Source organism: Pongo pygmaeus, chromosome 6, assembly GCF_028885625.2.
Source record: "Pongo pygmaeus isolate AG05252 chromosome 6, NHGRI_mPonPyg2-v2.0_pri, whole genome shotgun sequence".
In the NCBI taxonomy this organism is placed as follows: domain Eukaryota; kingdom Metazoa; phylum Chordata; class Mammalia; order Primates; family Hominidae; genus Pongo; species Pongo pygmaeus.
In genome coordinates, this window is record NC_072379.2 from 70,032,386 (window position 1) to 70,156,366 (window position 123,981).

Here is a 123,981-nt window from a genome sequence, read left to right on the forward strand (position 1 = left end):
CATTGGATTGCTGATTACCCAGGTGTGCTATTTCCATTCAAGCCAAAGACTTAGATGCACTTTTCTGTATGTCGTATGTCAATAAAATAGTTAAAACGCACATAAAACCAAGATGTAAAGGTTTCAATCATGCAAAGATTAGTTCTAAAAAGGTGTTTTATGTGGAAGAAAGATTTTACACCCATTTATTCCACAAGAAAAGGTGTACCAAGGTATATACCAGGTGTAGGGCATACCAGGAGGGACTTTGAAGTCATCATTTCTCAAAAGTACAGACAGCAGAAAGGAAGTAATTTCCATTAGTTCAGAGAAGATGATGTCAGAAACACTGAATCAGCATGAGCTGGGAGGTGTTGTAGAAATTAGTAATGAGACGCACATTGCCTCAAGCCAAACAATTCTATCACTATGCAAGACGTGATACGTTTCACGATTGTTGGTTTCTTGGTTTGCAAATGAAAGATTTTTTATTTCCGTCTACCCCAACAAAATTTTGCAAATTGGAAACTGCTGAATTTCAGAAGTTTTGAAGTGTAGCGTTCTATTTTTAGACACTAACACATAATTTTAAATTTCTTATTGAAATGATACTGCCTTGAACTATGCCCAAAATGGGAGTAAAATGTATTTAAAAGTATAAATGCAAATCCAGAAAGTGAGATCACATTGTGTTAAAATGTTCAAACCCTTTAACCCAAATTCCATGTTTTTTCTAAATAACCATAGATGAAGAAAAATTTATATAAAGGTATATTTTAAATGGTAATTTTTAAAAGCAAAAATTTAAAGATACCTTATACAGAATTCTGGAATAATTAAATAAATTGTGACCCTTCTGGACCAAGAACAATGATATGTTTAAAAATCATGTTTTTGCAGAATAGTTATTGATATTGTAAAAATACAGAGTATGATTAAGGAGCAGGATATAAAAATAATATAGAATAAGCACATTAATTTTAAAATTATGAATGTATCAGATACTCTTTCTAAGGAAATCTAAATAGGTATGAAGAATAAAAAGAAAAATTATTTCCCTTTCTTCATCCCATCACTGTCCAAGATACATGCAGAAATAACATTTATAACAATTATTAGATAATATTTTCTCTTTTGTGTATTTATAAGGGTAAGGTATACATACACATAACTTTTTTGATGAAAACAAATTCTTTAAAACTTGCATTTTTCCTTGAATAATATATTATTAACATCTTTTTTAGTTTACCTTAACTTAAAAATCACTATCTCCAGTTTTGTTTGGGAAAAATACTTCATGCTAGAAAATGTCAAGTAGTATTCTAAAACTGTTCGAGTCATAGATTAGAAATGCATATCATGGGACCACTCTGCTTAGCTGCTTCCAGATTCCTGACCTACAGAAACTATGGCAAAAAAAATGTTTAAAAAAATGTTTATTGTTTAAAGCTGCTAAATGTTAGGGCAATTTGTTCCACAGCAAAAAAAAAAAAAAAAAAATTGGTTTCATGATATAGGATTTATGATAATTTTTAAGGTAGTTCCTTCCTTCCTTCCTTCCTTCCCTCCTTCCTTCCTTCCTTCTTCCCTCCTTCCCTCCTTCCTTCTTCCCTTCTTCCCTCCCTCCCTCCCTCCCTTCCTTTCTTCCCTCAGTTCTTTCTTGAGGCAGTTTCTCTCTTGTTGCCCAGGCTGGAGTGCAATGGCACAATCTTGGCTCGCCAGGCTGGTCTCAAACTCCTGACCTCAGGTGATCGACCTGCCTTGGCCTCCCAAAGTGCTGGGATTACATGTGTGAGCCACCGTGCCTGGCCAAGTGGCTTTTTTCTTATACACATTTTACATCTACCAGCCTGTCACTAATACAGTGATCAGTGCACATAGGTCTTTGGGTACAACTGTGGAATGATTTCTAGAAATGGAGTGCTGGATCAATGGACATGCATTTTTAAAATCTTGATATTTATTGCCAGATTGTAACTGTAAAGGCCACATGTGAATATAACTCACTTTTCATACAACCAATGTTATTGATTTTAGTAATTTTTTTCTGGCTTTATTATTTTAAGTTGTACATCTCCAATTAACAGTAAGGTTGAGCATCTTTTCATTTTAATTATCCATTTGAATTGACTCATCATACTCTGTATATTTTCAGTTAAATTCTTTATTTTTTCTTACTAATTTATAGAAGCTGTTTATATTTTATTAACTCTTTTGTTATTTTTATCCATCTGTTGAAGCTCTACTGATCCCGTATGCATTTGGTGTTTCTCATTCATATGCCTTTCAGTATAGACACATTTTAAACTTTCTGTATTCAGAGCTTTTTTTTTTTTTTGCTTTTGTGTCTTGTTTTCTCTATGTGAAGGCTATAAAGAGATTTCTCTGTTTTTTTAGTGCTTTCATTGTTTTACCATTAGGTGAAAATTTTAATTTTTAATTTTTTTTTTTTTTTTAAGACAGAGTCTCATTCTTTCACCCAGGCTGGAGTGCACAGCATGATCACACCTTATTGCAGCCTCAACCTCCAGGTCTCAAGCAAATCCTCCTGCCCCAGGCTCCAGAGTAGCTGGAACCACAGGTGGTGCCACCATGCCCAGTTTGTTTGTTTAACTTTTGTAGATATGGGGTCTCATTGTGTTGCCCAGGCTGGTGTTGGGCTCAAGGGATCAAGGGCTCCTCCAGCCTCCTTGGCCACCCAAAGTGTTGGGATTACAGGTGTGAGCCACGATGCCTGACAAGGTGAACATTTTTAATTTATCAGATATTATTTTTGTATATGTACTACTGTGGTAGCCAGTCTCCAAGTTGGCCTGAAATTATACTGATGTACTGGTATTCACACTCTCACTCAGTTCTCGTATACATTATACAGGGCTGGTCTACGTGACCAATAGAATATAGCAGGAGTGATGTTATGTCACTTCCAATATTAGGTTATTAAAGGTGACTTCCTTCTTGGGCTCCTTGTCTCTCAGATTACTCAATCTGGAGGAAGCCAGCTATTATGTCATGAGGTCACTCAGGCAGTTGAGTTGAGGTTCTGGCTAAAAGTCAGCAAGAACTGAGGTCCACCAACAACCTTGTGAGTCACCCTGAAAGCAGATTCTACAGCCCTGGGAAGACAGCGACTCCAGCCCATGGCCTGACGGCAGCCTCATGAGGCTGAGCTGAAGCCACCCAGCCAAGCCAGTCCCAGATTCCAGATTCCAGACCCACAGAAGCTGTGGCATCACATATGTTTATTGTTTAAAGCTGCCAAATGGCCAAATGTTAGGGTAAGTTGTTCTATGGCAATGGATAACTAATTTAACCACTTTTAAAATAGAAACTGGTTTTATTTAAAAACAAACAAACAAACAAAAAACAGGAAATTGTCTTTCAGAGAAAGACAGGGCTTTTGGTTTGAGGATTCGCTACTGAGTCCCTGCTGTTTGAGCATTCCTCTCCCCTCCCCATGGGTGCTGACCTTACAATCACTACTTCAAGTTTTGTTTGGGAAAAATACTCTGCGCTGGAAAATGTTAAGTAGTATTCCATAGACTTCTAGTTCCACGTTAGTTCCATTTTAAGCCCTTGGATAACTGTGCTTTTTGGTTACCTTGGAAATGCTGGAGCCAACAAAGTTGTTGGCTCACATTTTTTACTCATATTCTGCTAAAGTGGGGCAATAACTCTCTTACACATTGACATATAAAAACACATAAAAGTTGACATAACATTTGTAGCATGTTTTCAATATTTTATCTTTAAATTTTGTCAATATATTAGAGATGCATATTTAACTTATTCAGTTTATAGAATATGCTGGCCATGTATCCTAACTGGCAGTCAGGATGTGTCAAATTAGTTGGCCAAGTTTATTTTTCAGTTAAAATTTTGCATTTTTTCAATTCAAATAAGCACATTAATAGACACTCACAGTATAATTATTATTTATCTTCAAAATTACAATTTTTAGATATATGGAAGGGGGCAGGAGCAGTGACTTGCGCCTGTAATCTCAGCACTTTGGGAGGCTGAGGCAGGTGGATCACCTGAGGTCAGGAGTTCGAGACCAGCCTGGCCAACATGGTGAAACCTCCGTCTCTACTAAAAACACAAAAATTAGCTGGGTGTAGTGGCTCACGCCTGTATCCCAGCTACTCCAGAGGATGAGGCAGGAAAATCGCTTGAACCCAGGCAGAGGTTGCAGTGAGTCAAGATAGTGCCACTGCACTATAGCCTGGGTGGCAGAGCAAGACTCTGTCTCTAAAAAAAAAAAAAAGATAGATGGAAGAGTAGATAGATAATGGAGACTTGCCACGAATTGATGGCCTGTTAGAAATCAGCCACCTCTCCCATCAGTTTCCAGCTTTTCTCTCAAGGGACTAGCCTAAAAGAGCCACACATTCTAGAACTGTCCCTTTGTTTAATGCCATGTGCTTGTCATCCTTGGGGCAGTGTACCATATTGGAATGGATGCATTAGTACTTTCTTTTATAAAATAGGAGGAAGTCAACCATGAAGGGGAAGACCGGGAAGGAAAATCAGCACATGAAAGAGGGACATTATCCAGTAGGTCAATTTTAGGACAGAATATACATGTTACCTCCAGGACTATGCTAAGCACTCCAAGGTGACATAAGCTCTTTATTCTATGACTTTCTTCTTGGCCACAGTTGTCCTGTCATTATTTCTTGTGCAATGAAGATAGCATTCTCACATATAGATGGTTTTTCAAACGGAGGCTGAGGCAGGAGAATCACTTGAACCCGGGAGGCAGAGGTTGCAGTGAGCCAGTATCATGCCACTGCACTCCAGCCTGGGCAACAGAGTGAGATTCCGTCTCAAAAAAACAACAAAAAGATCTATTTAAACAGATATTACTCTGTGCATAGCTGGGGCAGAGAACTTGACAGTGCTCTAACTAGGCAGAAAGAAAGACATTTATCAAATATTTAAAAGATAGGAAGCCTGGTCCAGTACAGTGGCTCACACCTGTAATCCTAGCACTTTGGGAGGCTGAGGTGGGCAGGTTGCTTGAGCTCAGGAGTTCAAGACCAGCCTGGGCAACATGGTGAAACCCCATTACTACAAAAAATTTAAAAATTAGCTGGCTGTGGTGGCATGTGCCTGTAGTCCCAGCTACTTGGCAGGCTGAAGTAGAAGGATTGCTTGAGCCTGGCTGGGAGGTTGAGGCTGCCGTGAGCTGTGATCATGCCACTGCACTTCAGCCTGGACCACGGAGGGCGCGAGCCCCTCTCAAAAAAAGAGAAAATGATCTATCATTTTATGGATATAAATAGTGGTCGAGTCATAGGAAAATATTTTTTCTTTTCTGAAGACAAAGAGGAAATCAGAAAACCCTCTTTAGATACAGGATGATGATGATACAACAATGACAATTTTCCTTTTGCTTATGTTAATGAGTACATGGGTTACTAATGTATCATCCTTTTGTTTCAAGTCTTAGATAAAATGTTTCCTTCTTAGAGATTACCATCACCCTAGCACCAGGGCAGTACCTTCAGCTTTTCAAAAGTTAAAAAAAAAAAAAAAAAAAAAAGACTTTCTGTATAAAGTTTTCCTAAATGTTCAGATGTTTCGTACTGTTATTAATACTATTGAGAGATGAATAACTTAAAGGATAAAATAACTTAGCCATAAATAAATATGAACAAAGACCTAAACCTATATACATAAATCTTTAGCTCTCCTCTAACTAGGGAGAAAATAGTGCTGAGGAAAACGAGCAATGTGAATCATATATTTATATGCTTAATTATTAATAATATAACCATGGTATTATTAATAAGACCAACGTGCATGTATTTGGGGGTTAATTTCTCCTTTGCCATGAGGATAACTGAAATGTATTACTCATGAGATGAGAGAAACAGAACAGTTTTTTGTTTTTTTTTATTTGAGACGGAGTCTCGCTCTGTCGCCCAGGCTGGGGTGCAGTAGCGCAATCTTGGCTCACTGCAAGCTCCGCCTTCCGGGTTCATGCCATTCTCCTGCCTCAGTCTCCCGAGTAGCTGAGACTACAGGTGCCCACCACCACACCCGGCTAATTTTTTGTATTTTTAGTAGAGACGGAGTTTCACTGTGTTAGCCAGGATGGTCTTGATCTCCTGGCCTCGTGATCTGCCCACCTTGGCCTCCCAAAGTGCTGGGATTACAGGTGTGAGCAGAATAGTTTTTAGCAGATGACAAGAAATATAACCATTCAATATTGTGGATGGGAAGAGAAAAAACACCAAAATACCATCTGTGTAAGAAGTCATGTACAGGAAAGAAATAAAAGCTCTGACAATATAAGCCCAGATTTTTAAAAAGCCATTTATTTTAAAAAACTGGTTTGTCAAATCACATACATGAGCAGATACACAACTACCAAAGTGGCCTGTAATAGACACCAGTGGGGCGGTCACCACACAGTACCTGAAAAATACAGCTAAAAAAGGAGGAGTCTGTTGAGTATTTAATTTCAGATTCCTACTTGACTCCTTGTTGAATGGCTTTAAGTTAGCATATAGTGAGTGAGAGGTAGAGTCCCAAGTATAATAGCTGATGCCTCAGGGCTCCATTTAAAAACAAAACAAAAACAAAACCATTTCTCCCTCTGCACAAGGGAAGCCTATCCTATTTTTTTTTCCTTTGCGAAAACAGAAGCCAAGTTCCTCTTCTCAAATGGTTCAGCATTCCCAATCAAAAAGTGGTGTGTGGTAACCTAGGTATTGTGCTTGTTGAGCCATTTAATTTTCCTCACCTTCTGATTCGGATTCTAGGAGAGAAGAAAGAAGTTAGATATTTCCCCCCAGATTCCTCTAATTAAGGTCAAAAGTTACTACAGTCACCAACCCAGAACCCTGCCATTGCGCCAGCATACTTTTACCCTAGGCAACCATTATAAGGTAAAATAGTCACATGAGGGCAGATAGCAAACTCTTGGCTCTTTTCTGCTTTCAGGTAAATTTTGCCTGTCTAAAAATGCAACATGCATATATATACAAATACCTATAAATGAATACATTTTATATATATTAAATTTATACATATAAATTATATAAAAATTTGAATATATATAAAATTAAACAATATAACTTTTCTTCTTTGGATCACCTAAGATAAACTTTTTATTCTTTTTTTTTTTTTGAGACAGAGTCTCACTCTGTTGCCCAGGCTGGAGTGCAGTGGTGTGATCTCGGCTCACTGCAACCTCCGCCTCCCATGTTCATGCCATTCTCCTGCCTCAGCCTCCCGAGTAGCTGGGACTACAGGCGCCCACCACCATGCCCGCCTAATTTTTCATATTTTTAGTAGAAACAGGGTTTCCCTGTGTTAGCCAGGATGGTCTCGATCTCCTGACCTCGTGATCCACCGTGCCTGGCCTAAACTTTTTATTCTTAATTGAATTCACTTTATTTATTTATTTATTTATTTATTTATTGAGATGGAGTCTTGCTCTGTCATTCAGGCTGGCGTGCAGTGGCGCGATCTTGGCTCACTGCAACCTCTGCCTCCCGGTTCAAGTGATTCTCCTGCTTCAGCCTCCCGAGTACCTGGGACTACAGGCATGAGCCACCATACCTGGCTAATTTTTTTGTGTTTTTAATAGAGACAGGGTTTCACTATGTTGGCCAGGCTGCTCTCAAACTCCTGACCTCAGGTGATCCACCCACCTCTGCTTCCCAAAGTGCTGGGATTACAGGTGTGAGCCACCACGCCTGGCCTGAATTCACTCTTACTCATTATTATCCTTCCACTTTATATTTCCATTATTTAAAATTGCCAGTTAATTGGTAAAGGTGTCATAAAAATCTATAGAATTCCATAATGCGTGATTAAGCTAAATGTATTTTTCTCCTTTCACATCTACTGATCATTTCTTCCTTATTGTCCTCCATCAGAGTGGATAATTTAAGCATTTCATTTCTTTCTTTGTTTTTACATGTAGAGATTTTTATTGCCGTGATTTCAGAAAGGAAAGCTAAGATGCTGGCAAAATGTTTGATATGAAAGATAACTCTAGAATTTTAGTTTTAGAAAATCAAGTAAAATCTGTGGAAGAGGTAAATATTTTGACATATAATGAGACAGTGTTTAAAGGTCATCAAAGTTTGTAAACAGAATCATACCTTCTTCTGCATTTTGTAACCACTCAACAAATTTCTTCATCTGGTCAAGAAAAACACTTTTGCCTTTAGCAACATGTGCTTCCTTATACCATTTCAGTATTGCTTCTTCGCTCAGAACATCAGCTGCAATTTTAAATCAAAGATTTCAAAGTTACTATACAAATGTCATGTTTCAAAACAACTTCATGTCTTACAGTTTAATAGAAAGCAATCATTTAAATATAAAGCATTCTGTTACTTATCAGAAGAGAGGAACCAAGTTGATTTTCATGTAGCACAGTACCATATTTTGATAGCTTACTAAAGGCTTAAGTAGTGATGATGATGATATACATCTTCTTAGGCATGATATAATGCAAGCCTATAGCTCACTACTAGGACTTGGAAATCTCTCACAGTGCTAATTTGCTGGTAGGAAATAGAATTATTTTGTAATTTTGCAAATGAATCAGCAATTCCAGCATTTTAGAACATTTTGTGTCCTGCCAAGTTCAACCATATCTTGATTAAAGAGCAACCTCAAATGACCAGTGTCTTTTAAGGGGATTGGGATCTTCTTTTTTTAGGAGAAAAATGGCAAAGGAAAAACATGTAGATAGTATGCAATAATGATGTTAGCAATTAGATACAGAGGAACTTCTGGGGTACGTTGTGGGAGTAATACACACCTAAACTGAAGTTCTACACTTTCTCCATCACTAAATCACAACTTATTTTCTCACAGTATATCCCAAATTACAAAAGTAATATTTTTCCTCTACTACATTAAGAGAAAATAGACATATTAGCTAATTTCCTACAGGTTTCTAAAAACAACAAAAAAAATGTTAACTATCTTTTGTCTAAAACTCTAAATTCCACAAATGTGCCTTGATATTCTCAACATAACATTAATTGAGAGTATTTAATGTTAAGAATAGGAAGGAGAATATAAAAATAAGTGTACATATTCTCCCAATGTTCTAATGGGTTGTTCTAACATTCTTCTAATGTTCCAATGTTCTAATGGGTTGTTGTTGTTTGGGAATCTGTAGTGGGAAACGAGACAGAAAACAGGTACAAAGCATTTATTATTGTCCCTGAGACGTGCTCAATTCATTACAAATACTGCTAAAGCCATACAATGTTAATAAATTACTCTAATGATATATTTTCAGTTAAAATATAATTTCAACTTATGAAAATGACAGAAACAATTTAATATTGTTTTCATTTAAAACATCACTGATATTTTCATAACAAAAACATTGGCTTTTTTTATTTTTAAAGAATTATTGGCTCTTGGAAAATGTTCTTGAATTAAATTGAAGAGGCTGAACTGACTAAAATGAACATGATTTATGAAAATAAAAGGTTTTTTAAAAAAACATGTTTATTATCATCACTAAAAACATTACATTTTGCAAAGGAAGCAAGAAGTCTGGATTTACTTATAGAGCCTGGATGTAAGAGCTACAATCAGGGGTCCTATAGACTTACTCTTAGCTTCTAGTTATTTTAGCTCTTTGTTTCCAGCTCTCCACTGAGATAAAACAAGTTTCTACTAGCCATCAGAGCCTAATTGTCATAGAGCTGAGGAGCAGGCAGTTGTGTCCCGAGGAAGTGACCTGTTATTGTGTAAGACTGCCTTGCAGAGACTTTTAAAGAACATTAACAGGGATTTTAAAAGACCCTTTTATATAACTTGTAAATTATCTTTAAGATGCTTATGATTAGATCAGTAATTATCAAACTGTTTGGATCATGTCTTCCTGCCTGTAGGATAATTTTGGGCATATACACCCAACATATGTATATTTTTGAGTTTCTAAATTATATTCATGCACTATTAAACTATCATTATTAATGTTCTACACAAACAATATAAAACTGTGACAAACATGGAAAGGAGAATTGTTTTTTTTCTCCACACCTTAATGAATTGAGGATGATACAAAGTACAGGTTGGAAAGCTGATGTAGACTGCAGTTTAGTGATACTATTTGTCTGAGCTTTCCTTTTGAAGGTTGAGAGCTCATCCCTGTGTTTTATTGCCCCACAGAGGCTGAAAGAGACCATGCAACTACTAAAATGCTTGTCATTGTCAGTGCTTGTGAAAAGCACACTAAATGATAGGTAAAACCTATCAAATGCATCGTTTATTGCAAATCTTGTGCCTTGATATTCTTAAGTTACCATTAATTGAGAATATTTAATGTTAAGAATAGGAAGGAGAATTTAAAATAAGTCTACATATTAACGGTCAATGTGGAGTTCTTAGAAGAACCCAGTGTAGTAATAACTACTTGCTGAAAGATCAAACTTCCAGTACCAGAGAATTATTAATTAAAAGCTACTGAAGTATCTACACAGAGCACCATATGAGGCAAAGCATGAACATCAAAGAGCTTAAGAAGAAATTAAACTTCTATTTAGTGAAAGGAAAGGTCTGAAAAGGAAGGAACTCCTTGAGGGACAAAGAATTCAGACAATTTTTTCCCTCACTAAGGATAAAGTAGGGAAAAGAGTTAATTAAAACTGAGAAACCATTTTTGGTGGGATATTCCATAAATGCCTATTAGGAATATAGAATAACAGTAAAAGACCGTAAGAAAGGAAGACATTGTATGATGGCACATGGAGACTGGAATATATGTTTTCCCCTTCTATCTGGCCAACTTCTTCATAATGTCTGGTGAGATACATGTACCTTGAGAGCCTTCACTTCTCCCCCTCCAAATTAGCTTTAACAAGTTAGGTGCCCTTCCTCTGTGGTCCTATCCCTTCTGACAACCTCTGTGTGAGGCTTATTTCAGCAATTGACTTGGTGAGTGTAATTCTTTGTTTTCTTCTACATCCTGGAAGTCAGGGACTATATTTTTGTTCATCTCATTTCCAGCATTTAATGAAAGACCTGCCCTATAGTATCCATTCAACACATGTATAAGGAATAAATTTGTTAACTTGATGAGAAAAAATAAATATTTCTCAATTTTTAGAGTTCTAATGTATTCACGAGGATCGAAGAGACAATACTGTAAAAGTGGCTTGAGAACTGCTACATTTTAGATCATGTTAGTTATTTAGAAACTTAGTCTAAAACTATGTCATTTGAAACTCTTGAAATTCAGAATTTTTTTTATTGGGAATGTCACATAGGGACACAAGTCAAAAATAATTTACCCTAAGAATGCTGGGAATACGTGCTGAGAAGGGCACTCACCCTTTTTTAGAACTAGAATAAAAAACTCCTTTTAGGAAAATTTGCATGCAGGATAGAATTTAACCTAAAAAATTTCTGCAAACAAGAAAACCCATGACAGAGACAGCAGTACTTGACAAGGTAGTTTTACAGATTTTAGACCATGCTGAGTCTATGGGACGTATCTTCAGGGAAAAAAGAAGAGAAAATTATTTTTAAAAGTCAATAATGTGATGCTTGAAAGTTAGCAATGGATTTACTGTTTCTTGCTGCCTTAGAAATATGCAAATCTAGATTTTAATACAGAGAGTCTTTGCAAAAGGACCCATCACCACTTTTTTCTTTGCTGACTAGTATTATTTAGTTTATTTGCTTTTATTCCACTGTTATTTATAGAAAAGATTTATAAATCTTTCAATAATGATATTCAATTAAGTAATTAGATTTGCCAAGGGGGACATGGCTAATCATATGCCCAAATTTCTGTTGTCATCAAGTTCTGGACATGTTGGGAAAGGGGAGGTGTGTGTGTGTCCATGTATATGTTTGTGTGTGCTGTGTGTGTAAGAGAGAGATAAAAATGAAAATTAAAATGGAGCAACGGTTTCCATTACATTTTAAAAACTTGTTTTAGAGCACTACGTTCCTTATGACAAACTAAAGGAATCCACAGAAACTTGGTAAAAGAAGCAGAGAAGACACTATTCCATATTTGTAAGATGTAGATATGTACATGAAATCAAACGTAAGTATAATCTTGAACATGTCACTGGAGTTCATAGCATCTGTTGCTTCTTGAGTGCTATACACTTTACACCAGTGGTCCTGGTACAACAGTCAGAGCATCACCTTGGAAACTTGTTAAAATGAAAATTCTCAGGCCCAACCCTGGCCCTACTGAATCAGAATCTCTGGGGGAGCTGTGTTTTATAACAAGCTCTCTGGGTAATTCTTAGGCATATTAAGAAAGGAGTGCTTTAACACTCACTGTTTATTAAGTCTCTCTCTAGGCATATAAAACACAGAATGAGAGCATCCAAATCTTTACAGAAACAAATCAAATACGTGTCTCCTGGTGCACAAGTGTTTGGTGGACAAAATAAGGTGAAAGTAAAAATCTGGCAAAAAAGAGACAACATGGTAAACAGTTAACACAGTAATGCTCTTAACAGTGGTATGGAACAATCATTCCTCAGGGATTGCATGTTCTCAAGAGAAAACATGGAATTATTTCACTTCAGAAAACAGACTATATATATCATTCTGTGGAAAATTACAAAATTACCTAGAAAATGGTATTTAAAATGTTAGTTCAGTGATGTATTTTAGGTTTACATTTTAAAAAAAGTTTCCCAATTTCATTTCCAAAAATAACTAAGGCAGAAATAAAATTGATGTTGACACTCACCCTTCCTGTGTTCCCTGGGGCCAGGTCATACTTGCCACAGACCTCACTAACTTTAGGTTATTTAAATGCTGATTACCTAGTTAATCAATGAGCCTAAGAGCTCATGCCTCTTCTTTTTACTTCCTAGTGCTACTTCTTGAGTTATTTTATAATTTCAGGTCATACTGACCCTTAGCATCTGGGGCTGATGAAGAAGAAAAAACGCAAAGCAGCCAGTTTTACTACCTGTCAGTAGTTGTTATAAGAAGTCTAAAGGAAAAGGAGGTTGGCATTAGTGGTTAAAATGAGAAATCTGAAGGATTTTAATAGTTCATGTGCCACCTAGATGCCATTTCCCATAACAATGGGTTTGCTGATTCTTTGTGATTTTCATTACAATAATAAGATAGGGTGCTCCTGAAGATGAGACTCCAACAACGATGACTCAGTTAAAAAAAAATTTGGTGAGAAACACTGGTTGGGTTATCTTTTAAATGACAAGAAAGCAAACTACGTTCAGGTAACTAACTAGTTTACAGTTTGGTTTTCTGTAGTGGAAAAAATTTACCACCTTCAAAACAAATGTGAAACCTGTCCCATAGGTCTCTCTGCCAGTTTTACAAATGGAGCCAGCTGTGGCCACAGAAGGTTGGGCCCCACTTCTCATTCTTGGCTGCTGGGTACCATCTATGAATTGGTAACATGGCTTGCAGGTTTGGTTCTGATGGGTGGATCACTTTGGGTATCATTGGGTGGGGCCTAGTTTTAGGACACTGCTATCTTATGACTAAATCCAAGAAGACCCAACTCAGATCTAGTTGGAGAAAATACCAATTACTGAACTTCAAGTGGCAATGGGTGGCCATCATATTTTCCTACTGACTATTACAATTGTTGCTGAATACCTTTGTGCTCTGAAAAAGTAAAATATCACCCAAACACTTGTGGACAAGATTCATTCATTTGAAGAATCTACGTGGCCAACAAAAATTCATTGTGAAATGTTATTAAGCATTTTTAAAAGAGCTATTATTTATCTAAAACCTTTGTTTTCCAAATTCCCAAGATATAATTCAAAATAGACAAATTTAGGAACACATCAAAGGGAAAATAAACATTTGGCTGGTATTATTTTAACTTTTCTGATATGATATTTATGAATATAATAACATAAAATAAACATGTTATAATGTTCAAAATGTATCATTTCTTAAGTGTTCCTTTTTCTCCCTCACAAAACTACATAAATGTAGGCCCAAAAAATAGCCTAGGACATTTTTGTATGCTGTAGGTATACAGATTGAGATCGGTTAAAACCTTTAGCATTCATTTTTTAGTGCCAGTTGTCATGGCAACCTAATCCTTATAAATACAATGAAAAGACAGTAAATGTGAAAACCTAAAAATAGCCATTCCCTTGGAAAATGGGAGAATGGCTGGGCCAAGTAACTAAAATACAAAGTAAAAAGGCTAATTACTTCAGTAATTTTAAAGTCAGATTTATTGTACCTAAAAGGGTCTGAACATAATATATATAGCATTTTGATAATCGTTATTAGAGCTAATCCTTACAATTCAAAAACAGGCTCAATTTTATATAATTACATTTTTTTTCCACCAACCCCAAGAAACAATTACCAGTTCATCTACCAATGAGAAGTACCCAGGGGCCTAAGCAGGGTTTCCAAGGCAACGCATATATGGCGTGTATGCCTCCTCTCTCTACATGGTATGGTTGCCTCAATAAAACTTTCACGAATTAGCATCTTGCTGACCCTCTCTAAACACAGCCCCATGACCTCCTCTGCCTCATTCCTTGCTCTGCCCCTCAAAGAGCTTCAGCAAAACACAGAAGCACAGCAGTGGCACATGGATGGATACCTTTATAAAAGAGAACCACGATCTTCTGAAAGGCTTTCATGAAATGGATGTTGTCGTAGCAGTATTCCTGAACCTTCTGGAGGAGGATCAGCTCTGACTGGCCTTGGGAGCTGAACACGGCCAGCAGGGGAGCATATTGCTAGAACAGAAGTGGAGAGTAAAAGCCGTCACTTGCGTGGGAGGTACAGGGCCGACACTGCTGGAACCATAACAATAACCTGGAGGGTTGCTTAGAAAAGATTGACTTTCAGGACTGATACCTTTTATCACCATATTGTGCCCAATGGGGTGAGGGGAACAGAACAGTAGGAACAAAGCAGTATGGTCGACCCGTGAGGGAACTGGGAAGAAGATTCACACTTTTTCAATGGCAGAGCCACAGTCCAATAATACAATGGATATTGTATAAGGATATGACCTCATTTTCAAAATATCCCTTAGACATAGCAGGCCAGCAATTATCTTTAATATAGGCAGATTCTCATATTTGGTCTCTTAGTGGGTACAGGGAAAGAATCTTGATGAGCTGCTGGGATAAAAAGCGTTCATTTAGAAATATCCTTGACTTTCTGACACTGATGCATAGCCATTGTTTTTCTGAGACTTACTCGATTCAATACTTATCTCTTCCAAAGGGCCTTCCCTGATCAAAGTAACACGGACAGTTTACTCTCTGCTATGTTCTCACGAACGCTGGGTGCAAACTTGAAAAAAATTAGGAAATATATGTTTAGTCTGAGTCTAGGGTAATTGTAGTTGGAACCCATTTGTCATACTCTCAATTAAGACAAATTTGGGCCTGGTGTGGTGGCTCACGCCTGCAATCCAACACTTTGGGAGGCCGAGGCAGGAGGATAGCTTGAATGCAGGAGTTCAAGACCAACCTGGGCAACACAGCGAGACTACATCTGTACCAAAAAATGAAGAAATTAGCCAGACGTGGTGGCACGCGCCTGTAGTCCTAGCTACCTGGGAGGCTGAGGAGGGAGGATGGCTTGAGCCCAGGAGTTCAAAGTTGCAGTGAGCCCAGATCGTGCCACTGCGCTCTAGCTGAGACAAAAGAGTGCGACTCTGTCTCAAAAAAAAAAAAAAAAAAAAAAAAAAAGCTGCAGTTTGCCCTTGGCTGGGTCAGTTCCTTGCTAAGGGCTGTTACCTTCAGGTGCTTCAGAGCCTGCTCTGCAACAAGTTCTTCCTTCTTGTTCCACTCAACAGCGTTCATTATACAGGTCCACAGAAGACCAATCACTGCTGTTTCTGGAAGATCATTCCTCTTCATTTCTTCCTTGACATAAAGCACCACCTACATTTCATGGAAATGGGGTCAGAAAGTAACAGGCAGATGGAGGGCTCCCATCTCCCCCCTAGCTGCCCAGTCAATCAAGGTTTTGGGGCAGCTAAGAAACAATCTGCTTGGCTTCTCCTTTCCTTGTCTGCATTCTCAGACTGGAAGAGGGAGAAAAACTATAATGATTTGTTCTCAAAGCAGATTTATTTTTAGTCCCAAAATTCATAGGCTTAGCTCTGGCCAGGAGCTGCTGGATAATGTGGAGTAAGAGAGGATTTTTTTTTCCTCATAGAGAAACCCCTTTGAGTCTAGTAGAGTAGGGATACTTGAGCCAGTTTGACTTTTTGGAGATTTAAAGAAGGCAACAGAGTTGTGAACTTTTATCTCCATCCCTAAACTTTAAAACCTCTTGATGGATACCATCTTGGGTTTGTACAGGTCCATTCTCCACAATTTATTCTTCAATGATTACTTTTGATGATCCTTATGCCCCATCTCAGTGAAAAGTTAATTTGTAAATAAATTGTAAGTGCAAAGGCAATTTTTAAATTTCATATACATCAATTCAGCAGTATTCAGCAACTTATTTTCCCCTTTGAATTATGTATAAATATGCAAATTTATACTCAACCCTGAGAGTATGGAATATAGGCTTGCCTAACTTAATGTATTTTATATCAAATTTATTTGAAAGGCTTTTTCCTTTTAAAATAAAATAATAAATAGAGGTTTGGGCCTCAGAAGTGACTGAAAGTCATCATATATCTCCAGCATACTACTTTGTGAGTAGTAGTAACACCTTTGTTTCCTCCCTTTTCTTTTTTACTGGAAACACATTGCTTTCTTTACTTCTGGCCTGGAGTGTAGAAATGCTAGCAGTGACTGGAGTAGCCTTCGAAAGCAGAAGGAGCTGGGCAGTCCCAGTCCCTGTGCTGGCTGGAGGAAGCCACATAAAAGTGTGACATCCTGGCATCTACAAGCATCACAAGGCTTTTTATGTTTGCTTCTTTTCCCCATGGAAAATCATGTACAAATTCTTGCTTGGAAAAATATGATTAAATATACTGCTATCCTTAATACCATGAGACTTAAGAATATTTGTCATTCCAACACCTCCACCTGCTGGATAGTATCAGTCCTACATTCTCCAGGCTTCAACCATGCGAGCTGCCATGCAGGGCTTGGAGCATGGAAGGAGGTGTGGGTCAGGCATTTTAGAGCACGTGGAAAAAAAGAAAGGACTCTTTATATTAATTTTTAGATTGTTGCATGAAAGATTTTAAAACTTCAAATAGAAAGCTTTCTCCAGATACACTAAAAATAAAAAAAGATATAGTCATAGCTTTGTGAACTATAGCATGTATATATAAACTATGTATATGTATATTATAAAAAATATAGCTTTTACATTATAGGGAAACGCAGCTCTTCCAAGTGTGAGTGGGATTAAACAAGTCACTGATCCAACTAGTCTTTTCCCCTGACAGGAATTCAAACTTTTTTCAAATAAAAAGCCTACATATTCATACAGAGTGATGAACAAAAAATCCAGTGTTAATTCTAAACACTAGACAAATGCTTAATCAGGTTAGATAATCTGCAACAAAATTTAAAAACTACCATATAATGGGCTATACTGATAGTGGATGGTCAAATCTCTTTGACAGATGAAATATTTTGAAAATCATAGCAGCCTGGTAAAATAAGTCATTTGTGTGGAAATCACTATTACTTTCTGGACCATCCTAGAGTGTTAACAAAAATGGAGGATTCTAAATCAATACTTTGAAGCTGAGTTAATTTAAATGGTAGAAATAAGTGGATAAAGTTTACAGCAATAAGCATAGGGCAGACTTTTTAGAGAAAGCCTTTGCTACACAGCCCATGTAACTCCTCTCATTCATGTATATTGAGGTGATGTCTGCCCATGGTCTCCCACCTCCTTGATTGGGCATTCCTGAGAAAGACGCTCCTGGAGCTCCTTCTGCAGTTCCTTCCTGGTGCCCAGGGACTGCTGGACTCGGAGGAAGTCGGAAAGCTCCTTAAGACCTGCATCAGTGAAGTATTTAGCAAAATGATCCACACTCTGTCTGTTAACTGGAAAGAGTTCCTGAAAAAAGGGAAAAAAGACTGCTATACAACAAGCCATTCAAATTTCAGCAAGCATAAAGGACAAAAGTCTTCATTTCACTTAGAATATCTCACATTTGGAAGAAAAGAATAAAGACTGTTTTACAAAACAACAAATCGCTGGTATACTTATTGAGCTAAACATCTTCTGAAATCAGGCAGTTTCACAAAGAAAAAGAAAAAAAGGGTAAACAATTGAGATAGACTTGGACCCTACTGTGGCAATACTGAGAGATGAGGCTTTTAAAGAGTTACTGGATTATAAGGGCTCTGCCCTCATGAATGGATTAATCCATTCATGGATTAGTGGGTTATGTCGGGAGGGGACCTGGTGGCTTTAAAAAAGAGAAGGGGAGACCTGAGCTAGCACACTCAGCCCCCTCGCCATGTGATACTCTGAGCCTTCCTGGGACACTGCAGAGTCCCCGCCAGCAAGAAGGCCCTCACCAGATGCAGCCCCTTGACAAGGGACTTAGCCTCCATAACTGTTAAGAAATAAGTTCCTTTTCTGTGTAAATAACCCAGTTTCAGGTATTCTGTTATAAGTAATAGAAAAGGTCTAAGACACCCACCCTACCAACTCTAGTTTATTATATAATTCTGATGGAAATTTTCAAAAAGAGCAATATACCATAGCTGCTCTCATATTTTCACCTCATTTCCATTTTACCCTACACAGTTTGGCAGAATCTCAGTAACACTTAGTCATGATCTAATCCTGGGTGAGTTCAACACCCATCTATGAAATTAAGATGATTTTCAAAGTTCTCACATTTTTCAGACTGCTGCAGGGTCTAAAAAATATATCCAAGCTTTTTTATTGGTTAGACTTGCATATATATGGCCAATGGCTATGTGGTTCCAGGAAGAGCCTCAGTAGATCCGCAATGGGTTTGCCACCACCTATAGGAACACAGCTGGAGGGCTCCTATGTCAGGATTCAAATTTCAATGTTCTATCATCCTATTAATTTCCCCTGTTGAGTCATATGTTTCAAAAATGTCAGAAGAGAGCTGGTGGGAGCAGCTATCAAACACGCATTCATAATAAAGCAAACATTTTATACCACACTGAAACTGCGTCACTGATATTTCCTCTACTGCTCCACATCTTCCAAATCTGCAGGGAAGGGAACTAATGTATTTTTATTGAGTTTCTTCTATGACTCAAAATGTACTGGCACTTTCCTCATAATAACTGTGTAAAGCAGACATTTTTCTAGATGATAAACTAAGTTTCAACAAGGTTAAGCAGCTTGACCCAATTTATGCCGCCCAAAATATTTAAGAGCAGAGCTGTGTGACCCCAAGTCAATACTTATTCCATTACTCTGTGCTAACATTCAATATTCTATTTAGGAAGAGTGTGACTGCAAAGTTTGATTTAAAGTTATGTTCAGAGCAATATGCCATTAAACATAACACTCGTAGTTCACTTATGAACTACATTCCAAATTCTTATGAGTAGTATATAATACATTGAAAATCACTATTCAGATTAAGTTGAGGGGAAGCCCGTCTAAATCATACCATGTCATTTTTTGACTTGGAACATGGTTTCTATTTTTTTAGAGAAACCATATCCTGGTACAAATCTCTATCATCTCATCCCTAGATTAAGGTCTCTCTGCTTTGGCTCTTGCTCTTGAGTCTATTCCCAAAGTGACAGCAAGAGTGATCTTGTTGAGACTCAAAATCATATTACACACCATTCTGCAGAGAATTTCCAAAAGTTTTCTATCTCATTTGGAATACAAGCCAAAGCCCTAGACAATATGGGCCTTGCTACTTCTCTGAGCTTATCTACACTTTTGCTCTTACCTGCTCTCTCCCTGCGGTCCCCAACATCCCATGCCCCAAGGCCTTCCCATTTCCCATTCCCCTTGCCTGGAATGCTCTATGTGGAGATATTTAAACAGTTCACTCCACACCTCCCTCAAGTCTTTACACAGATGTCATCTTATCACAGAGGGCTTTCCACCACTGAAAATTACAGCCCACACTTGGAAGCTCTTTAACTCTTTCCTACTTAATTTTGTTTTGTTTTGTTTTGAGACGGAGTCTTGCTCTGTCATCCAGGCCGGAGTGAAGTGGCGTGATCTTAGCTCACTGCAACCTCCACCTCCTGGGTTCAAGCAATTCTCCTGCCTCAGCCTCCCGAGTAACTGAGATTACAGGTGTGAACCATCATGCCCGGCTAATTTTTTGTATTTTTGGTAGAGACAAGGTTTCACCATGTTGGTCAGGCTGGTCTTGAACTCCTGATCTCAAGTGATCCACCTGTCTCAGCCTCCTAAGGTGCTGGGATTACAGGTGTGAGCCACCACACCCGGCCCCTGCTTAATTTTTACCTTTATTATAATACATATTTTACGGGTTTTAGTTTATGGCCCACTCTCCTGAAATAGAATATAAGCTTCATGAAGGAAAGGGTCTGTTGGTTTGGTTCCTTTCAATCTCCCCATCTCTTGGAAGTTTCTGGCATATAATATAATCAATACATACTTATTGAATAAATAAAGGAAGAGATCAATATCTTTCATTTCTTAATCACCATTCTCTTTGTCAGTAATAAGGGTTGGCTTCTCCCATCCCCTCACCTCTCTGAGTTGCTAAAATTGTTCTTTCTTCTGTATTATAATAGTGGGTGATAGCTGAAGTCTGGTAATATACACATTTTCCTAAAATGTAGTAGTTCAGAGTTAAAGAGAATTTTGTTGTATATGTTCATGAAACAAAATTTCCTCCTAAAGAGTGGAACTGACTCACTAGTTCCTCATTCTCTTGTTGATTCAACAAATATCAGGCAGGCATAGTGCATAGGCAACTACCCTGTTCTCACCCAGTTTATATGTTTCTCGCAGAAACCACCACGTATGTTCCATATGTATACACAAACACACACATATATACACACGCACACACACAGAACCTAGTAAAAACAGCTAAATGACATGTGTTTCCAAAAAGAAAATGAATTTTGTAAATGAAGCCATCTGATTAAGCTAACCGGGCTACAGTTGTGAATATCTTTAAGAAAATTACTGCTTTAAGAACTAACCGGATAGATTGTATCTTTGTTTCCAATCATCCACCTCCTCTTCTTCAAAAGAGTATTAAGAGAACCCCCTCCTTGCTATGTCTATCTGCAGAGGTGGAGAAGCAGCCTATTAGTGGACTGGATTTTCCCAATCTATTGCCAGGCATGGCAGCGTCCATAGGTGAGTTTTTAAGGTACTTGAGAGGTTCAGTTCAGTCTCTGTGTTCTGCTACTCTGCCATGAATACAGAGTGGCCCAGATGGGAGCTGCTCCCTCAGCCTGTGCCCGAATGAAAAGGCATGTGGAACTAAGCCAGGCTTAGCCAAGATAGAGCTAATCTATAGACAACCCACAGCCTCATGGACAAGAAATATGTTCCCCTCATATGAACCTCCACCTTCCTCAGCAACCTATTCACTTATCTTCTGTGACTTTTGCTTCTGTTTACAGGGATTTGCCCTAAGGCCACTAGAAAGTAGGTTTCACGAGGGCAGGCAACTTTTCTATCCTGTTCTCTACTGGCTCTGCAGCTTGTGGTACCATGCCCAGCACAGGGTAGTAGACATTCAGGAAACATATGAGGAATGAAAATGATTATGAACTAGAATCTAGCCTTCTGTACCTTTTTTACCATAATCTAAAAACTTTAAACGCACAAATCTATTTAAGGTAAACTTCAAGAAACAAAGTATTCTTAAGTGATATAAATTGCAAGTATTTACATTTAAAATTACTTTCATGTGTTCTTGAGGAAAAGGGATAGTCTTAGAATTATGTCATGGGATTGGGCCCTTGCACACTGAAACATGTTGGAAGAGAATGACAGACAAGAGGTCAGGTGAAGAGAAGATGGCAGGGGTGTGTCTTATTTTTACACTTTATCCTAGAACTGTAAAAGCAATTCCACCTGGAGAAATCTTGGCATTTCACAGCTGCTGCATCAAGAAGAAAGAAATTGTAGGGTGCAGATAGAAATTATAAGAACAAAATATTTTTCTGGATTTTCTTAGAAAAACACAAAGATGGAGAAATAAAAACATAATCAAGCAATTGTGACACAGTTAACTTGTTTACTTTCTGCAACAGCTTAAGTATTTCCAGAGAAGTCTTGTTTAAACTTTTATTTTGTTAGCAAACTATTTAACACACATTTGAGATTAGCACAGTCTGACTGCTACTCAAGAAAGACATCACAAGTATTTGATTAAGTGAGATTGATGAAATTTTTATCATATTAAAACCTTAAAATGTCTAGAAAGTTATGATTATAGGCTGAGTGTGGTGGCTCATGCCTATAATCCCAGCACTTTGGGAGGCTGAGGTGGGCGGATCACTTGAGGTCAGGAGTTCGAGACTAACCTGGCCAACATGGTGAAATCCTGTCTCTATTTAAAAAATCCAAAAATTAGCTGGGTGTGGTGGAGAGCGCCTGTAATCCCACCTACTAGGGAGGCTGAGGCAGGAGAATTGTTTGAAACCAGGAGGCAGAGGTTGCAGTGAGCGAGATTGGGCCATTGCACTCCAGCCTGGGTGACAGAGCCAGACTCTGTCTCAAAAAAAAAAAAAAAAAAAAAAGTTATGGCTATAAAACAAAGTCTTAATTCTGATGAAATGTTAATACTATGTCAACAAACAAATTTGTAAGTCTATATTCTTCACAATTCTTTAATTTTATTGTGCCATTTGTTGACAAAATAAAGATTAAAATGAAATTAGTTTCTACTACCAATTACACAGAAATAAAAGGAACAGTGCTCCAAGTCAACACAGATCCAGGGATCTTACTCATATACTACATTGCAGGCATTGCTTAAGCTCCAAGAAAGGCATCATACATACAACCCTTTAACCAGAAAACACTTACAAGCAGCCTCTTGTCTAAGTTGGCTTTTCTCAAAGACGAGGTAACAGAGTTGGCATCTTTTTCTGCCATCCATGCTTTGAAAAGCTTGACAGCAAATGAGGCCGCAATGCCTGTTCAAAAACAAGAGAATTTCATTCCTTTTACGAGCAAAACCAATTGTGATGGTGTGCAAAGCAACCAGGTTTCCTGAAATGGGTAAATAACTAAAAGACTAATTTTGGTACAAATGAACAGTCAATAGACCTCTAGGCAAATTCTCCTCTTCTCATTACTCAAAATAGAACATTTTCAGGAAAAGGAAAATAAAATATTTTTCAAATTTGGACTCCTTGAATCCAACCTGGTCTAACTGCAAGTTTATTTTATTTTACCTTGGTCAAAAACATATTTAACACCCAGTATCTTTGGTGTTATTGCCTTTATTTCACCCTCTGGTTCATATGTATTTCACGTTTATAACAGTGATCCTGAGGCAAAAGAAAGTAAATTAGGAGACACAAAACTGTAATGTCACCTTTATCAAGTAATTTGCTAATAAAGGATGCCAGTACAAGAACACTGATAGTGATAGATACAATAAGTATTGCTACGAATAGATGAACACATATCATTTACCTTAGTTTCACTTTTTATAAAAAGCATTTTATTTATTTATTTTTATTTTTATTTTTTGGGGGATGGAGTCTCACTCTGTCGCCCAGGCTGGAGTGAAGTAGCAAGATCTCGGCTCACTGCAACCTTCACCTCCTGGGTTCAAGTGATTCTCGTGCCTCAGCCTCCCAAGTAGCTGGGATTACAGGCATGCACCACCACACCCAGCTGATTTTTGTATTTTTAGTAGAGACAGGGTTTCGCCATGTTGGGCAGGCTAGTCCTGAACGCTTGACCTCAGGTGATCCACCTGCCTTGGCCTCCCAAATTGCTGGGATTACAGGCATGAGCCATTGCGCCCAGCCATAAAAAGCATTTTAAAATATTCTTGAGTTATGCTATAAAAATATCAAGGCTGTTTCAAGTTAAACTCTTCTGGATTTAAAAAAAAAACATCATTAAGCTAGTTATGTTAAATCAGGAAACCATTTAATCACATGTCCACATTTACATTACCACTTATTTCCAAACAGAAATAATCAGATAACAAGAAGACAGTTCTATGAACGCTTCAAATTTCTAAATTTATGTTGCGGTTATTTAATGAAGAGTTAAGATGTAATTGAAACATTTAACTGATTTTTCTAAACTGAAGGTTCTACTATTGTTATGAGCTAATGATAATGTGGCCTAAGCAGCCTCTATTCTCTTTACCTCCTTCCTAAAAGAGGTCCCCTTTTATCCAGTCCAGGTGACTACTGATTAGTCTAAGTCCTGGTACCACCTCTTTCTGATGATTAATTTAGTGACCTCGCTTAAGCTCATCTGCCCAAGGCACGCCCCTGTAAATTGCTACTGGACCTGCACTGGTCACGCAGCCTGTATCAGCCAATCAGCTGAAGGAAAGATAAATTATCCTCTGTTCAGGAGAAGTGTTCTTCCACTGAATGTGAACCAGGAAGAATATGCCATAACTGTGTCAGCAGACATCTTATAACAACTAGAGGGGGCACCATCCTTGGGATGAAGTTAATGCTATGAATGATAACAGGAGAAAAATACTTAAGTCCTGAATGATACTGCTGTTCAGCCTGAGGTCAGTCCTAATTTTCTATTTATTGTTACATAAGAAATCCATGTCCTTATATACCAATTTGACCCAGGTCTTCCAGCAACTGGAAAGTAAAAGCATTTAATTGGTCTATCATTCATATAGACACCAACTAAACCTGATTTTCTTCCCTTGAATAAGCAAAGAAACTAAGTTAAAAAAAAAAAAAAAAAACGGCTATAACAACAAAACATGCATTACACCTTAACTGAAAGTTGATGTTAAACAACTTAAGATGAATTTTTAGCATTATCATTAGCTCATAAAACCAATATAAAATTTAATATAAATTAAAACTAGGCTGTAATCTGTATTGTAAGTAAAGAAAAACTATGCTTGAAACTAGGAGCCTAAAACTGAGATTTAACTTTCTTTATAGTTACTCCTCTGAGTAGGATAATCCCATCTCCCTTGGTCATTTATTGGATGAGTTGGGGGAAATGATTAATTTCTTAACCATTTTCTTTATTTCTTTTTTTATTTTAGATAGTCTTTCTCTGCTGCCCAGGCTGTAGTAAGATGATGTGATTATAGCTCACCGTAGCCTCAAACTCCTGGGCTCAAGCAATCCTCTTGCCTTAGTCTCCTGAGCAGCTGGGATTGCATGGGTGTGCGAACAGACCTGGCTAGTTTTTAAATTTTTTTTTGTAGAGAAGAGAGTCTTGCTTTGTTTCCCAGACTGGTCTCAAACTCCTGGCCTCAAGCAATTTTCTTACCTCAGCTTCCCAAAGTGTTAGGATTACAGGCATGAGTTACCATACCCAGTCATTTTCTTAATCCTTTTCCAATTAGGAAGCAAGGGTTTAAACCTCTAGTTTGTAAAAGATGGCAGAGTTTAAGGAAAAGCCATATAACAGAGGTACTATGCTACTTCCGTAGCAAAGTTATTTTTCTCCTCACCACCCCCCAAACATTTTACTATAATAATTTCCAGACATACAGAAAAGTTTAACAAATTGAACAATGAACACTCACATGCCCACTATCTAGTTTCTATAACTAATATTTTGCCGTCTTTGCTTTATCACATATCCATCCACCTAATAATGTAATTTTTGGATATACTACAAAGGAAGTTACAGACATCACTTAGGTTTTTAAAAAAACTAGAAAGGCAATTATTTTCTGTTATGTTGGCTAGAATAATTTAAAATAATTAATGATTAACATTTATATTCTATGTTGATTTTCTGTGTGCAAAATGGCTAATAGCAAAAATAAGATGTGTGTTGTATTGTGAATTTTCTCCAGGGAAATACTTTAAAATGTCATAATACTAATAACATCCAACAATTACAGAGTCTGAATTGTCATAAACCTGAGTGATTTTAAGCTAAAAACTAGAGAGAGTCTCTGAATAAGACCAATTGACTCTCAATTTACTATTCTTTTCTTAGCTACAAGAAAACTATAACTCCTTTCTTTCACTACAGGCATGAATGAGGCTAGGACTTCATATACGTAGGAGGAAAACTTTAAGTTCTCAGAAGAAACAGATGTTCTCACAAAAGCTCTTTTAATTTATTTTTAAGGAAAAATAACTGTTTTGTGTTGCATTGTAATTTGACTATCATTATCCTCCTACAAGTAAACAGCCCACTTTTATTTTATTCTATAACCAAATCATGGTATGCATGCCTATCCAACTCTTAATGCCTTAAAATTAAAACAAGACTCCTTCTAATGCAGCAGACTTAAAACTGTTTTCTAAAACTGAGACAATGAATATCTTAAAATGTGCAATCAAAATGAATATCTGAGCATCAGTTTCTCTAGACCTTGAGAGGGGAACAGTTTTTGTTCTTATAATAGGGGTGAGAGTTAAAGGTTGCCATTTTGTGTCGAAGGGCAAAAAGATTACCAGATCGATTTCGGGGTATTTGACCTAGGCATCAAGTCTTCCACGAGATTTTAATTTGCTATTAGTCTTTCTTACTATGTCTTTGTACAGGTGTGCATATTTTTTCCTTCAAACTTCCTACAGTTAACATGTCCACTCCTTCTATTATTTGAAAGGCAATATAGACCCATACACAGATATTCTTTTATATGAAGAACGAGTAATAGAGGACACCAAAAAGAGCCACTGGCATTTTTCTAACTATCTGTGGCTTTATTTTTCTTTTGTTGTCTGACAGGCGAGAAAACAGGAGCCTCGTTACCTTCTTTGACTAAGCTGTCGGTGAAGAGACTGGTGAGGATGGTGGCGGGCAGGGTGCCATTGCCCAGCAGAATCCCTGACAGCATCGCCAACTTTGTCTGCTCTGTTTCGGAAAAGGCTTTAAGGAAGAGGAGAAGCTGTGGGTCAAAAAAAAAAAAAAAAAAAAGAAAAAGAAAAAGAAAAAAAAAGGAACCATGTCTATGAAGCAAAGGACTGAAGTGGGAAGATAAACTGTGAACATCCATGGCTACGTGGCACACACACAGAAGGTCATATGCAAAGCATAGTAATTCATTTCATGATAAACTGGATGCTGTGGAAAGTGACTTAAGCAGGCAGAGTTCCTTTCTTCTCAGTTAATTTACTCACAGCTGTAGATAACATTCACGGAAAGGAAAAGAGATATTTGGATGATATATAAACAGATGGATTTATGTTTGACAATGTGCATGCAAAAGAGTTAAGTATACATGATGGACATGTTTTCTGAAATGTATTGTTTTTCAAGTTTTTCTACTTCTTTGGGTGACTACCTCTTCCCCTGCTGCATGTACCCATTTTCTCTGAATAGAATTTTTACGGCAAAAACATAGAAACAAAAAAAAAGCCCCATAAAAACAAAAAAACCAGGAAAGAGTCGAAGTTAAGCTTTTGACATTTACTACATACTTTTCTGAGCTCACAGAATACAACAGTCTTCAAAACAAGACTGTTGAGGGAGAAAGGGGTTTTCTAGGTTCTTGATGTTTTTCTGGTAAACTTTTAGATTCTCTTGCCCCAGAGGCAGGGAACTGAAAAAGTAGCAACCCTAGAAAATTTGAATGTAAGCTCAAAGCAAACAAAACGAAAAACCCACTTCCTGTATTAAATTCTAAGAGTAGTCAGCCCTGTGGGATGCCCTTCTCTCTCCTGACTCTCCTCTGCTTGGTGCTTTGACTACATTCTACTGTTACTTTCTCCATTTCAGCAGTTATTAGGCTTGCCATGGAAATTCCTCAGGGGCCACTATCACTACAGGGGCCTTGCTGATTTTCCATTATTTTGCGCCAATGCAAAATTCACTGGCATTGATAGAGACTTAAGTGTCTCCATCCTGATGACATGATTATTCCACTAACTGTGTAGGGGATAAGAAAATCTTAACTTACTATTCCCCAAGAATTGAAGGATTATTATATTATATTTACATTATGTGAAAGTGGCAGAACTGGAACCAAACCAGTCCATTTGCCTCTCAATTTATACCTATTAAATTCTCAACAAATTAAAAAGAACTTAACATCTAAGTAAGTGCCAGGGAGTGAGGGAATGAGGGATTGAAAGGCTTAAGTTCCAAGGAGCATCAGAAATGGGGAAGAATGAAGGAACTAACATAAATATAGACGGTTCATGTCAATTTGTCCTTTTCCTCCATTATAAAAATAAATAACATTTAAATGAGAATAAAAAATAGCCTCTAAAAATTTTAACACCACTTCTTTAAGCCCACGCATATAACCATATTCATTTAAAATATACTTAATCACATAGAAATGGTACAAAAATTAGATCATAAAAATAATAAACACATTGCTCAATTATATTAATCAACATTAAAACATAATTACATGTATACACACATTGTTTTTTACTGCATTATATACTAATGATAGCTAAAACTTGTTAAGTGGACCAGACACTCTTCTGATCACTTTATGTGTATTAATACCTACAACAGGCTCCACCTCCAATTACAGAAAAGAACACTAAGGTACAAAGATATTAAGTCATTTGCCCCAGGTCAAACTACTACCAAATGGTTGCTTTGCACCTCGCATTTCCACTTAATTTGTCATGGGCATTTTCCCTTATTAATACGTGTAGTTATGCCTATGTGTATAAAAGACTGCATAGTATTCCACTGTATAGATAGACTGTAATTTAATTAACCAGTCTTCATCTCCCACCAATGAACATTTAGGCTATTTTTCGATACTGTGGTGACATCTTTATACATATAGCTTTATATATCCATGCTAATGGATTCTTATAAATTCATGACGGCTGGGTCATGGGTTATGTAAGAAACATTTCTTTTAATGACTATTGCCAAATTGCTCTTCAATATTATACACGGAACCACTGAACTGGGCAGGGTCGGGGGCGGTTAGGTGGGCAGGAGTGGGGAGAGTAAGTAAGTAGAGAAGAAGTAAGTATAGGTTACGGTTACTTTTTTCACTTGGTTTTTTACTTTAGATAGTTATCTAAAATTGGAAACAATGACAAAGTAACGAACAAATCTGAAACAAGTAAAGGTAGTGGGTGCTATATATAAACACAGGAGTTACAAATTGGAAGAGGGAACATGCAATTACTCCAAAGAGGACATCTTTAAGGAGATGCTACTGTTGATTTGACTAGAGACCAATTACTACACTGAGCCCCTTATATGTTATTTCATATATTCCCACAACCATAAGGTATATCCTCTTACTACAGCTATTTCACTGATGAGAAAGAGTACTGAGATTTACACCCATACACTCCATCTCCAAAGAGGTGCTTTTATTCCCTTTGTTAAACTGCATACAATTAAAGAATTCTGCTGAACATTAGCTGCTGTGCTATGTTCTTTCATAGGCTTTAACTACTTAAATCACTTTATCTTGATTCTAGTTTTCATTCTAACCTCTGCAAGGTCAGAGATTATAGCCCGTAAAACTATTCTTACTGAACAAAGCACACTGTCTTACATTAAATATTAATGGAAAAAGTCCAGAATAATCACCTACTTCTTCCTATAGCTATTAGCTAATGATCCTTCATACTTATTTATTTACCAAATATTTATTAAAAACTCACTATGTGTTTCACACACATATTATTATGTATATGGCACTTTTGGAATATCATTGTACATGTAAAATTTTATTTTATTTTATTTTATTTTTTTGAGACAGAGTCTTGCTCTGTCGCCCAGGCTGGAGTGCAGTGGAGCGATCTCAGTTTACTGAAGCCTCTGCCGCCCAGGTTCAAGCAATTCTCCTGCCTCAGCCTCCCAATTAGCTGGGATTACAGGTGCGTGCCACCACGCCCGGGTAATTTTTGTGTTTTTAGTAGAGACGGGGTTTCAGCATCTTGGCCAGGCTGGTCTTAAACTCCTGACCTTGTGATCTACCCGTCTTGGCCTCCCAAAGTGCTGGGATTACAGGCATGAGCCACCATGCCTGGCCACTTATAAAATTTTTATCCACCTCCATTTCATTACTATAAAACAGATAGGCATTTGAATTTTTACCTTTTTCATTTCATCTTCAAACGCCTTCTCCAAATACTTATATCTCCTGATGAGTTTATTGAAGACCTAAAAAAAAACAACCATTAAAGACACAGAAAGAGGTATAGAAACGCACTATAATGACACCATAGATCTATAATAATAAAAGTGTATAGTTAAACAGGCTCACACTGTAATATAAGAACTATAAGCATTTCAAAGATGCTATCATGACCTAGGGGAACAAATATGATCAAAATGTACATGTAAGATAAAACAAATTCATTCAAGAATATAGCAGGTAGAAAAACAAATTCGACGAAAATAAAATAAATGTGATTTTTAAACTGTGAGATGCGGAGACTGAAAATCACGGAAATGAAGGTGTTAAAGATATAACCACTTAGATAATGATGTGATGGGGAGGAGAGCAAAGTGCAGGACAGATTCTACTCTAGGTAGACAGCAAACACGTTTCTAGTAGATGAGCAAAAAATGTTATAATTTACTGGCAATAAAGGATGATTGGCCCCTACAGTCCTGTTAGAACTCTGAAGCAAAGTTTGCAACTGTACTAGTAAGATTCTAGACAGTTTTCTAAGTGGAATGATGTTTTTATTTAAATGGGGATTTTGTAAATATTGGTTATTTTAATAACTGTGGAAATGATTTCTTAATCTAGTTCCTTTTTCTCCTACACACAGGCTATACTCCTACTTACAACTCTTGGTGTATTTGTTTCCTAATGTAATCAAGATGGAGTCCAAGAGTAAAAAATATGGTTGCTCTTTATGGAGAAAGAATGACCCAGGCAGGGAATTAACACACAATAAGAAAAAGAAATAAATCGCATTAAAATCCCATAAATTTTATTTCCAACTTACACTAATACTTACATATTCCTTAACATGTATACAAGAAAAACGAATTCTCCTGATCCAAGAATAAATATTTAAATTCCCACGAGAGGTTAAAAAAAAAAAGCATTATATGCTTGTAGTTCTTTGTGTTTTGTTTTGAGATGGAGTCTCACTCTGTCACCAAGGTTGAGCAGTGGCACGATCTCGGCTCACTGCAACCTCCGCCTTCCGGGTTCAAGTGATTCTCCTGCCTCAGCCTCCCAAGTAGCTGGGATTACAGGCGCCCACCACCATGCCCAGCTAATTTTTGTTATTTTTTAGTAGAGATGGGGTTTCACCATGTTGGCCAGGCTGGTCACAAACTCCTGACCTCAAGTGATCCGCCTGCCATGGCCTCCCAAAGTGCTGGGATTATAGGCTTGAGCCACACTGCTAGGCCTATTTTTGTAGTTTTAAGGCCCATTATTTTCATAAGTTTAAAGGCTTTCTAAGATTCCTATTTAAAAACTGGGTGGGCTGCAGAGCTTCTATAGAGTTTTCCTCAGTACTCTTCAAATGCTTCCCTTCTGACTCAAGGGCAATCTCTCAAACAGGCTCTACCTGAGCATAGTTTCGGATGGTTTCATGATCTTCATTTGCTGAAAACACACAGTGGTTGGTCATCTTGGTCTTGTCACCATCATCTATGCGCGTTCCTCCAGGGGCTAAAAAGAGAAAGGTAATTATAATAAGGATAATACTGAAATTGAGAACAGCATTTGCAGAACAGATCAATTCTGGCAAATGAAAGAAAATAATGAAAGTAGATGTAAAATCTAAGAGTCACATAAAATTTCAAAGAATGACATGGATGTACAGATGTACACACGTTGCTATATATTTTTTCCTTTTTTTTTGAGATGGAGTCTCGCTCTCTCACCCAGGCTGTGACAATTGTGCAACGGCACAATCTCGGGTCACTGCAACCTCCACCTCCCCGGTTCAAGCGATTCTCCTGCCTCAGCCTCCTGAGTAGCTGGGATTACAGGCATGCACCACCATGCCTGGCTAATTTTTATATTTTTAGTAGAGACGGGGTTTCACCATGTTGGTCAGGCTGGTCTCGAACTCCTGACCTTGTGATCCGCCCGCCTCAGCCTCCCAAAGTGCTGGGATTACAGGTGTAAGCCACTGCACCTGGCCTATTTTTTATTTTTTAGACAGGGTTTCGCTCTATTGCTGGAGTGCAGTGGTGCAATTATGGCTCACTGCAGTCTCAACCTCCAGGGTGCTCAAGTGATCCTCCTGCCTCAGCCTCCCAAGTAGCTAGGACCACAGGTGCGTGCCACCATGCCCAGCTTATTTTTTTGTAATTTTTGTAGATACAGGGTTTTGCCATGTTGCCCAGGCTGGTCTTTAACTACTGGGCTCAAGTGGTCCTCCTGCCTCAGCATCCCAAAGTGCTGGGATTACAGGCGTAAGCCACTGTAGTTGGCCTTGTATACTTCATGTTTCCAATATAATACAAATTAGTTGTTTCATTCATACTCCCACCATAGTGTACTTCATTTTTGTTCCACATCCTTGCCTTCCCTACATCCTATCACTGTAAGTCTGGTTCTTTCCAAAGTATATTCTTAATCATGGAAGCAAAGAACAACCTTTATTCAGTAAATTTTTCAGTAAATATTCAGTAAATATTCTCAATGCAACTCCAGACACTTCCCACTCCAGGACACAGTTCTTTCTTCAGGCTTGCTAACATTTTGCAAGTATTTTGCAGATACTCTACCTGGATCACCAACTACAGAAATGACCAGACCTGACTCATAGATCTTTTTGCCTTCTACTTGGGTAGCTATTACAATTGCTCCCTCCTTTGCTAACCCAGTTATCCATGACTGGTTGAATAGCATGGACTCTGATGCTTGCTATTTGAATTTGATCGCCCAGCTGCTATGTTGGCTAGAAGAAATTATTTTATTCTCTCATCTTTTTTTCCCCATGGACTCAATAGATTAGATGCCTTTTTCTTCAATAACTTTCCATATTCAAAGGGTCCTCCTGTAAGTTTCAATGGTAGCCAGTAGAAGCATTAGTTGATTAGAAGAGCAGAATGAGAACATTAGGAATTTTTATTTTCTAATTTTACTTCGTTGTAATTAAGGTAGAAGGTTTGAGTAGTTAGATTACTATCTTTCATATACACAACAAATGTTTGTAGTGTATATACTTATACCAGCTACTGTGCTAGGCACCAAGGATACAACAATGGTCAAAGCTGAAAAGACAAACACTCTCTACTCGTTAGCCACTCCCTTTATTTGTTTGTGCATTAGTGTATAATCGCCTTGATTTAACTTGTGATTTCAGATCTCTGGATTAAAAGGGCCACCCATAGCCACCTTTTTAGCAGGCATAGGCAAATGAGAATTCAATCAAGTTATACTTTCCTTAGCTTATCATCCCCTCTATGGGCTTCAGACTTCAGCATACAGTTTAGTAAGTAAGTTAGTTTTTGGAGAAGTCAGCCCCTTCAAGAGTGTATTTTCACTCAATTAATTTATGCATGAGATTTAATTAGCCCTTTTAAATGAATATAACCACCTGGAACTGTTGCGGGAAGTCAGGGAACCTGAACGGAGGGACCGGCTGAAGCCATGGCAGAAGAACATAAATTGTGAAGATTTCATGGACATTTGTTAGTTTCCCAAATTAATACTTTTATAATTTCTTAAGCCTGTCTTTACTGCAATCTCTGAACATAAATTGTGAAGATTTCATGGACATTTATCACTTCCCCAATCAATACTTACGCAGTTGAAGATAAGGGATGAAATACGCCCTGGTCTCCTGCAGCACCCCCAGGCTTGTTAGGATTGGGAAATTCCAGCCTGGCAAAATTCTAGTCAGACCAGTTGTCTGCTCTCAAACCCTGTTTCCTGTTAAGATATTTATCAATGACAGTGTGTGCCCAGCGGGACATGGACCTTCATCAGTAATTCTAATTTCGCCCTGGCCTTGTGATCTTGCTCTGCCCCTGTTTGCCTTGTGATATTTTATTGCCTTTGAAGCACGTGATCTCTGTGAACCACACCCTATTCGTACACTGTCTCCTCTTTGGAAATCGCTAATAAAAACTTGCTGGTTTTGCAGCTCAGGCCGACACGTGATGTCACCCCTGGAGTCCCAGCTGTCAAATTTCTTTCTTTTGTACTCTTTCTCTTTATTTCGCAGACCAGCCAACACTTACGGAAAACAGAAAAGAACCTACGTTGAAATATTGGGGGCTGGTTCCCCTGATATGGAACAAACTTAGATAATGATCTTCTAAAAACTCTGGGCTAATTATTGCTATTGCTTTTGATAGAAATTACAAAACTGAAAAGTTTGATATTGAAACTACAGACTTTTGAGAGGTATGTTTTTAAAGTTACATTGTTTAATGAAATAAAACACTTATTACATATTAATAATATTGCTACAGCTTGCATTAAAATTTTCGCTGATATTAGGACCAAGTATTGTTTGCCATTTCTAACGTTTTTGGAGTGACTGCTGTTTTTCTCAAAGTAGAAGTGAACTTAATATATTTATTGTATTTACTATACGAAGGGTAATATTGAAAGACAAAGATAGCTGCTGTTTTAAGAACAATGGGGCCGGGCATGGTGGCCCATGCTTGTAATCCCAGCACTTTGGGACAGATCACCTGAGGTCAGGAGTTCGAGACCAGCCTAGCCAACATGGTGGAAACCCCGTCTCTACTAAAATTACAAAATTAGCTGGGTGTGCCGGCACATGCCTGTAATCCCGGCTACTTGGGATAATTGCCTGATCCCAGGAGGCGGAAGTTGCAGTGAGCCAACACTCCAGCCTGGGCGACATCATTACAAAAAAAAAAAAAAAAAAAAAAAGAACAATGGAAGAAGGTAAATTGTGAGTGTCAAGAAAATTTCTACATAATAATTAAACAAAGCATTTATGTAAGAAGAATGCACCTAGCTGGCTTCAGTCCTTACGTCGCGTGTCCAGACTCAGTAGACATCTAGTGTTGTACAGCTTATACCAAAACATTTGGCCCTATGTTCTTCTTGAATGTATAGACATGGAGTGAAGAAGTGAAATCTGGGCTCCACTAACCAATGGAAATTACTTAAAACCCTTCACCAAACCTTTCACTTAGGCATTGATAGCACTCAGATGGCCAAATTATTATTTACTGGACCAGGCCTTTTCAAAACTATCAAGCAGATAGTCAGGGCCTGTGAAGTGTGCCAAAGAAATAATCCCCTGCACTGCAGGCCATACATTTCAATCTCTGTATCTTTAACCTCCTTGTTAAGTTTGTCTCTTCCAGAATCGAAGCTGTAAAACTACAAATCGTTCTTCAAATGGAGCCCCAGATGCAGTCCATGACTAAGATCTACCGCGGACCCCTGGACCGGCCTGCTAGCCCATGCTCCAATGTTAATGACATCGAAGGCACCCCTCCCGAGGAAATCTCAACTACACAACCCCTACTACACCTCAATTCAGCAGGAAGCAGTTAGAGCGGTCGTTGGCCAACCTCCCCAACAGCACTTGGGTTTTCCTGTTGAGAGGGGGTACTAAGAGACAGGACTAGCTGGATTTCCTAGGGTGACTAAGAATCCCTAAGTCTAGCTGGGAAGGTGACCACATCCATCTTTAAACATGGGGCTTGCAACTTAGCTCACACCCGACCAATCAGGTAGTAAAGAGAGCTCACTAAAATGCTAATTAGGCAAAAACAGGAGGCAAAGAAATAGCCAATCATCTATTGCCTGAGAGCACAGTGGGAGGGACAATGACCGGGATATAAACCCAGGCATTCAAGCCAGCAATGGCTACCCTCTTTGGGTCCCCTCCCTTTGTATGGGAGCTCTGTTTTCACTCCATTAAATCTTGCAACTGCCAAAAAAAAAAAAGGAATTCTGGGCTGCAGAGATAAATCTGCTGATCATGGTAAATGAAACTTTAAGAAACTCAATACAAATTATACAGATAATTTTATATGGGGAGGTGGTTAATGATGGAAGCCAGGAGTAATGTAAGAAGTGGCATCCAGAGAGGTAGGAGGAGGTCTAAGTGGTCTCTTGTAAGGGAAGAAAATAAAAGAGTTCAAGAATGACAAAAGGGCCAACAGTGCTGCCTGGAGGTCACTCAGTCTGAAAAGGGTCCATATAAGTGACTACTACAGTCATGTGACTTTGGCAAGAACCAAAACTTGCTGAAGATCACTCTGATAAAAATATATCATAATTAATGAAATACTAGAAGTCAATAATATATTAGGAAATATTCAACTCCACTATTAAAGTTTTAAATTGAAAATACTTATCACTTACCTAATTGACAGAGATCTAGAGAACTGATGAAATTAGGTAGCTAACATTGTTAAAGGTGTATGTAAATAGGAATTCATAATTTTTGATAAAATATTAAATATAATGCTCCTTTTGAAGGCTGTTTTTCTCGCTCAGCTAGGTAGATGGAGACAGATATAGATAAAAATATCTCCATCTTTTATTTAATCCATTAATCCCTTGCTAAGTAGATAAAGACGTAATCAGGTAAAAGCACAAAGATATGTGCATACAGACACTGATAACTGTTGTTTATAAAAGCAGCAACTGCAAACAGTCTAAATATTCTTTTTTTTTTTTTTTTTTTTTTTTTTCAGAGAGTTTCACTCTTGTTGCCTAGGCTGGAGTGCAATGGCGCAATCTCGGCTCACTGCAAACTCCACCTCCTGGATTCAAGAGATTCTCCTGCCTCAGCCTCCTGAGTAGCTGGGATTACAGGCACCCACCACCATGCCCAGCTAATTTGGTATTTTTAGTAGAGACAGGGTTTCTCCACGTTGGTCAGGCTGGTCTCGAACTCCCAATCTCAGGTGATCTGCCTGCCTTGGCTTCCCAAAGTGCTGGGATTACAGGTGTGAGCCACCGTGCCTGGCCCCTAAATATTCTTTAACATCCGTTTGGCTTTAATTCTTTTTAGAATCATCCAGTATAACACTCATGGGTGTGCAAGGCAGCAACATATTGCTGAATAAATACAAATCAGCATGCAGAATATCGTATTTGCATAATGTCACCCATTCTCAAAATTTTATGAGGTAAAGAGATTTCTTTTTTCTTTTTGAGACAGAGTCTCGCTCTGTCACCCAGGTTGGGGTGTAGAGGCTCGATCTCAGCTCACTGTAACCTCTGCCTTCTAGGTTCAAGTGATTCTCCTGCCTCAGCCTCTCTAGTAGCTGGGATTACAGGCAGCCGCCACCACATCCTGTTAATTTTTGTATTTTTTTATAGACACGGGGTTTCACCATGTTGGCCAAGCTGGTCTCGAACTCCTGACCTCAGGTGATCCACCCGCCTCAGCCTCCCAAAGTGTTGGGATTACAGGCGTGAGCCACCACGCCCGGCTGCTAAAGAGATTTCCAGAAGGAAAGTAACCAAAATGTTAACAATGACTTTTCCCGGGGAATGGGATTTGAGCTCAATATAGATAGCTGTTATACTTAGACGTGAATTATCTACAGTCATAATGTAAGCTCTTCATAAACAATAAGAACAACAAAACTAATTCAGTATGTGGCGAAAACCAGCAATGCAGAATGACAGAAGGCCTAGTAGTCAATGGGGCCATGTACCAAACAGATTGCTTGAAATAAGAGCTCAGAGAAAAAGGAATTTACGGGCAGTTCCACCTCAAGATGGAGGAATGTATGCACATTCTTTTTCAAAGCCAAGGTAGGTTGGCTTAAGCAGTGTTTTCTCAAGGAAAGGCCATGATGGCACATTGGGCAAGGCAATCTTTCATTATGTTGCATGCTCTTTGCATAGCAGGTAGACAGATACCTGCCCTCCCCCCTCAAATCTTTTTAACAACTAAAACACTTGCACACATTTGCAAACTGAAAATTCCTGGCCTAGGAAATTTGACGGTTTCTAGTGATTTATAGCTACCACAGGAACTAACTATAAGAACTCAGATCTAAGAATGACTGTGAGAGGAAAAATGGGTGGCTATTATACTTAATAAATATTAGAATCATCTACTTAATAAACCTAAATAGTATTTGAAGCCTACTTTCCTGATGCCTCTGTTCTATAAAGTATAGCTTTTATTCTGTTTTCACCTATCTTTAACAATTTCTAATCTTCTATCTTTAATTTTTCTACTTATACTTAAATGATTTTTCAATCACCAGGTTTAAACTATATTTCTTATATGCTTTATTTATGGATGAAATGGCATTAATTAAACCTTGGAAATGTATACACTAAGTTATAGTCTTTTGCAGAAATTACCCCTTTTATGGCCCCTCCAAAAACACTGAAAGATTAGGGACATATGAGAAAGGCGGCTTTTAGGAGAAGCAAAGTGGCCGACTTTGTTGTAACGTCAACCAAAGTCCTCCATTCTATGCTTATATTAACCAATAATCATTTCACATCTGCATTAATACCATTCCAAATCCTAAACCAGGTAAAATTATAGGCTTCCATTTGTATTCTTATTAACTCTAATAAACATAAACTTATAAAGACTCTATGTTATAAGGAAATACTTCAACAGAATTAAAAATATATAAATATACTACAAGAAGCGATAATGCATGGTTTACCAAGCATACTGCCAGCCACCAGGATATCGAAGAGTGTGTCTGCATAGCGACGATAATCTAATCTTGAGCCTGTAGAGTCCAGAAATTTGGCTACAGCTTCAAGGTCATCACCAGCCTCATTAAGCCCCTGGACAAGTGTATCCCTGAAGACTGTGGGTTCGAATTTCTCTTTTTCATCTAAAATAAAACAATTCAAAATAACAGTCAAATAAATAAATAAATACTGAGAGTATAACAATCAAAACTTAAATTCTATTTTATCTAAGATAGGAAAAAAAAATCCACAGAGCATCACCAAAGAATGTACGAGAATATACAAATATAAACAAACAAATAAAGATGGCAGAGGGGAATAAGAAGGGATGTCTCTTTTAAAATAAGTTACTGTAGGCTGGGTGCGGTGGCTCACGCCTGTAATCCCAGCACTTTGCGAGGCCAAGGCGGGTGGATCACCAGAGGTCAGGAATTTGAGACCAGCCTTGCCAAAACAATGAAACTCTGTCTCTATTAAAAATATAAAAAATTAGCTGGGCATGGTGGTGGGTGCCTGTAATCCCAGCTACTTGGGAGGCTGAGGCAGGAGAATCACTTGAACCCAGGAGGTGGAGGTTGTGGTGAGCAGAGATAGTGCCATTGCACCCCAGCCCGGGAGACAAGAGTGAAACGCTGTCTCAAAAAAATTAAAAAAAAAAAAAAAGAATTTATTGCAGAGTACTTAAATATTTAATAGATGTAATGAGCCATATATGTATATCTACAGCTTCAGGACAGATGTGCTAAACTTTTTGGTTTCATGACCTCTTGACACTTAATATGTACATTTGGAATTAGGATTCCAAAGGATCCTTTGGAAAAAGACTCTGGAATCCTAATTACGAAGGATTAGGATTCTAAACTTTGGAACCCTAATTCCAAAGTTTTGGATCCTAACCCAAAAACTCTTTGGAATCCTAACTCCAAAGTATTCCAAAGGGAGTTTTTGTTTATGGAGGTTCAATCTATGGATACTTATTTTAAGAAATTAAAACAAAACATTTTAGAGTATTTATTTAACAAAAAAATTAGTGAGAAGGATAGTATTGTTTTATACTCTTGCAAATCTCTTTAATGCCTGGCTTAATGGCAGACAGATCAATTTTCATATCCACTGCATTCAATCTACTGCAATATCACACATCTTTAAACTCTAGAAAACTCCACTGTAAAAGTATGAGAGGATGTGTGAAAGACGTGAATATCTTGGTATCATTATAAAAATGGTTTTGATTTTGTGGGGCTTCAGAGGATTGACAGGGTTATAGATATTATATAGCTTTTTTTCCTTAGAAAGTGGATAAGACAAATACAGAGCAATCACAAAGGCACACATGAAAAGCATAAATGAGCTGTCAGAATGAAATGGACACATGAGCCTGCAGAAGTAGTTTGCTGTGGTGACTGGAAGTTTGGGTTTGGAAGGAGTTTTGGTTTAGACTCTAGCAAAACCTTGTGGAAGGTCAACTTGGAGCCAGGTCTTGAACAAAGCAGGGATCATATACTGTTGATAAGAAGTGAAGACGACAAACTACATGTCAGATTTGGTGGAAAAAAATGAGTGGATTAAAGGTAAAGAGTCTGTAGTTCAACTCAAAGGGCATCACCTTTTTTTTCCACACCCATGGAGAATAAGTCTGGATGTGAGGAGAGAGGAGCAAAGGATGAACCCAAAACTTCAAAAGAAAAAATCATATCATAGATATCTCTAGAGAGAAAGGTGAAAGATACTGCAACAGAAGTGGGAGGGATGGAGGGAAGAGAATACTATAAAAATATTTCATAAATAAAGAGTTCTTGGAAATAAAAAATATGATAGAAAAAGTAAAAAACTCAATGGAAGCATTAAGAGAAAGCTAAGATTATCTTTCAGAAAATGGAAAAAAGGTCAAAGACCTAGAAAATAGTAGCAAAAAGAAGAGAAAAAGGGCAGACCTGTCAAATATCCAAAAAAAAAATACATCTAACAGACAAAATGAGATACATCTAACATCTAACAAATACATCTAACAAATAAAATGAGAAAACAAAGGAAAGGAAATTTTTTGAAAAATCTCAATAAATCTCACAGAAATGAAAGATTGTTTCCAAGTACATGGCTGTCTGGGAACCCAGCACAAAGATTGATAGTGGATTCACACAAAGTACATTGATTACCGTGAGATTTCAGAATACTGGGAACAAAGCAATTATCTGAAGTTTCCGGGGCGAAAAAAAAACAAGTGATATGTAAAAAGTATCAAGCAACTAAATTGCTCAACAGAAATACCAGACACAGAAGACATTTCTTCAAAATTCTTAGGGAAAAGTATTTCCAGCCTAGAATTCTTGTTAGTGTTCAGCCAAAAAAAACCTGGGTGACAGGTCTCACTCTGAGCACAATCTTGGCTCACCATAACCTCCGCCTCCTGGGTTCATGTGATTTTCCTGCTTCAGCTTCCCGAGTAGCTGGGACTACAGGTACGTGCCACCACACCCAGCTAGCTTTTGTATTTTCAGTACAGACAGGATCTTGCCATGTTGCACAGGCTGGTCTCAAACTCTTGGCCTCAAAAGATACTGCCGTGGCCTCCCAAAGTACTGGGATTACAGGCATGAGCCACTGTGCCTGGCCCAGCCAAACTACTAATCAAGGGTAAGAGCAATATGAACATACATATACTGAAACACCCAAGGCCTCAAAAATGGATAATAACTGAAGAGTAAGTTATGAGATCCCAGGCAAGAGGGAAAAAACAAGACAGGCAATAGCACTCTAGTGGATAGTGGTAAAAGGACATTTCAAGCTTTTCCTTAAGTGTTTTGTATTAAGAGATTCATACAACAAAGGGAAAGATTAGGGTTGGCTAGTTTTAAGGCACAGAAAACTAAGCCCCCCCAACTCAAGAGATAATTACATTTGTTAAATCAAGAGATAACAAAATAATGTTATTTTTTAAAAATGCAGTCATATCATAGTTCAGCTATGAATAGCACATACAATGTCACAAAAATTTAAACCTTAAACATTGGTGTGGCTGAAACTATGTGACACAATGAAAGAATAGAGAAGGACAGGAAGTATGGGGGTGGGGGGAAGCGAGCAATGAAAGAGAGCTGAATCATCATTTTCCACAGTAGAAAAGGCATATCTACTATCTCCAACAGAAAAATCAAGAACTAGCCATACTATGTGCATGCATAACTTTGATAAAATTAAAAACTACATTTTAAAACCATATAGCAACTGCCTAGTTTGTACTGCTTGTAAGTGGTCTAACAGAAGGGCTGGGTTGTAAGTGGTTAACACTAGTCACATCAGCATGAGAACCAGAGAAGAATGGCATTCCCAGTACCAGTCAGTCACGCAGCATGAGATACCATAAAGACACACATAAATTAACTGGGACAATATTCATCATGAACAAGAGATAAAAAGTCCTTTTGATGCTGTAAGCAAAACATTATGCAGCCAAGAACATGCAAATTGTGACTGCAGAAAAAATATAGTTAGGGTCTTGTTGTGTAGAGGGGGAGGAAAACGGATAGGAATTCTAGAGGAATACATTAGATGGAGCGGGAGGAGGGGATAACTGGGTTTCTATACAAAAGGAACCCACTGAAAAGCACAGAAAACTTCACCTCCCACTCAGGGTCTAGCCAACAGGCAATTCTCCTTCCTTGTTGAAAAAAGATATTTTCTTTCCTATAATATGAGAAAGGTAGAAGTAAAACAACTACATGCTGTTATATTAAGTCTTGTGACCAGTTTCCAAAATCAAATAAAGTCATTCCCACAAAGGCCCTACAACATGGTTGGATGTTGATTCAGGTGGCAGAACAGATTTTGATGATTTGAAAATTACAAATGGAGGCATCGGGAAATGTAAATGGATAAATGAGGAAAAACCCAGAGTATGCCAAGAATCCATGCAGAGGACTTTGTTTTCAATGTAAGACACAACTTAAAAACTTGTTTGTAAAAAGATCTTCATCCTCCCATTCCAAAAGAATTACCAGCAAAGAGAAAAAGGAAGATAGCATACTACAGCCAAGGATATTTCAACAGTGAGCAATAAGGGTGGTAGGTCAAAATGATTACTTACAGCTTGGGAATCTTAAAAACTTATGATGGACTGATAGGACTAATAATTGTTTTGCAGGCTGAAAAAAGCTCCCAGCTGCTAAAACAAAGTGCCCATCAAAAGGACTAGAAAATTCCCATATAAGAAAATGGCAAGAACACTAATGAAAACTTGAGAAACAAGACAACATTGGAACGAAAGAGTCTTTTTCATCTGAAAGTACAGTAAATGGAGTTTGTATTTTATCAGAGGACAGTCTAGCAGAAATACTAACAAAATTCGAATGAAAATATGCCATTGCCTCCTTGGATTTCCATTTGGCAGTTCAAGTCCCCCTTGAAGTGAGAAGGATATAATTAGGGTCTCCAATTTAAACTGTGCTGGTGAATCATAATTGTGATACTCAAGAGTTAGTCATAATAGCCCTTGTACTGACATAGAGAAGAAATGGGCCTAATTCTGACACTCAAATATGCGTATGCATTATCTAACTTGCTTACTGTGGGAACTACAGTAACTGGTTAAAAACACATTAGTGAAGTGATATAATAGCAGAACCTACATCCCTTCCTGGATGTCACTGAGATGTAGCAATGAATTTTAAAAATCACATATTTTCTTTTTTCCTGTAAAATCAAATGTATTTTCTAATTATATATATACATATACTCATATTTGCACATATATTTCAAGATTTAAAGGTTTGCTCATTTAGTTATTAACACCACTTACTATAAAGCTAAAAGTGATTTAAAACCAATATTACATGGCTGGGCACGGTGGCTCATGCCTGTAATCCCCGTACTTTGGGAGGCCAAGGTAGATGGATCACTTGAGGCCAGGAGTTCTGAGACCAGCCTGAGCAACATGATGAAACTTCATGTTTACTAAAAAATACAAAACTTAGCTGGGTGTGGTGGTGCACGGCTGTAATCCCAGCTACTTGGGAGGCTGAGGCACAAGAATCGCTTGAATCCGGGAGGCAGAGGCTGCAGTGAGCTGAGATTGCGCCACTGAACTCCAGCCTAGATGACAGAGTGAGACTGTCTCCAACAACAACAACAAAAAACATTATTTACAGAGCTAAAGTCTCAGGGAGAAACCTGAGCACATGGTAATGCTGAATGCCTGCAGTTTGGCCTTTTTTTCTCTCTCTTGTTTTTACTAATTGTAATCCAATTTTTCTAAAAATGTACAGAAAGACCAGTTTGATTATTAAATGTTTCATTTAGCAAAGCATAATCCAATAGCTCATGGGAGAAATTTTCATCCTTTCAGATTTCCACAAGTCACAGGAAAAAACATAATTACTTTGGAGAATATATCATAAGTGAGATGTATTTCATAAAGTAAAAGAGAATCTGATTAGAGTTCTATTATATAATGTGTCCTGCCATGACGTTTGTATTTTAATGCCAAGCAATAACGACAATGCAATAAGAAATACATTGTCATACTAACTTGGCATGCAGGAGCATTGGCTTTGCTAGGAAATGTTTCAAAGTGAAGACATATCTTCAGAAAACAGCCTATCACAAGGACCTTGAAATATCCTCAGTAGTAATTTTCCCCAGCTCTACAAAATTGCTAACCACTTATTTGATGTCAGCCCCTTCATAATAGCAAAGAAAAGTTAAGGATGAGAAATCATCAGGAGGCGTTTCACTACTAAGAGGAGCAGAAGATGAAGTTGACTCAATTTTTATTCCCCCATCAGGAGTTTGGCACAAAATGGCTCAAGTGTTGCTTAAATCCCCAAGAGATATGAGTTATATGAATTCAGATCAACTGGTAAATAATATATATTTCTCAGTGGCTCTCCCTGAGTACTCCAACAGCACAATCTTGACCACCAAGTGATTCAGAGGCAAACCAGTTCTGAAGGAGAGGGAAAACTTTCCGGTTCCTAACTGAAGACAAACTGTAAGGGCCAGTTTACTCGCTGACTCACGTCTGCTGTTGTGCAACACATTCTGAGGCCCTCTCTTGAGCTCAGTTCCAGTGAATTAGCGTCACACTAATAAAGACGCTTGAGGTGGAGATCCAGCTCTGAGATTAACACGATCCCCCAGGGGAAGGCAATAGCAAACGTTTCTGTGCCTCATAGCTGGGCATATATTAGCTATTATTATCATATTACTAGGCTCCACAATACCTTCACTGTAATTAGGTTTCTGAACTATATTGTTCATTCCTGATAAATCCTTTTAAAATCATCCATGTCCTTTTTTCCAAGACTGCTTTAAACAATAAGACAATGAATTCTGGTTAGCACTTTGTGTTTGATATCTGCTTCCAGATGGCAAGGGGCAATACAGTGGGGCACAATTTGTAAGACTAAGATGAGGACTAAATAGAGAAGTGGCTCAGGCTATACTTGTATTTATTCTTCTTATGGGGATAGGCCAGAAATGAAAAAAGTAGAAAAGGGAGAGTGCAAAACAGAAAAACTGTACAAAGTAACTATTTTCTGGTCACTTTAATTTTTTTTTAATTTTTATATTTTACTATGAACATGAAGCTTCCCAGCAGACAGCACACAGTTAAATTCAGTCTTACTGCTTCCTAGTGACTCTTACAAACTCTTCTGATCCAAATGATCTATTATATTGCAATTTCTTTTCCATCTACATGACTAGACTTGTTAAATGGACACAGCACTGCAAGAGAACACAGGCTGCTTAGCACTGACTGCCAAAGGCATATAAAGTCAGTTATCAATGAAATAATTTAGTCCTTCAAGATCATTACATGGGATTCTGCTCCAACATCTTTTATCTTTATACATACTTCCTTAAATATTTTTCAGTAATTCCCTTCAACTTTATTTAATTTAACCACTCACATCATGTTTCCTCTTTGAAAAAGTTTCCCTATTGAGTTCCAGTTCAGCTTTTTTTTTTTTGAGATGGAGTTTCACTCGTTGCCCAGGCTGCAGTGCAGTGGTGCAATGTCGGCTCACTGCAACCTCCCCCTCCTGGGTTCAAGCGATTCTCCTGCCTCAGCCTCCAGAATAGCTGGGATCACAGACACGCGCCACCACGCCCGGCTAATTTTGTACTTTTAGTAGAGACTGGGTTTCTCCATGTTGGTCAGGCTGGTCTCAAACTCCCAACCTCAGGTGATCCACCTGCCTTGGCCTCCCAAAGTGCTGGGATCACAGGCGTGAGCCACCACGCCTGGCCCCAGTTCAGCTATTCTTATATCCAAGAGGACCTCTATATAATTATGCAAAACTGACTAAATATAAAATCATGTTTAAAATATTCTTGGCTTGGTGTAGTGGCTCATGCCTGTAATCCCATCACTCGGGGAGGCTAAGACATGAACATCGCTTGAACCCAGCTTCAACAACATAGCAAGACCTTGTCTCCACAAAAAAGTGGCTACTTGGGTGGCTGAGGTGGGAGGAGCACTTAAGCCCAGGAGGTTGAGTCTGCAGTAGCTGTGATGGCACCACTGTATTCCAGCCTAGGTGTCCAGCCTAGAGCAAGACCCTATCTCAAAAATAAACAAGCCAATAATTAATTAAAAATAAATAAATAGGCGGATCACAAGGTCAGGAGATCAAGACCAGCCTGGCCAATATGGTGAAACCCCGTCTGTACTAAAAATACAAAAATTAGCTGGGTATGATGGCGGGTGCCTGTAATCCCAGCTACTTGGGAGGCTGAGGCAGGAGAATCACTTGAACCTGGGAGGCGGAGGTTGCAGTGAGCCGAGATGGCGCCACTGCACTCCAGCCTGACGACAGAGCGAGACTCCATCTCAAAATAGATAAATAAATAAATAAATAAATAAAAGTCTTTTATACAGGCCAGGTGCAGTGGCTCACATCCACAATCTCAGCACTCTGGGAGGCCAAGGGAGGAGGACTGCTTGAGGCCAGGAGTTTGAGACCCTGTCTCTACAAAAAAATTTTTTAAAACATAGCCAGGTGTGGTGGTGTGCACCGATAGTCCCAGCTACTTGGGAGGCTGAGGTGAAAGGACCACTTGAGCCCAGGTGTTTGAGGATGCAGTGAGCTATCATCACACCACTGCACTCCAACCTGGGTGACAGTGCAAGAACCTGTCTCTAAAAAAAATATAAAATATTATTTACACAAAAAGAATGCTAAGATGAACATTATAAAAAAAAAAAGTCACTCACACAAATAGAAATTTTACCAGTCGTCATCAAAATGGGTCTATAACTACTCTTACCACAATTAAAGACACTTGAATTTTTTAAGTGAATTTTTTAAGGTTTTTAAGGGGAATTTAGGGCAGTAGATTTATTGTGACTTCCTCATTTCTGAAAAATTAAAAAACTCACTATCTCACTTCCTAATTTACTTTTCATTTTATCATCTTTGCCATCAACATTTTCAGAAAACGACAAAGAAAGCAAAAACCAAATACAATGCTAATGTCAAAATCAGTAAAATGTATCAATTGCCAACTTCATAACCTCCTAAGACAACCTGAACAGAGATATCTATCCCATTCTGTAGATGAAAACAAGTAGCACAGGCAAATTAAATAACGTCCAACAAGTAACTGGCAGTTCTATGGTTTCACTAAAGCACTTCAGATTCTACACTCAGAGCTCAAATGGGTAGAATCAGTGAGGCTGGGGGAAACAGGGATCATTCAGATTCTTCTCCAATCTTCTATTTTGGTTACAACTTTAAACACACACACACACAACCTACCCCTTTTCCGAGTTTTGAACCGCTGGCCTGTTAGCACTGGCTTCTGATGCTTATTCATAAAATTTCTGAAAACAAAGAAAATAAAGATTATGTATTTCAAATAAGCAGTTTATATGGAAAACATATGGCCAGTAAATTTGGTTGAACATATGTTCAACCTCACTCATTACTGAATATGCCTCTTTTTTGTTTTTTTTCAATTGAGACGGAGTCTCGCTTTCGCCCAGGCGGGAGTGCAGTGGTGTGATCTCGGCTCACTGCAACCTCCGCATCCCGGGTTCAAGCAATTATCCTGCCTCAGCCTCCTGAGTATCTGGGACTACAAGCGCGAGCCACCACGCCCAGCTAATTTTTGTATTTTTAGTAGAGACGGGGTTTCACCATGGTGGCCAGGTCTTGAACTCCAGACCTCGTGATCCACCCACCTTGGCCTCGCAAAGTGTTGGGATTACAGGTGTGAGCCACGGCGCCCGGCATAAATACACTTTTAAAAATGAGATCTAATTTTAACTTGGACTAGCAAAAATTTTAAAGTTTACCAATACTCAGTGTTGGCAAAGGACATAGGAAAAACAACTACAGACACCAACTTTGATGTAAAGGTTAAACTCCATGAAATACTTTGAGGAAAATTTTGGTGACTATTTACTACATTTACTATAAATATTTACATGGGCATAACCTTGGTCCAGCAGTATCCTACCAGGAATTTATCCTGTAGTTATATTCACACAAGAATGCAAATATACTTGTATATGTAAAAGGATTTAGTTGCAGCATTGTTGTATACATAAAAAATGGAACATGAAATGTCCTCAAATAAGTTATAATTTAGGCACCGAGTGGAACACCATGAAGCTTTATGAAAGCAAGAATTAGATCTAACTGTACCACATTTCTGCTCCTGGCTACCTTTCTGACTATATATGTATGTTCAATACACATCTCGTCTCATCGCTCATTGAGTTCCAGTCACATTGATCTCTTTGTTGTTCTTCCAATAGGCCAGATAAGGTCTGGCTTCTGAGGCTCTGTTCCTGCCTCTCTTTCAGGAAAGATCTTCCCCAGCTGTCCACATGGCTATCTCCTTGCAATCATTCAAATGCCTCCCTGAAAACTGAGGTCTTCTCTGACCATCTCCACCAAAGTGGCCCGTTGTCACTAGCTCTCCTTACTTAGCTTTATTTTTCTTTAGCAGTGCCTGCCATTTTATTATTATCTCTTTGTCTGGAGTCTATACCCTCCATGAGTGTAACTCCACTAGGACAGGAACCTTGTAGGTTTTTATTCCATAGAGGTCCTTTAGTTCCTCCATTCTGTATCTTTTATATTGAGCAAAGTACAAACATATAATAAATACTTTTCAAATAAGTTGCTGGACTGTTATGGAAAGATGCTCAAGGGATATTGATAGTGGAAAAAAGCAAGCTGAATAAAAGAATGTAAAGTACTTGGTTAAAAGGAGGGTGTATAGAATATATGGTTTTCTATGCAATAACAATTTAAGAAGGATACAAGAAACTGTTAATAGATTTTTTATTTTTTTGGTTTACCTTAATGGACAGGAATTTGAGTACTTTATACTATTTTACTGGATTTAATACACAATTTAAAAAATGCAATATATTATTTTTGAAAAAATGTAAGGCCTGCTCCACAAGACTTCTTAAAAACTGAGAATACGCTTGCTGACTTAAATATTATAAACTGAAAATATGTCTAGATTGCTTCAATTATGAAGGCCAAACATTCAATATAACATGCATTATTCAAGCAAATTATTAAATTACCTTCCAAAGCTTTTAGATATTCATTTGGAAATGTCTAGATTTCCTTAATTACTTACACCATCAAACAATAAAAAATTTACATTATTCAAGTAACTTAATTACTCCTGAAAGTTTTTTTTAAAAAATCCTTAAGAACATGAAAAAATTATTTATGTACCAAATTTTCCTTCTTACGCATAAAAGAGAAACTTGTAGCTTCACATAATAAAAAATCTGTTTATTATTGAAAACTTCAAGTTAATCATTATTTTAGAAGGGAAACTAATCAAAAGTCAAATAAAAACAAAAAAAGTAATTACATGGTTTGAGAAATAATTTTTATCAACCCTATAAAGTAAAATGAACTTAATACATCACGCTTCGAGATACAAAGGTTATTAAGCCAGAATCCATGCCGCGAGAAACTCACTAGGAGGGATAAAATTCAAACATTTGCAACACAATGTAATAGTTCAAACAGTAAAAACACAGACCAGAGTAAGAATAAAGTAATTGATTGCTTATGTGTACGGGGGCAACAGCAACATACCGAAATCATTACAAATGCTATAAACTTAATCAATGAATTCCCATTTCACTTGATGGATGTTGAAAATAGAGCTTCTAATGCATCATTTATATTCACTGCAAAAGTTTCACTCAGAAACTTTCCTGCTGGCATTATAAACAGATTCACTCTGGATCAGCCAATACTTTATTGTTGCAAAAGTGATGATGATATACGTATTATTGTCTCCATATCTCCCAAACACAAATATTATACAAAATGTATTTGTGTTAGCAAAGAAAAATATGTGTCAAGAATTTGGGTGTTGGATCTTGTACCAAGATGCAAAAAGAATGTAGCTCAACTAGACAGAAATCTCTCCAGCAGACTTCTCTGCCAAAGATATTTTTCTTCTTTCTTTCCGTCCTTCCTTTTTCTTTCTCTCTCCTTCCTTCCTTTTTTCTCTCTCTCTACTTCCTTAGAGACAAGGTGTTACTATGTTGACCAGGGTGACTTCAAACTCCTGGACTCAAGCAATTCTCTCATCTCAGCCTCTTGAGTAACTAGGATTACAGGCACACACCACTGTGCCAGGCTAAAAATGGTTTTTAATTTGTAATTTCAAAAATTCTAAAGTGTGAGTCCTTCCTAAAAGTTTTGTTTTGGGGTTTAGAACACAAACTCATGGAATTCCCTAACTAACTCTTTGCACCTTGTTTCTATTTTTTCTGTTAATGGAGAAGTACCACCAAACATAGCATATGAAAGAATTACTCTATTTTCAAATGTTCAGCTTTTATACTTACTTCCTTTCTAAGCATAAAAGTTTGTTTCTTTATAACCCAGGTATGTGGGCTTACTTTTCATACCCTCGATATATTCCATGTGGAGAAACACAAAATAACATGTAAACATAAAAATGTATGCAAAGACTTTGATATAACACCCAAAATTAACACAAACAAACAAAAACTCACCCACTGGTGGTGACAGACTAAATGAAGATATTCTGCTCTCCAAGAGTGTCTATCCTTTAGCTGTTACTATTTGGAGCAGAGGCCCCACTTCCCTCTAAATTTAGCTCTTCATGCTACACTATAATCTGCTCCAGTAAGGGTCAGCCTTTATAAGGTACTCACTGAGCCCTTATAAAAGCCCTGGCCTAAGAGAAGCAAGGACACTTTGAATAAGAAACTGCTCGCTTCAACCTAGGAAAATAACAAAGAAACAGTAACAAAAGACAGTTCTATTAGGCCAATGTCAAAGGCTGTTAGTACACTGCCCTACAATGTATTTTCAAATCTAATAACTAAAAATACTTAAGTTTAAAAAAATTAAAGTTTAACAGTATCCTCAGAGACAAATCCCCATGGTGGTACAACCTATGCATCATGACAATTTGGCTTCTGTTTTAAAAACTATAAGCCACACACAAAATACGCACATATTCTACCAAAATGGAACAGTTCCATGGTTTAAAATAATATTAAAATTGTATGTGAAATGGTAAACAAAATGGACTTAAGTATTTCACATGTCACCTAAGAGACTACATTTCTTGGATACTCTACAAGGTAAAAGAAGACTATAAGAATACTAAAATGATTCAATCAATCAAATATTTAGAAACTTGATACTATATTAATGAATTGAACACTTTTGCATAAATTCCTATTTTAACTGTAAATTGAAAGGTTTTTAGGTCTAACCTATTACATCTATTTCTGTTACCTACCTCAGTCTGTTAATCTTCTAACTGTCCTAGTATCTTTTTCAAATTCGGTCCCTTAACTTGCCATGAGACTCTGGGCCCAGGTGTGACAATGAGCCACACTGGCACAGAGGCATCTCATGGCAACTGTGCACTAATCCTTCCAGTTACCCAGCCCACCTTATGTGGATTAGCACCTTCGATGTAGACTGATCAGTCTTACCTGGGACTCTTCTTTAGTTCTCTCCATTTTGGAAAGGAACTGATCTACCAGAGGACTTACCTTCTAGTTGTCCCTACAAGGGAATGACTGCTCCTGTCTAATTATCCAGCACTTTGGTCTTAGATTCTATTTTTGACTGTTCTGGTCTGACTCATCTTTGAACTATGATAACCTGCCTTACGTAACATGCTATATTACTAGCATTTGCTATGCATATGTTATTCAAACAACTTTATGAGCATATATACTCTAAAGCAGGGAACACAACATTTTTTGTAAAGAAATAAAAGAAAAATATTTTACTCTCTCTGAGGGATATAAGGTTTCTGTTCCAACCACTCAATTCTGCTGTTACAGTGTAAAAGCAGCCATGGACAATATGCAAACAAATGGTCATGGCTGTATTCCAATAAAACTTCATATTAACACAACAAGTGGTGGACCAGATTGGATCCCCAGGAGGTCCTTTGTGAACTCCTATTCTAGCGCAGTGTATCCAATAGAAGTGTCTGTGATGATGGAAACGTTCTATATCAGCACTATCTAATACAGTAGCCACTACTGATCCCTTGAAATGTGGCTAGTGACTAGAGAAATAAATGTTTAATTTTATTTTATTTCCATTAACTAAATTTAAACAGTGTGGCTAATGGTTACTTATGTTGGGCCATGCAATTCTTATGTCCCAAAACACTTAAATTTGATACAAAGATAAAAATACATCTAAAGAATAGAAATTTTTAATTAATATTTTTCAATTAAAGTAGCTCGAAGAGTAGTCTGCATACATTTCAAAGCCAGGTGGCTATAGTGAGGAAAAAAGAAAAATTACCACATTTCAAAGTAACACTCTGTGTGCAGTCAATACTGTTTAAGACTTTAGGGAAAAAAGACCTTTTTTTAAAAAAATATGGAGTCTCGCTCTGTCACCTAGGCTAAAATGCAGGGGTGTGATCTCTGCTCACTGCAGCCCCGACCACGTGGGCTCAAAAGATCCTCCCAAGTAGCTAGGACTACAGGCACACTACCAGGCCCGGCTAATTTTTTATATATTTTGGTAGAGACGGGGTTTCCCCATGTTGCACAAGATGGAAAAAAGACTTTGGAGTCTAAAAATTATACGGCAACAACATAAAAAAGGATGAGTTCATGTCCTTTCTAGGGACATGGATGAAGCTGGAAACCATCATTCTCAGCAAACTATCTCAAGGACAAAAAACCAAACACCGCATGTTCTCACTCATAGGTGGGAACTGAACAGTGAGAACACTTGGACACAGGAAGGGGAACATCACACACCGGGGGCCTGTTGTGGGGTGGGGGAGGGGGAAGGGATAGCACTGGGAGATATACCTAATGTAAATGACGAGTTAATGGGTGCAGCACACCAACATGGCACATGTATACATATGTAACAAACCTGCACGTTGTGCACAGGTACCCTAGAACTTAAAGTATAATAAAAAAAAAATAAAAATTATAGGGCAACAATATCATTCCCAAAGTATAAAACGTTTCATAAAGATATAATAACAACACACAAAACTCAATAAAATTGAGACACTTCACTGCAGTGCTCTCATTAAGTACTTTGTATTTAATAACAAGTTTCAAGAATTGCCTTTTATTCTATACTTTAAATGAGTAAAATTATCTACTATTAAAATAAACTTTAAAAATTACCCATAACTATACAACATTTTCCTTTCCATTAATGCTAAAATTAAAAGAACAAGTAACATAAAATCCTTTACAGAAAATAAAGGAATCTAGGAATCTTTTGGGTTGATAACATTGTATTATCATTCTCTCCAAAGAAACAAAAAATAATTAAGTTGGTTCTAAAAGTTTAAATTATTGACACTCTAAGCAATAAACTAACTAGATGCCTATAATAACACTACACAATTTGTTGACTGAAATAACATTAGCTTGTTTAATATCCTTATCATGATTTTGTAACAGCCTCTGCCTACTCAAAATCACTCAGCCAGTACAAAAAGCTTAATTACTAACGAATACTATGAAAGTTGTAGTATTTATAATAATTGAAAAAAAATTAAAATTCAAAACATGACACAAGTTATTTGGGCTTTAATAACTCTTTACAAGGTAGATAGTTGGCACAAGTAAAGAGTCCACCATTAAAGTTCTTCACTGGAAAATATATACATTTTTGAGGAGACTATAGTTTTTTTCATTGTTTTTTTTAGTTTTTAAGAGACCGAGTTTCGCCATGTTGCCCAGGCTGGTCTCGAACTCTTGAGCTCAAGCAGTCCTCCTGCCTCAGCCTCCCAAATTGCTGGGATTCCTCACCTGACCCTGTTTAATGCTTTTTTTTTAAAGTCATTTTTATTCTTTTATATTATTCAGGATAAGAATAAAAGGAATAGGGAAATGACAGCAATATATATATATATTTTTTTTTCTGAGACAGAGTCTTGCTCTGTTGCCTAGGCTGGAGTGCAGTGGTGCGATCTTGGCCCACTACAACCTCTGCCTCCTGGGTTCAAGTGATTCTCCTGCCTCAGCCTCCCGAGTAGCTGGGATTACAGTTGCGCAACACCATGCCCAGCTAATTTTTGTATTTTTAGTAGAGACGGGGTTTCAATGTTGGACAGGCTGATCTCAATCTCCTGACCTTGTGATCTGCCCACCTCGGCCTCCCAAAGTGCTGGGATTACAGGCATGAGCCACTGCGCCTGGCCGACAGCAGTATTTTTATATTAGAAAAAAGAGCATTTGACTTATATTTTTCCCTTAGAGCTGTTAATGCAAATCTCCTTTAAGAAAACATAAAGGCACCATGATAAAGCTTTCATTTTATTATAATACTTCCAAAACTACTTTACACCTTAAACTAATTAGAAGACCTAAGTTGTAAATGCTTGAATGCTTGTTTTTAAAATTTCCTTTTCAATAAAAATAAAAATAAAAATATTACAAAAATTACATTTTAAATATCCACGTAGAAACAAATTAAGGCAACTACACAATGTCACTTATTTTATCTCAATGAAGCTATTTTCAAAAACTTTTAAGAAGTATAAATTAATTCCTAAAATCCTTTCATTTTAGAAATCACTTCCTGGTCTCTAGTTAATGCAATTCTACTTTTCTAAGAGGTCCCTTAAGGCATGTGCATTCCTTCCTCTGGGCCCTTGCACTTTCCCCAGATGGGTTATCTCCCAGTCCCCGCCCTTCCCCCAAGAGCTAGCCAGCTCATTCAGTCTTCCAGATGGTCTAATTTTACTGATGTCATTCTTATGTCTTTCAACACTCTGAAGACACAAACACATATACACTACCCACATTGTAGCATACTTTGGCTTTTAGAAAACCCATCCGTCAAATATAATGTTTCAGGGTACTTTAACAAAATGCCCTAAAACTTCTGCTCTCGATAAGACCCTTAGGTCTGAAATGTCAATGAAGTGCTGAGGTTGAGAAACCCTACTGTAGAGAGGAAATAATGGTGAGCAAAGCCCGAGATGGTCCCTGCTCTAAGGGCTGGAAATTTTGCACCCAGGTCTGAACATACCAGTGGCAACTAAGCACATATTTTATTGAACTACTTACTCGTATTTGCCAAACACTGGTGTCAAATTTTAGAAAAAAAAAGTTTATCACTGAATAGACAGTCATATCTCAAACCAAAAGTACAGTTAGAATGTACAAAATACATGTTTCCCAGTCTTTGATACTAACAATTTATTTCTGAAATTGGTAATTTTACATCTTATGCAATTTAGTGGGAGGGCAGAGGATAGGTAAGAACATGGGTTTTAAAGAGAGCAGAAAAACAAGCTTAACACCAGCAGACAAACTTTTTCTACTTTAGGATATTGCATCAATGGAAACAAAAACAAGAAAGAAAAGAGAAATTTTAATATACGTGTGACTTAAAAATGCTAATTTCTATGACTTTGAGGAAACAATGACATGCTATGTAGATACAGCGAAATGCAATATTCTATATACATGATGTGATCTTGGCTATGTAAAATACATTTACATCCAATGGTGGTCAACATGAGTAGTGGGTTCAAGGCACCTCTTATTCTTCTTACCTATACTTGTCTATATTTTCTGTAATATAAATACATATCCTTTTTATAATTAGAAAATTGTGTATACTTAAGTGAAAAGGTTTTAACCTCTTTTGAAGTTCAAACCAATTCTCAAAGAGTCACAAGCAATAATAATATTTTTGCATAAAAAGATATGTGCCACAAGATCTATCATTCCCTACTGAGAGAAACCAAGGTTTCTTGGATAAATGGCTGACTCCAAGGTTGGAGCAGGGGAGATTCACTATGATCCTGGGATGTCTTGTGTTGGCAAATTCAAAAATGCCTAAAAAAAAAATCAAGCTAGATCAAAACAACGTAAGAGCTATCCTGAAGACAATTCCACTGGCCTAGCCCAGGGCAATTTGAGGACCCAAATAACTAAGGATAATAGCTAATAACCCATTCAACAAAATACAAACCCATAGGTCCATGCTCATAACTTTTAGGTTCATTTTAAAGAAAACAAATTTTTCAGTACACAAGGAAAGGGAAGTAAGTGAAAGATTTTCTTTCAGTAGAATGTCAGCTAATAAACAGAGAATGAAACATTGAATTAGAAAATCACCATTTTGCAACAATTAAATAAAAAATTGATTCATGCAAGAGTAATCAATGTATGCTAAACCTATATGTGTGTGCGTGTGTGTGTGTGTGTGTGTGTGTGTGTGTGTGCTTGCACTGGGGAGTGCTTGATGATCAACAGGATACTTACATAGCCTCCAAGCATCTTCACATAAATTTTTTTAAAAATATAACTACATATCGGAGAAACAAGACCATACCTTAAGCAAAGGACAACATACAATCACCACAACTCCAGATGTTTTACACTTAGAAGAACATATTGCTCATGTGGTACTCTAGACAAAAACACATGACCTCAATAGCTAATCATGAGGAAATAGATGCATATCTAGGGACATTCTCCAAAACAACTGGTCTGTATTCTTCATCAGTGATAACGTCTTTCCAAAACAAAGGTTGAAGAACTGTTCCAGGAGAATTAAAGGGGCATTGCTAAATGCAATACACATTCCTGGACTGAATGCTGTACTGGGAAAAAATATTTATGTATATATATATATATATAGTCATTCATATATATATACACACATATATGTATATATACATACATATATATGTATATATACACACACACACACATATATATATGACTATTGAGACAACCTAAGAAGTTGGAGTAAAAAGATAAAATTATTGCATCTATGTTAAAATTTACTGAATTTTTTTTTTTTGCACTGTGTGTTTTTTTACAGAATAAATACTGAAGAAATAAGGGATAAAGGCAGAAAGTGTATGCAACCTACTCTCAAATGATTAAGAAATAAAACTGATTATGTATACATAGAACCCTGGAGCAATGGCAAACACAGGAAGCCATATGTATTTTAGGGCTTGGCATGGTGGCTCAGATCTGTAATCCCAGCACTTTGGGAGGCAAATATCATATGATCTCACTCATGTAGAATCTAAAAAAGTTGGTATCATAGAAGTAGAGAGTAGAATAGTAGTTTCCCGGAGACAGAGGAGAATAGGAGTGAGGTGGGGATGGGGAAAGATTGGTGAACAGGTACAGAGTTACAGTTAGGAAGAATAAGCTCTAGTGTTCTATTGCACAATAGAGTTATTATAGTTAACAATAATGTATCATATACTACAAAAGAGCTAGAAGAAAGGATTTTGATTGTTCTTACCACAAAGAAATGACAAGTGTTCGATGTAATGAATATGCTAATCACCCTGATTTAATTATTACATAATGTATATGTATATGGAAACACCACACTGAACCCCATATATGAACAATTACTATATGTCAGTTAAAAACAAAAATGTTACATAGTAACTTAAGTAATTTAAAAAAACATTTTCCAGCATTTACCCATCAAAGTAATTTCTTCCTTCAATAAAGAAAAACTATGAACTAATAATGCTTCCATTAATCAAAAGGCCTTTTAATTAATAGATTTATGAACCTTTTTTAGAATTTCCTCTGGAGTCTACAGATCATTCTTTTGACTATCCTCAATGATGAGAAATTTCCTTGTTTGATAGACAATTTAATTTTAGAAAGTTGCCAGAGATCATTCAGAGTCTAATCCATTGAAAAAAGTAGGTGGCCACTTTGAAGCTATCTGGTGTGTCTAACCAGGTTTTTATAACAAAATACTGAAAAGAAGCAAAAAAGTAGGTGATTAAGCTGAGAAATACCAGTATCTTTAGTTGAAAGTGAGAGGTAACCTTTAAAAATGACTGATTATAAGGTCAGCTCATCATGTATATTATAGAATATTTAAGGAAAAATTAGAAAAAAATCTATCAGTCTAACTTTCAGTAATGACCACTGTTCACATTTAAACACAGTATAGTATACAGGCTAGGCACAGTGGCTTATGCCTGTAATCCCAGCACTTTGGGAGGCTGAGGCAGGCGGATCACCTGAGGTCAAGTTTGAGACAAGCCTGGGCAACAAGGTGAAACCGTGTATCCACTAAAAAAAAAAAAAAAAAAAAAAATTAGCCAGGCATGGTGGTGCACGCCTGTAATCCCAGCTACTTGGGAGGCTGAGGCACGAGAATCACTTGAACCCTGGAGGCAGAGGTTGCAGTGAGCCAAGATCATGCCACTGTATCACAGCCTGGCTGACAGAGCAAGACTCCGTCTCATAAATAAATAAATATCATCTGTTTTTTTTTTTTTGGTAGGGGGGTTATATACAGAAAAAAATTAAAATTAAATTCTACCATCTTTTCTCATATTATGCTAAAATACAATTGAAAAAATGATTTGCATTTGGACTTGGAGTTATATAACTTGATTCAGTGATATCCTCTAGAATCTTTATTTTAAAAGTCACGTGTTCCACTGCATCACTTTAGGAAAAGCCGAAACTCTTATAGAGAAGGAAATGTCCTTGAAATTTGTTAATAATATTATAATTTTAAGCTTAGAAAAAAGCAAGACGGTCTCTATATTATTATTATTACTTTTTGAGACAGAGTCTTACTCTGCCACCCAGGCTGGAGTGCAGTGGCACAATCTCGGCTCACTGCAAACTCCGCCTCCCTTGGATTCTCGTGCCTCAGTCTCCCAAGTAATTAATTTTTGTATTTTTTTTTTTTTTTGTAGAGATGGGGTTTCTCCATGTTGGCCAGGCTGGTCTCAAACTCCTGGCCTCAAGTGATCTGCCCACCTTGGCCACCCAAAGTGATGGGATTGCAGGCATGAGTCACCATGCCTGGCCGGTCTCTATATTATTTTAACTAGTGTTTTAAAACTTTGAAGTAATAATACACTGATGGCAAAAACAAAACAAAATCAAAGAAATAACCCCAACACAGTACAGAAGGGTAGTGCTCTTCCCAATCTTTCACTCTTGACCTTATATCCTAGCCCCACTCCATGGAGATGATAATAATTTAAACCCTTTAACATCATCCTATGTAACCTTTTAGTAAATGCCTATGCATTCGAGATTTTCACCTCCACTGAAGACAAAAGTAATATTTATTATTAATGAGTCTCCTCATCTCCAATATTCCTTCCTCCAGAAAAGTGCTTTTTCATTGGAAGATACCTAAATACATGTTGAGCTTTACATAGTAGAGGAGAAAGATAATTTTATATGAGATTTACTTTCCACCTAGAGGAAAGGAGCTATGGACAGCACACACAACACTGGCCTTGCTAACTGAGGCGAGGAGAACCAGGAGATGAAAATCAGCAAGGAGTGGAGTGGCAATGCCAGAGAGCAAGTTAGTTTACAACAGACACAAAACTGATGGGAGTGTTGGTGACTATTACTCCAATGGGAAGTCAGAAGATAAGTTATTACAGTAAAAGGGTGTTGAAGTGTTTGCCTCTCTTCAGAGGACTTTTAATCAAGGAAAAGGGGAAAATAAAATCTTCAGAAAAAAAGAAAAGAAATACAAAGAAAAATAAGGCCTAGACTGGTAGCCAGTGAGAGAATTCTGTTTTGGAGCAATTGCTTAAAAATCGTAATAGTGGACCTTCAGGAAGCTCAAAGGTGGTGGTGGGCATGAGTCCAAATATTTGCTCACTTACTAGTTCTCTCAACCAAGAAACTCCCATCCTCCCAGAAGGGGACCTGCCCAAGCCTGTCTAGCAGGTGAAGCTTTATTTGAAGGGCTATACACACACACACACACACACACACACACACACACAGACACACACACACACACAAAGTTACTTTCCATATGCATGCTTATTACACAATGAGAGCATGAACTGGATAGAAATGCCAAGCCTAGTCTAGGGCACACTGATGACATGGGACTGGATTCCCTAACACAACTTTATAAAAGTGGACCATACAAAGTCGAATTAAAGGAAATAAAAAAGAACTAGTACAGAGCTACAAGCTCTCTGAATCATACATTTTAAAAAGGTTTAAGCCAGGTATGGTGGCTCCCGCCTGTAACCCCAGCACTTTGGGAAGCCGAGGCGGGTGAATCACCTGAGGTCAGGTGTTCGAAACCAGCCTGGCCAACATGGTGAAACCCCATCTGTACTAAAAATACAAAAATTAGCCAGGCGTGATGGCAGGCGCCTGTAATCCCAGCTACTCGGTAGGCTGAGGCAGGAGAATCACTTGAACCCAGGAGACAGAGGTTACAGTCAGCTGAGATCATACCATTGCACTCCAGACTGGGCAACAAGAGCGAGACTCCGTCTCAAAAAAAAAAAAAAAAAAAAAAAAAAAAGGTTTAAACCTACAGGGAATCATTCATTTATTTGTTTGCCAAATATACCAGGTCTGGTACTAGTCAATAGGGATGCAGCAAGCACTAAATGAGGCAAGTTTCATGGAGGTCACTTTCTAGCAGGTGGAGCTTTGTTCCAAGTATTGCACAATCGGGCAGAACAAGTTAGCAAGCACTGATGGTCTCCAGTATGTTTAAAGACAACATATGATGCATTCGAGTTGCAGTTGTGTTTATTAACGTTTTAATAATTAAGTGCGTGTTTTTTTACTTTGTAACTTACAAGTGGCATTCATGCGGAATGGAATACTTTGAAAACCATGGCTGGATGTAAGCCCAGTCCCTAAGCTAACCTTCAGATAAGGCACTGAGATGTCAAACCACTTGGCTGAGGTCAGGAATTCCATTCTAGCATTGGTAAGACAGTGGAGATCAAAGCAGAAAGATCCCTGCCCATCTGGAGCTTATGTACATGGAAGAGTTGGGGCCAGAACCTGACCCACTGTCTCCACTCAGTGCATTTTCCAGGGAGCCAACTAAAGCTGTTGCAATGTCTTAGAGAATTATTTATATGATTCTTGAAGGCAGCTTTTTCATTATTTGCCTCATAAATTTTATAGTTTGGAATAAGATGGAGTAGCGCATAAATATTAATTTAAAGTTGAGTTCAGCACTTGGATAAATTGAATTAGCATATGTTACTTCCAAAATACCAAAGAGTTCTCCATAGAGTTCTATTAAGTGGTGGGGGGAAAAAGGCATTTTCTTTAGAGAGAGAATTTAACAATACTGCCTCTTAGGGACATACAAATATTAGAAAATTTATGGCACCATAATTTCTAGCACTATAGGATACAGTTTTTAAATTGTTTCCTGCAGAAGCTCAACTCTAACAAAAACACGATCTTCACACTCCCAAATACTAACACCGCATCCTTTCCCTCCAGCCAGCAGTTTCCTCCGCACCATCAACTAGGGGTTCTCTTTCCTGTTTATAATAGTCCCATTCAATTACCTTGTTCACTGAGAAAAACATATAACATTTCTTTTTTCTTCTTAGAAATGACTATAAATCCAGGTTAGTTTGAAAAGCATTAAAGTCTTCTGTGTGGATATATAAAAAGGATGACAGTAGAATATCATCCAATAGTAGCTTATGATATATTCTTTACAGTGCTAAATGTTATTATCCCTTATTATTCATCTCTGCCCCAGGGCTTTTCTTGAGATTTATTTAGAAGTCCTCAAAAATAACAGTACACCTGTTATATTTTTTAAAGTTCTCATCTAACATAAAAATAAGTTGAGATGTGAAAAGAAAATATAATTCTACATCTGACACAAAAAATAATTCTACATCTTAAGTTATTGTTTTCCTACTAAAATATTAATATTTTCAGAATGGAATTAAAGATAGCTAAAGGATTATACTATCTTAAATATTAATACAGGGCATTATTCTTTCTTATTGTCATTATACTTTTTTCCTTTAATTTTTGAATAAACTTAAAAAACATCAATGGAAACACCTATTGCTAAAAATCAAGAAAGAATAATGAGAACATTATCTTTTTGGCATTTAACAAAGAATGGTTCATTCAATGAGTTATCCAAATCTTTATTTTCAAAATAGATAGTTTACAAATATGACTACCTGAACATTTTTGGCACTCTTCACTTACTACATGCCAAATTTAGAACAGGGCAAATCATTCCGCTTGGCACCTAACTGCCCAAAAGATACTTGCTAAAGAGCGCCATGGCCTCAATACACAGAAATGAGTGAGTTAAGAGTGAAAAGCATCCTTGTTTATGACCTGCTAATATTGGTGGATTTCATATTAATTAAATATTCTTTTAAAATCCGAAAGTCTAGGATGACATGTTATAAAGGACATTTAATATATGTAAAACACAATAAAAAATTGTAAACATCAAAAAATCAGTTTAAAAAATTGCACAAATTAGAAAGTAGGTGTCAGATTAAGTATTCAGCTAAGCAAACACTGAGTAAGAACCTACTAGTCACACCCTGTCCTGGGCCTGCTCCTGATTTTCCTAGACTAATACTTATCCTATCATTGCTGACATTGCTCGAAACAGTTTTGGTATTCTTCTTTTTGGAATGCCTTCTGAGTTGGATTATGACGCACAGAAGAACATCAGTATCTCCACTTCATTCACCTCTTGATTTTCTCAGTTAAACTAAATATATCTGTACCCCTTCTTCAGAATTTTCTTTTCAAAAAAGATGAAGATTAACTACCAGTAAGATATTCATCAATTTGTTCTACAGCACTGAGTAATGCCACCAACCTTTTACTTTTTGGAGAAGTTAAAATGTGATGTGAAATGTTTATGGAAATGCATTGTTCACAAGACAGTTCTTTGCAGATTTAGGTGTAACTGTTTTAACACTTAAATGAATAATCACATAAGTGAAACTCCAAGTATAGAAAAAAGAACATTTGTATTTATATTACTTTCTTCTGTTGTGTTTAAAAAAAAAGATTTCTTAGAGGCTGTAATACTTCCAAATTTTCTTTTTAAAAACTTCATTATGGAAAATCTCAAATATATCCAAAAGTAGAGAGAACAGTATAATCAAGTGAATATACTCATCACCCATCTTCAACTGTTAACATAGTCAATTTTACCTCATTTATATTCTCATTCAGTCTCTCTTCCTTTCTGTCACAGAATTATATTAAAGCAAATCTCAGCTGTCTTCTCATCCAGTTCTGAAATAATTCTGTTCCTATCTCTAAAAGATAAGTAATCTTTTAAAAATATAACCATAATGTACTTAAACCTTAAAAAACTCAGAATTTCTTATTATCAAATATCCAGTCAATAAAGACACCTAAGTCTAAGGAAAAAAAGTCAAATGTCAAGAAAAACAGTACCCTGAAAGATGTGATACTCAAAAATGCAATAAAAAGGCAGCATTCTCCTAATGTAGAGAGCTGGAAATCAGGGTCTTTAATGGGGAAATCTAAGAACGGCATGCCAAATTTGTAACACGTGCATAGGAACAATTTTTCTTGGTTGATAGCATTCATCAGAATGTCAAGAAGCTTGAGATCCAAAACATTTAAAGACTTTCTGCCTCTGGTTATGATTGTGCGTGCTTAGTGCCACCTCACCTCACATTGCCAGGAAAGATTAGTCAAGTAGGAAAACAAATCCACCTAAAATAACTTAGAGATCAAACTGAATTCAACCCAGCTTGTACTGAGCATACATTAGGTGCAAGACACTGGGTTAAACCTGAGAAACAAAGATAAATTTGACCCAGTTAATGTATACTCTAGAATGAGAAGGGACCAAACAGATTAATAATAACTATAATAGAATGCGATGAGAAAGTGCTTGTTTTAGGTATTTTCATGGAGATTCAGATGAAGAAGCAAGGATGTCAATTTAGGGGGGCGGTAAAAGAGGGATCACTAGAATCCATAAGAAGAGAGAATTAAACGCTGCCAGCAATGATACCAGTAGCCATGTTGCATATCAATATCCTCCATGTACAAAGATTTTACTTATAACCCTTGCCAAGAGACATGAATAAATGTATTTACTAGCATGTATATTTCCCTTACTGGATAGAGAGGGAGAGATGAACACAAAAGCCGAAGAAAAGAGGTTTTGTTTAAATTGTGTCTGGAAAGTTGAATAGTTCATCAGATCTGGAGAGGAGATTCAGTGAAAAGGGAAGGGAAGTCATTCGGAGGAGAAAAGCAGGAACAAAGGGGTGGAAATTACGGGCAGGTTGGGGAACAAGCAGAGTGGTGACCTTAGAGCCCAGTGTGTGGGAGGGCCCAGATGACTGGAAATGCCTGCTGAGACCATGGATGGATTGGAACCTTCCAGGCCAGACCCAGCCCTCTATTCTGTGGCCAGCGGAGAGCCATTCAAAGAATGATGGGCGCTCAATGTTTATTGAACTGGTAGTTCCCTGAATTAGCTAGATGGAGACAGGTGAGAGAGAAGCAGGCTACTTAAGATGCATTGCAATAGGTCTAGAGTGGTAGTAGCAGAAAAGATATGAGAGGACACATACAACATTTCAAACATTTCAGAAATCATTATTCCAATTCTGACTCTGACACTTCCTAATATGGGATTCTGGGCAAATTATTTCCCTTAGTTTCTGTCCTCTTATTTGCAAAGTGGATATAATATTGGCTAATTCCTGGGTTTTCATAACACTAGAATAATTCTATGCAAAGCATCTGGTAGAATATCTAGCACAGACTAAATACTCAATATGAAGTAGCTATCTTATTATCAATGAAACTTCTTTGATGTGAATCTATTTTAATATGCTCATTATCTAATCTTATCCCTACATTAAATATTTACACCATACAAAACTACTAATGTAATCAATCCATCTAATGAACAGTATCCATTATGAATCTGTTTCTAGAAATGTAAACTGAACATGATTTATCTGCATTTCTAGGTAGACGTTAGATTCTCTTTCAACGTTATTATCTCAATTCACTGGTCATGTATTCAGAGAGCACTAAATACCAACCAAGTGTCATAAGGCATCAAGAAAATAGATAGTAAGCTGCTATCCTCGAGGAACTGACAACCCCAGTGAGACAAACAGGTGTGACCTTCAAGTAACCATGGCCCAGATTTGGCACAAGAGATGGAAATACTAGCAACGAAGTACCCAATTCTGTGTATGCATCTGCTGGTAAGATGCTAAATCACATGTTCCAGGAGGTTACCACTCAAGTGTTTTTTTAGGTTTGTGGGTTTCTTCCGCATGATACTATGTTATAAATCAATTGTAACTCTGAACTAACAGCATTACAAAAGATTGGTCACTCTCAGAAGCCTTACTACTTGCTTGAACAGCCACATCATTATTAAAGCATCATCCAACAAAAGTATCTTTGTTATACACTGAGATGAATAATTTCAAACCATTTTCATGTAAGATGTTCTGGCTCAGATCTGTCCCAGCCTTTAATGCTGAAGCTTTAGGGGGGAAAAAACAGCTGGAGTTTAGGAAAGATTTTTGCTAAAGGCAGGAAATAATGATAAACATATTCCAGGAGATTTCAGATGTGTTAGTGAAAGCTTCACGCAAAATAAATGCCTAAGGCCAGAGGAAAATGCATTTCGCTTTTCGTATGGCGCTATGAGACGAAACAGTGGTCCTGGGGATGCTTAACAAAAACCACCTACATAATTATTCAAATATTTCTCTTTGACACATACACGTCTCTTTGACACACATATTGAGAGAAACATCAATACTACTCTGTAGGGAAACAACAGTAAAACAGAAACACTAATTTCCAAAAAAACTTTCATTGATGATGTAAATATAAATGTGCACCTTGGAGAAATGACTGATTCCCACATTTTAGCAAGCAAATCTTATTTCTAAATACACACTTGTATTTACCCCCATCTAGCTATGGTCGAAGCTCCAGGCTACATATTACAGTTGAATGAAGGCTGGATTAAGAGGCTAATCTAAGGCTATATATAGGCAGCAACACCAATTTAATCTCCGCCCTCTCCAACCTCCCCACTCTCCACTCCCTATTTCCATAAATCTCAAGATCTGAGTTACAAAGAGAACCGAGAACTCTAGCAGAGCAAAGAAGCCTTTCCCTCCCCCTCCGCCAGGCTGTCTCTCAAAAACGAAGTATTAGTGCAAGTGTAAATTGTTTCCAAACATCTTTAACAAGCAACATTGGGGGATCAGGTTTTCTTCTACAGCTTCCACAGAAGCCAAAGAGATGACAAGTAGTGGGGAGGGCGAGGATCACCAACAAAAACTACCTTCTCCCGAGTCTGTTCTCACTGACTCGCTAGTATTGGGGCGCTCTCCTCCCGACCCCTAGCCCAGAGTCCCGGCCCCAGCCTTCCCGGGAGCCACATCTGGCGGTGCCACGCACGAGACCATGTGCACCCGCCACTTCCCACCGCGTGGCTGGCCCCCACCGCCCGCCCGCGGTCCCAGGGTCTCCCGGGGCGGCCAAACGTTGCGAGTCGGAGGTCTTCATCCCAGGGCACTGATACCCCGTAGGCGCGGTGATGATGAGGTGGAACGGGGGCTTCTCCACCGCGAGGCAGGAAGCCGCCCCAGGAGGCACATGCTTCCTCCCCGCCAGCTCCTGCCCGATGGAAACCCCGGCGGGGCGGCAGTGGCTACTCTCGCAACCCTCACGGCACCCCTTGCCGCACCTGGGCTGCTTCTCACCTGTCCGAGGAGGTAGCGACGACGCGCAAGGCTGGTGGCTGCGGCAATTCGTGCAGCGGCAGCGGCAGCAGCAGCAGCAGCAGCGGCGGCAGACAATGGAGGAGTGAAGGACAGACACATTGACATAGACACACGGAACCCGGCGCAGCCCCGCCTCCCGTACCGCCCCCGTCTCCCAGACCGCCCCCGCCCAGACCGCGCCACTCCCGGGGGCATGGTGGGGATACGGCGACAACCGGGGGCCTCTGCACGCCCCAGAAAGCCGTCGCTGAGCACATAACTGCCAGCTGTAGAATTTTCAACATTACATGTGGCGAACTATTTGAACCGGACAGGATAGGGGTGTGGAACGTGTAGGAGGAATTTAATTCTCCCCTCCGGCTTTCTGCATTTGGTTTTTTCCTCCCAGGTTGCTCCAATGGCGATCACTCGCTGCCGCTTCCTGCGGCTCCTCCTCCTCGGCAGGGCCAATGACAGGCGGCAGGCGGTGACTGCCGCTGGGCCTGCAGAGACCGTCCGCCTGGCTCGCCCGAGCTCGCCCGCTGTCCGCTAGCCGGCGGGAGGGAGGAGAGAAGCGGGGCGCTTCCGCGGTTGGCTACTCAGTGTCTTGGTCTCACGTTGCCTCATTGCGGCTGGCGTTCCCAATAGAGACGCATCGTTTCTTTTTTAATACTTCCTAAGAAACAGAATAACCTTCAAGCTGGCGGGAGCAATGGTTCACATAAAGAAAGGCGAGCTGACCCAGGAGGAGAAGGAGCTACTGGAAGTAATCGGGAAAGGTACGGGTGCTGGGCTGCGACGTGGACGCGGCCAGCCTGGCCGGGGGGCGTGGCGGAGCCCGGGGGGCGCTCCTGGCCTAGGTGACCTTTGGCTGCGGTTCTGCAAGGTTGGCAGCCTGGAACCGGGAAAGAGCGTTTCTCCCTCTGGTCTGGGAAGGGTTGCAGGGGCGGAGAGGTGGGGAGGCAGAAGCAGTGCTGGGACAAGAGAGGTAGTTACAGAGGCTCGGCCTCTAAATCCGCTTTTGGAAACGTACGGATTTCCACGCCCCGCCTTAGATTAATGCGAGCGTCCCGGAGTGTGGACCCCAGTGTGTGAATTCTTCACTGCTCCCGAGGGATTTTGACCGCTGACGGTCCTGGTAGTTTCAGATTCTTAGGCGGGTGTCTAAATGACCCTTTAGACTTCCGCAGGCCGAATGATCTGGATCCTATGCCGGTCCCCGTCCCCGCTTGGGAGTGGAGGGCGCCCTTAGGGAGAGAGGTTCTTCATAAGGGCACAGAACTAGGTCTGTAATTTGCTGCATTGAGACTTCCGTATCCAGGGCCTCCCTGGCTTCCAGAAGCCCCGACAGCCTCAGGAACCCTCGAGAGACAAGGAAATTGGCGAGGCCTCCACACCTGCCCCTCGGCCCACGTTGCACAGATGACACCTTCTTATCGCGCTCCTTCGCGCTTTCTTGTCCACTCCCCCAACGCGTGCCCCACTTCCGCAGTGCTGAGTCCCCGCGGGGAGCCCCGAGGACGAGCCAGAAGCCATATTTTCCCGGAGTCCCCGAGTGGACGTCCCAGAGGAGTTCCCTGCCGAGTCCCGTTACCTGGCAGGTGACATCAGCGTGACTGCATGCTTCTCCTGCACCCTCACGGTGCGGGGATGGTGATGCCTGGGACTCCGGGCAATTAATGTGGTGATTTTAAACTCAATAATAATATAGCCATGTTTGTCCTCGAATGGCAGAGATGCCAGTCATTGCAGCATAAGGCTTCCCAGTTTCCAGTTTTATTTACTTAGTTGCCAGGCCGAAATGTGGAATCCTAGAGAATAAGGCAGATTTATTCTTCATAGCGACAAGGAAACTCTACATGCGAAGGAGAAAAAATTCCGGTTTGAACTCAACAGGTGCTGATGAGCTGAGCCCACCGATCTGATCTCAACTATTCTAAGTCAGTCACAGCTATATCTATCAATGATGTGTTCTTTGCCTGGAATTTGGGGATTTGGGTTAGAGTTTAGATTGTTGTACTGCATGTTTCTCGCTGACCTATTTGGCATTTCAGTCTTTCAGTTCTTCCTGTCTCTAGGTAATTTCTCCCTGCCTTTGATGGCTCCGGGATTCAATTAAGCAAACATGCAAGTTCTCGCTGTGTGCCAGGTACTGTGCTGGGCAAAAAGGAGACAAAGGATCAATTCACAATCCACCAGGGACAAAAATTCTTTTAAGCAGGACAGAGCTAGTACATGTCCTCTCTCTCGCTCTCACTCTCTCTTTCTCTCTCTCTGGTTTGTTTGAGACAGGATCTCACTCTTCACCCAGGCTGGAGTTGCAGCTCTCTGCAGCCTCCACCTCCCTAGTGGCTGGGACTACAGGTGCGAGCCACCATGCCCGGCTACTTTAAAAAGATTTTTTTTTTTTTTTTTTTTTTTGGTAGAGATGGGGCTGTGGGGGTCTCCCTATGTTGCCCAGGCTGCTCTCGAACTCCTGGGCTCAAGTGCCTCCTGCCTCGGCCTCCCTAAGTGTTGGGATTACAGGCATGAGCCACTGGGCCTGGCCCATCATGCGATCTCTTAAAAGTGAAAAATAGTGAGCAGTTTTATAAATTGAGTCTTTGAGAGGGGAGAAGGGATTCCTTGGATACAGTCTCAGGTGTCCACCAGTATTTATTTAGAAGATTATATAAACCTGAATTAATGTGCATTTATTCTGGTTAGTGCTGTGATATTTCTGGGCTCACATGGTACATCAAGTTGCATGAGTGCACTGATGCTTTCATCGCTTTAATTGGACCATGCCAATGAGAAAAGAACTGATGTGGACCTAGTATGTGATGCATTCTCGTCAAATGAAGGTCTGTGGGACATCACTTGCACTCATAGAGAAAAGTAATGGGAGATATGAGAAAAACAACCATAGCCAACGTTTATTGACTGTTATTGCAAGCCACACATAATTTTAAGTACTTTACATGTATTAATGCATTTAATTTGGATGAGCTAGGAATTAATTTTAAGCTATGACAGTATGAGAGACAGCATGGGATAGTGGTTAACCATGCAGGTCTGGTTTGAAATTCTAACTCATTTACTGGTGGTGTGGCCTTTGGGCAAGTGACTTTTCCTGAGCCTCAAGTCCTCTGTGTGAAAAATAGGAATAATAATAATACCCACCTCACAACCTTGTTATGGGGATGAAAGTAGTTAGTATAGTTAAAGCATTCAAAATACTGCTTGTGTTTGTGATAAATATGGTAATCTTCACTTTATAGGCAAGGGAACTGAGGAACTGGGAAGTTAGGAAACTTAGTGTCAAACAGGTAAGTGGCAGAAAGTGGCAGAGCAGAGGTATCACAGGGCCCATATGTAATAAATAGGCTGTACTTAAAAACAAACTAAACAAAACATGAAACCAGTGCCATAGCAGTCCATACAATATTCACTTTGAGAGGTCATTTAGTTTTAGCAAAACAGCATCGGTCACGTTAACTCAGGTTTAAATGTTACTGATTTTGTAGTTCTGTGTGCATTAAATTTAAAGTAAATTTTTATTTTATAGTTGAAGAAAGGCCATAAGCAAAGTTTGTATTTGTGCCAAAAAGAGGCATTTTTTTAAAGTAGGTGAAGTGAGTTTTTTTTTCTTTCAAACGTTTTTCAACTTTGAAAAACTCTAGATGAGACAATAAGTTCTAGTACTTTGAACTAACAACTTTTCAGCAAAGTCTAGCCTGGCATCTTGGCCAATCTGAAATAAACTCAGCAAATATTTAAGTGATTCCCATCTGCCAGCCACTGCTCTCCAGAAAGACAGACTCTAAGTGGGGCTTTTTATTTATTAGAATGCCAAGAAGTTCCAGATGAAAATGAAAATCTGTTTCCAACATACCCATTTAAATAATAGTTAATGGCAGCATTCATTTAACAATATATAAGAGAAAATTGAAATCACTGAACTATGTTTAACTGGCTTATATTACTTGTAGAGTGACCCATTCTTCTAAGCTTTGATACCTTTTTCATTAATCTCAGAGCAAGCACTATTATGAAATAAATTAAACCTTTTTTAAGGCTATCATCTAGATAACTTTCCCATTACTTCTCTTATTTAGTATCTGAAATTCCTGGGCTTACTGTTGCTAACAAGAAAGTATTATACTTCCTTTTTTTTTTTCCTATCTGTGTAAAGGAGCTATGAATCAGGTTTGGATAATAAGGCTTTTTCTTACCAACTTTATTGAGATACAATAAATTGCACGTATTACAGGTACACGCTTTTTAATCAGTTTTGATTTAAACATATATCTGTGAAACCATCACTAAGATCAACATAATGAACATCTTCATCACCCCCTAAAAAGTCCTTATGCTTCTTTTTGATCTGTCACTAACTTCACCCCCATCTGCAGGCAACCACTAACAGATCTCTGCCTCTGTTGATTAGATTTCTCTGTTCTAGAATTTTATATTAGTGGAATCATACAATAAGTATCCTTTTTTTGAGGGGGGGCTGGCTTCTTTCATTCAACATTATGATTTTGGGGTTCGTATTTATTATGTGTACCAATAGTATGTAGCTTATTTTCTTCTTTCATTTACACTGGAAGGATATACTACTATTTGTGCATCCATTCCCATTGATGCCCAATTGTTGTTTCCAATTTGGGACTGTTGAAATAAGATCCTGTTCTAAGGTCCTGTGTTGTTAATAATACTTTTAGTGTTTTTATGGTTGAGAAACATTCAAGTCTGCTTATAACCAATTATAGTACAGAGTTCAAAGAAAAAATTAACTTAAAATATATGGTTACCATTAGTTGGATGGCTGGACAGGTTATGCAATCTATATGGGCTTCATTGTCTTCATTTTCACAACAACAGCTCTTTTAGATACTCTCAATTTTATATAGTGCTCCATAATACTAATTTAAGATCATTTTGTTATAAAGTCTAAAAATAGATATGAGTAGGAGACCTTTTAGAAACATCACACAAATTCACAATTTCAAAATGCATGTTATAATTAGAAGTCTCGTGTGTGTGTGTGTGTGTGTGTGTGTGTGTGTGTGTGTGTGTGTGTGACAGGGTCTCGCCCTGTCGCCCAGGCTGGAATGCAATGGTGCGCTCTGGGCTCATTGCAACCTCTGCCTCCAAAGTTCAAGCAATTCTCCTGCCTCAGCCTACTGAGTAGCTGGGATTACAGGCATGCACCACCATGCCCAGCTAATTTTTGTATTTTTAGTAGAGATGGGGTTTCACTTTTAAAATATATTTATAGCTTTATATATATGATTATATCAAAATCTATATCTATATGTTCTTGTTTTAAAATTAAGGCACTTTAAACATTTTTACATGATTTTACTTATACGTAAACACTATAACAACTAACAAAGCCAAATAGATTTCTGAATCCTTAACTTGATTATATTCCTTAAAATATCTGTTTTCGTGGCTTCCAATAAATACTGATTGCAATCCAGCTAGACACAGTGGCTTATGCCAGTAGAGTGACCCCTCTGCACTTTGGGAGGATCCAAGAGGATCACTTCGACCCAGGAGTTTGCCACCAGGCTGGGTCTCAACATAGTGAGACCCCATTGTTACAAAAAATGTAAAAATTAGCTGGATGCGGTGGCATGCACCTGTAGTCCTAGCTACTCAAGAGTCTGAGGCAGGAGGATTGCTTGAACCCAGGAATTCAAGGCTGCAGTGAGCCGTGATCATGCCACTGCACTCTAGCTTGAGTGATGAAGGAAGGCCCTGTATCTATAAAAAATTAAAACAATAATAATGAATAACGATTGAAATCTATACGTGTTTGAATCTCATGGTTGTGTGATGAATTGCTGAAAACAGAATGTTTGTTTCTCCTGTTCTGTTTGTTTTGGCTACATCTTCTTGTCTTTGGTAGAGACCCGTGTTCCCGATCTAGATATTAGAAATGTCACAATGAATTATATTTTGCTGCTCTGAATACAAAATAAAAAGAAGATCTAATAAAGGCTTATATGTGCTCCACATTAGGACACTCCTCAGATAACTGTAGGATGGATATTATTATCCTTATTTCATAGATAAGGAAACTGAGAGTTTTACAGATTTTTTTATTTACTTTTATTTATTTATTTATTTACTTACTTATTTTTTTGAAGCAGAGTCTCACTCTTGTCACCCAGGCTGGAGTGCAGTGGCGCAATCTTGACTCACTGCAACCTCCGCCTCCTGGGTTCAAGCAATTCTTCTGTCTCAACCTCCCGAGTAGCTGGGACTACAAGCATGCATCACTACGTCCGGCTAATTTTTGTATTTTTTTTTTTAGTAGAGATGGGGTTTCACCATGTTGGCCAGGCTGGTCTCAAACTCCTGACCACAGGTGATCCATCTGCCTTGGCCTCCCAAAGTGCTGTGATTACAGGCATGAGCCACCATGCCTGGCCAAGTTTTGCAGGTCTTGTTCCACTTTATAGTATTCCTGAAAAAGCTATAATGTAGTAGAAGAGAGAGCAGTAACACTAAGAATATCATTCTCTTTTGAGACAGGGTCTCACTTTGTTGCCTAGGCTGGATTACAGTGGCATGATCATAGCTCACTGCAGCCTCAACTTCCTGGGCTCAAGCAATCCTCCCACCTCAGCCTCCTGAGTAGTTGGGACTACAGGTCCATGCCGCCATACCTGGCTAATTTTTTAGAAAATTTTTTGTAGAGATGGGGTCTCACTATGTTGTCCATGCTGGGAAAATATTATGTACATAATCTTTTCTCTCCTAAAATGCTTGTTCATCCAGATAAAGTGATCAATTCCACCCTAATGAGGCAGGTTATGCTGTATTTTCTTCTTTGGCTTGAGCAGTTGGAGAAATTCTCTAAGGGGAAATAAATCACTAATTATTACTTTGATTAGTTTAGGTCTGTTGTTTCTTATCTCCAATGAAGGTAAATGTTGGCTCCTTGCACATCCCTTCTTACAGTACTCTATCTTCCACCCCCAGCAGTTTGTTAAATCAGATTTAACATATTTATTTCCCAGAATAAAGCAATTAATCTTTTACACTTACTTGTAAAATATTATTTAAGTCTACTATGGACAGTAGGAATGACATAAAGTAAAAATCCTTCTGTGTGAGCCATGTGTTTCACATTTCTATGCTATTCTGGACCTTCTGTAATTTCCGACTAATGTCATTACATTGTGAACACCAAATTGGAAATCATCACAGTTTTTCCTCTTGGAGTGTTTTGCTCATCCATGTTCCAAATCTATTTTTATTCTCTAGAAGCCCAATCTGTTTCAGATTATTTTTCTCATTCCAGTCCCTGCATTTCAAAAGGCTAACCTTAGTGTGATTGTGGGTATGTGTACATGTATGATATAATAAGAAATATCTATTTGGTCTCTGCCCCGGCTCCTAACACAGAGCTCCTAAAACCCTTATAATCTCCTGAGCAAAAGGGGTGCTAGGTGCATCTATTGTTCTAATATTTGGTCTTTGACCCTAGTACCTGACACAGAGTTTCTAATCCCTTGGAATTTCCTGGGCGTTAGAAATGTCTTTTGTTCTAATGAGGTGACTGTTGGATAGCTTCAGGATGGGGGCTGGTCAGGAGAAAGTCCAAGCCTTGATTAGAAGGTTGAATTTTTCAACTCCACCCCTCCCCGCATCTTCAGGAAAGGGAGAGGAGCTGAAGACTGACTTAATAATAGGTCACGCCTATGTAATCAAGCTTGCATAAATATTACTGAACTACAGGTTGCAGAGAGCTTCCAGATTGCTGAACTCGTGGAAGTTCTTGGAAGAATGAGTGCCTGGAAAGAGCGTGGAATCTCTGTGCCCCGTGCCACATACCTTGCTCTTTGTCCCTCTTCCATCTGGCTGTTCATCTTTGTCCTTTGTAATATTATTTGTAATTGATGGGTAAATGTAAGTAGTGTTTCCCTGAGTTCTGTGAGCTGTGCTAGCAAATTATGGAACCTGAGGAGGGGATCATGGGAACCCTGATTTATAGCCAGTCAGAAGTACAGGGGCTTATGATTGGCATCTGAAGTGGGGACAGTCTTGTGGACTGAGCCCTTGACCTGTAAGATCTGACTAACTTTAGGTAAACAATGTTAGAAATGAGTTAAATTATAGGATACCCCATTGGTGTCCAGTGGAGAATTGCTTGGTGTTTATGGGGGAAACCCCATATATCTGGTGTCAGAAGTGAAGGATTGAGACTATTGAGTGAGAGTTAAGCAGGAGAGAACAGTTTGTTTTCCATTATACATGCATCATCTTTAAAATATATTGTTCCCTTACAGAATATGTTAACTTAGATTGTTGGCTATTTGGCAGACACCTTAGAGAATTATCAGCCTGTTCTCTAATGAAAGCCAAATGTTTATGATCTTAATCCCCATTCTACTCTTCAGATGTAGCAGGCTTTGACATGCTCACAATCCCTATAGTATTCTCCCTTTCTTGCAAAAACATCTCCTGGGCAGATAGAAAAAGATAGAAAATAACTTTGGTTCTCAGTGGAGAATGGGATTTGGATGAAGCATCTTCCTCAAGAGAAACTGGGGTGCAGGGTTTTTTGCTCTGGTTTTATTCTTCTATAAAGATTTTTGAGAAAGTCTCTGATGAGAAGCCACAGATACAAATAAGGTTTCACGTAGAACTGGCTTGCATACTCACACACACAAGAGCTTTGCCCTCTCATAGCGATTCAGCCAGTGATACTAACTGCTTTCAGATGGAATACAGGGTCAGAAAAATGCACTATTTATAAAAAAAAAAATAGCTGCCATCATACTCCAGGGACATGTAGATCATTCACTTGACATTTTCCCAACAGAGCTACTTCTCTGTCTAGGAGATGTTTCTGTTTCTTCTCTGTTGGTGAGGGGAACTCAGGTGACTTGCTTAAGAAGTGGGTCAGAGAGAAAAAAGCATTCTAATCTTTATTTTGCATTTCACCTTTAACTCTAGAAGGCTAGCAGAGTTTAGCACATTCTTGCACTACAAGTCTAAATTTAAAGAGAGGAAATAACCTGGTTGGGAGACTTACCTATTCTTTTATGTTCTTTTATAGGAGAGGCTTATCTTAGCCTTTCTTCCTCAGCACATTCAATTTCATTGTTCTCTTCCCAGTAAAACCAGAAATTTCTTGGCAAAATGTGTGGCTGGCTTGTACTAATGATAATAGCAACATTCTCTCCTGCAAGTATGCTTCTGTCATTATGCCTTATAGAAGACTGGAAAAACCTGACAACTTTGGCCCAATTATAGCTTCTTCCCAAATTTACAGAGGAGTGACCTTCAGGTTTACATTAGTTGACTTTCAGGGTGGTGAGTACTGATCATAGAGCACTTTAATATAGTACTAGGCATTAAAGATATGTTTCACCCAAGTATTTCCAAACCAAGCATTCTATTATAAATATGCCATCAATTCACAAGATGTGATGCTGACAAATTATATAAATACTGACTGCATTTTGAATTCCAAGTATTACATTAACTGGAATTTAAGCTTCAGATGGTGATTTGGATTAGATGCCCTTTAAGATTTTTTTTCAGTATTAAGTCTTATGCTTTGTGGTTATTGTATTACTGCCAAAAGGAAAATGTGGCCAATGTAATATACTTTAAGGTCAGTGAAAATAAAAACAAGATGGAGCTATTTTTAGTTTCTGTAAATCTATTCTACTGGACAATTACTTTGTAAAATAAATAGTATGTGATTGGATGTTTCATTTCTTAGCAACCTACACTGACTAGACCTACTTTTACAGATAACTCCTTAAAGTTTATTTCCTCGATGTTAGATTTTTCTCTTATTCTAGTGATAAATAACCTTACTTTTCATCTTTTTTTTTTTTTTAAGGTACTGTCCAAGAAGCTGGAACATTATTATCCAGCAAGAATGTTCGTGTCAACTGTTTGGATGAGGTAAGATTTTAGAAGTTTAATAAAGGATTTTACTTCCTATAAGAAGAGAGAATATATCTTTTTTTTTTTTTTTTTTGAGATGGAGTTTTGTTCTTTCGCCCAGGTTGGAGTGCAGTGGCACAATTTTGGCTCACTGCAACCTCCGCCTTCTGGTTTCAAGTGATTCTCCTGCCTCAGCCGCCCAAGTAGCTGGGATTACAGGCACCCACCACCACTCCTGGCTAATTTTTCTATTTTTAGTAGAGACGGGGTTTCACTATGTTCACCTGGCTGAGCTCGAACCCTGACCTCATGATCCTCCTGCCTTGGCCTCCCAAAGTGCTGGGATTACAGGCATGAGCCACCATGCCCAGACTTCAAATCTCTTAATACAAGTTTTTTTTCTAGCATTTTTGCTCATATTATACTAATAATTCCTAAACTAAATGTAAGCAAATAGGTCACAGAAGACAAATAAGCATGTAAAAATAGTTTAGTCTTACTAGTAATCAAGTAAGTGCAAATAAAGTCAAAATCATATTATTTCTTGTCAAGCATGGGGAAAAATGGACTTTTAAATGCTCATGGTTAAGTGTAAATTGATGTACTATTCTGTAGAAAATTTTGGAATATGTATCAATTTTAACTGAGTATATTATTTGATCCAGCAACTTCAGTTCTAGGGAGAGTTAAGTGAACCTAAACTCAATTTCCTAGAATAGTTGCTTCTAAAATAAGTTTTGGAAATGATGGTAACATCTGAGCATTACAGTAGCCATTGGCCATGTGCGACCATTAAACACTTCAAATAAGGGAAGTTTGACTGAGGAACTGGATATTTAGATTCCTTCGTTTATTTCAGTTATTAGTAGCTTTACTGAGGTATAATTAATATACAATAAGCTATACATATTTAAGGTGTAAAATTTGCTAAGCTTTGACATATGTATATACCTGTAAAACCATGACTATAATCAAGATAATGAAGATATCCATCACCTCAAAGGTTTCCTCATACCCCTTTGTAATCTCTCCTTCCTGCCCTTCCCCACCCACTCCTGTAGAAAGCATTAATTTGCTTTTAGTCACAATATATTAGTTTGCATTTCCAAGAATTTCATATAAATGAGATCACACAATAAGTACTCTTTTTAATCTAGCATCTTTTATTTAGCATAGAGAGTCACCCATGCTGTAGCATATATTATTCCTTTTTCTTGCTGAGTAATTTTTTTTATTTTATGTGTATACCATAATATTTTTATCCATTCATCAGCTGTTAGAGTTTTGGGTGTTTCCAGTTTGGGGACTATTACCATAAAGCTTCTATGAACATTTATGTACAAATGTTGGTATGGACATATGTTTTTATTTCTTTTGAATGATTTATCTCTTCTTTATGGGTTGTATGTTTTTATTCTTTCCATGTTTGATTGTTTTTTACTGGGTGCTAGACATTGTCAATTTTACCTTATTGGGTGCTGTATGATTCTGTATTTTGGTAAATACTCCTGAGCTTTTTTTCATGAACATAGTTAAGTTACTTGGAAGCAGTTTGATTATTTCAGTTCTAGTTTTTAATGTTTGTTAAGTGGAACTAGCAAAATGCTCAGTGAAGGATTTTTTTCCTGGTGTTGAACTAAGGCACTTCCTTGTCCTCTATGCAATGTTCTCAGATGCTTGAGGTTTTCAAGCCTGGCTGGTGGGAACAGGCACTCTTCCTGGCCCTGTGTGAGCTCTGGATGCTGTTCCTTATAATGCTGTCAGCTAGTTCTTTGCCCAGGCTTGGGTAGTTTCCACATATGCGTGTGTTGATCAGTACTCCAGCCAAACACTCTGAAGAAACCCTCTGCAGATCTTTAGAATTCTCTTTCTGTGCAGCTCTCTTCTCTCTTTTACTCTTCCTGGGAACTTAAGCCAACTTGGTGACCCTGGATGCTCAACTCCCGCACCTCAGTGCAGTCTGCCAGGCTCAGTCTGGCTGACCTCTCCATATACTATAACCTATAAACCCTCTTAAGGTGATAAGCTAGGCAATTGTAGGAGCCAATTCAGTTGCTTTCCGTTTCTCAGGGATCACGTGTTTTCTTGCCTAACTGACAGTGTCTTGCAAATTGTTATTTTGTCTGTTTTTCTGTTACTCTAGGAAGAAGATAACTCTGGTTTCTGTTACTATATCTTGGGTAGAAGTACCAGTTTCTAATTTTGTTTAATTTTAATTAATTAGAAGTTAAATTTAAATAGTCATATGTGGCTAGTGGCTACTATATTATATAGCACAGTCTAGTGCTAAAAAGTTCATTGAACTTCAGTTTCTCATGCAGAAGGGAAAAGGGTTCTGTTAACTCTTTACCCACACGTCGGTAGCAAAATTAATATCAGACAAAATAAAGTTTAAAGCAAAAAATAATTATATGGACATTCTGTCTTATATATTAAATTAATAATCCACCAAGAACATAATAGCCTTAAGCCTTTTCTTATAAACTTATCAGCTATAAGCATTGAGGTTCATAAAGAAAAAAATGATGGTGCTCAAAGGAGAAATCTGTAAGATCGCAATAGCACCTTTTAGAAACTAACAGATTAAACAGAAAAAAAGTAACATAGGATGTAGAAAATTTGGATAACCCAATTAACAGTACATGGACTGTATATTAGCAGAAAAAAATAGTATATCTTCTTTACATGTAACATTGATAAAAATTAATCCATGTATTATACTATTTTATAAAGGAAATTGTAGCTTATTTCAGACAGCTTTGCTAAATGTAGTATAATACATGCGAAAAGAAACAAAAATATAATCCAAATAATGAAGCACATATCTTGGAATTTGTTTTTTTGTCTCTAAATAATTCTCAGGTTAATGAAGATATGGGAATAAAAATTGCTGACTGTTTACAACTGAAAATACAACATTTATCAAAAGCTTTGTTTGCTGGCCAAAGTGATATTCAAAAGAAATTTTGTAGTGTTTATCATTGCACTTTTAATCTGTATGGTGTTCTGAGCTTTCAATTCATGAAATTATTAAAAGAGTAAGTATACTAAAAAAAAAAAGATTTAGAAACAACAGAAATAAAAAATTTTAAAAGCAGATAAACATAAGCAACAATATAAAAATAGATAAACTGGAAATAATCAAAATTAAAAACTTTTGTGTTTCAAAGCATACCACCGAGAAAGTGAAAAGACAGTCTACCAAATGGGAGAAAAATTTTACAAATTATATCTGATAAGGGACTTGTAACTAGAAAATATTAAGAACTTCTGCAACTCAATAATAAAACAATATATAACTCAATTAAAAAAATGAGCCAAGGATCTGGATAGATATTGCTCCAAAGAAGATACACAAATGATCAATACACAATGAAAAAAGGCTCAACATCATTAACCATCAGGGAAATGCACATAAAAAGCACAATGAAATACCACTTCATATCCACCAGGATAGCTATAATCAGAAAGGTGATATAGCAGGTATTAATGAGGATGTAAAGAAATTGGAGCCCTCATACATTGCTGGTGGGAATGTTAAATTGTGTAGCCACTTTGGAAAATAGTCTCGCAGTTCCTCACATGATTAAACATGGGGTTACCATATGACCCAGAAATCCTATATATATATACTTAAGAGAAATGAAAACATATATCCACACAAAATTTTGCATATGCAAATGCATGTTTATAACAGCATTATTCATAATAGTCAAAGGTAGATACAACCCAAATGTTCAACTGATGAATACATCAACAAAATATAGTATAATCCTATGATGGGTATTATTCAGTTACAAAGATAAAAGAAATGCTGATATTTGCTACAATATGCATCAACCTTGAAAACATTGATGCTAAGTGAAGGAAGTCAGTCACAAAAGACTGCATATTTTAGGATTCCATTTATACAAAATACCAAAAATAGGCAAATTCATAGGAACAGAAAGTAAATTAGTGGATGACTGGGGCTGAGTAAGGGAGTGGGGGTGAAGTGGGAAATGACTGCTAATGGGTATGGAGTTTCTTTCAGGGATTATGAAAATATTCAAAAATTGATTGTGGTGATGGCTGCACAACTCTGTGAGTATATTAAACCCATTTATTTGTACAAATTAATTGAGTAAATTGTATGCTATATGAATTGTATCTCAATAAAACAGGAAAGAAAAAAACAGTAAAAATTATCAACTTAAAACCAAAATATAGATACAGCTTGGGAAGTACAAGCAAGAAAACAATATGTATAAACAGTAAGGAGGAAGGAAGGAAAGGAGAAAGGGAGGGAGAGAGGAAGGAAGGAAAGGAGAAAGGGAGGGAGAGAGGAAGGAAGGAAAGACGGGGGAAGGAAAGGAGAAAGGGAGGGAGGGAGGGAGAAAGAAAAACATAACTGCAATTATAAAGAAGATTGTCATAACTTTTTTATTAAGACAAGTTAATGTCTTCCATATTTGGAAACCCATATGATCTTCATAGAAAATTAAAATGGATATATTCATCTCATATAGAAGTAGAAAAACTGGGCCGGGCGCAGTGGCTCACGCCTGTAATCCCAGCACTTTGGGAGGCTGAGGCAGTTGGATCACCTGAGGTCAGGAGTTCGAGACCAGCCTGGCCAACATGGTGAAACCCCTTCTCTACTAAAAATACAAAAATTAGCCAGCCGTGGTGGCGGGTGCCTGTAGTCCTAGCTACTTGGGAGGCTGAGGCAGGAGAATCGCTTGAACCCTGGAGGCGGAGGTTGCAGTGAGCTGAGATTGTACCATTGCACTCCAGCCTGAGCGACAAGAGTGAGACTCTGTCTCAGAAAAAAAAAAAAAGTAGAAAAACTGGAATAATCAATAATTGGAATAATCAATAATTAAGGAAAATTTGTATAAATATTTTTAAATCTCCTACCACCTTCAAAAGCTGCAAACCAGAGTAAGCTTTACCAAACTTTAAGGACCAGTTAATTCTCATTTTACACTAATTATATCGTTAGTTTAGAAAAAGATGGGAAGATACTCAACTCATTTATTTGATAAGGCTAGCATAATGCTGATGCCAAATAGTGAGAAGTTCCACAAAACTATGGACCCAATTCACTTTATAAATACAGAGGCAAAAATTCTAAAAATGTTAGCAGGTTGATGCAGCCATCTGTTAAAAGGATTATAAGGTATCATAGCCAAGTAAGGTTTTTCCAAGAATGTTAGGATAGTTCAGTTTTAGAAAACCTTTCAGTGTAATTCACTATATTACAGAATAAAAGAGAAACAAATGGGATCATCTCAACAGATGCTAAAATGTATATTATAAAATGTAATAACCTTTGATGGTATAAACTAACAAATTAGGATAGAATGACTCTTCTGTAACCTGATAGAAGGTTTGCAGAAATCTTTCCAAACTTTAGCATCATATTTAATGTTCAAATAGAAGTACCAGAATCAAGACAAGAAGCTTCCTATGTGTTCCTGAAGATTGAGTGGGCTGCAGACAGACTTGGCCTCTGCGATGATCCTTGAACACAGCACAGAGTTTTTTGCACTTTCATTCCCTTTCCCTGGAACCTTCTTCCTGTAGTTATCTGCATTCCTTGCCTCCCTGACTCCTTTCAGGGCTTTGTTGAAGTGCCGCCTTTTCAGTGGGACATTCCTTGAATGTCCTCTTTAAAATAATAGACTTCTTTTTCCCTCTGGCACTATTCCCCTTTACTTAATGCTATTTTCTTCCAGCACTTGTATCACTATCCATCTAGTCACCTGTACTGTAAGTCCCAGGGACTTAGACTATGGGAGGCATGAAGTTTGCTTATTGCTACCTCCAATGTATAGATCAGTGTCTGACATATATTAAGCACTCATTAAATATTTGCTGAATGAATGGATGCTGCATTTAATGACATAGAATTCCAATGTAATAGCCTAATGTTGATTAATTATTTGACTTAAGAATTATGGGAGAGGAAATTTATTTTTAAGGGGATTGTATCTAAAGAATTGTAGAAGCTCGTTTCTCATGCTATTCAGTTAAGCAGACTACTTACAAGGTTATCTTTGGGAAATGACAAGGACGGGAGAAATTTTACTCTTGCATATCATTGAATCTAAGATGTCATGGATTTAAAAATTCATGTAGATATTTTTTAAATGAGGGGAGTGGAAACTGATGGTAATTTGTGAGACTTTAGTAAAGTGAAAATTGTGGAGATTTTAAATATAAAAGTGAGATGCATCTTAGAATTGATGAATTACAATATGATAACATTTTATGAAATCTTATGACTACCTTTCTAGTTTGAGTAGAGATGGACATTTATTTTAATATTCTGTCTGATACTAAGTTATTTCATCTTTACAACTGTAATATAACATTTTAAATTAACTTGCATCATGTATTTTGAACATGGGAATATTCTCTTCTAGTAGATTAGCAGTATTGTTTCAAATTATTTCCTTTTCTGGATATTTACACTGAAATACTATAAAAACACTAGAATAAATAGAAAATTTATAGCATGGTGAGTTTATATCTCTATGGAGCATCACAATTTATTAATATTACTTCTTTTTACTTTGCCCATGGAAAAGTTTTTATAAATAACATGGTACTAGAACCAAGATAACGCATAGTAATCATTGCAGTCAAAATTTATAATTTCCTTCGTACTGTTCTAAATTCTTATAACACAAAATTGTACTAAGATAGGAAAGTACATGTGATATCCACTTCTTTGAAAAATAGGTGTAAATTTGTTACTTATCACTAGTTTTTTTTCTAATACCCAGGACCATCTACCACAGCCCTTAAATTTGGTATCTAAAAATCATGTACTGCATTATACACATGACAAAAACAGCAGGTTCAGAGATTGCACAGCAGATGACATGATTGGGATAGACATTTAACTTTTTTTTGAGACAGAGTCTCACTCTGTCGCCCAGGCTGGAGTGCAGTGGCGCCATCTCGGCTCACTGCAACCTCCACCTCCCAGGTTCAAGTGATTCTCCTGCTTCAGCTTCCCGAGTAGCTGGGACTGTAGGCACCCACCACCAAGCATGGCTAATTTTAGTATTTTTAGTGGAGACAGGGTTTTGCCATGTTGGCCAGGCTGGTCTTGAACTTCTGATCTCAAGTCATCTGCCCACCTCGGCCTCCCAAAGTGCTGGGATTACAGGCGTGAGCCACCGTGTCCGGCCAATACTTATCTTTCTGGAAAGAAACTCTCTCATTGGTTTGCTCTAAAAACCAATTTCTGCTAAGGTGACAGCTGGTAAACAGAAAAGAACAAGTGAGAAAGAGAAAAGAGCCAGGAAATTTTTTTTTAAGTGAGAGGAAAGGGAGTAGTAGGAGACAGGTAAATGGGCAGAAGTGATTAACACAGATGACGGTGAAAACACAAACACAGGAAAATAAGGACAGTTGATGATGTGAGATTCAAATGTTTTGCATATCTCTTTTGCTCTTAAGCAGATTATCACATTCTGTTGAAAGCTTTGTGTTTTGTTTTGTTTAAACTATAGGCCAGTTCTGTAGTCTGGGGATTATTCATTCTCAGAGCTAGATAACCTCTTGTAGGTTGGATTGCTGGGTGATTGACTGCCCACCTGTTCTGGATAAACAGAAAAAAACTAACTCCATGGTGAAGTCGGGGTCCTAAAATCTGCAAAAGAAACAGCTGTTTGCTTCTTTGTGGTGGCCTTTCTGATGGGCCTGTGTCCTTCCCCTACCACCCCTCAGGCTACACACTAGCTTCTTATGGACAGATTCTATCATCCTTTAGGAGATATCACCCTAGTCATGCTCGTGATATGGTTTTGCCTTATTTAAAAGCTAAAGGCCATGCTGTCCATTCCTACTCCCTTGAAGCACTCCATTGGCTGCCTCTGTACAACGAGATTTACCCACACCCACCCACCCACTCCCAGCATACTAATATTCCATCTCTGTAGAGACTCCCAGCTAAGGGAGTCTTCAAAGTTGTCATCTGCTTATCATTTTTCCATTCTTACTCTCAAGAAATGTCCATTGCTTCCACAGAGTTGCCTGTTGTGCAACTGAAAGGTCCCAGCCTCTCTATCATTCTTGTCTCCACAACCCTCTGAATATAGTGTGCACTGCATTAACAAGATGATGGCTTATGTTCATAATAATAATCTGGAAACATCAAGAATAATTCACATTATGTTAGCATTCTAAGCTTCACTAAGGTAACGGATTATATGTTTTACAGAGCTTTTCATCCAAAGCAACTTTGATGTTTTGGTACTTACAGCGTTTCGCCTACATTACTGAGAAAATTCACTCACAGTAACAGCTCATCCATTTATCTACCAAATAATAGTAGTGCCTAGTACATAAAAGGTTGGATGTTTCGTTGAATATGCACAAAGCATATGGAGACCAAACAGTGTAGCCTAGTGTAAATACTACCAACCATTTCTCCATATATATACAATCACATATAATCAAATCATATGTATGATCAAAATATATGTGTGATTTGACCAAACAATATAGCCTAAATACTACCAACCATTTCTCTATGTTTATACAATCACATATAATCAAATCATATGTATGATCAAAATATATGTATGATTTGGGGAATCATGGTTTTAAAAAATGATACCACTGTAATATGCATTTCCTGCACCTTTTCTCATTGACAATAATTTGTGAAAAATGTTCCAGCTCAGTAGATACAGATGAAGTCATTCATTTAATAGCTTCATAATATCCCATGTTATGCATATACCATACTTTATTCAACTTTCCCCTTGAGAGGCATTATTTGAGATTTTTCTTCCTTTAAAAAAATGTGTTTGTTTGTTCGTTTGCTTTCCGAGAAAGTAAATATGTTTGGAAAATGTGGGTTTCAATCCCTGCCCCCACCATTTATTATTAGTCATGTGAGGTTGAGCAAGTCCTCTCTGAATCTGTTTGCTAATCTGTAAAAAAATCTCTAGTAATAAAACCATCTCTTCCTCAGAAGTTTATGGAAGATCCAAGTGTGGAAGTAAATATAAAAATACATATTATAATGACCATTTTAATTAATTCATATTCGTTTTATGTTTCCAATTGCAGAACTTGTCATAGGTACGGAAAAGAGAAAACAGTAAAATTAATACTTTTTTCCTCTTTCTATTAAAGAATGGAATGACTCCTCTAATGCATGCAGCATATAAAGGAAAACTCGATATGTGCAAATTACTACTGCGACATGGAGCCGATGTAAATTGTCATCAGCATGAACATGGATACACAGCCCTCATGTTTGCTGCACTTTCTGGTGAAGTTTTAGTATTTATAAATATGAGTTACCTATACAAACTCATTATAAGTACATATATACTAAAAGATTAAATTCATTTTGATTTTAGTAATTTTATGATCAAGTTTTATGGAAAGGAATGATGGCAATTGGTTTTTAAAAAGCTATAATGCAGGAAATAAATTATATAGTGAATTTGGTGATTTGTTTCTTTTATTTAAATCAATTGATTCTCTATGTGGACAACATTTTGATGGAATTGAGGAACTGGATCTGTTTTTCTTTCAAGTTACCTCCTTTGATGTTCTATATCTTTATATTTTCAAGTGATATGAAAACTTCTTTGTTCTCTTGATCAAACAGTTGCCATGATAGAGCTGTCTGTTTGCCTCACTGGCACTTATGTACTGAATATGATGATCCATTTAGAAACTTACTCGGATTTGTATTGTTTATTATTTGCTGAATAAGGACAATTTAGAAATACTGTCTAAAATTAAGTGGGATTATCTGTAATTGGTGCAGCTCTTTGAAAAATACAGAAGTAATATAATATCCTTGTACTTTGAAGATAATAATCTATAGTTTCATAATCCTGGAACCCAGAAGTACTTCTAAGCATTATATAAACCACACAATCCAAAAAGGACAATACTGATAAAAATTTAACATTTTCATTTGTAGGATATACCATAAATAGAGTTAAAATACAAATGAAAAACTAAAAATATGTATTATATATCTTAAAAGATTATCTTGTTAAATATAAAAAGTTCTTTTAGCTGGGCACAGTGGCTCACACCTGTAATCCCAGCACTTTGGGAGGCCAAGGCAGGCTGATTGCTTGAGCCCAGGAGTTCAGACCATCCTAGGCAACACGGTGAGATCCCGTCTCTACCAAAATAACAAATATTAGCCAGGGACAGTGGCGCACGTCTGTGGTCCCAGCTACTCAGGAGGCTGAGGCAGGAGGATTTTTGAGCCTGGGAGGCAGAGGTTGCAGTGAGCTGAGATCGTGTCCCTGAACTCGAGCCTGGGTGACACAGTGAGATTCTGTCTCAAAAAAAAAAAAAGACTTCTTATAAATCAATTATAAAAAGAAAAATACCACAGTAGAAAATTGGATGGAAAACAAAAGAAATACAACTGGCTGATCAAAATATAAAACGTTTTGCATAGTAATCAAAGAAATGCAAATTAGAACAATAAATTTTATTTTTTAGCTTATTATACTGGCAAATGTTAAGAAAGAGCTATAATGCTCAGGAACTTCTTTACACTATTTGGGGGAGTGCATGTCAGTCCAACCTTGCTGGGTGGCAGCCTGGCAAAATGCATTTAAAATATGCATAATCTTTGATCTGGCAATATTTCCCAGGAACTGTTCCTAAGGAAATCATAATTCAAACTTGCGAAAATGAATGGAAAATACTTTTCACTGAGTATAGTTCATAATAGCAAAATACCCATAATGACTACTTTAGTAGAAGAATGTGAATAGAATAATATGTATGTTTAGATAGAAAAAAGGTGTAGAAAGATAGATGCCCAGTGGTTAATAGTTCTTCCAGAGCCTGTAAGTGTGAGGAATGGGATGGGTTAGTTGATATTAAAGGGGAATCCTATTCATTTTATCTCTTTTTAAAAAATTGTTTTGTATGCGTATTTTGATATTATAGTAAGTGTTACCTCTAGGAAAATATATTTCATTTTGTTTAAAAAGGCAATATTCAATTCCATACTGCTTTTGCATTGCTTGATTTGTTTTCCAGAAAATAAGGTTAATTTCTAAGGTTCTATAGCATTTTATTCTTTACTGTAGTTATGATTCATGTTTTAAAAGAATGAAAATATCCACATGACAGAAACCTAAAACTAACTGGGGGAATAAAGGGTATAGAGAGTTTAGAAAGGGATATTTAAATTATGTCCTCCTTAACATTAACAAATGTGTTCCCTTTAAAACTCTAGGTAATAAAGACATCACATGGGTAATGTTAGAAGCTGGTGCTGAGACAGATGTTGTCAACTCTGTGGGAAGAACAGCAGCTCAGATGGCAGCCTTTGTGGGTGAGATTTTGCTGCAGTTTTATATTAGATTATACCCAAAATTTCCCTTGTGGAAAAAAAACCACTTTGCTTCTCATGGTGAAAATGTTATCATGTTGCTTTAAAAAAACTTAAGTATTTACAGTCCACTGTAACTTAATGAAACACCTAGTGACTCTGGAGAAAACAAATGGCTATTTCAAATTTCCACTTTTTGGAATACAAAGAGTAGTGGGGCCATTTTAATTGCTCACAAATGCTTATAACATGTATATTTTACGTCTCTGATGGAAGTAGCTAACCCTAATGTTTAAGAATGTGAACCGAGAAGTCAGTAATCCCAAGTTAAATTTTGGCTGTGCCATGTGATAGCAAAGTACTTAATAATTCTAACCTTCAGTTTCCTTATGGTACAATGTTACAGGGTTATTGTGAGGATTAAAAGAGGTGATAGACTTGAGCTTTCCATGTAACACTAAATAAATGGTATAGTTACTGTTGTTAATAATTATTACAACAATGACATAACTCTTAGGAAAGAGTACTTGATAATAATATACAACTACTTCGTTATCATTCTCATCAACCACAGACATTTATTTTGTGTGCCCAATAATTCTTGGCATGTTAATCCTATTATTGACATAATGTAAGGAAAGAGTGGGAGTGAGTTCTTGTTCTTTGGTATTTTGACACCATTGAATTGGTGGTGAAGAGAGTCCACTGAGAGAAAAGCAAAGATAGCAACTTCTGATTTATTGGGAGTGCAGTAAGTGGGCTTATAGGGACTAATAATTCATTAAACAAATAATGTTCACAACCTATAAAGCAAGCATCACTGTAGGTGTCTTGGTTATAGTGACAAGACAGGCTGTTCATACTTTCATGGCACTTAAAGGGTAATAGCAATGACAAATGGTGCGAAAATACATACTCCAAGGTAGAACTTCAGAGCTCCATAAAAATACATAGAAGAGGAGGATCTATCCCATTCAAGGGGGTTTTGAGAGAAGTCAAGTTCAGATACAGTGTAAATTAGGTGTGGAGGATAGTAACTGAATATTATGTTAAATTTTATTAGAACATTTTCTTGAAACTACTAATAGAAGCTGCCATTGATTAAGCCAGACACTCAGAGTTGCTTTATGACAGCTTTTTCTGTTAGAAGAAATATCTTAATTTCAGAAGGACTTGAGAAAGGTATGGCCTTGCATAAGCTTCGGAGAAATATTTTAACTCCCATATGTACAGGCCCCAAGTTGCCCCATCTCAGTTCTAAGCTAATTTTGAGGGTGTCACTGCAGGGGGAAAGAACACTAAAGTAGGAATCTGGAGACTTGAACTTTAGTTCATGTGTGCTGATAATTAGTTATAGGATCACGGGCAAATCCCTTTACCTCCATAGGCCTCAGTTTTCTGATCTGTATGCAAAGAAGCAGGGGAATTAGGTGATCTCTGAACTTCTATTTAACTGTACAAGTTTTCATTATATCCACAATGTAACAAAATATTGCTCAGATACAGGTAAAATAATTATCCCAAGATCACAGGTCTGGAAATGGAGGAGTCTCTTCTTTCAGGCATTAATACAATGCTCCTTTCTTTTTCTTAACACTACAATACTAACAAAATTTTTATTACAGTAAAAATTATTTGCAATCCTATCCTAAAATAAGAGTAATGTTTTCATTCCATTTTAATATATTTAACTAATTTCACAGACAGAAAATTACATTGTACCCTTCCAGTTGTTACTGTATTTTCCAAATAATTAGCCTTTAAAAAAGCTCATTCTCCCCTTTTTGTTTCCTTCAAGTGGATCAGTATATATACATTGTACATACATACATAAGATTTTTGTCATTTTTTAAAAATGCCACCCATCACACAGCAGATATTCCTTGTAGCTTGTTTTCTTCACTTACTAATACATCATGGACGTTCCTCCCATCTTAGTAGGTGTAATTCGTTTCCTTCAACAGCTACATGATATTCCATGATATAGATGTTCCACAGTTCAGTTAGCTCTCCCTTATTGACAGATTTTACAGTTTTTTAACCACTTTTCTACAAATAATGTAATAATCATCCTTGATTTTCTATTTTTTACAAGTTAGTACTTGAATATTTTTTACATGTTAGAACTTTAATATCTCTAAAGTATTTCTTAGAAGTAAAATTGCTGAGACCAAGGATATAGAGTTTTTATTTTTATTTATTTATTTATTTATTTTTGACACGGAGTCTCACCCTATCGCCCAGGCTGGAGTGCAGTGGCCCAAACTCAGCTCACTGCAACCTCCGCCTCCCGGGTTCAAGTGATTCTCCTGCCTCAGCCTCCCAACTAGCTGGGATTATAGGTGTGCGCCACCACGCCTAGCTAATTTTTTTTGTATTTTTAGTAGAGATGGGGTTTCACCATGTTGGTCAGGCTGGTCTTGAACTCCTGACCTTGTGATCTGCCCACCTCGGCCTCCCAAAGTGCTGGGATTACAGCCACCACACCTGGCCTAGGGTTTTAATTTTAATGTAAGTCTAGATTCCTTTCCAAAAGGGCATAGTAATTCACAGTAGTATCCTCATCAGAGCTGGGTATTATCATTCTTTCATTTTTGCCAGTCTGATAGTTAAAAAGATGGTACACTGTGAATTTACTTTCCCCTCATTATTCATGAAATTAAGCCCTTCTGTTGTTGGTAATATGTATTTTCACTTTTGTGGATTACCCGCTTATACTCTTTATTCATTTTTTTGTGGGGGATGCCCTTTGTTATTGCTTTGAGGAGCTTTATGCATACAAATCCATTATCTAACAAATGTGTTTCAAATATTTTATGCCAGTCCTCCTCCTCCTCCTCCTCCTTCTTCTTTTTATTCCTCTTCCTCCTCCTCCTCCTCTTCTTCTTCTTCCTTCTTTCTTCTTCTTTTTTAACTTTATGGAGACCTTTACCATAGGAAATTTATTTATTTATTTATTTTTATTTTTTTTTTTTGAGACAGAGTCTCACTCTGTCACCCAGGCTGGAGTGCAGTGGCATAATCTCAGCTCACTGCAACCTCCACCTCCTGGGTTCAAGCGATTCTCCTGCCTCAGCCTCCCATGTAGCTGGGACTACAGGTATGTGCCACCACACCCAGCTAATTGTTGTATTTTTAGTAGAGATGGGGTTTAGCCATGTTGGCCAGGCTGGTCTCGAACTCCTGACCTCAGGTGATCGTCCTACCTCCCAAAGTCCTAGGATTACAGGCATGAACCACTGTGCCCAGCAGGAAATTTATTTTTAAGTAGTCATATTTTTTCTTTTATAGCTTCCGTGTTTCTTGTTTTGCTAAAAGTGGGCCTCTTGACCAGGAGTTACATAAGTATTCTCCTAAATATCCTTCAGTTATTTTTTATGATTTTTTTGGTACCTCTAGAATTTATTTGTTTAGAGTTCATTTCCCCCCAGATATATAGCTAATTGTGATGGCATCATTTATTACACCAGCTAACATTTTCCTACTAAATTGAAATACCACCTTTGTGGTAAGTTAAATTCTCTTTTACTAAATGATTATATAATTATTTGCAGAGAATTAACATTTGTATGAGGTTAGGACTTTCCATCCAATTACACAGTACACTTTTACATTTCTTTTAGGGGAGGGGACTGACTTTTGGTCTTTCAGTAATATTTAATAGGTTACTTCATATCAATCCTTTCTTTCAAAATTTATTTCTTAGTAATTTGTGGTTACTGTCCACATGGTAAGAATTTGCACTACCACCTCCACACTCAGTCACTTCCAGCTGGTTATGGATAATAAAGAGAAAAGCTATTGATTTCTGTATCTTTTTCTTATTTTTATTACAGTTTATTGGGTTTTCTAGTTATTAAATTTTATCTTGATTTCTATTTGAATTTGCTTCGGGCCAAGTAAGAAGACATAATAGTGATAATTGACATGTCTTTTTCCTGTTTTTAATGAAAATATTTTTAGCTTTTCACTTTTAATATGATATTGCTATTGGTCTTATCATTGTATAATGTCACTCTCGTTGAATTCTTTTAGTTCTACTTTTACTGATATTACAGCTATTCCTAATTCCTTTTTTGTCAATAATCTGTTTGCTCATCTGTTATTTTCAATCTTTATCATTTCATTTAAGTAGTATAACTTATAAACATATAGGTGGGTTCTGTTTTATAATCTAAAATCTTAGTTTCCCTCTCTTAACAGGTATTTAGCTTATGTATATTTAATGTAATTACTGATATATGTGGTTGCATTCCTCCTCTTTTACCTCATTTTTACTCTTTATTTTACTTGACTATTGTTTGTGCACGCATCTGTGTGTGTGTGTGTGTGTGTGTGTGTGTGTGATGTATTTCCTTAAAGTGATTGGCCGGTCAAAACTGTACAGTACCACGTCCCCTATCCCCAAAGCCCCATATTTACCCATTTAGCAACCTTATAAGATGAAATCCTTATACTTCATTTATTTCTTCACATTCTCTGTTTTTGCCTTGTCAGGCCACAGGTCTTTTCTTTCTGCCTTCTCTGATACTTCCTCAAAACCTGTGCCAATCATACCTGTAGCTGCGGACTTTGCTGAGAGAGTCTAGACTCTCATTAGCACAAGCTGTAATGAGAGTGTCATTGACAGGGTGTTGCTTCTCTTTCAGTAATCCATACCACCAGCTGTATGATTTGCCTGTCATCTATTTTCACCCACTCATATGAACTCACTCTCTTACTGTCCTCTCTCTCCTCCCCTTTGTCTCCATTTTTGCATTTTTGTCTTTAGATCTCTGTTCTCATTTAGATTTTGGTTATAGGACCTTTTCAAATGGGTTACGTAGGTTGTATATTCTTTGAAACCCATCATGACGAAACTATTAATACCTTTCTTTCTGAAATGTGAGTCATATTTTGCCTAGCTTTCTGACTCATATCACAGTTCTTTTCTCTCAGACATATAGAAGTTATTCTACAGTTTTCTAAGTTCTGGTTTTGCAAATGAGAATTCAACTTACTTTCCATTGTAAACTTTACATTTCTCATTCTGGAAGAATGTTTGATTTTCAGCTTATCCTTGAAAGTAAAAAATTTGAAAAGGATATGTCTTGTTGTATGTGTGTGTTCCTGTTAATCACACTCAGTGAGCCCTGTAAGTCTAGAGGACTCAAATCTAGTGATTGTAATATGGGAGCAAAATGATGTACTGGCTTCTCCACCTGCAGCATTTATTTTCTATATTAATAGTATTATTTTATTTATGTATATTCAGAATTTATAAATTTAAAACTAATAAAATATTTAAGAATTTCAATTACAAAAATTTAAACCTAGATGATTAAGTATTTACAAAGATAAACTTTAAACATATTATTCAAATGTGTTATTAGCAGATTAATTAAAATAAAATATCAAAATAAGCATTACCTAAAATGAAAAACCTTAATCTGGAAAAAAAAGGTAAAGTAATACTATTTTTTCTTTTTAAAAAGGTATAATTAGGCCGGGCACGGTGGCTCATGCCTGTAATCCCAACACTTTGGGAGGCCGAGGCGGGCAGATCACCTGAGGCTGGGAGTTCGAGACCAGCCTGATCAACATGGAGAAACCCCGCCTCTACTAAAAAATACAAAATTAGTTGGGCGTGGTGGCAGGCACCTGTAATCCCAGCTACTCGGGAGGCTGAGGCAGGAGAATCGCTTAAGCCTAGGAGGCAGAGGTTGCGGTGAGCCGAGATCGCTCCATTGCACTCTAGCCTGGGCAAAAAGAGCAAAACTCTGTCTCAAAAAAAAAAGGTATAATAAAGAAATCCCTAGTCTTGTGACAGTATCTTTGTTATGTAGCAATTATTTTTATGTACAGATATTTCTACCTGCTGCCTGCTTTTCCTAATTTACTAGTTGGAGGACTGATGAGAAGATACAGTTATAAGCTAATTCCATATTTTTCTCTGACTTGTTTATCTTCAAGTCTTCCTATGTCTGGTTCAGTACTTTTGATGAGCTATTTTAGAACTTTTTTTGTGTGTGTGTGGAAACACCTATCTTTTTATTGAAGCTGGATGTAGACTTTGTTTTAAGGAAGCATGTGCAGTTTTGTCTTCATCTTCTCTGGTTTCTTCACATATGGTTGTGAATTTCCTCACAATTACTTGGGTTGATTTTGATACTGTGTTCATAACCCACTTGCACTAGATTTGCTTGGTTGAATGTCATTTTTCTCTCTTGAAGATTCTGGAAGGAGAGGTGATCATTTTCTAAACAGAGCACCTTAGCTCATTTCACATTTTTAATATAGACTGCTACTGTTTGACTTCTCAAGACGTATATACTGGGGAAAGAAATAAAAGAAATACCCACCTCCCCCAATCCCCCCAAAAAGAAAGAAATTGGGTGTTCTGGTACTTAATAAAAGCATAGAGTACCAAAAATGGTATTGTGATCACTATTAAATTCTCTTTTCAAATCAGGGAAGTTTTCTTTTATCATTTGTTTAATTCTCCATCTATTCCTTTTTTTCCTTTGAGATTTCTGTTAATTTTCACTATTAGATTTCCTGGATTTGTTCTTTAGCTCTTTCATCTCTTGTATAATGACTTCTATGTCTGAATTTTTCTGTTTTGAGATATTTCATCCACTTGATCTTTTTTGTTTGTTTTGTTGAGACAGGGTGTCTGTTACCCAGGCTTGAATGCAGTGGTGTGATCAAAACTCACTGCAGCTTTGGCTGGGCATGGTGGCTCACGCCTGTAATCCCAGCACTTTGGGAGGCTAAGGCAGGCAGATCACCTGTGGTCAGGAGTTTGAGACCAGTCTGGCAAACATAGTGAAACCCCATCTGAAAATACAAAATAGATTAGCCGGGTGTGGTGGCACACACCTGTAGTCTCAGCTACTTGGGAGCTGAGGCAGGAGAATTGCTCGAACCCAGGAGGCAGAGGTTGCAGTGAGCCAAGATCACGCCACTGCACTATAGCCTGGGCAACAGAGCCAGACTCTGTCTCACCAAAAAAAAACAAAAACAAAAAAAACCAAAAAAAAAAACGCTCACTGTAGCCTCCAACTCCTGGCCCCAAGCAATCCTCCTGCCTTAGTTTCCCAAGTAGCTGGGACTACAGGCACGTACCACTGTATCCAGCTAATTTTTTAAATTATTTGTAGAAATGGGTTTGTGCTGTTACCCAGGTTGGTCTGCACCTCCCAGGCTTAAGCAATCCTCCTGCCTGAGCCTCCCAAAGTGCTGGGATTATAGGCATGAGCCACCATGCCTGCCCTTGATCCTCTGTGTTACTAATTTAGTTCTCAATAGTAACCAGGATCACCTCTTTAGTTTGCCTGTTAATTTTTAAAATTTGAATCTCTCTGTGGCTCTTGAAAGTCTATTTATATATTATAATTGAATCTGCTTAAGTGCTCTTATTAGCTGTAGTTGTGGTAGTTATTGCTATGGTAAATGTTAACCACACACTTTCAACCCAAGAAGCCCTCTATTGGAGGCATTGCATAGTCTTCAGAATTGCTGGATCCCCATAGGTACCTTGTTCTGTACCTCCCAGGAAGTCAAGTAAAGCTGATAGGATCTTGGATCAGTGGAAGAAGAAAATTTAATGTCTCAATTAAGACATTAATTAATTACTTTAGAAAATTATCACCCCTCCTTCTAGAATCTTCAAGAAGAGAGAAAAATGACATTCAACCAAGCAAATCTAATGCAAGTGGGTTATGAATACAGCATCAAAATCAACCCAGGTAACTGTGGGGAAATTTACAACTGTGTATGAAGAAACCAGGGAAGATGAAGACAAACTGCATATGCTTCCTTAAAACAAAATCTACATCAAGCTTCAATAAAAAGATAGGTGTTCCCATAAAAAAAAAGTTCTAAAATGTCTCATCAAAAGTATTCAACTATTTAACTGAGACATTAAGCTGGTTTGGTCAGCAAACCAGCTGAGGCACAAGGATGAAGCCCGCCACTCCTGGGTTCTCCCAGGAACTTTCAGGGACAAGCAGAGCCCTCTGCCAGCCTCAAGCACCAGCGTCCAGCCGGCCCACAGTGCCATCCCCACGCAGGTCACCTGTTTCGGCAGGATCAAGCAGGCGCTCCCAGGACCAACCACAAGCAGGCAGGGGCCATGCAGGTTACCCAGGGGGGACCACTCTCCGGGAGTGGGGGCCATGGCGTCTGCACGCTCTCCCCATGCGCGCCTCCGCTGGTCCCCCAGCCCTCATCAGGCAGAGCGGAGGAAGAAGTCTCCTCCGGAGATCCAGGAAGAGCCTGCGCCCTCCTGTGTGCCCTGTGGGTTCTACCTGCTTGCCCAGAGTGGCCACTGCTTTGCTCCGGAGAGGTAGTGGAGAGGGAGCTAGGGAGGGGAGGCCACAGGAGCACACTTGCAGGCCAGCAGCTTCGCCAGGGAAGAATTTGCTTTCATAGAATCATTTTTAACTAGAGATGGCTTAGAGAAGTGGCTTGGAATTCTATGCAAAGCCACGATGTGGATTCCAAGCTTATGGAAGCAAAAGCCTTTTCTCTACATTTCACAAAGAGGGCAAGCTTTTCTCAAATTTAGGGGGTAGGGGATAAGGGGGAGAGGGGTTTAGTTTAATATTATCATTATAGTAAGAACAATACTTTATATGGAGTAAATTTAAATTTTGTGTAAATACAACCGGATGTGATTAGGGAAACATGAGCATCATTTGTGTAGGCTGGTAAGAAGAGACATTTAACTTACAAGCAACTGTTAGAAAATACTTAAGGTCTCTTACAAGTTGAGCAGTGCTTTCTTTTGTAATCCACATAATCTTCATATGTATTTTGGATTCTGTGTCTTTCAAAGATTGTTTATCAACTTTACAAGGAATGTTTATAAATGTTCTCTAAAATATTTTATCTCTCCTCCTCCTCCTCTACTCTCCTTTCCTGAAAAATAAAGATATTGGTGCATGTTTACATCACAAAAATAGCAACATAATTAATTTTAAAAACCAGATGTGTTTTTTTAATACTAAAACTACAACTTTTCTATTTTTCTATGAAAAGGTCAACATGATTGTGTGACCATAATCAACAATTTCTTTCCTCGAGAGAGACTGGATTATTACACTAAGCCCCAGGGACTGGATAAAGAGCCAAAACTGCCCCCAAAGTTGGCAGGCCCACTGCACAAAATTATCACCACAACGAATCTTCATCCTGTCAAGGTAGTGTGGTGTCTACCATATTTGCTTTTTATGTAAATATTGCTTCAGAGTTTAAACTGCTTTTATTATACAGGATCATAATTGTCTTGGGTTGGGTTTTGTAGATGTAAAGCTTGCAGTGGGCTCTTTTGGCCTGTTAATTTATTGAAGGAACACTCTCCGTTGAAACCTGGAAGTGAGCGCGCGAGAGAGAAACAGACTAAAGCATCAGGAAAAGCCACGCAAAGAGATGGGTTTGCTGAAGCCTAGCTTCCACCTCATCCCACCGGGAGCTCTGGAGTGTGAGTGGCTCCAGAGAGGCAAAGGAATTCTTTTGTATTCATCAGTCTGTTGTTGGGTGGGGCCTGTCTCCAGAGGGAAAGGACAGCCTCCCACATAGTACCAAGTGAGGTAGCTCCCTTTCAATGAGGGTAGTCCTCTGAGAGCCCCTGGGGCCTGGTATACAGGCCTGGTAAAAAGGATGTATGTGGGTAACTAACAGCATCTATTACAATAATTGTCTTTCTAAGAAAGATTCTGAAATGTAATCATGAGCACATTTTTAAGCTAAGCGGCTATTTGATGCCTTTAAATAACATAGTTCTTCCAGTAATTCATCAAATCAGATTTTCAAATTTCATAGGCCAACACATAAGTTCAAATGGCTTAACTGGGAAACAAGAGCTATTCTGAAATATTTCACTGCTATTGTCTTCCAGATTTTAAAAATACAAGCTTTTGCTGTTGTTGTTTACAACATAATTTTTTCAAAAAAATCCAGCTAAACAAGTATAATTTCCTCAATAATCATCACAGAAAACTACACAGCTACATGTGTGCTACAGTGATGAGGTCCTATTTCAATTTCAGTATCTATCACATGCTTTTACTCATAGAGTAAAGATTTGATAGTAGTTCAGAGCTGTTTAAGTGAGCAAGATAGTAAGTTGTGTCAAAAGTTAAGGTTCTTCCTTAACATAAGGCGTTACTATCATGTAGTAAAATAGATTTCCCCAGAAGTGTATTACAAAAGAAGAATCTGTGGAGTCTGCTGAGCATCATGAAAATGAGTGGACAGTTCTTATAAGGTAACTCTTTTGAAGACTGACACTCATTCGAAGATACAAGATCCAAAATGTGTATAATCTTATTACTTTGTCGATGCATCCTTGTGCATCTTTCTTGAGTACTTGAAGGTTGAGAAACAAACCAAATTTACTCATTGTGTGTTCCTCCACCCAAATTAATTTTCTAGGCCCTTAAGAGAGATGACAAACTAGTAGATACCTTTCCCATCAGACAGAAAAGTGAAATCTGCTATTTTTATTTTTAGAAAATTCAGAGTTTTTCTTAATATTCTGGAAGAACTGCCAAAGGCAACACTTGTGATACTAAGTGGGCAAATTCAGTTGTGAACTGCATACTCATGTTTCTAGTGGAGAATACAGAGGGCTTAGAATTTAACCTTTAAAAAATATGTATTTTCTTCTGTGTTAGTGTTTCTGTCCCTCCCAGCATACCTAGGGAAAAGAGAACTCCCTAGAGAAGCATTGACCTCTGTCCATGGCACTCTCTCAGGCATGAGCTGGCTGGGATGGGGAGACAGGTTTCTGTCAGGGTACAATAATTCTCAATGTAGAGAATGTGTGTGGTTCTATAAGACCCTTGTTCCTCCACTGCCTGAGCAATACAGGATATTCTGGCTTAGATTGATTTGAAGAAGTTCCCTGTATTTTTCTGATTCACTGTCTTTCATATCTATATTTCTACCCCTTCAGATTGCAGTAAGGGTTTGTGGAATTTTTTTTTTTTTTTTTTTTTTTGAGATAGGGTCTTGCTCTGTCGCCCAGCCTGGAGTGCAGTGGTACAGATCTCAGCCTTCCAGGTTAAAGTGATTCTCCTGCCTCAGCCTCCTGAGTAGCTGGGATTACAGGTGCCCGCCACCATGCCTGGCTAATTTTTGTATTTTGGGTAGAGACGGGGTTTCTCCATGTTGGCCAGGCTTGTGGAATAATTTTTTATGTTTACTTGGAACCCAGTCTTTCAGGGTTAAATGTCCTAATAATTATTAATACTCTATCTTCAGTTATCTTTGAAGGTATATATTTTAAGTAAATTAGATTGAGGGCATAATTATGCAGACAATAATTTGTAAAGGTATATAGTCTGAAATAGACTACATAATATTTTTTACAGTAAAAGGGGACTATCCTATTATATACCTTCCTCCAGACCAGACCTTGCTTTTTGTAGGTATAAACAGTCTGTTCGCTCGAAACCTTTTCTTTTATCCATCCTTTGGATATAAAAGCCACCCAGTTGCTTTTGTTGTTGTGGCCCACTTTTATTGCTCTACCCCCTTTTTAAGCTAGCATGGCCTTTCCTATGGAGTATTATTTAAAATGTAATAACCACTGTGTAATGTTAAACAGCTTTTAAAACAAGCTCAGAAATTCTCCCCAATACACACCTCACTTTTCATTACAGTGCACCTAATACAGCTGTATTTGTGTCTAGATTAAGTGGCTGCCATAGCAATAAGGATGCATTTGTTTTCAAAAGGGACTTGGAGGATTGTGCTGATGCCCAGAATATGAAGGTTATCTAGGAGAAAAACAAAATCACAGAAAAAAATGTCAGCAGAGCAGGGTCTCTGAGTGGACAGGAGGCAGATGTGCACAGAACAATCATGTCTTTGATTATTGTGATTTTCAAGCCCAATATTGTAGATTTAGCAGTTTTTAAAAATAGGATTTAAAAAATAAAAAGAATTCAAAATGCCACTACATAAAACATATTCTCAGGTAGCAATCCTTTGAATGGTAAAAATTTTTCTAGTTTTTAATGCCAATAGAAATATATTTATTTGCTCCTCCTCATTAATTAATAGAAAGGATTTCCTTTGTAATATATTACTTCATAATGCTGCAGAGATTAAGGAAGGAAACAAGTACAAATATTATTCTTTTGTGTGCAGCTATGTAGTTGTTTCAGTAAGCTCATGTTAATGATGTGGTTATTTGTCATTTTTCTTGGTGTATATTTGTGCTGTGTATTAAAACATAGATAAGGTCTGATGTCTCCAAACAAAAAATTATTAATCTGTGCTGTTTGAAATTTTTTGAAAGAATTCTCACTTGTAAGTTTAAGATTCTATAGTTGATTATAAATGCCATATATAAAAATACTGATCAAACAACTTTAAATGATTACAATTAGCAGAAGTATAAACAGATAATTAATGAGTCTTTTCTTCTCCACCACAAATTGTCAAAGTAGTTTTGGTAGAGAGAGTTATCAATAAGGATTCTGATTATACTTACATCATTAAGTCTAATAACTTATTATTAAGTGCTGGATTTTTGTAAAACACTGGATTGTGTATAAATCTAATAATGTCAAAAAGTGAAATTCGTTTAATTTTACAAGGATATTTAATCTATGTTAAATTTATAATTAGAGGGCTAGCTATGGGCTTTACTAATAGATGATCTTTTTTCATGCCTAAAGAAAAGAATCTAATTCAGGAAATCTACCTGTTGTTCCCTGACATGTACAGTCCCTGGGATATTGATTTAGCTGTAACAGGTAGGTTAGCAAGTACTGACTGGCTGTCTGCTCTGTGCATACGGTTGTGTCCCTGTTACATTTGTTGTGGTCTTTGTGCTCCTTAGTTCAGCTAGATCCAAGTTCTTGTCTTACAACCAGGAAGAATTAGACAGGTGGACACTGGAGAGTGAGTGGAGTAAAATTTATTAAGTGAAAGGAAAGCTCTCAGCAAAGAGGGGATGCAGTGCGGGGTGGTTCCCCTACCCAAAGGTGGGAAAGTGCCCCATGTGCCTGGGTCCAGGTCCTTTTATGGACTCAGAATGGGGAGTGCATGCTGATTGGTTTGTGAGTATGTAAAAAAGGTTAAAGCGAAGACACCACTCAATGGTGGGCACAACAGTGTAGAAAACCAGTTAGGAAAGGGTAGGTGTATGTAAAATAGGTGAAGGGTGGGGATTAATCAGAAGAAATTGAGTCAAACAGGAAGACAAGTTCTCAATCCAGTTCAAGGATTTAATTTGTAGCTTGGCTTTCAGGCTTTAAACTGTCTTTGGCTTGGAAGTGGGGATTCACCGAGGACCCACCCCTGTTCTCTCTAGGCATTTGGCTGCCTCCTGCCACTTTCACATTCATGTTTACATTACTGTTATGCCACCATGGATGTTTACAGCAGTCCTTTGCAGACCTACTTCAAATAATCTACCCTACAACAAAGCTAATACAAAAATACTCCTTATTACACTAAATTTGAGCATAATCTGTGCATACATAGGAAATGTGGGACTCATAATGTGTAAGATTTGATCATTCTAATATTTACCCTTTAAAGTTATTTATGGCTTCCTCTTTGACCTGTTCTCATTACTGTAGATGATTGGAAGCATCTTCAGGAAAATTTCCACAGAGAAATATAGTTAATTGGAAAGTAAAGCATATTTCATTTTTAGACTTCATTCTGAAAAAATCTCATTTTCTTGTGCTTAGTAAGAATTAATGAGAATTGTAGTTCTCCTAGCCATGAAATTCTAGAGCTGAGTAATGTTAACTAAAAGTGGTTATTGCTCAATGATTTGATTCTTTATGTAAAATGTACAAATTTGCCATGTTTATCTTTAGTAAAAGTGTATTTAACAGAGACTGTAAAATCACGTGCTCTTGAGTGGCATACTGGCACTCTGGTGTAGGTAGACGGCAGATCACATTATAACTTTGATATACAGAGTTCAAGAGATTCCACAATTTTAGTTCTATAAGTTCTGGGTAATTTGCATTCTAACAAATAACATAATAACTTCATGATCCTAAGGAAGGCTTTCTTTGGTAATCTTTTGAAATCAACTAAATGGACTACCTAATTTGTACATGGACAAGTCTCTCCTTTAATACCTGAGTACACTGGGATTCCCTCTAGATCGTGATGCTTGTAAATGAGAATCCTCTGCTGACAGAAGAAGCAGCCCTGAATAAATGCTACAGAGTGATGGATTTGATTTGTGAGAAATGTATGAAGCAAAGAGACATGAATGAAGTATTGGCTATGAAAATGCATTACATAAGCTGTATCTTTCAGAAATGCATTAACTTCTTAAAAGATGGAGAGAATAAACTGGACACCTTGATCAAAAGGTACTCTTTTTACTCTGTCATTTATAAAATACACTCAAGTGAATATTTTTTTTTATATGAAGCCTCATTATTATGTGTTTCAAAATTAAACATTTTGGCAGCAACTGCTGTTGTTGGAATCACATTTAGTCTTTGACAAACAGAGAATAATGTTATACTTATATTGAGTGATTATTCAGTTCTGTATCCTTTACTGTGATGTTTTTGTTGTTACCAGCGATTTACAGATGAGGAATCTGAGGTTTGGAGAGGTTAAATAGCATGTGTAAGATCACACAGCGAGAAAGTGGCCCAAGTCCAAATTTAAGAATATTTTATGCCCTAGGTTGCAGCTCTAGATCTGTAATGGCATCCAGGGTGTCTCTGTTACTGTACCTTGGAGAGCTGTGTGTTATGCTGGTTCTCTGACCACCAGAGATCAAATTCTCTTGCATCCTTACCTAGAAAAGGGAACTAAGTCTGAAGGGTGTGGCTCTATGAGAGTTTTCATTCTTAGTACAAATAACTGACATGGTAATAAGTAACTAGCTAATCTGATAACAGTGTTTAGAGTGTTTTATGGTGGTAGTCACCTTTGCATATTCATTTAATGGGCCGGAAAACCTTACAAGGCCTAGCCTAACATATAGGTTGAACAGCAATTTGAATTGAGCCCGTCATCATGATTTGAAGAGACAAAGAAAATCATAAGTAACAGAAGAAACTACTAAAAACTGTTGGGTTCAACTAGGAGAGAATGCTTAGTGATTCACCTCCAATTACTCTTTAAAAAATATCTTTCAGCTTGTTAAAAGGCCGAGCTTCTGATGGCTTTCCAGTGTATCAAGAAAAGATCATTAGAGAAAGTATCAGAAAATTTCCTTACTGTGAAGCTACACTCCTCCAGCAGCTGGTTCGAAGCATTGCTCCTGTTGAAATTGTAAGGCTCCTCTTACCTAAGTTGACTCTATCAGTAAGACCTAATTCCCACATATTGTATTGTTAAAGGCAAGTTCTCTTTAATATTTATTTTTATTATTTCAGAATATTTTTAGGAACAAAGGGGAGATAGGTTTGCCTGCCAAACCTGTTCCTGTTTATTTATTTCCCATCTCACGATCCTCTTCTTACCTTATTATGGTTCATAGTTTAATAAACAGGACGTCCCTATGTTGAAATGTAGATGGTTAGGGTAGAAACTTACATTTTAAATACATCCACTATGTAATAATATAGGTACACACATGTACACTTGTAGCTATGTGAGTTACCAGCACAAAGTCATACACTAGATGCAAGTATGAATTGATCATCTAGGGTGATAGTGTCCAGGCAGTGGGGATGTAGTGGGATAAGCCATGGGAAGGCTCACTGTGGTTCCTGATAACAATCTCAAAGTATGCCCCAGCTTCCTATAATCCACCTTAATGCCTCTGATTAGAAAATGTCCATACTTAAAACCTATTTATACTTACCCACTATATAAGTGCATTTTGTTAACTTTATCTGTTATTTAAATTACTTACTATTCATTTGTCATATATTTTAATTTATTTGGCCTTTTCTATTTTGCGACAGAGTCTCTTTCTGTCGCCCAGGCTGGAGTGCAGTGGCACAATCTCAGCTCACTGCAACCTCCATTTCCCAGGTTCAAGTGATTCTCCTGCCTCAGCCTCCTGAGTAGCTGGGACTATAGGTGCACGCCACCATGCTCAGCTAATTTTTGTGTTTTTAGTAGAGATGGGGTTTCACCATGTTGACCAGGTTGGTCTCGAACTCCTGACTCGGGTGATCTACCCACCTCGGCTTCCCCAAGTGCTGGGATTACAGGCATGACCCACTGCGCCCAGCCACCTTTTCTATTTTGAATAGGTTTTTGTTTACCCTATCTATACCCATTCATGCTTTTATACGTTTCAATCAAAAACTTGATCAGCTTTTGTCTGTCAGGCAAGAAATTGATCCTAAGACCAGTCCCATCCACGGCTTCCTCCCTCCCTCTGGCAAATCTGGTTCCCTTCTCTGTGCCTTCACTCTGGGTTGTTATGTCATTCTCAGTGTGGAACATCAGGGCTTCAAGTGGGCTCCAGATGCTCCTTCGTACATTAAGAATTCACCTAGTCTGAACCATAAAATAAACAAGAAAGACCTGAGCAGACAAGACCATCTCATAAAGCTCATGCATTAATTTATTCATGTGTGCTCCCCCTACTTTCAAGAGTTTCTTTACTTATACTTTTTAATATAGTTGGCTATTTAGTGTTTATGCTTTTGGAAGAATAAAGTTAGCAAATTATGATTTGTCAATTACAAATGTGTCTTGGCAGCACATATCAAAGCCCAACCAACCATGAATTAAATAGATAAGGGTTTATGTATTCACATATACATAGATGCCCAAAGGTAGGCAGACTAGGTCTGGCATAGTGACTTAAAAATAGTTTGGGGACCCAAACACTTTCTCATCTTTCCCTTCCAATATTCCTTAGCTGTGTAGGTTCTCATACGCATACTTATGATCTCATGGTTACGAGGCATTTGATGTTCCTCCTCCAGCTCACATTCCTATCCCAGGCAGGCAGGAAGAGCAAAGGGGTCTATATCTGGAAAACATAAGCTCTCCCAGAAGCCCTCTGCCTGTATCACATGACTTTCCTTAGCTACACAGGAGTCCAGGAAAATTATTTTTTTTTGGCTTTTCTAAACACTGCTTCTCTGAACAAAATTACGCTTCTGTTAGTGAGGAAGCTGGGAGAATTGATATCAGAGAAGCAACTAGCAGTACCTGTTATGTGGGATTTCCAGCACTCACAAATGGTTGCTGACCTTTTACCTTTATGGGAAAAAACAGAAAAACTAAAACAGCAACCCAGAGTTCTTTAAAAAAAAAAAAAAAAAAAAAAAAGCAGGTCAATATCATGGTCAACAAGTTATCCTAGCTCCATATAATAGAATAATGTAATTAGAGTTTATAGAGTATAATTATTATTATTATTATTTTTTATTGAGGGGGAGTCTTGCTTTGTTACCCAGGCTGGAGTGCAGTGGCGCAATCTTGGCTCATTACAACCTCAGCCTTCCAGGTTCAAGCGATTCTCATGTCTCAGCCTCCCGAGTAGCTGGGACTACAGGCACACGCCACCACGCCCGACTAATGTTTCTGCATTTTTAGTAAAGACGGGTTTTCACCATGTTGGCCAGGCTGATCTTGAACTCCTGACCTCAAGTGATCTGCCCGCCTTGGCCTCCCAAAGTGCTGAGATTACAGACGTGAGCCACCGTACCCGGCCTAGAGTATAATGATTAATGTTTATCCCAGTGATCTGAGTCATCAAGAAAAGGTTTATAATAAAGTTAAGATAGTATTTAGTGCATTTTAGAAAGACTTTTCTTTAAACATTTTTGTTCTTTGAGAGTTTTATGTTCTTCTGTCTGGAAAACTTCATCCCAAATGCTTGTGATTGTGCGTATCACAGCCATTGTTTACTGCCTAATGGATTTTCATATTCTGCAAGTTCTAACCCTCTGAAGTGATGCCCACCTTTTCCCAGCATACGATGGTTCTCAGGGCTGGCTGCTGTGAGCTTCACTGTGTTGTTTTCTGACAGTGCTAATGCCTGGGCCCTCCTGCTCAGCTTTTGGTTCCCTCTGCTGTTGTGGAATTCTGGCTTCTGCCTGTCTCACGGCTCAGCACAAAAGAGAATTTGTAGCACTTTCATGTGAAAGTAGACCCAGTCATTATTATTTGTATTCAAGAAGAACATGGCAGTTTCAAAATGAGTGCTACTTTTAAAATACTTCTTGAATCTTTGAATATTTTCTTTGACTATCTTGAGTATACAGAACAGTGTAGGACATTGTTCCCAGGTGGTATTTTTAAACCTCTATTATGTACAGTTGGTAAGATAATATAAAAACAAATATTCTTAGAAAGAAAAAGCAAATACTCAAATGAAAATGAAAATTATAAAGAGTGTCAAAATGCTGGTTTGGAACAAATGAACAAATTTGAAAAACTCAGAACAAAGAACTATTAGGAGTAGGTAAGAAAAATAGAAACGCTGTGATTATTTTTTGCTAAATAGGTTTTAGTAGCATCGTCTCAGACAGATAAATACTTACCCTTATGATTTTTTTTTTTTTAAACACAAGGTCTTGCACTGTCACCAAGGCTGGAGTGCAGTGACACGATCTCGGCTTACTGCAACCTCTGCCTCCTGGACTCAGGTGATCCTTCTGCCTCAGCCTCCCAAGTAGCTGGGGCTACAGGCGTGCCACCATGCCTGGCTAATTTTTGTATTTTCAGTAGAGTCAGGGCTTCACCAAGTTGGTCAGGCTGCTCTCAAACTCCTAACCTCAAATGATCTGCCTGCCTTGGCCTCACAAACTACTGGGATTACAGGCGCGAGCCACCGCACCCAGCCCCTTATAATTTTCTTTGTAAAAAAAGGTTTATAGTCTGGGTGCGGTAGCTCATGCCTGTAGTCCCAGCACTTTGGGAAGCCAAGGCGGGCGAACCACGAGGTCAGGAGTTCGAGACCAGCCTGGCCAACATGGTGAAATCCTGTCTCTACTAAAAATACAAAAAATTGGCTGGGCGCGGTGGCTCACGCCTGTAATCCCAGCACTTTAGGAGGCTGAGGCAGGCAGATCACAAGGTCAGGAGACCGAGACCATCCTGGCTGACACGGTGAAACCCCGTCTCTACTAAAAATACAAAAAAATTAGCCGGGCGTGGTGATGGGCGCCTGTAGTCCCAGCTACTCGGGAGGCTGAGGCAGGAGAATGGCGTGAAGCCAGGAAACGAAGCTTGCAGTGAGCGGAGATCACACCACTGCACTCTAGCCTGGGCGACAGAGCGAGACTCCATCTCAAAAAAAAAAAAAAAGTACAAAAAATTAGCTGGGTGTAGTGGCGGGCGCCTGCAATCCCAGCTACTGAGGAGGCTGAGGCAGGAGAATCGCTTGAACCTGGGAGGCGGAGGTTGCAGTGAGCCAAGATCGAGCCACTGCACCTCCAGCCGGGTGACAGAGTGAGACTCCATCTCAAAAAAATAAAAATAAATAAAAATTATAAATATTTTTTAACCTATTTTAATTTTCCATTGCCCACTAGTAATAAGTTTCACACATTTGGTTTTTCTTAATACTTTGATTCAATTGCTGCATGTGTGTTTCTTAACAAATTTGGAACATACCAATTATAATGGTGATAATTTATTTGAATTGCAAGCCAACATCAAGTAAATGAGTTTAAATATATTGTCTTTAAAATACTTAGATTGTACTAAACTTTTCAGAATTAAGATAGTTAAACATTTTTGATGTGCCCTATAATTGTCTCACGGAATATGAATATTTTCTGGATGTCAGCTCGCAGAAAAAAAATCCACTCTGGAGTTATTCTCCTAAATCTGAAACGCTATGGGCTTACTGAATTATCCACGTTGGAAAAATACTTTTGTTCTAGATTGAGGGTGTTTTTTTCTCTTTAATTATTTGGACATGTGACTGACTTTTCGTATGTTTTGTACAGAAAATGGTATATTCTAAAAGATTTTTGTCATTTTGTCTTAAAGCCTGTGTAATCTATAGCCTTAATGATTTCTTCCTTTTTGTGTCACATTGTAGGACAGCAGTGTCCATGGGCTGATACCTCTGTAGTGTTTCCATGGTGATTTCAGAATTTGTTTTTTCTCCTCCTCATGCCCACTCTAGGGTTCTGATCCCACTGCATTCTCCGTCCTTACCCAAGCCATCACTGGCCAGGTGGGTTTTGTGGATGTGGAATTTTGCACTACCTGTGGAGAAAAGGGAGCAAGTAAAAGATGTTCAGTTTGCAAAATGGTAAGAATGGAGTTCTTTTTATTTTGTTGACCTCTGGTTTAGATGCAGCCAAGCTGATGATTGAGTTTTAATATTCTGTAAGAGTGGACGTTAGTTTTCTAATAAATTCTAGCAATGAAAATATTCTATTTAATACTTAAAAAGTAGTTTTGGTAAAGAATTAATAGGATCAATATAGTTCTTTACTGTGTCTGTCTTCTGCTAAACTGCCAGTCTTCCTTTGCCTCTTTGCTGATCACCTCATGGAAAGAAAGGATATGAATGAATGAATATGAGAAAATAAAAGAAAGGTTTTCTGTGGGGCATGAGACCAAGGCTGGTGCAGATGTGAAACCTAGAATAGGACAGTTCATAAATATACATTCTTTACTCTTCTGATGTTGACTTTAATGACAGTCTCTTCATCAACATATCCTTGTAAAACTATAGTTTCTGACTGTTACCAGTCTTTAATCCCTATGGACTGTACTGCCCCCTTCTGCCAGAATTATCTTTGTAAAAGGCATATCTGATTGTGTTGTTCTCATATCCAGATACTGGACACATGCATGTGTCCGTACATTCACTTAATCCCATAGGTAGCATCAACTGTCTGTTGACTTTAAGTTGAAATTCTCCAGCATGTTGTATGAAACCCATTATAATCTGCTGTAACCTACTTCTTCAGCTTCATCTTGTTTAATGACTTACTTCTCTGAACCTGTTTCCTGAATTAAATGAAATTCCAGAATTAAATCAAACTATTTATATTGGTTAATTATTACTGCTTATAAAAACACACTAAAACTCAGTGCTTAAAACGATAATCATTTAGTCTTTCTCTCACAGTTGTGGTTGGCTGTTCTCACCTGGGGCAGTTGTGCTCCATGTGACTCTTATCCTTCTTGTACCAGCAGGCTAGGCTGAGCATGTTGTCATGGCAATAGCAAAGGTACACATGGCCAGGTAGAAACACAGAAGACCTCTCAAGGACTAGCCTTGAAATTGCCGTGTTGTTTCATGTTGTTGGCTGAAACAAATTACATGGCCCAGTCTGAAGTCAAGTCTCCTCCCCTTCAGTGCAGAGAACTTTGAAATCATGTGAGAAAGTGCATGAATGCAAGGATTAATAAGGAACTGGGGCCAATAATACAATGTATGTATAAGGGCCTAGCACAGTGCTTGGCATATAATAAGTGTTTAATAACATTCATTCCCGTCTCCTTTCCACCCCCACTTGCAAAAAAATAAGGCCATTTACAAAAACTTCTTGCTGTTCTTGACCATATCATTCACTTCCCTGTTCCTGTATTTTTGTACTAAATATTTTGTCCAGTTAGAATTCTTCTTTCCCTTTTTTCTGTCTACCTTGACTCACCACAGCTAGAGTGAGTTGCTGCTTCCTCTATGCCTCCATCACTCTTACATCCTGTACTGTTAAGAAATTATGTATTTAGGTGCCTGCCTCTCTCCCTTCTTCCATATTTCTTTTTCTTGACGCTAGCTACCTTTGGGACAACTCTGTCTTCCTTGTCATTGTGCTGTACCAGTTCTGGCACATAGCGGGTTCATAATAAGCTATTTGCTAAAGTCTTTGGTAGACTGTTTGTTATATATTCATTATTGTTTTAAAGTAAAGCTACAAACTATAAATCTAAATCAATACACAGATACTGTGTTAGGCCGTTCTTACATTGCTGTAAAGAAATACTTGAGACTGGGTCATTTATAAAGAAAAGAGGTTTAACGGGCTCACGGTTCTGAAGGTGTACAGGAAGCATGGCATGGGCATCTGCTCAACTTCTGGTGAGGTCTCAGGAAGTCTTCAATTATGGTGGAAGGTGAAGGGGGAGCAGGCATGTCACATGGCAGGAGCTGGAGCAAGTGGAGGTGGGGGAGTTGCCACATACTTTTGAACAACCAGATCTTGTAAGAACTCACTCACTACTGTGAGGACAGCACCAAGGGAAGGGTGCTAAACTGTTCATGAGAAAACCGCCCCCATGATCCTGTCACCTCCCACTAGGCCCCACCTCCAACATTTGGGATCACAATTCAATATGAGATTTAGAGGGGACAACATCCAAACTATATCAACCACATATTATGGTTTTAAAATAAAGTATGGAAAATGACATTTTTATAGCTTAGTTCTTGGTTTAGTCATAGTTGGGAAATCATACAACCCAAGCTTTGGAAATGAAAATAAACCAACAATTGCTTTCAGGTAATATATTGTGATCAAACCTGCCAGAAAACACACTGGTTTACCCATAAGAAAATCTGTAAGAATCTGAAGGACATTTACGAAAAGCAACAACTGGAGGCTGCCAAAGAAAAGAGACAAGAGGAAAACCGTACGTATATAAAAACCGAGTTCACTCTGCTTCTTAGTGGAGAGAGAGGTGATAGGTGATCTTAACACACTGAAACTCAGTCTTCTCTGGAAGCCATAGGAGCTCAGGAGTGACCAATGTAAGAATCACATTTAAATTTAAATGTGTCCCTTTTTTAAGTTCTTAGGATATAGTCAGCCTAGACATCACTGGAAAACAGAGATGTCAAATTCTGAGGGATGTAGTTTATTTCATATTTTACATTCTAGCTTAGGTGACTACCCTGGCACAATGGGACTCTTAATGGGTATTAACTTATATTCTGCTCATGAAGGATTTTAAAGTCTTTGAATAAGGGAATTAATTAAATTTCCACTAATGGCTACCAGAAGATTTTAAGGGTGGAAGCCTTTAAATTCCTTAATTAAATTTCAGAACTACAGGTGAAATTACAGAGTATATTTATAAATCATTCATTAAATTGCAGATCTAATATACAGATCAAATTTCTACAAGTGTCAGAGCAGTGAATTTTGTATTTTTTTTTTCTCCATCCCTCTTGAGGTTTTGTGACCCATTTTCATCAGAAATAGTGAGTTGCTTCAGCAGTGATTATCAGACTGGAAAGGAGAACTGCCCCCACCCTCACGCCTCATTCCAGAGAATATGTCATATGTTCTGGGGGAGTGCATGTAGTTTGAAAAAGATGCCTCGGTTACTCTGACACCAGGCATTTCCGCCTCCACCTCTCAAGGAACCATATCCCCTTTACTACTGGGTTGAGAAATACTCGCAGTGGAATTAAATGATTTGTACACAAATTAAACCATTTATCCTTAAGAGAATAGTCAGGCTTTCTGACTGCCATGCCTTCTCTTGTTTTCTTGACCAAACTTTTTTATTCTATGTGATACGGACAGAAAGTAACAAATGTTCATTACTAACACACCATTGAGGGAGAATAAGATTGTCAGTAGAATGCTCACTCCCAGTTGTTAAGCATCATTCATGCACCAAACACTGCTCTAAATGTTACAGACAACTTTATTCTTCACCAATGTAGAATAGCCTTTATTACCTACATATTATAGACAAGGGAAACAACTGCATGTAGGCAGTTACCTCTCCAAGGACATCAAACAAATTCACAGAAAAGCTGTATTCAAATACAGGCTTTGTCAAATCCCAAGCAACAATCTTGATTTAGAGATGGCTTTGGAGCCGGAGGCCTGAGTTCAAATGCTGGTTCTGCTGTCTCACTAGCCAGGAAACTGCAGCAAGTTACCAAACCTCTCTCTTCTCGGTTTTCTCATTTGTAAAATAATGTTAGCGATGACGGTAGAGATAATAATATACCTCATGTAGTTGATAGGAAGATTAAATAATACATGTAAAGCATGGAGAAGAGTGTCTGACACATGGTAGGAACAAAATAACTTCTTCTTTTTTTAATCAGACGGCAAACTTGATGTCAATTCTAACTGTGTTAATGAAGAGCAACCAGAGGCTGAAGTGGGTATCTCTCAAAAGGATTCCAATCCTGAAGATTCCGGGGAAGGAAAGAAAGAATCTCTTGAAAGTGAAGCTGAGTTGGAAGGCTTACAGGATGCGCCTGCAGGGCCACAGGTGTCTGAGGAGTAAAAGCCAGAGCAAGTGCCAGTGTGGATGGTCCTCACCCTGCAAGAAGCTGGAAAACTCATGGGAATGCATTGTCCTCGCCTCGTTATACCTGCATGGTACCATGGCAGGAGTCCACATTTCATAGAATAGAGGTTTTCAAGCAAACCCCTGTTGACCATGCCCTAATTTCCTATTGATTTCTGTTCTATAATTGAATGGATATTCCTATGGAAAATTTTTTGTTTCAAAATACAGGAAAAACATTCCTATTCCCTTTCTGAGGCTGGCTTTCCAGCAATTGTTTCAAAGGAAAATAGATCCCCTTAAAGAAAAAATACAGGCTTTAGGGAACAAAGGGACAAGCAGAACAGGTGTGGAAGAGAGATTTTCAGGAAGGAAAAAATTTATAGCTACAGAGATGGGTAGTTAGAAAAATCATAACTTATGTGAATAAAATACATATAAACAGCATTTACTGTAGTGGCATTCTACTTATTAAGATGCAATGAAATGAAAAGCTTTATGTTCAAGGACCTTTGCCATAGTTCAGCTAATTGTAGTTTTATATAGAAATTATCCTGAACACTCTGAACTTGACGTAGTCCTGCGGTGATATTCTATCTGCAGTATTTGTACCTCCAGAATGGCGGTACAAATTCACAGAAAAGCTGTATTCAAATACAGGCTTTGTCAAATCCCAAGCAACAATCTTGATTTAGAGATGGCTTTGGAGCCGGAGGCCTGAGTTCAAATGCTGGTTCTGCTGTCTCACTAGCCAGGAAACTGCAGCAAGTTACCAAACCTCTCTCTTCTCGGTTTTCTCATTTGTAAAATAATGTTAGCGATGACGGTAGAGATCCCTCAGCAGGAACAAAGGCATATTGACGGTTCTCTCAGCATGTGCATTAAAAAAGGTACTTCCTGAAACTTTTGATTCAATAATGACTAAACATACTATGTACACAATTATTGTAAGGCTAATTCACGTGCCACACTCCACCTGAAAGCCTGAGTTATCTTGCTATAAGCTTTTCATGGAGCACTTCCTTTCCAGAAACTGATTTGTAACTCATTTAGAGAATGTCCTGGCGTCGGTTTTTAGCATATGTGGTATTTAAACAGAGCTAGAATGTGATGTCTGAAGATAATGCTGCATTTCTAAGTTTCTTGTGTGGATTTTAAAATAAATCGTGCCTACAAATATAAACAACTCATCTTGTTTTATAATTTGTTGGGGAGTGGCAAATATTAGAGAACTTAAAAAATAATAGGGAACTTGACAAATATTGGTGAACAGCAAAGTAATAATTATTTTAATATGTACAGTTGCAGAACAAAATGACTAGAATTCTCACCTCACTTTGCTGATCAAATTCTATCTTGTGGAATTTTGTTTGTTTGTTTTTGTTTTGAGACAGAGTTTGGCTCTTGTCGCCCACACGGCAGTGAAATGGCACTATCTCAGCTCACTGCGACCTCTACCTCTCAGGTTCAAGTGACTCTCCTGCCTCAGCCTCCTGAGTAGCTGGGATTACAGGTGCCCGCCACTACACCCAGTTAATTTTTGTACTTTTTTTTTTTTGAGACAGAGTCTTGCTCTGTTGCCCAGACTGCAGTGCAGTGGCACAGTCTTGGCTCACTGCAAGCTCTGCCTCCCAGGTTCACGCCAGCTAATTTTTTGCATTTTTAGCAGAGATGGGGTTTCATCATGTGAGCCAGGATGGTCTTGATCTCCAGACGTCGTGATCCGCCCGCCTCAGCCTCCCAAAGTGCTGGGATTACAGGCGTGAGCCACTGCACCCGGCCATTTTTGTATTTTTAGTAGACGGGGTTTCACCATATTGGCCAGGCTAGTCTCAAACTCCTGACCTCAGGTGATCCACCCGCCTCAGCTTCCCAAAATGCTGGGATTACAGGCATGAGCCGCTGCGGCTCGTGCCTATCTTGTGGATTTTTATCTTCCTTACACTCCATTATTTTTTTCCTAGCCCAAACATAATAGCCTATACCACACACGCCCTATACCACGCTGGCTCTAGGATGACTTTGAGTAAATTCTATGTTGAGGGTTAACTGGTTAGGAATTCAGCAGGCGAATTTAGACTGAATTTGTTAATCATGACAAGCCTCCCTCGGAAAAAAATAAAATCATTCATCCAAGTATTTCATCTATACACACACTGATGAACATTTATCTTTAGGTAGTAAAGGAGCCCTCACAGCCCTCCCTCTCCCACTGACATGCTTTTTACCTGAGTTCCCAGATTTTAGTGATTTTTTGTAATGTTTGTGTTACCATCAATTCTCCTTTTCTTCACCCCACTCTGTCACATGCTGTGGAGGACTCTGGCAAGAGGGCATGGCCCGTCTTTGCATACCTTGGAGGGTTGTGGAAAAGCAGAAGAAATTGTCAGCCAGTAAACTGAGTTATTTCCCTGCTCTGCATTAGCTGCAAAAAAAAGAACATACATTTGGGGAAAAAAAGGCAGGCAGGTTTTATTCCTGGCCAGGAATGGAAAAGGAGAGAGCTCTTGCTCTAAAGACACCTTCCTCCCAAGCTGTGGGAAGCTGGGGAACTTTAAGGAGTTAGATGTTGGGTGGAAGATAGGTAAGCATATTCAGAGAGGAACGCCAGATGCACAGGCATAGATCATAAACGTGTCCGCATACACCCCACGTTCAGAAAAGGCAGCGATTCTCCTCTGGGTGAGAAGCTTAGCATTATAATGATATGCTAATGATCTAAAGGTAGCAAGGAGTCTCAGCTTCCCGTTTGCTGAGTTTCATTCAGGCCTTATCTTCCTGTAGTAATTGGTGAAGGGTCCTGAAACTCCTGGACCACAAGGAGTCCTTTTAAGCCTGCTTAAAGGTAACAGAATTAGGAAAATAGCAGTGGCAACATAGAGGTACTTTTCTCCTTTATTGTCATGAATTACTAAATGAATCAGAACTAACAGATAGAGCTGGCATTAATAGGAACTTTAACATTGGGCAAAGAGAAATTCAAGCATAAGCCATATCAATATCAAAAATATCCTTAGATGTATGTTAGGAAAGGGGTGGTCAGAAAATGGGGTTGGTTCTGTTTATCGTAAATTATCTAAAACAGCGTTTTCCATTATGATACCAACAGAACACGTGGTCATCTTATTTTTTTCCCATGTTGAATTGTTTTCAATATGCTATCAAAAACTATTCTCAAACAAAAATAGGACCTAAAGGATTTTGAATACTCTTACTATTCCAATACTTCTGGTACCTAGAGCTGATGTAATACAATATTGAATTGGCCATTTAGTTTAAGAAATCAGATTCTGCTTTTTAATTCAGTAGATAATAATAATAGCTAACAGTGAAAGTTATTCTATCCCTGAAATAATTTTGTATAATATTCACAATGACCCTGTGAATTGGACTTTATCCAGTAGCACAGATGAGGAACTTTAAAGAGGTTGCCTAATTTATCCAAAATTGCAGAGCTGGTGCTTGGTGAGGTCTGCAGTTTTAACTAGCACATTGTACATTCTTAACATGTTAACCTCACTGTAGTATCCCTGCAGCCAGAAGATCATACAGGGTTGAAGATAAGCTGTTATTTTACAGGGTGTAATGGATATTCCCAAGGCCCTTAAAAAAAAAAAACACTGTTTTTGGTCAACTTCCATATATATGAGTTTACTTGAGTTTTAATGTTATTGAGTACAAAACATCATAGAAAATCTCTCTCTCTTTTTTTTTTTTTTTAGACAAAACCTCGCTGTATCCCCCAGGCTGGAGTGCAGTGGCGCAATCTCAACTCACTGCAACCTCCGCCTCCTGGGTTCAAGAGATTCTCGTGCCTCAGCCTCCTGATTAGCTGGGACTATAGGCGCCTGCCACCATGATGGGATAATTTATGTATTTTTTTTAGTAGAGAAGGGGTTTCACCATGTTGGCCAGGCTGGTCTCAAACTCCTGACTTCAGGCAATCCGCCCACCTCGGCCTCCCAAAGTGCTAGGATTACAGGCATGAGCCACCACACCTGGCCAGAAATTCTTATAGTGGATATTCTTGCAGTGTTTTCATCTTCTCGGGATCCTGTCTCCCCCACTTCTGAAGCAAATTAGCGCCCTTCTTGAGTGGAAACTGGCTCTTCCGATTTAGGTGGTTTTATGGTTGTTGCCAGTAGTGATTGGCCTCCTAGGTCGCAATGAGGACAATCAGAGCAATTCCCAGAGATTTTTTTCATTCCTGAAGTTGAAGAAGGGGGGCTTTTATTATTATTTTTATTTGTTTCTCCTTTGGAGAGATTGTAAAGTACAAGGATTTGGCTTCAGAACTGACCCCTGACATGTGAAGGCACCTGAAAATGCAGTTATTAAATGGACACCAACGAGATAGGGATAGAGAGAGGAAACGCTTATTTGAGCTGTCGAATCCAGTGGGCTCTGACAGAGTACACACTTGGGGCTTACAAGGTCTGCTTACATGAGCAAATACATTTCCCATTTGGATTTCTGTCACTTAGAACCAAAGAATCCTTATTAATAATGTGGCAACTAGAAAACAAAAGCAAATTTCAAAAGTTAAATACATACAAATATAGGCAAAAGAAAAATGAAGGCATATAACTTGAATTTTATGATTATATTCTCTTAGAAAATTAACAATGGCAGTTCAAATTTCAAATCAGATTTAAGGACTAACCTCTGATTATTTATCTTGTCCAAATTCCTACCCAAGGGATCTGGGGAGTCATGCCCTACAAACCATGGATTCTCATCAGATGGGTTTTATTTTACCCCTGTATATTGTGACTTGCTTTTCAATCTGACTGTGACATAACATTATGAGACAAGGAAAAAATATTTAACCGCAAAATATATTTCCTTGCCATGCCTTGAAATTGCCCTGCAAAGTGTTTTGTGGAAAGGATCCACATTCTATAGAGAATCCCCTTCCCCCTTTGTTTTCCTTCCTTTCTTTCCAGATCCAGGAGATAATCAACTAAGAGCCAGGCACCCCTTTTGGTCTGATAAGAAACGTTTTACAACCTGCTCTCTCTCTCTGAAGTCTGCTATCTGAGAGATTCCTCCTCACAGCACAATAAAACTTGGTCTCCACGATCCTTTATCTGTAGCCTGAACATTCCCTTCTATGGATCCTAGGTCTTTAGACAAACTCAACCAATTGTCAACCAGAAAATGTTTAAGTTTACCTATAGCCTGGAAGTTCCCCGCTTTGAGTTGTCCTGTCTTTCTGAACCAAACCAATGTATTTCTTAAATGTATTTGATTGAGGTCTCATGCCTCTAAAATATATAAAACCAAGCTGTGCCCCAACCACCTTGGGCACGGGGTCTCAGGACCTCCTGAGGGCTGTGTCACGGACCATGTTCACTCATATTTGGCTTAGAATAAATCTCTTTAAATATTTTACAGAGTTTGACTTTTGGTCGACAGATTGCAGTTATTTTTGTTGGAAAGAAAACTGACACAAAGTGTTTTTGCACCTATTTACTGATGTTTATTTTGAAAAAAAAACTTGTATTTATTTAAAATTGGAATAGGGCATGTTTATGTAAACTTTGATAATATCGAAGCATCATTTCTATGGACAAAGACAATATCTTAATTTAGTAAAAAGAAATTTTCTTCTTCTCATAATTATTTTAGTAGATGAGCAGATTTTTCCCCCAAAGGTAGCTCTAGCCTGGTTCGAAGTGCTGGTTGTATATATCCTTTAAAGTCCTAGTTTTATAAATAGCCAAAGGCAAATGGTGATCATACTTTGCATAGAATAAATCAGGTAGCTACGTAATTGACCATTTCAGAGCAATGTAGCTAGCTAATTCAAGTACTCACACGAAACCACTTTATCTGATGATTCCAAATGGTTAAGATTTTAATGTGAAAAAAAATAATCCCAGGAGAAACCATGAGAAAATTATTTATGACTTTAGCATGAAGGAGGCCTTCATAAATATACTAAACCCAGAAACCACAAAAGGAAACAAATTCAGCTACATTTAAAACATAATCTGAATACTTCTGCTCCTGGGAAGGTGGAGTAGACACACTTTTCACTATTCTTCCCACTAAGGAAAGCTAAAACCCCCGAACAATTGTATATAAAACAAATATAAGAAGACCGTGAAAGTTGGAGAGGAGGTAGACTGGCTAGGGATCCTGGACCCGGGGTTCCGCGTAGCAACAGCTGCTGAGTTCTCTGGGTTTTCTTCCTGCCTCATGTAGCCCAGACTTGGAGCTGAAGAAGCTGGAAACATGGAAACACCAACAGCTACAGACCAAAAACAGTCCCAACAAAAGCCTGCCAGTCTGCCAGCCTGTCCTGTGGATTTCCAACTCAAGATTGCAGCCATCAACTCACACCTGAAGCTCTGGCTTCCCTACAAACTTTGAACTTGCCAGTCCCCACAATGGCATAAGCCAATTCCTTAAAATGAATGTCTAGTTCTAGATATGCGTGTATTCTACTGGTTCTGTTTCTCTGGAGAAGCCTACTAACAGATCATTTGTCTTAGTCAATTCAAGCTGCTGTCACAGATTACCGTAGACTGGGTGGTTAAAACTACAAATACTTATTACTCACAGTTTTGAAGGCTGGAAGTCTGAGATCAGGTTTCCAGCAGGATTGAGTACTTGGTGAGCATCCTCTTCCTGGTCTACAGAGTACTGTGTTACTTAAGTGGAAAAAGTAGGGTGAGCTGGTTCTCTGGCCTCTTCTTTTAGGGGACTAATCTCATTCATGAGGGCTCCACCCTCATGACCTAGTTACCTCCCAAAGGCTCCATCTCCAAATACCATCACAATGGGGATTAGATTTCAACATAGGAATTTTGGGAGGACACAAACATTCAGTCCATAACACCAAGTATAGTCTACAAGGAGCACAACTGCCCTTGGGATAAGAATAATAGTAATAGCTAACATATATGGAGTACTTTAAGAAAGACAGTCTACCAACACTCGACATACATTATCTAACTTAATCTCTGAGACTCTATGAGGTAACTACTATTATTGTTTTAAATAAAAGGGTATCAAAACCTTGACAGGTCAACTAACTTTTCCAAGTAGCATCTAGTAAATGGAACAGCTAAGCTAGATTTGTTGGATTCCAAAGCTCCAGCTTTTAGCCAAACCCTCTATAGATCTACATATTATTATTTTTTGTTTCCCAGTCATGAGAAATTCCATTGTAAATAAATACGCTTCCACTTGAGACAGTTTGAATGGTCATCTTGTTGTGTTGTTGTTATTGTTTTTTCTTTTCTCTCTTTCTGTCTCTCTCTCTCTTTTTTTTTTTGAGAAAAGGTTTAGCTTTGTCACCCAGGATGGAGTGTAATGGTGAGATCTCAGCTCACTGCAACTTCTGCTTCCTAGGCTCAAGCAATCCTCCCACCTCAGCCTCCCAAATAGTTGGAACTACAGGTGCATGCCACCATTCCCAGATTTAAATTTTTTTTTTTTTTTGGTAGAGACAGGGTTTTGCCATGTTGCCCAGGCTGGTGTCAGACTCCTGGGCTCAAGCAATCCACCCGCCTTAGCCTCCCAAAGTGCTGAAATTACAGGTGTGAGCCACCCATCCAGGTCTCTTGTTTAAAGCAAAGAACTTAATTTAAAATACCCTCTCAATAATGATGTATTCCATTTTGGCAGAGGTTTAGGTACCTTAAAGATCATGCCTTCTGTTTTGTGTTTCTCCTGAAATGGTATTTCATACAATGTTTCCCATTCACAATAATGAAGGGCCACTCATTAGCCCTTTATTGTTGAATAACATATCCAGTATTGAGGAGGGCGTTCTAAAGCACATCTTTTTTTTCATGCAGGTGACACAGTTTTGTAAAAAGAAAAATAATTTCTACCTCTTACCAGATGAAGTAAAATTTTTTAGACATTTTAAAATTGGAGTAAATGTTTTACTTTCAGTAATTGTGGGATTAAGAATATAATGTCAAAGACTACACATTTGAAAATGATTCTTTTAGTGGTTAACCAAGAGATTACATTAGCCCATCCTTAACTTACTTCAATCTGATTAAAAATTAATACTTCTTATACAAGTATGGGCCACCTTAAACCTGATGCCAAATATACTCTTCCCATCATGAAATGGCTTGTTGCCACCCAATGTTATTGCTTGGTGGATCTGATAGTACTCAGCTCATGATGAGTAGCTTTGGTCAAACAGCTGCTTGGTCAAGGGTCAGACTCTCGGTTAATAGTAGAATCTATGCAGCAGCATGCCTAGATGTGCTATTTAAACAGTGACTAGTTCTCTGCTGCAGATGGTGTGGCCTTGTTCAAGAACTCTTGAAACTGCACTGTGACTCTCCTCTCAGTGCTAGCTGGAGACTCCACCGAAGGACCCTGGATTACGGTGGGATATTGTATTAGTTGTCTGTTGCTGTGGAACAAATTATCCCTAAATGTATCAGCTTGAAACAACAGTAAGCATTATCTCATATGATTTCTGCAGGCCAAAAATCCAGAAGCAGCTCAACTGGGTGGTTCTGGTTTCAGATGTCTTTGGCTTGAAGGTACAGTGAAGCTTTCTGCCAGGGCTGTAGTCATCTGCGAGTTTAACTGGGTCTGCAGTATACGTTGGCAGAAGGCCTTGCAGTGTACTGGCTTTTGGAAAGAGGCATCAGTTCCTCAGAATATGGACCACTCCAGAGGACTGCTTGAATGTTATAATGACATGGCAGTTGGAGTCCCCCAATATAAGTGATCCAGGAGAGAGAGTAAGAGCAGTGCCAACCATAATTCCCAAAGATGCAATCCCGAATGCCATAATCCCAAACGTTATTACCTCTAAAGATCAAAATCCCTAAAGTTAAAAATCCCTAACATCTAAAACCCCCCAAATCACAATTAGTGCATTTACAGTTGTACACAGGATAGTGCAGCATATTAGGCAGAACTATTATACCTTGTTATTGTCCTTATTTGGAAATAAAGTGTGGCTTAAGGAGATGCATATGGATGCCAAGCTAACAAGGGGTAGACTTGTGGACTTAATCTTAGGTGTCAATTTAACTGGATTAAGGAATGCCTAGCGACCTGGTAAAGCATTATTTTCAGTGTGCCTGGGTGTTTCCAGAGGAGATTAGTGTCTGAGTCTTAATGGATTGGGTGGGGAAGATCTGCCTTCAATGTTTCTAGTTTTTTTCAAAGGTCATCAAAGAAATGAAAATGCAAGCAAAAAATATAAGAGGCCAGGTGCGGTGGCTCACTCCTGTAATCCCAGCATTTTGGGAGGCTGAGGCGGACAGATCACTTGAGGTTAGGGGTTCGAGGCCAGCCTGGCCAACATGGTAAAATTCCATCTCTACTAAAAATACAAAAAGTAGCCGGGTGTGGGATTGTGTGCCTGTAATCCCAGCTTCTCGGAAGCCTGAGGCAGGAGAATCACTTGAACCCAGGAGACAGAGGTTGCAGTGAGCTGACATTGGGCCACAACACTACAGCCTGGACAACAGAGCAAGACTCCATCTCAAAAAAATAAAAGAAATCTCTCCTGCCAGATTATTCAGTTGTGTACTACTCCTGCCCCTTCACACATAACACCGTGCTTGCCTTTTTAAAAATATGCCCTTCATCAGAGAACGAAAAAAATTCAAGTTCAGAGATCTTCTGAACCACAGATGTTTGCTGATTTTGAGATTCCTCCAGCATTACAAAAAATTAAAGGGTGACCTATTCTTGGTTAGGGATTTGACTATTGAAGAAGATAGACTTTTTCTATTGAAAATATAACATAGAAAAACTAGCAGATGCTTCACTTTGGCTCATGGATGTGTTGACCGAAATTAAGGCTGTTGAGGCAGAAATAATTTGATAAAAATTTATTGGAAACTGAATGTGAGGATGGACATGGGAAGACACCAACAAAGTTAGGCATGTTCCAAAGTCTGTTACAAGTTGGAATGCTTTTATAAGGAAGTTTATGAGAAGGGAGAGGGACTTCTCATACCGGACTTGTCCTTTTTCTTTGGAGGGTACAATACAGAGGTTAACATCATTGGCTACAGATGTCAACATACAGGCTTAAATGTTCTAGGTGCAAGACAATACAACTTCATAATTCAGAAACAAATCAGCAAAACCTTATGATTCAGAAACAAATCAGTGTCTTTGTCAATGTCAGTAAGTTATGCATTAATCAGTATATCAACAGTTTGAGGAACTCATGATAAGATTTGAGGGACTCACGTGAATCACAAGACTCTTCTCAGGCAGTTAATTTGGAAGCCTGCCAAATGTGACCTGTAAGTTATCAAGTGGCATATTCAAAACTGTCCTCACTGGTTTTTAATCACATAGGTACTATTCATGCCCCTATTGGATCTGAAAATTACAGAGCTTATCCATTCATTTACGTATTGACTGCAAAAAGTGAAGCACTTTACAAATGCTTATTTGAAGATTTGGTGGAGTTTGCAGAAAAAAAAAGAGGATTCCAACTAAATCCTCAAACCATAATGACAGATTTGGAATTAGGTATGATCAAGCCTTCTAAAAGTGAATTTCAAGGTGTTATCAATAAAGTTTGTTTTTTCCAATCAGCCCAATGCTTTGGCAAAAAAATAAATAAATAAATAAATAAATAAATCAGATAAGTGGATTGGTCGCATAATACAGCAATGACAAAAACTTGAGTTTAGAAATTTGTCTGCGTTGGCATTCTTTCCAACTGTGAAATTCTAGGAGCTTTTAATAGCTTTCTCTGCGTTTGCCTGGAGAAGCCAGTAAAATTACTGACTCGTTCAAAAATAATTCTGTGCACAGTAGGACAGGAAAACACTTACACAACAGTTTTCCTGTTCCATCACCAATATCATTTCTGCCAAATTAGTGATCTGTCTATAAGTGCATACAGAACAGATTCTGAGCACTCCAAACAACATAGAAGCATGGTACAGAATATGGGAAAATTTAAAAGGGAATGCTCCTGTGAATGTATATGGAATCATAGAAGAATTTCAAAAAGAGCAGCACCACGTAGAAAATGAATGGGGGCAGGTGCACTATCATAGTTCACTGCAGCCTCGACCTCCCTGGGCTCAGGTGATCCTCCTATCTCAGTCTCCCAAGTAGCTGGGACTAGAGGTATTGCTTGAGCTGGGGAGGTAGAGACTGCAATGAGCTGTGATCCTACCATTGCCCTCCAGCATGGGTGACAGAGGGAGACCCTGTCTCAGAGAGAGAGAGAGAGAGAGACAGACAGACAGACAGACAGACAGAGACAGGCTAAAAAGAAACTTTCTTTAAGTACAATTAATTGTGAACTTAATTACCTTTTACCTTTGCTCACTCCCACTTAGTTGTTTATTGTTATTATTATTTTTGTTATTGTTTGCTATTATCATTGTTATTGTTTGTTATTCATTTATTTATTTATTTTTTTGAGACAAGATCTCACTCTGTTGCCCAGGCTCCAAGTCCTGGGCTCAAACAATCCTCCCACCTTGGTCTCCCAAACTGCTGGGATTACGTGAGCCATCATGCCCAGCCTGGTCATATTTTTGATGTGTTGATTCTTTCCAGTCTATGTTCCAGTCCGGATGCATAGTGACAATACAAGAATTGAAAACAAAAATTTTGAGACAGATCCATCTCACGAACCTGCCTTTCTTTTCTAGTGGTACAAGCCCCGCTGAGTGAAGTGCTCCTAATCTCTGATGATTTAAAATACTGTAGAAAGCATTGCAGTATTTAACTCTGTGCACTGAAGATTTTTTCTAGTCCTAGAATACAGATCAATCTAGATGTATGGTCTCGATCAATCACAAGAGGATCAATAAGCTTTTTTCCTTATTCTACTTCCCTTTTTTGAAAGGGCCTTGATTTGCATTTGCTGCCTATAGACAGCAATTTGTCTGATTTTTTTTTTTTTTTTTTTTTTTAGTATTCAGCGGGTACATGTGCTTGTTTGTTAAATGAGCATACTGCATTCTGGTGGGGAGTGGGCTTTAAGTGTACCTAATACCTACATAGCAAACATTGTATCCCACAGGTAATTATTCATCCCTTGTCCCCCTCCCACTCTCCTCACTTCTGGAGTCCCCGAGTATCTATTATTTCCATCTTTATGACCATG

At 38.1% G+C, this 123,981-nt stretch overlaps 2 protein-coding genes across 3 annotated transcripts; one reads left to right on the top strand and one right to left on the bottom strand.

Annotated features, from left to right (window-relative positions):
• Positions 1–6,289: 6,289 nt before the first annotated feature.
• BZW2 (basic leucine zipper and W2 domains 2) lies at positions 6,290–66,751 on the bottom strand. Of its 2 annotated transcripts, XM_054495629.2 has the most exons (12): positions 66,542–66,751; positions 47,275–47,339; positions 38,482–38,658; positions 31,449–31,552; positions 30,010–30,075; positions 26,734–26,869; positions 22,870–22,979; positions 17,776–17,946; positions 15,705–15,851; positions 14,552–14,690; positions 8,103–8,225; positions 6,290–6,748 (listed from the first exon to the last, which is right to left on the bottom strand). In XM_054495629.2, exons 2-12 carry the CDS (start codon positions 47,330–47,332, stop codon positions 6,720–6,722), a joined length of 1,260 nt encoding a protein of 419 aa, XP_054351604.1. In that variant the 5' UTR covers positions 47,333–47,339; positions 66,542–66,751; the 3' UTR covers positions 6,290–6,719. The 2 variants fall into 2 exon arrangements, with proteins under 2 accessions (XP_054351604.1, XP_063523569.1); XM_063667499.1 differs by lacking the exons at positions 22,870–22,979; positions 26,734–26,869.
• A 236-nt stretch (positions 66,752–66,987) lies between these two features.
• Positions 66,988–113,079, top strand: ANKMY2 (ankyrin repeat and MYND domain containing 2). Its single transcript, XM_054495878.2, has 10 exons — positions 66,988–67,320; positions 76,398–76,462; positions 85,586–85,724; positions 87,678–87,776; positions 96,798–96,958; positions 101,898–102,112; positions 102,896–103,031; positions 107,809–107,937; positions 110,144–110,273; positions 111,709–113,079. Exons 1-10 carry the CDS (start codon positions 67,254–67,256, stop codon positions 111,891–111,893), a joined length of 1,326 nt encoding a protein of 441 aa, XP_054351853.1. The 5' UTR covers positions 66,988–67,253; the 3' UTR covers positions 111,894–113,079.
• The last annotated feature ends 10,902 nt before the right edge of the window (positions 113,080–123,981 follow it).

Excerpts from the sequence above, each read along its gene's own strand:
- ANKMY2 (XM_054495878.2), top strand. The coding sequence starts at position 67,254 with ATGGTTCACATAAAGAAAGGCGAGCTGACCCAGGAGGAGAAGGAGCTA. Across the intron at positions 85,725-87,677 it reads CATGTTTGCTGCACTTTCTG|GTAATAAAGACATCACATGG; the intron begins GTGAAGTTTTAG and ends TTAAAACTCTAG. Across the intron at positions 96,959-101,897 it reads CGAATCTTCATCCTGTCAAG|ATCGTGATGCTTGTAAATGA; the intron begins GTAGTGTGGTGT and ends GATTCCCTCTAG.
- BZW2 (XM_054495629.2), bottom strand. The coding sequence starts at position 47,332 with ATGAATAAGCATCAGAAGCCAGTGCTAACAGGCCAGCGGTTCAAAACT. Across the intron at positions 30,076-31,448 it reads CCATCCGAAACTATGCTCAG|GTCTTCAATAAACTCATCAG; the intron begins GTAGAGCCTGTT and ends GTTTTTTTTTAG. Across the intron at positions 22,980-26,733 it reads CGACAGCTTAGTCAAAGAAG|GCATTGCGGCCTCATTTGCT; the intron begins GTAACGAGGCTC and ends GTTTTTGAACAG.